Source organism: Elgaria multicarinata, chromosome 2 (genome assembly GCF_023053635.1).
Source record: "Elgaria multicarinata webbii isolate HBS135686 ecotype San Diego chromosome 2, rElgMul1.1.pri, whole genome shotgun sequence".
In the NCBI taxonomy this organism is placed as follows: Eukaryota; Metazoa; Chordata; class Lepidosauria; order Squamata; family Anguidae; genus Elgaria; species Elgaria multicarinata.
Window position 1 is genome coordinate 13575845 of NC_086172.1, and position 144179 is coordinate 13720023.

Below are 144179 nucleotides of genomic sequence, written 5' to 3' on the forward strand. Positions count from 1 at the left end.
ATTGAACCCACCTCACCTGTCCTCGCGCGCGGGAAAGGTGATGATTAAAGATGGATGCTGCTGTTCGCACTGGAAATGTTATCGGAAGTGGAAAGGCAACAAAATAAGTCTGGGCGGAGCGGGGCGGTGAGGAAACAGCGAAGAAATGTTACACACTTTGGAAGAAGGAATGCATTAAATTGACTTAAGATGGAGTAAATAACAGTGCTCAAAAGCCAGGAAACTGCGATTTGAAAGTAAGGCTGTGTGTCTCGAGGAGCTTTCGGGCGCACTCGAGGCACACGGAAGTGACTTCACAATGACGTGTAGATCGGGCCCAGGAATACTACTTTGTCTCATCCCATTTGTCATGACTTTTATTGTAGCAATGCTATAACTTCTTTGGAAGTAATAAAAGCTGAGACAGGTAATACATATTCTTTTATCCAATAGTGTCAGTCACTGAAATTACATTTCTTTTGCCCCCACCCCCACAGTCTATCCTCCTCATCTTGTTATTGTAATTGGCTTGGTCCCTCCACATTTCTTAGAGAAAATTCTCTGGAATACAGTAGCCATCTCTTCCTATTTCAACACTGTTCATACTACTCTTGGATAAGGAGAGTGGTGACATACCGACTGCTAATGGAAACCACTGTACAATATTATATAAAATTATTTGGGGGGGGAATCCCATATGAAATTCATAATAAAATATTGATGTGTCAAAATAAAAAAATAATCCCACTGGAGAGCCTGTGAGAGACAGATGGATTTAAGTGTCAGGAACATTTCTCACTTGCACTTGGGAAGTGATAAAAACCAAGTAATTCTGTTTGTAGGATGTAAGATGAGTTATATGACATTAAAGTTTGCTACGTTACTAGTTTTATTCAGTACATTAAGAAAAATCCCCACACCCATCCAGTACCTGAAACTGAAGATGCAGGTTAAATCAAATGTAAACTATAAACACACCCAACTTGCTTGATACCTACTTGCCATGGTCACCAAATGCCAAGTCAGATGAAATGCAGCGTTTCCAGAAGATGCTCAGACAAGCCTCCAGCCCAGAGGACAAAGATAGTTTGATCTGATAAAGCATAGATCCACCTTTCCACTGATGGATACTACATTTTCATGTCTTCGTCCCCTCTTTGTGCACCCCAGACTATTTTGCAATTCCCACAAATGCTTCAGAGGGTGGCCTACTTTCCTAAGTCGTTTCTAAGGGTAGAAAATAGCTGGTTGTGGGTAAATTATGCCTCAAGCAGCAACAACAAACACTCCCCAGGAACAGGAGGAAGCAAGTTACAATATGCAAAACTCTGAGAACATGATGCATATAGAGAGAGGTGGACAGAGCAATAGGAACAATGCTAGCAGAGAGTCACTAATACAGACGTGCCCTAAAGAAAAGCTTTCCTCGTATTTTTCTAGTGGCAGTTTGTGTGTATATCCTGCAATGGTTATTTACATGTGATTTTACTTATTTTCCATTTTCCCTTCATAATTTAAAGGACATAAGAAAACATTACCCAGTTGAATGTTAAGATGCCTTTTAATAATGTGCTGCTTTTAATAATGTATTAGTTTTATATGCTTTAATCAATTATATGTCTTGTATGGTGCTTGCATTTGTGTTGTACCCCGCCTTGATCCAGAGAGAGAGGCAGGTAACTATTATTATTATTATTATTATTATTATTATTATTATTATTATTATTATTATTGGGTTACATAGACAAACCATCTATCTCAATATCCTGCCTCTGGCAGCTGCTGGTTCTGGATGGCTTAAGAAAATGTGTAATGGCACAGAGAGCTAATCAAGCACTCCAGTCACTATCAATCTCTTCCAGCTGTCTAATGTTTTGAGACATCCATTGCAAGCATAACGTAGGCCCTGAACATCCTTCTTAAAAGACATTGATATTCTTATGAGCTAATGCTTTGGGGGATCCAAATATACTGCTAGCCATGGCCATGGGCCATTTCCTTTGGCAGATACATGCCAAACATCAACTATGCACTGTATGGGTGGGTGTGGGGGATCCCTTTATTTTATTTTTTGTATCCCACCCCCTGATTCTACAGACCTGCTTTATCAGAATGTAGGGTACGTGTAAATATGCTGTTGCTAATCAAGAAAAGCAGAGCTGAGTGAAAATATTTCATATCCTTACCAAAGCCTGCCTCTGCAAGAGTGTTCCAAGTCCCACATTAAGGTTGTGATTCTCAAACTCCGGGGCACATTCCAGGGAGAGAGAGTCCACGCAAGAGCTCTAGGGAGTAAGAGGATCCTGCTGTACGAGACTTAAAAGTAATTTCAAAGAAGTATTACAAACTTGCTGTACATACATGTTCTCCCGTCACTTCTGATCAAGAGGTGTTTTTTTCCATCCAGATTTTGGAACAATACAGAAAGCAGTAAAATTTGTTTACCACAGGAGAAAGTGGAATGAGAAGCACTTTTCTCATCACAAAGCCGCTGTTCTACACCACAAGCAGCACCCCCTTTTAAACCACATTAAACTCTGAAGGAATTCTCATTAGGCTTACTTGATTAGAATAGCCACTCAACGTGCACAACGAGAAAGATGGCCAAGGATAAAGCTGTGCTGAAGTATAATAAAATGTGATCTCTCAGATGCAGAAGGCTGACCATCCCACTACACCGCTCTCTACACCCAGGTTTTGCTCATCTGCTAGTAGTTTAATATGATTTCATTTCCTGTAGTGCATTGATAAGAATATTCCTGTCTGTGTAATTGCTAATATGTGTGCCATAAATCACAATGAGGTATTCCCAGAAATGTAATGATACAGACACACTTGATGAGAACTAATCCAATAGTTGGTCAGGTATTAAGTGCAGAGAATGTACTCCTTATTCGTGTGAAATTAGGACACACATTTCTCCATTGCCAATTACTTTGGACCATACTAAGGATTTGAAGCTATGTCATAGACACGTCCCTTTTTTCTCCCCCTCCCCAATGTTCTGCATCACTAGTTTCATACGCACACACCATGTCTTCTACAATGTCTTACAATTACTGATCCTGGCAGACTCTGATCGTCTTCTGCACTGGCCTCAGTATACTGAAGTCAATTGTTTCCCTGGGAGCAATATGTCTTCTATAATCAAAGCATTTAACTGTTCACAGCAGAATTTATAATGCCCATGCAGAATGCCTCAATGAAAATGCTTTGAAATCTTACCTTCGCAACATTTTCCTTTTTCAGTTCAGAAGTCTTTGTAATCATGACTGATATGGGGTTACAAGGCTCTGATATGTTTTCCCCTTTTGTCAGCCCCCCATTCTTTATCTCATCATAATAAGCCCCACATCTATCACCTCACTAAAGTTCACAACAAGAATATTTCATGAGGAGGTATGGAGAGTTAATTTTAAAAGTAGTTCTCGTTACAATCTGGCTTTTACCATTCCAGCTATACAAAAGTTTTAAATACGTACCTGCCCGGGCCTTCTGAACCCATCTCTGGGTATCCACAACAAATGAGGTATGATCATAGGGGCCCTTTTTAGTGGTCTAAAACCAGGTATGAAATGTCCTCCCCAGAGAGGTTGTCCTGATACCCATACCACAGTCCTTTCGGTGCCAGATAAAAAGCTTCTTATTTTCCTGGATTTAGAGGCAGGACAATGTCTCTGGGGTGGGTCTGAAGTAATGAGCATTATTCACAGCAGAAATCAGATGAAATAAATAACATGAAGTAATTGTGAGAATGACATTAAATTGCCTAACTGGGGTGGACGGTGAAATGATGCTATGTATGCTATGAACATTTGAAGTGAGATCAGAAACATTACTTGACCTGGAAAATAAATAAGATTTCTGAATTTGGATACCAATGTAACAGCATGTTTCTAGAGGGAATCATTAATTCTCTTCATCATTACTTATTGTTAAAATGAATGTTTTACTTATATTTTGGCTCTGGTCATGCCCTTTTCTCATGCTGGTAGGTCACCCAACCCCCGATGTGGCCTTCAACCTCAAAAAAGATTGTCCCACTGCAGTATGGCAGAGATGTGTATTAATTAGTGTAAAGCCAATGTTGCCATGGGCACTAGTGGGTCTGCTCCTTTCCTGCTTTTTTTGCCCTTCAATTACCTCACCACAAATGGGCCCATGTATAATGCAAATGTGGCTCACACATAGAGAACCCCCCTCCAAAATTTGCATGTGGCCCAGCCCTGCCCCTCCCTCATACACCCTGATTGGCCAACTCCATCCTCTTGCACCCACACCTGCTGGCAGTGACAGCCTAACCATGTAGCTGGGGCCAGGACTTGCCTTCACAACACACTGGTCAACTGTGCAAGGTTGTCTGTGGAGGGGCTGTCCTGCCTGTTTGACACAGAAGAAATTAATTGTTATTAAAGCTCAAGCTTTGAATGTTTTAGAACTTTCAAAATTTTCTGCATCTAAAGTTTCAGTTTAAAACAAATTGGTCTGGTGGATCTTGAGTAATAAGCCTTACACTACTATATTCTAGTATAAGATTATACAATAGTGCACTGATAAAAGCCCATTAGAATCAGTTTCCCATCTCTGGGATATAGTGTCATTTCTTCTATGCGTTCTGGAGATCATCATAGGCCTAATTTAGGACTAAACTAGACCTTCTCCTGAGACAGCTACATGCTAATTACAGGTGCATATGCTACAGAGCAAAAGAGCATCTAGTTTGGCCTGCATTTATTCACAAATGTTCTTCTTGGGCCTACAGCTCCCACTGCCTCTAGGATCTCCATGGCATAATGCACTGATTAGTGTTTAAAGTGCTTCAAGACTATTGATTTCCCTGATTACTATGGAGCTTGTCCCTCCTTTCATCTACAGGAGAAGTATAGTTCTGGTTTTCAGATGCTGAGAACAAAAATGGGATGCCCCACCTCCATCATGCCTTGCTTGTGTGATTCCCAGGAGAATCTGGTTGGCTATTGTTGGAGACAAGAGTGGGCTACACAGGCCTTTAGCCAATGTGAAATAAATGGATCTACATCTGACCAAGTGACATATCTGATCTGAAAGAGGGGAAACAAGCAGTAGAGGATTTAGTCCATGTAATAGTCATGATATTTAGGTCCGCATAGTCTCTAATATCCTGCTCCTATAACGCTTCTTGCAGCAAAAAAGAGGCCAATTAATAATAAATTGGCCTTATTTCCTTTAAATAATGGCTAGATTTTGCTCAGACACAGTGTATATACTCTGCCACACTCCTCCTCTCAGCAGCCAGTGATTCCACTTGCAGAGTGATTTAGCAACATATTGACTTAATGACCCACTGGCAAATGATCTCGCTGTACTATGAGTTTCAGAAGAGGATTTCAGACTTCTGCATTAATATTTTAACAGATTTACCATGCAGTCATTCTGGTGAGAGAAGATCAGGATAAGAGCTGGCACAGAAGAGAAGGCTTTAACATCCTGGCAGTGTGCTGCTGCAGACAGTCCCAAGCTCTGCAGCAGGAACAGCTTCACATAGCCTGTGGCGTGATTCTTATTGAAGCAGTTGTTTGCATCCATTCAAATGTTGTTCTCTTCTGAAGCAGAGGTGTAAATATTTGCCATTGATCTCAAACGCAGGCCTAATCTACACCAGGCAAGATATTGCACTACGAAAGCGGTATGAAAGCGGTATATAAACGGCAGGAGCCACACTAGTGCTTTATAGCGGCATTGAAGTGCACTGACAACTGTTGGGGTCCATGGACACATATCACATACCGCTTTCATAGTGCAGTATCCTGCTTGGTGTAGATTAAACTACCAAAACAAAGACTTATGCAGGGCCGTTTGGACCCTAGTGAAGCGAAGGGCATTTTCAGCCAACTTGGGGGTGGCAGTGAAACTTACTCTGTTTGGGTGATTTCCCATTAGGAGAGGAAGCAGCAGAGAGGAAGCAGAGGGCTAGACATCTTTTACCCCCCAAAAAACACCTCTGGGACAACCCTATGTCTCATTTCCATTGGGACATCCAGTAAGAGAAGGTTGCCTCACTGCCAGGCTTCTGGCTGAAGCAGCAGCAGAGCTTTTTTTTTTTTTTTAGTGAAAGGAAAGTAATTGGGCCCTCTGGCTCTTCCTCTCGTAACAGTAAACACTTTGCCACTGAAAATAATGCTATTATTTGGCTGCTACCCCCAAGTATAGGCTAGTATTCAGCCTAGCATTAGTAAAATTATCTGGCCTTGTTCAGACAAAATGGTTAACTATAATTTCCCACTATGTGAACAAGCAATGTTGAGGCTCAGATTTGCACACTCCCCTGGCCGGCGCCTCTCCTTTGCGTGCCAAAGAACATCAAAAGCGTCTACCTCTAATTTAAAAACAACAATTATCTACTGCAGCTGAGCTCAGGGAACTCCAACTAAAGTAGAGGTTTGTATTTAAAGTAGAACTTCCAGTAGAAGTTTGTATTTAAGCATGCAAGTTTGTTTTTTGCTTCCAGGACTCCTCCAGGACCGAATCTACACTACTGCTTTAAAGCGCTTTATAACAGCGCTTTAAAGCAGTAGTGTAGATCCTGCCCAAATGGCGGAGGAGCTCAAACGACAGGGCCTGCACTTTAAGATTTCTGTTAGGAAGAAGCACACTCAAGAGCTTTTAGGAAAGTAGCAATTTACGTTGAAGAGGTTTGCAGTTTTAATTACAACAGCTAGATTTGGTGTCTGAAATGTTTTATCTTCTCCTTTGGGTACTCTGAGAGCTTTGTTCCTCTGAGTCATGCTATCATTGACAAGCAATAAGCCGTAAAGTGACAGGAGTTTACTTGGGTTTTAGCCACAGAGTAAAAGCATAATTTTCTCATTTGCAGCCTTAGAAGCATTTTTCCCCTATGGAGCTGTTCTCTCAGATTTCTGCACTGTCTATTGTAATAGCCCAGGCTGTCACAAATAGACTTGCATCATGGGCCAAGGACCTTTTGAATTAAAGTAGGCAGCACCTCGAAATACCTCTAATTTGACTGATGAGCTATTGCCAAACTATGGGATTTCAATAGAACTCTTTTTATTAGCCTACATTCCACTGTATTTACAAGATGCCAGTCTGCAAGCGGAATTAACGAGTCTGCAATTATATGCTGTGATTTAACTGATGAGGGTGAATTTCCTTTTTCTGATTTGGCTCAACTTTCTACAACAGCATGTACAGAGAATGTAGTGGAAGGGAAACTGTAAAAAGAACATTTCCATTGCTTCTACATACCTCCTGAGGGTAAAAAGAATGAGCAGATGACAGCAAGTAAAAATGCTACTGTGGGAGAAAGCTGTAAAATTGAACTAATGTGAATCTTCCCTGCAAATCTCCCACAACTGTTACCAAGGCCACAGCTAGACCTAAGGTTTATCCTGGGATCATCCAGGGTTCACCCCTGCCTGAGCACTGGATCCCCTGTGTGGCACCTAGATGAACAGGTTTGACCCCTGGATGATCCAGGGATAAACCTTAGGTCTAGCTATGGCCCAAGATTCTGGCCATATGCACCTATGGCCATATTGAGATCAACATCCTGCTCTTTAAAAGTGCATAAAGGAATATTCTTGAGACCAACTGATATTGTTTAGACAAATATGGGAATGTGAAGTCTCTGTTACTGGAATGCTGTTTGTGTATTTAATCTAAAAGCCTGTTTTTGAACAAAACACAAGCCATTCTGATCTGATCTACACCTTGTATCAAATCATTACAAACCCATCATGGTAACACTATATCACTGTTGTGCATTTATACCTTGTAGGACACACAATGAGATTTTCTGTGGTATTTTGGATAATATGGAATTAAAAAGCAGGAAATAACACTATGAATGCATTATATGGAATGTGTAATGTGTCCAAACACTTCAATGTTGCTATAAAGCAGTAGTGTAGATCTGGCCTTTATCTCCAAAGCAGGTGGGTAAATGACAGTTGCCTCTAAGCAGGCAGCCCAGTTTAAACTGGTCACGTTTCACCTAAAGCATCCCCACTAAATGCCACTTTGCTTTTACAGTAGAGAAGGATTTTTCATGGCTGCTACCACAACATACCTCTTTGAACAAACAAACAAACAACGAAAAGGTCCCAGAGTTCAACTTTGGTGCATGAAGTACCATGCATGTTCTAATTTTTTCACACTTAGACACTCTATAATTGAACCAGAAATGAAGCAGGAGCACAAGATGTCTGGAAGTAACCATTTCAGTGCCTACCATCAACTTTGATTCCATAGTTCAATCAAGCCTTCAACAGAATGACTGGGTGACCTCCAGGTACTCCAGGGGTACATAATGCCGTTCTTATGGAAACATGAAAGAGTTGGCAGCTATGTTCTTAGGCAGTAATAATGACCCAACTATGAAAAAGATGTGACCACAACTTCCCAAACAATCCAAATATCTGTTTCCAGATCAGTGTCAGGCCATCCAATTTAAGGTGCATCCACCACATTCTGGGCTGTCAGTTGAGTAATGTGATCTTAGATTACTAAAAGTACCTCACAAGAAAAACATTTTATCAGAGAAACTATTGACAGAGAAATGCTCTCAAGTCAAAAGTAAACTTTTGTGTGGGTGGTCATTTGGTTGAAGTGGAACACTTGTTTAGAATTTGCAGGAGCAATAAAATTGACCTGAGCTATTTTATACCTTTTCTTATACTCTCTATTTGTTGGAGTGTTTAAGTAAATATCTAGCTCAGGGACGTTTAATGGAATGCTTATAGGATTCTGTTTCTGCTTCATCAGTTTCGATCAAATCCCAAGCAAACCTACAGGGCTTTTACACACACACACACACACACACATCTTCTAATGGATATAGAGAGCGGGGAATTTAGGGCTCACATCATATAGTCACACCATGCTATTGGATTATTTCCCACTACTGTTACCAAAAATGATTGTCCAGATATGCTTGATTCTCCAATATGTTCATATATTTTTTGTAAGCTACCTGGCTCTAGACAGCATAGATTGTTTTTTAGTGTGAGGCGTTATTCAGATATTAAAGCACTTGAATTAAAATAGGAGCTATGTAGTAGGTATATGAAGACAATGGCCTTGCCCTTAGTCTTACAATATAAAACACACATGTACAGAGTCATGGACAGTGTATGCCAGATAGCACTTAGAATCCTTCTTTGGGGATACCATCTGTGATGTACTCTGGGGTCCTTTAGATAATCCTTACCCTTCTCCTTTAAGCCCTGCACCCCAGGGAGGTCACTGTGTAAGCCAATTTAATTAGGTTTTTGGGTTGCCCCCACCTTTAACACAGAGGATAAATCTACCCTAAAATATCCTGACAAAGTAACAGCTACTGAATTAACAGGAAAGTATAACTTGAGTATTTGGGGACAGGGAAAGAGATCTAACTGGGGTATCGAATCACCGCTCTGCCAGTTTCCAGATTCTGCCCACCCAACTGTCTAAAGTGCTGACATAGCACTTGGTCAGTAGCTTAGTTGAGAGTCCAAAGGCAACAACATGGTGTGAGATATCTTGGTTAACGATCAGAACAGATTCGTTTCTTTTAATCTAAAAAGGAACATAACGTTGAGGACAAATTAAATAAGCAAACAAAACTTTGATTTTCATCCTAAGATACGTTATCTTAAGAAAGTTCATGGATGAATTTTTTCCCCTTTCTCATCCAGGCATCACCTGTGAACCCTGGAAAGCCACTGTCGGGGGTTGGCAGCCCTTCTGCACCATAGGTGATAGGGCATAGGGGGTTGCTGTGGGAGGAGAGAATCACCCCAAATCAGACTTGAATTGTAAGTTTAGATAACTAAAGGATGTTTCTGCAAAGAAAATCTCCCAATTTCTCTTCCTCCCAACAGTCCTCCATGCCATGTTCCACCTTGTTTAGAAGGCTCCTGAGAGGCCTTTCTGGGACCATAGGTGGCTGCAATGGGGGCGGGAGATGGGAAACTTTCCTTATGTTAATTTATTTATTACATTTATATACCGCCCCATAGCCGAAGCTAGTCCAGAATTCTTTTCACGCTTGGACAGCCAGCTGTTGACCGGGAACCCACAAGCAAGCTACTGTAGAAAAGAGGGCTTCCTTCAAAAAATGGAAGTCTTGCCCAAGTGAGGGAAATAAAAGGGAGCACAAGCTTGCACAAAAGTGATGCAAGCAAACAATAAGAGATGCAAAAAAGCATTTTGAAAAGCCCATCACTAATAATATCAAGTCCAACAATAAAGAATTCTTTAAATATATCAGAAGCAGGAAACCAGCTAGGGAAGCAGTTGGACCGTTGGATGACAACGGAGTTAAGGGGGTACTAAAGGACGACAAGGAAATTGCAGAGAAGCTGAATGAATTCTTTGCATCAGTGTTCACTGCAAAGGACACAGGACAGATGCCTGTGCCTGAACTGATGTTTTCAAGAAGGGAGTCTGAGGAACTGAGGCAAACAGTGGTGAGAAAAGATGAAGTTCTCAACCCTATTGACAAATTGAAAGCAAATAAATCACCAGGCTCAGATGGTATCTGTGACAAAATGATTATTTATGTTATTGTTTATATGTGTATGTTTAAGTGTTTAGTTCAGGTTTGGGTTTGTTTTATTTTCAGGAAATGGTATGTAAGTGGGAGGGGGAGTTAGAATGGTGAGTGGTGTGAATGGTGTCATCTGATTGGTTGGTTGATTTGAATGGAGAGTGAGGAGGGGGAGTGAGAGACAGTTAAGGAGTTTGGGGGCAGTTAGAAGAGTTAGTCAGAGTTAGAAGAGAGGGTTAAGGAGTTAGTGAGGGTAGGAGTGAGTGGGGTTTAGTAGAGGCTTATTTCAGGATAGTGAGGTTATAGGATTAGGAGGTGGCTATTATTCCCTGGGAGGCTGAGGGAGGTAGATGTTTGTGAATAAAGTAAATCTTAAAGTATCTTTTAAAATATTTTTCTATATAAATAAATTTACAGTTTTCAACCAAACTCCAAAAAGCAGGGAAATTGGGAGTTAAGGCTCACTGGCCTATAAAGCCACATCCTCCCTAAGGAAGCAGAAAGTGCCAGTGAAATTCTCCTTCTCCCAAAGCAGATATAAACCATGAGGACAGGATGGAGAATAGGATATGCAGAGGTGACTGTGGGGTTGTGGAAAACTGATGATGAACAACTTAGGGCCACCTACTTCTCTTTTTCCCTGCTTTTTGGAGTTTGGTTGAAAATTGTAGAGCCTTTAACGTTGTTTTGTAAACCGTAGGTTTTTTGTTTATTGAATAATAATAATATCCCATCTTTTTGCCAATACTGGGACTCAAGGCGGTTTACAAGATTAAAACATGTACAATTAAAACAAATAAATATTATAAATTACAAAAGTTAAAATAGAATTATACTAATCAATGCTGCTGTTCCTTCCATTTTCAAATCCAAACTTGTATGCTGACTGTTTTGGAAAATAGTAACTAACTATTTAAGTGACATCCTTTCATGAGCATGAGCCCTGCAAATAGGATGTTTACATTTTTCTCAGAAAGAGTTAGACCAACCAACATCAGGACATGTAGAAAAATGGTGGATTTTAAATGCTTTAGTCATGCAGATGCAGAACCTAAATATCAAGTTGTAATAAATTTTGGTTGAAATAACTAAAATATTAAAGTTCATTGGATAGCAATCCAAGCTCAGGACACTTATGGGCATTACAAACATAATCGTCTCTACCAACAAAACACCTAATTTTGACTTTCACTGCCACCTTAGTCATGATATAATAGGCAGGTATTTTCTTTCTTGCATGACACAGAAGATCCATTCCAATAAGCAATAGCTGAATTGAATCAAAAAGTTTGTGTCTCTCTTTCCTGGCTTTGGTCTGAGAACCAGTTACCTAGGGAAGTTGTGGGCTCTCCCAGACTAGAGGCCTTCAAGAGGCAGCTGGACAGCCATCTGTCAGGGATGCTTTAAGGTAGATTCCTGCATTGAGCAGGGAGTTGGACTTGATGGCCCTATAGCCCCCCACCCACCCCAACTCTACTATTCTATGATTCAGGCTATAATATTATGCCATCTCTACAGTGCACTATCCAGTGCATAATGGCTGGATTAGCACAGGTCAACATTTCATAGATCTTACTAATATATCTAATGCTATCTTGCATGCTGTTGAATTCGAGATGCATTTCAACCCAAAAGCATACCAATAGGCACCAATTTACGTTCCAGACTTCTTCAGCTAGACATTGTACAGATTGCACATTATACCTATTCTCAAGAGTTTTCCATGTGGCTTTCAGCTTTGATATCTAGCTGACATGTAGTACTGAGAGAGAAGGGGAGAGGGAGGGCCTTGCTAGACCTACCAGGTGTTCCGTGCTTGAAGAGGGGTGAAAGTGGGTTTTCCTGTATAGGTGTGACGCCTCATGGTCCACACCTTGTGTGGGTTATCCCGGTATTGGAGGGGGGTGGTAGCGGGACTTTGCTCCGGTTGTGGTGCTGTCGGGTCGAGCACGGGATGCGCAGCCATACCGGCCTGATTTTCGGGGGGGGGTGTTCGTCCACAGCACGATTTGCGCAAGTGCAAAAGAGCGCAATCCGTGGTGATTGGTGGCAGCGGTGGCGGCAGCGGCTGAAGTGCCACTGCTGCTTTTGTTGCATGCCCCCACCCCCAGGCTGGGCACAGGGGAGCCACTTGGGATTGGGGGATGACCCACAGGGGGTGTGGCCAGCGGTGGCAGGAGGATGGGAAAGAGTGGCATTGTTGAATGGCAACATTGACAAGGCAGAGATGCTGTCATTTCCTTTCAGGGGTGATGACAGATGTATTGTGATCCGAGGGCAGTCGTCTGCATGTGCACTCTGCACCTACATCTCCCATCTGGCCTCTGAGTTTTTCCTGCGCCCTTCCCCCCCATCTCACAGAGCCAACCCACATTATGGTTCCTCACACGCCGGTACTCTGTCCGCATGCCCTTGGTTTTAGTGCGACACTCTTCTGCGGTTCGTTTATGGCCTCTCTTGCCCATCTCCCATGCGACTTGTTGAAACACATTAAAGTTACGGTGGCTAGCCATCAGCTGCTCTTGTATCCTCTGTATTCCCCAAATGTCCAGCAGATCTAGAATCTCCTGGTGCCACCAAGTGACCCTCCTCCCCTTCGGAGCCATTCCTGATACCTGCACACGGGCCAAGCAGAAAGAAGGGGGGCTTGTCAGTTTCCGCACCAGCGGAGGTGCGAAACCGGCGTCAGCAGCCTGCTGCCGTCACACACACACCCAGAAAATGCAGTCAGAAGGATAGTGGAGTGTATTGACACAGTTTAAAGGCCCCCTGGGGCACGTGCCCACCCCCTGGGCTGATGCTTCCCTGACCTTCCGCCTGCCGCCATGTGGCTGATGGAAGATGGCCGCCCACCCTTGCTTGTTGCCCCCTTACACCCAGCTGTCATGTACCCACACCAATAAGCACACAGCCCTGCATGCCTCTACCGTGCCCGTCATTCCCCACTCGCCTTTACATCATCCGCGCAGCCTAACCCACCAGCATTAGGATGATACCTGTGGCTGCCCACCAAGACAGGTCACCAACTTCCCATTACAGTTGGATGCCCACCTTCCCAAAAAGAGACCCACACAGAGGTACCAAGCTGCACATAACCCACACATCCACCACAAGCCCCCAACAACTCACCAGACACTTTTTCGGTCATCCGTTCATGCGCAAAGCGGACCCGTTTAGTTAAAAAAACCCAGCCGCCGTGCCGCGCCACTGCCACAGCTGCACATGGGGTGCAAGTGGAGGATGAGGTTTGGCCAAAACCGCTGGCCACTCCCCTTAGCACGCCTTCTTCCTGACCAGTGCTGACCTCGCCGGAAACCGTGCTGACCTCATTTCGTCCCACACCTCCGCCGTTGGCGCGCGCCAAACCGAGCTTAAAGCCATTTCACAAAACACGGCACAACAGAGGTTTCACCACAGGATGAACACGGATCCTGGTGAACGTCATGTGGATCTGTAAGGACGTCGCCAGTATGTAACACGCGCTACAGCCCCATCTAGCAACGGCCGGAGAGAGGGAGGGGGAGAACTGGTAGTTTTTAAATTAGTTCACCAAACAACTGTGAAAGTGTTGTGCATCCAGTGCTGGCTTCCAACTTTTTGAGGGCCCTTCGGCCACACTTTCCACAGACCCCTTCTCCCCGTGGGTCTGCTTTCTCACCACTATTGTCACTAGTTACTATTGCTCCTCATCCTCTTTCTTGTCACTTCTACTTGCTTGCTGGGCAGGCAGAGAGCCCGTGAGAGCAAGTAGGCCATGGGATCTACTGCTCCTCTTTCTCACCACCAGCATTGTCTGGGCCAGAGCAAGAGGCAGGTGAACAAGCAGGCTGCAATGGGGAAGCTGAGTAACAGCTCCAGGGGCTCCTGTTTGTGGCCTCCTGCTCCGGGTTGTTGGACCTCAGCAGGTGCGCAGCCTTGAGGCCCTTTGTTCACCCAGCAGTTCAGCTGTGCTTCAACACCGTACACTAGAAGTTTCTCTGTGAGAGACAGAGAAGACTATTAGGATGCGTGTTAAATTATTAATGCTAGCTTCTATTCTCTTCCCCGGTTGTCTAACAAAATGGACATGAAAAATAAATGGCTTCCCGAGAAGTTGCAGGAATTCACTCCACTCCCATCTCAATATGTTCCAATTTAATGGATCATTTATTTCATGTTTGAGAGGATCTGTCTTCCTCAAAGATGTGATCCCCTTTTCTAATACTCAGATTGAAAGGGTCAGCTAAGGAAAGTGCTGTTGCCATTCAAGGCATGGGACGCTCTGGTCTTGGGGAGGAGGCAGTGCCTCCAGCCTTTCTCTTTCGGCATCATCCCACGTACCTGTTTCCCTCAAATTATCCCCTACAGCACTAAGCTGTTGTTGTTGTTGTTGCTAGCTAAATCACACCCCGGGCAGCAGCACTCCTAAGTTCCTTTACACACCAGGAAATGGGTTTAAGGGGGGAAATGTAAAAAAAATCATTAAAAATCAACAGATGACCCAATCCGATTCAAATTTGGTAAGCTCTCCTTAATATCTATTACTGTGCCAGTTTTGATGTCTTTATCTTTAAAGCTTATGCAGATGTAAGCATTTGTTTAATTTGTTCTTTAAACATATCAAATCCTGCTCCTGTGCCTCCAGTGGCCCCTCGGAAAACAACAAATGATTTGCTCCAAAACTAGTAGCAAAATAGGTCGGGTCTTTTGGCTTTATAGCACAGTTAAAGCAGGATGCCTGGGAGTACTTCGCAATAAAAGCAGATTCTAAGCTGGAAAACTTCAGACTCCTTTGCACGCAATTCGCAGTGATTGCACAGTATATCGCTGGTGTGATAAAGCTCTTTGTGTTCTTATACTGCTCAAAAACGCCACCAAGGTCCTCCCCCCCCCCCCAATAGGGGAAACGATACAGGTCCCTTTATCTTTCCTGTACAGGACAAAAAGCAGCTTGGAGTTAATTCTGAAAGCAAAGCAGCCCACCTTGCCATTCCTCTACTGAAATTTGCAATATCAAAGGTTGCTTTAAATTAGAAAAAGAACATCAGAGAAAAGATACAGCTGTGTTTAACAAGTAATTTAGCCCTTATAGTGGACACATTTGAAGTCAACTTTGGAGGCAAGGGGAGGGAGGGGACGAACTAGCCGTGCTGTTTTAGAACTGCAGTGGTTTATGTGAGCTTCACACTACTTGCCGGCTAGACACCCCACTGTAGATTGCCAAGCATTTTCTTCTAAGCCAAAGCTTTCCCTTTTTGAAACCACTCCTATAGTTTATAATGGCATAATTGCTTTTATCTTTTGCATTTTGTTATTGGTATTGTTGTTCACTACTAAGGCATTTTTTTTTAGATGTAGAGCGGTCTATAGATACTGTTCATTAAACAAAACAAAAAACCTACGGTTTACAAAACAGCATTAAAGGCTGTACAGTTTTCAACCAAACTCCAAAAAGCAGGGAAATTGGGAGTTAAGGCTCACAGGCCTATAACGCCACATCCTCCCTAAGGAGGCAGAAAGTGCCAGTGAAATTCTCCTTCTCCCAACGCAGATATAAACCATGAGGAAAGGATGGAGAATAGGATATGCAGAGGTGACTGTGGGGTTGTGGAAAACTGATGATGAACAACTTAGGGCCAACTACTTCTCTCTCTCTCTCTCTCTCTCTTTAGACAATCTCCTCATGTTGTGAGTTGTGACCCAACATTTCTGATGGGCACAAGGTTGCAGGCAGAATGTAGATCTCCAGAGGTTTTGAAGTTCCACTCGTAAAAGCCCCTACCAGCATGGGTAGTGATCAGGAATGCTGGGAGTTGATGTCCAAAACATCAGGATGGATCTATTTCCTGGCCACATCTGTTCTAAGGTATGATGTTTTCCAGCATTAAGATATGTGATGTTTGATCCTTGTAAACAGGCATCTGGAACTCAGCAGGAAGAAGAGTGTGTTTGTGGGGGGTGGGTGATGGGAGGGTGTGATTTGGAATAGAAGAACAACCTGTGAGGGAAGGGTTAGCGATCTCTCCCTCCTCATTCCCCACTTGGAATTCCCCTTCCACCATAGCTGCTTTTCTTTACAAAAAGTGGTAATTGGGGGGCTTCATTGCACATGTTTGCTCTCAGACTTTGCAGCCAGGCAATGGAAAGACTGTGTATGGACATGGGGATGGGAGGATGTCCTGGGGGCTAGCGCTCCTTCAATGATTAGTACTGCCTACCTGGAGGCCTGCCAACTCACCACCACAAACCTTTACATTTATAAATGTATGCAGACATTACAAAAGGTAACAAAAATTTCCACAAGTATCTCCCCCAAAGCACATTGATACTGTAACAACTGTAGTGGAACTTCATGCAACTTGTGTGACGAGTCTGAAATACTGATCTTCATCCCACCAGCTGAATATTGTGCTGCTGCAGCGAAATCCATGCAAAAGACTCAAATGACTCCGGGGCTATAGTCTTCTTTCGCTGCCAAGGACTCGGATTTCGGCGATTATGTCCTGCTGTGATTGTGGGTCTTTCCCCCTTTAGAGTGGATTATAAAGGTGCGGGGAATGTCTGGTTCTTCCTAGCACGCGAAAGCACATCGCTGAAATTTCTAGTGTATTTTTTATCCATTTTCAATGCGCTGTACTGTGGGCGTGTTCTCAAGGGGCGGAATTGCTGACATCAGAGGGGTGTGATGTTCTTCAAGGCTGAGCCTTTCTCAGCAGTATGGGGAATGCACTTTGCAGTCGCTCAGAAACATTACAATGGCGATGTGTGTGTGTGTGTGTGTGTGAGTGAGAGAGAGAGAGAGAGAGAGAGAGCTTAGGATCACATTTCCATGTCTTTGAACATCCAAAACTGCGCATCTTCAATGGGATTTACTTTACTCAAAAGTAAATCCCATTGATTTCAAATGCTGCCCCTTAGTCTGTGCTTGGAGGGGAGAGAAATGGTCAAGGCTGGTGGTGGAAAGATTTCCCCTCTTTCCACACCTGGGAGCTTTTCTTAAGTAGGAGGGAGGGAGGGAGCCTCCAGGCAGGGTTAGGGGATTTACTTTACTCAAAAGTAAATCCCATTGCTTTCAACTGCTGCCCCTTGGTCTGTGCTTGGAGGGGAGAGAAATGGAGGGAAGGGGGGCTGGAAAGATTTCCCCTCTTTCTGCACCCTTTTCCTAAGCACAGACCAAGGGGCAGCATGTAGCAGTTGAAATCAATGGGATTTGCAGTAGCAACCCTCACCCACATATATACAAATCAAGTAGAGGGGAGCAACAACTGAGAAAGAAGAGGGAGATGTCAGCATGGGCGGGGAGGGGGTGGGGACCCTAAATTTATGCAGAAGTGACATTTTATAATTAGGAGCCTGCAAATTCTTACTTGTATTCTTATGTTATGATGTGTTTGTTTTTAATTTTTTGAGTACATCTTAAAAATGGAAAGTGTGAAGCAGCCCACAGTTGTACAGCTTCAAGACACCCAAAGAAACAATTGGTGCACTGGCAACGTTCTGTCATTTAAGTTGCATCTTCTATATTGCAGAATTTAATTCCTTTGGTTGTAATGTGCAAAGTAGGGCTGTTTCAGTCACATAGTTTATTCTTAGTCCACTAGACCAGAGAATAATTTATTCTGGTCACCTGACAGTTGACTCCACAGCTCAAAATGCATTCCCCAGGACAAGTCCTTTCTGACCGACTTGCCTTAATTATGAATAAATGAAGCAGGTTTTCACCACGGAATAGACATCATCCTTACTTGCTTTGACAGCTGACCCCTCACCCAGCAGTCACTGGATAGATTGACATGTCAAAACAGAAAGTCAATGTAGATTTGTCAAAGGCTGATGTAGCCATCAAAAAGATTTAAGAAAAAATGAAAAACAGATGTCACCACATTTTTAACAAAATAATATATTGATTTGCAATCTTCCCTCACCAAGAATCCTGGTCCAGTTTGTGTAATTACTTATAATGCTGTATGATCTAGCCACCATTAACACCCAGAGTATTAATATAATTTCACATGCTCAAATAGATATTGAAAATATTCTGTTTGCTATGCATACTATTCAGCGTATTTCATTTGGAAATCAAGACCCTTTTAGATGGCACAGGGCATGCACCCAAAACTATTAGTTGTCTTTGAAAATTACGTTTTCAGCATAGTTCAGAAATTTTATCTATTATACTCCAGTGTCAGTGCAATCCTTGTGTTTACCTTTACAGTGAAAAATGCCCATTCTTGCAATATTCAAAGTTATCTGTAATGTCTTATGAACATAAAATAAAATTTGTGAAGCAAGAGCCACACATCTTCATGTGGAAGTCATAACTTTTGTCGTCTCTCACTTAATTGCTTCCCCCGTGGCTTTAAATCAAGGACAAACTGTTCGATATAATTACTTACTCATGCAGCTTATAGGGAAAAGCTGCATTGTAAAAAGCTTAGGCGAGGAAATGTTAGCAATCGCTAAATGAAGGTGACTTTTACTGCTAAATGTGGCAAAGGTGTGCTTACTTTACAGTTAATAGATAAACTTGCATGGTGCAATTTTCCAGAGCTCATAATATGTCTTAGAGGTTTCAGGTCAGTTGCATCTACTTTCCTTTTTATTAGAACCCCAAGATCCACCATCCAGAGCCAAGTGCAAAAGATACAGAATTAAAGAACAGGTTGGTACTGAGCACGTTCTGGCCCTAGGAATTTGTTTTCAGTACCGAACTGAGCTCACAGTCCTTTCACACAAAAGTCCACTTCCGGTTACCTCAAGCTTTCTTCATTTCAGAAGCCTAATTCATGCAGAAAAACAAAAACAAACAATTTTGTTGTTTCTATTCTTAAAGCGAGTCAGAAACCCTTGCCAATCTGCTGCAAATCACTCTAGAGATCTACCAGTAGATCCCAACCTACCGTCTTACAATATAGTGCATAATAAATAAGGTAGTAGACTTTTTTTTTTTAAAAGAAGCCTGTGCACCCAAAGAGCTGAGATTCCCAAGGAGTGCCTGAACATGTCCAAAATTTATTTGAATTTAAAAGTTATTTTAACCTCATGATGCATTCTTCCTCACAAACCACCCTTGGCTAAATCTTGACTACCTGCATTTTTAAATCACTTCTAAATTATATTTCTCTCTGTTTCATCTAGTAAACAAAGAGCATAACTGCAGACCTGAGTATACCTGCCTGAAAGACCATATCTAAAAGTAGTGTTAGGGATGTGCAGATTAAGGGTTTGCTCCGCTCTGTTACGGATCCCCAGCTATGAAGCGGATCGGTCCAATCCAGATCTCCGAAGCCTGGTTCCGGATTGGATCGGGGAAGGTCAGGATCAGCCCAAAGTGGTTTGGACCGGTCCAAAACAATTCGGACCGGTCCAAAACAATTCGGACCGATCCAAAGCTTCAGAGCCAGGTAAGTGGGGAGGGGAGCTTACCTGGCTCCCCCATCCACCACCACCGCCGCAGGTCCAGTGGCTTCAGCTGCGGCCCTGGACCAAGGCCGGAAACAGACCAAAGCCTGTTTCTGGCCTTAGGCCTGGGCCGCAGTTGAAGCCGCTGCATGGACCACGATGGAGCCAGGTAAGTGCAGGGGGGTTACCTGGGGGAGGGGAGCTTACCTGGCTCTGCCACCACTGCTGCAGTCCATATGGCGACGCGACCGAGGCAAGTAAGGGGGAGGGGGCTTACTGGGGGGAGGGGGCTCACCTGGGTCCATCGCGGTCTGGGCAGCGGCTTCAACTGACTCCAAGGCCTATGGCCAGAAACAGGCCGTGGCTTGTTTCCGGCCTTAGGCCTCGGCATCAGTTGAAGCCACCGCTGGACCACGACGGAGCCATGTAAGTGGGGGAGGGGGGCTTACCTGCCTCCATCACCACAGTCTGTGTGGTGAGGGTGGCAGAGCCAGGAAGGGGGGAGGGGGTTTACCTGGGGGGAGGAGGGCTTACCTGGCTCTGTCGTCCACCGCGGTCCATGCAGCGGCGGGCAGTGGAGCCATGTAGGGGGAGGGGACAAATTGGCCCCCATTTTGTCCCCCTTTCCCCACTTACCTGCCTCCGCCGTCCACCACGGAGGCAAGTAAGCAGGGAAGAGGGCAAAATGGGCACTGAATATTGATTGTGACCTCCAGATCTCGCTCCGGATCCAGTTCCGGAGTGGATCGGGGGAGGTCCGGATCGACCCGAACCAGTTCGGGCCCGATCTGCTCTGGATCGGAATCTGAAGCGATTCGGGGGCCCTGTGCACAGCCCTAGTCCAGATGCACTGGCTGAGATCCTGAGTTTGCTTCCACTGGCGGGAGCATCCTTTCAGTGAGGTCCCACTCATGGGACATGTATTCCCCCTTCCCCTTCAACCTCTTGACCTTCCCAAAAATCTGCAACAGAGGGTTGTGGGACTTTCTCAAACAGGGAAGGGGGGATTTGCACAGAAAAAAAAATGCTTTCCCCCACTTTCTGCTATTGGCATCCTCCACTGGATCTTGGCCCCATCCTTGAATGGAAGGAGCCCTTCCTTTTGTGAAAGCCTGAAAGGAATTAACTGGAATATAAGGCAAGATATAATGTTTCCCAAAAATCAGATACTCTGATTTTGCTCAGTCTCCAAAGCATGGCTCCCTTCTTTCTGTGGATATGAACTCATGGCCCTCTTCCTGAGGGCCTACACTCCCCCAGGTCTTCTGATGTGGATGGCTCAATAGATTCATCTGTCCCTGGGAGCTCTAGCAGCAGAACCCTCCAGCAGGGAACATGACAGGTACCTAGAATTGGTCTTTGCAGAGGATCTAAAATCCACTAACTTCCAAAGAGCCACCAGCGTCCCATATGGCAGAACAAACCAGTAGCTCCCCAAAGCACTAATGATGAATTGCAGAACTAAACCTAGAAAAACGGGGTCAGACTTCTAACCAGCAGGATTTTGTTAGACTGAATCATGGTACTGCTTCATTATATTAACTTTGTTAAAATATAAAAAGGAACTTGATTGTTAACCAGCTCTTTAGCATTTGTCAGTTTTTCCTCTGTATCTAGGTTCTGTTTAGTTTGGCACCCTATTGCAAAAAGCTTATAAACAGCATTTTTTAGGAGTCTTATCCCAACCTGCAAACCTCCAGGGCCATTTTTGTGTAAAGAAACAAGTTTGTATCTGCACAAGTAACCACAGCTTACTATGGAAATGTACCTGGTACCTGCAGGCAATATGTGACTCTTCCCCCAATTTATTAGGCACAGTCAAAGAAAGGGGATGACATACAAACTACTTCTTAATATGCATGTTTCTTCTCAATTTAAAAGGATAGCTGAGTTTCTGTGGTCTTGACCATCTTGGTTGCCCCAAGGGGATTATCTCCCAACCTCTTTCACTCTCAGAACTCATTATTTCACCAAGGTATCTGCTACTGACTCATATGATTTATAAGTAACTGGCCGTAGATAATTAAAACGTTATTAGCTTGACTGGAAATAAGTCATAATATGTACAATGTACAAAGTTGACTACTGTTGGCATGTGGGTTTGGTATGCAGTAGTACCATGGAAAAAGAGGGTAAGGAGGCTGGAATGATGTTAGAAGAGTGTACAAACTGTGGTAAGTTCCATTAAGGCTACAGTCCTCTGCACAGTGCCATGAGAATAAACCCCGTTGAACTCAGTAGGACATACTTGTGCAAAAAACTTAACTTATTTATATTAAAATTATATTGTGCCTAAAAATGTATCTAAGGCCGTTGCTAGACAAGGGTTTAGCCGGAAAGCGGAGCCAGGGTGGGGGAGATCGCGGCCGTGGGGGCGGACATGGCGAGTGGGGGGTGGAGGGGTGAGCGAGCAGGCAGACAGACGGGCGAGTGGACGGGTGGGTGGAGGGGCATCAGACATTGTGGGGGGGAATCGGGGGCAAGGGGAGCAGGGAACCTTTTTTTTTAAAAAAAAAAAGACTTACATTTTCGTTGGTGCGCTCCTGCGCACATGGCCCCTTTAAGGTAAAAAAAAATTGGCCATGCAATGGGGCTTTCCCTTACCCCATCGCGTGTTACATCTAGCTAGGGGCGACGGCCCGCTCTAGCTGCAGCGCGGCCTCGTCCCTACTCCCCACCGGATTACTAGGTAGGTCTAGGAAGGCCCTAAGATGGCTCACAAAATTTATTAAAGCATAGCTCGTCACAGTGAAAATAACTAAACAGAATATAAAATTATTTTAAAATTAGAAGAATTCAGTAAGGGAGAGGCCACTAATTAATGGCTGCAAATTCTATACCCAATTACATAGGGGCAAGCTCCAGGAATTTTCTCAATGGGACTTTCTTTGAATAGTCATATATGAGATTGAGCTGGTAAAGTGCTATGAAAGCATTGAGCTACATGGGTTTGGGGCTACTGGAAAACTATAGTTTGGAAACAGAGCTTAATGAAGCCTTACCAGGCCTCAGATGATGTTTTTAGCACCACAAGTCTGTCCTAAACACAACCATGAAAGATTGCCCTTAAGCAGGTGCAGTTTCTCCCCATTAGGAAGCTGCATCCATCCTCCACCGCTTGAATTAAGGTCAAAGAGCTTCCACTTCAGAGTATGACACAGGGGCTACATTCGGAAGACACAAAAACCACCAATGTTTTTAGGAGTTAACCATCAGTGGAATGGGCAACAGCTGCTATTTGTGTCATCTGTCGGGCAATTTCCACCCGATGGATGACTTTTTTGGCAAAAACAACTGGAGAAACACAATTGGCTGCAGGGTTGACTTCTTGCGCAACTGGTGGTTTTTGTGTCATCCAAACCAAGCCAGTAGAGTTTTCCACCCGCTGAGTTGACTTATTCACCTGGCAGCTTACAGCATTTTTTAGATTGTAAGCCTGTGGGCAGGGACTGTCAAGAAATACTTTTGTAAGCCGCCGTGAGAGCCTTTTTTGGCTAAATGGCGGCATAAAAATCCTTAAATAAATAAATAAATAAATAAATAAATTCTGTGACTAGAGTGGCCAAAACTGAATGGGCTGCTCTGCTGCAGCCAGCACAACTTGCAGAGACTGCTGGGATAACACCAGGAGGACTGAGGGAGGGCGGGGATAGGGATGGGCGCTGTGTCAATCAAATGCCGGTTTGAGTAGAAATCCAGTCTACACAGGCCTCAACCACCCACAGTTGTGGAAGAACATGTCGTGTGGAGAGTACCCCCCAAAAAACCAACCATGAGTTGACTGCTCCTGTCAGCATTGACTAAAGTCTTGTCCAAATGCAGCCATGTTGGGTTGAATGTTAGAAAATAAGCAAAGAGCTGACATCTATGAGTATCTTTGCCTCTGTTCGAATTAAGACAAAATGGTCATTGGGGCTGGGCCTTCACTTATGTAACTCTGTAAATTGCCATGTGCAACTGATACTGTAATACCAATAATAAATGAAATACTTTTAATAATTAGATGTTCAAAACTGAGGTGCAACTGGTTGACTGATGTTTAGAGGCCTGGCTCCCCATCGTCAAAAAGACCCTATGAGAAAGCAGGGCCTTCTGGAACTGGCTGGCTCCAAGCTATGGAAGCCCCTCTCTCTCTCTCTCTCTCTCTCTCTCTCTCTCTCTCTCACACACACACACACACACACACACACACACACACACACACACTTCCCTAGGCAAACTCATTTGGCCTCGTCACTCTGACATTTCAGGAGACAAGCCAAGACAGTCCTCTTTCTTAGAACTTTTGCAGAGATGGGAGGAGAACGAACTGATGGCTGGTCTACATGGTCTTTTCTCAATCCCGTTGGGCCTTGTAGTGCTTGTTAGTTCTTGTTCCTGCTACTTTGATGTTTTTAATATAATCTTGATTTTATGTCAGCTGTCTTATAGATCTTTTTAAACAGAAAGGCAGCATACACATATTTTAGATACAGCCTGTGCTCAGCCAACTGGGTTCCTTCATACATTATTTCTTGCGACGTCTCGGGGAGGATCTGCACTACTGCTTTATAACTGTATATAATGGTTTTGACAACTGTTTGGGCCCAGGACGCATTATGTATACCGTTTTCAAAGGGTTATATCCTGCTTGGTGTAAATCTGGCCCAGGTTGAAGGTGAAAACTTTTGTTGGATATTGTCTTTGCCAGCTGCTTGGCATCAAATGGAAGATCAAGGCCAGTAACAAGGATGGCCAGCCAAATTCAGCAGTTCCCTTCATAAGCCGAGGTTGGTTTTAGCTGCTGACCCAAAATCCCAATCTTTTTGGATCTTTAATTTAATATTATTGTATTTTTACGAACAGGGAGGGGTTGCACAAGTCCTAGTTGAGGGCTTTTCTGTTTCAGGGGCCAAAATAACACAGCTGGTTTTGGGTACTATGCAACTCTAGGGGAGGGGAGGCATTTACTGCTCTGCCTTTAGCAAAGGGGATGAAGATTCCACCCCCAACCTGCTCTGTTTATCTTGGGAATTGGCAATTACTACATGGTGCAGTGCAAAAAATTGAATAGCAATGCAGCAGTGCTGGAAAATAGGAGCTACAAGCCTAGCAGAGCCTGGCCCTCCCATAAAGTGGGTGAATCCCCTGCCTAAGGAAGCAGAGGGGAGAATTGTGCTGTCCCCCCATCACAAGGACCTGCCACTGCTGCCCACTCAACCTGTGCTCCTTCTTTCCCCCCATTTCCTCCTCTGCAACTCCCACCTACCTACCTACCCCATTGCCACCACCTGATCCGCAGATCCCTTCAGAGCAAGCTGTGGGTGGCCAAGTCCTCTGAAAACCCATGCAGAGAACTGACCAGGCCCAAATGCCTGGTCCTGATGGCTCCTTCCTTAGAGCCAGGCATTGTGGGAGGAGGGGTATCCCTACATATCACCCATAGTACAGAGTGGGCAATTAGGGTAGAGGAGGGAAGGAGGCAGATATGGTGTGTGGGCGGGAAGCAGTGTAGGTGGATCCGTGGGTGGAAGGCAAACAAATGCTGCAGGTGGGTTAGTGGGGGGGGGGAAGGGAGGCGTGGCAACAATGGCAGGTGGCAGGGCGTATCCTTGCCCACCTAAGCTCTCTTGATGAGAGTTTAGCAATCTGACGAATTATGGGACACCTGGGTCAGGAGCAATGCATTTATAGGATATAAAAATTAAAGCCTTTGTTATTTGACCAAGGAATGCCACACCTGAATGAAAATTGTTTTTTAACTTGCTAGCCCAAAGGAACTAGACTACAGTTGGCATTGAGAAAGGTAGGTAAGAAATCATAGCAGATACTTGCAAGCAAACCAAAGGCCGTGCTGAAGACATATACGTTGTGGAGTGGCGGCAGGGGCTGAGCAGGCACGCAGGGGGTTCTGGGTCTTCAGAGTTACCCTACCTGTGCTTTACTTTAGTTGCTTTTTGTCCCAGCAGGGCTTACTTCTGTCCTTTGAGACCCACCAGAACAAAAACAGCAGGGACAGAGTGGGTTAATGCTGTGTATTAAATGGCTCCGCTCTCATTTTATATAATAGCAGCAGCTCACTTAAGCAATAATGCCCATTTTGCCTTAAAACACCTGACCTTCGCAGTATGGTACATTCACGACTTCACCACTCAACTATTGACACCACTATTCTCCATTGGTGGCCATAACACAAATGTATCTTCTTGAGGAGGAAATTGGCCTATATTTATAAGGTAGCTGTGGTTGTGGTTGCTGCTGCTGCTGCTGTGTGAAGTCTGTTAGGCCATCCTGAGGTCCCTATAAAATCTTAGTGCCAATCCTGGATTCTGATACTCTCAAACAACACCATGAAGTTGGGGCTCCATCACACTAGTGTTTTATTGCACTTTCATCCTGCCTTGTTTACCGGTTTTCCCCAAAACTCACACACAACATTGTCCCTATCCTGCAGTCATCTCGCCTCTTCCCCTCCATTTTCCACATTTTTCTGGGGCAGGGAAAGTGTGGTATTTTTCCCCATGTGGGATAAAACCGCCCTTCCATCTCTGTCCTCACGCTAACGTTAGAAAAATGGTCTCTGGAATGCCTAATGTGCACCAACAATTATCAGTGGACTTCAATACTGGAAGCAAAAAAAGAAAGAAAAGAAAACCACGAGCATATATCCAACCCTGGTCTCAAAAATCTTGCTGCTAACAAATTAATGTTAGATAGATTAACCAGATGGAACTAGTGGGTTTAAAAACAACAACAACACACGCCCCCTCACAGTGGTGGTGGAATTTCATGAAAAAAATAAGTGGAGTGAAAGAAAAATGAGTGGGGTGCTCCACCTTTCTGGGGCACCACGTTCCCAATCCAAATTGGAGCTATGCACACTTACATAGAGGTAAAGAAAACTAGCTTGCATAGCTATCCCATGCATGGTAATCAGAACATTTAGTTTGGTCCATAATAGATGGTACTGAGAGAAGCATTGCCCACTGAATTGTGTATTTGGGGGTCAGTGATGACAAAGATGTCTCATTGGAACCTCCAGGTACAGACATCATGGACTTCTAAATTCCATCTCCCAAGGAACATCCCATTCATACCCTGCATGTGAGCCCCCCAGAGCTGGCTACTCTAGAAAACAAAATGGCTCATACAGCAAGGGACTATGTATGTTTAGTTTCTAAAACAATTCAAGGCCCTATTGTTGCTGTTGTTTTTAGCAGGGATGGGAATAAATTTTGCAAGAATTGCAGAATCCAGCCATTATGCTCTAAAAGAACCATCTTCTGTTTAAAAAGATAAACATAGGTTAAGTCGGGATGCTTTCCAATCACTCCCCATCTTTGGAACAAGCATTTCCAGTTAGATGGAGCTGATCACAATATAGCTGTAGTCAGGTGGTAACATTTTGAAAATATCTCCGGTAATTGTTTCTAGACTCTGTTTTTGGCAAACGTATGCATACTTCCAACTGCAAATCAGAAAGGAAATTAAGGGTGGCAGCTGCTACAAAGAACTAAATGACAGCTTTGCTGTTTTGAAATAAAACTGAGTAATTCACAGTTTGCAAATATTAGTCATTCTTGGCATCACTGATTATTAAACACACCTTGCAGATGACAAAACTGGTGAAAAATAGTGTGATAGAAGGGATAATGCATGTGTTGCCACTACCCTCTACTTCTGGTATATCTTAACTTGTCTGTTGTACCCCATAGATGTATCCAGGCAAGCTTGTGCTCTTTCTATGCAGTGCCTGAACGATCAGGGCCCGTCCCTCTTAGTTACAGAGCTACCGAAGAAGGCTCTATGGTGGTATGATTTGGCTAAAATGAGGTGGGGTGGGGTGGGGGTTAAGTGGTGGGGTTGTGGATTTCATTATTATCTCTCATGCATTTCTGCCATAATTTGAACAGCTCCCATGGGATACAAATCCATGCTGTGCCCAAGTGTTCTCCAACTTTTTAAGTTTTTCCAATTAATATCTTCACTTGCACAGACCCTTTCTATGCCTATGCCCTTGACCATCAGAATCACTCTTCTCAATATGTGACATTCAATAGTGGAATAAAAATGAATTTAATGCTGTTGCTCAGGCATGGACAAATATTAGACTTCTAGGACCTGCTTTGATTTTTTTTTTCTCCTACAACCTCAGAGCCCACCAACTGAAGTCAGGTGTAAAATAGTAGCTGGTGCAGAGCCAGAGCCAGTTGCAGGGGATGCAGCTAATTACCTAAGCCATACTTAGAGAATCCTGAATATGCAGGTATAACTCTGTAAGAATTACTACAATTCAAGGATTCTAACAGCCTATTTTGTGCAAGGGGGCGCTTCTTTATTTATTTATTTATTTATTTATTACATTTTTATACCGCCCAATCGCCGAAGCTCTTCTTGTTGTTGCTACGATTAAATAATAGATCAGAAACTCTGGCTGATCTACTGCAAATTGAATATATACCTTCTGCACACTGCTGTTATATATTAGAGGATGGTATACATAGGTACAGCTATTAGATAATCAAGATAAGGACAGGAAATGTATAAGTAAAAGGCTGAATGAGAAGTGAAATCATGAAAACAGATGCAGGTTTTCAGGACCGAACAGGGGGAAGAAGAAGAAAAATCAAAGTCCAGCACTGGGAATAAAGAATGTGGGACCCTCTCTTGACCATAAGTAGCTAATTAAGCTGGAGCATCTCGCTCCAGAGCAACTCATGGAAGGTGCCAGGCTTATTAAAGATTAATAGATAAAAAAACAATTCTCTTCAATTCAGGTAAGCAACCCTTTTGCACATTTGGCAATTTGAGAAACTGTCCTGGGCACCACCACAAAATGGTTGTCATGGCATGTGTGTAACCTCCCCAAAGTCTGAGTACAAGGCATGGGTGGATGGCTGAGCCCAAATACACTAAATAAACATTGCTCTCTGTGATGGGTTTGAAGGCTGTAGGGCCGGTCACAATCCTCCCCTACAACACGTCTGTAATGTGCCAAGTACACATGCATAGGGCACTAGATGACCAATCATGGAAAGCGTCATAAATATTTTAATTGTATTTGTCTATAAAACTGGCTTAACTCTCTTCCACAGTACTGCATACTAGAGAGCAACTAGAGTAAATGGCCCTGTTCAGAAGACACTTTAAACCACCGTGGTTAAGGCCTTTTTGTTAACAAAAAAATCTTAACCACCATGGTTTAAGGTGTCTTCTGAACAGGGCCAATGTCTCCTTTCAATGGCAGGATTTGCACGGGGTGAGGGGAGGGGAGCTCTTGATCCATTAGAACGAATAATCAGAAACTATCTTTCAAACTGCCTGGTTGGTTAGACTTGTTCAAACTGCAATGGCTGTTTTATCCCACGTTACTTGTAAATAACGACAGAAAGCAGTTGTTAAGGTTGTCTTAATAACAGTAAGTTTAATACCAATAGCTACAGCCAGGGATTAAATATAGTGGTATAGCATCTTTACAAACAGACTACATCAAAACATGCTTACATGCTGCACTAGACACATTTCTATGGATACAAACATAGGAAAACAAAAAGTATTTACTTCACCATGTATGTATCTATGTAACATAATTTGTATACCCCACCAATAAACAATATCCTCTGAGCAGTTAATAAGAAATGTTGAAAAAACCTACAAGAACAAACAAAGCCCTAAAAATTAAATGGAAAAAGAACAAACCACATCACACACAAAAACTTCAACACAGCAAAGCTAAAGACACTTACGCTCTTAAAATGTTCATAAAATGAAATTTAAAATGACTGGGAAAATAATGTCTTCGCCATGTGCTCAAAAGACCATAATATAGGTGCCAGATGAGCCTCTCTAAAGAGGGTATTCCATAATCAGGGAATGAAAGGCTCTTTCGCTGGTAGCCACACACCGTACCACATTAGGTCATCTAATTTCTCATGTACTCAATGCAATTTTTGAAATGTTCTTTCCAGTAGGAGATAGAGCACATCTTGTAATTTCAGTAACCGGAAGCCTTGACTATTTTACTTGCATGACACTTGAGACTACGAACATGGAAGATGGTCCTCTTAAAGAAGGTGCTAACAACGACAAGGGAGATAAGTCAAATTTCACTTCTCCACTCCAGTGGACATCTTCATCAGGATCTGTATAAATTCTGTATATACTCTTTACACAGGGAGAGAAAGAGAAAGCAGCAACGACCACGTGCCCTGTTCAGAGGCTATTTTGATCCCTGTTCAGAGGCTGTTTTTCCTGCACTACGACTTGATAGCTATAACAGAAACTTGGTGTGATGACTCCCATGACTGGAATATAGCAATTGAAGGATATAACATGTTCAAAAAGAACAGAAGAAATAGAAAGGGAGGCAGAGTTGCACTATATGATAAAAATACTTATCCTTGCACAGACACATAGGTGGATGAGACTGGGAGCTCCATCGACAGCATCTGAATTAAAATTAACGGGGTAAGGAATAAAAAGAACATGATACTCGGAGTCTACTACCAACTACCCAATCAAGGAGAAGATGAGGATGAAGTTTTTGAGAAACAAATTGCCAGTGTTTCGAAGAAGGCTGATGTAGTAGTGATGGGGGACTACAATTACCCCGATATCTGTTGGAAGACAAATACTGCCAAAAGCGGCCCTTCCAAGAAATTCCTGACATGTGTGGGTGATAACTTTCTCCTACAGAAAGTGGAGGAAGGAACTAGAGGATTGGCAATCCTTGACTTGATATTGACCAATAGGGATGACTTATTGGATAAAGTGGCAGTTACAGGAACTCTGGAGGAAAGTGACCAAGTCATACTTGAATTCTTGATTTTAAAGGAAGCAAAAGCTGAGTGTAGCTAAACACGTACTCTGGATTTTAGGAAAGCTGATTTTAATAAACTCAGAACTATGATAAGTAAGGTCCCATGGCAAGTGACTCTAATGAGAAAAGAAGTCCAAGATGGGTGGGAGTATTTAAAAAAGGAAATCTTAAAGGCACAATTACAAACAATTCCAACAAGGAAAAAAGTTAGAAGACAACAGAAGAAACCAATGTGGCTCCACAAAAAGCTTAGAGATGATGTGAAAACAAAAAAGGATACATATAGGAAGTGGAAGGAAGGCCAAACTACAAAAGAAGGGTACAGACAGGTGGCACAGAAGTGCCAAAATGGCGTCAGGAAGGCTAAAGCTGAGAATGAGCTGAGACTTGCAAGGGATGCTAAAAGCAATAAAAAGGCTTTCTTCAGATACATGAATAGTAAAAGACAGAGGAATGAAATGGTGGTTCAACTGCAAGTTTGCAGATGACACCAAATTGGGTGGGATTTTCTGGAAGACAGAAAAAAACTTCAAAGTGATCTTGATAGGCTGGAGTGCTGGGCTGAAAACAACAGAATGAAATTTAATAGGGATAAATGCCAAGTTCTACATCTAGGAAAAAGAAACCAAATGCACAGTTACAAGATGTATTTGTTTAATTTATTTATTGCATTTTTATACCGCCCAATAGCCGAAGTGTCCTGGGCAGTTAACAAAAATGGGGGATACTTGGCTCAGCAATACTACAAATGAGAAGGATCTTGGAATTGTTGTAGATCACAAGCTGAATATGAGCCAACAGTGTGATGTGGCTGCAAAAAAAGCAAATGCTGTTTTAGGATGCATTAATAGAAGTATAGCTTCCAAATTACCCAAGGTACTGGTTCCCCTCTATTCGTCCCTGGTTAGGCCTCATCTTGAGTATTGTGTCCAGTTCTGGACATTTCAAGACAAGCTGGAGCATGTTCAGAGGAGGGCAACCAGGATGATCAAGGGTCTGGAAACAAAGCCCTATGAAGAGAGACTGAAACAACTGGGCATGTTTAGCCTGGAGAAGAGAAGATTGAAGACATGATAGCACTCTTCAAATACTTAAAATGTTGTCACACAGAGGAGGCCAGGATCTCTTCTCGATCCTCCCAGAGTGCTGGACACGAAATAATGGGCTCAAGTTAAAGGAAGCCAGATTCCGGTTGGACATCAGGAAAAACTTCCTGACTGTTAGAGCAGTACAACAATGGAACCAATTATGTAGGGAGTTTGTGGGCTCTCCCACACTAGAGGCATTCGAGAGCAGCTGGACAACCACCTGTCTGGTATGCTTTGAGGTGGATTCCTGCACTGAGCAGGGGGTTGGACGCGATGGCCTTATAGGCCCCTTCCAACTCTACTATTCTATGATTCTATGAAATGGTGGCACATTCCATTAAAATAAAAGATGGATTCAAAGAGGTCTATTTTGCAATAGAAAAACAAGCAGAAGGAGCGGGAGGCACGTGGGAGGTAGATGTCATCTAAAGAACACACAAACATCCATAAGTGGGCAGTAGTGAGCGTGCAATAAAACGGTCATCTGGTGATGCTCTGTATTCCTTATATCAAACTTATAGTCAGGCTGCTTACAATGACACTTAGCTTTCATAACATTTAATGAATCAATGAGCTGGTAAAGCAATGGAAAGCAAGGTGATCCTTGTCTCTTTTAAATGGTTCAGAAGTTTCAGGACCTCCAAGCTACAAAGACACAGGGAGCTACAGTACAGATAACTGAGTAAAGGGGGCTGCCTACGTTCAGATGTTTACATGTTCCACAAGCCAGGTAAGAGAAATCTCACCAAAAACAAGATGTGCAAAATATTAAACGATTACTACATATTTTGTCAACTGAAATCCAAAAGGATGTGCTTGAACATAAACAGAGAGAAACCAAATTAGAAGTGAGGGGCATTTTAACAACCCGTTTTTCAAGAAAAAGCGACACTCCAGTATCCCGCTTGGAAATGCAACCACAGTGACCATGGGAGGTGAAAAGGGCCACAAATTAATGAGTGACAATGCTTAGCACTGTTTATGAGGTCCAAAGCTACCTGAATCCAGCAATGTGGATTCAGGAAGCAAGACTGGAAAAGATAAACAAGCCCCGCTAGGGGAGCTGTGAGTAAGACCCATCATCCTCCCATTTTATATGAATCAGGATCTACACTACTGCTTTAAAGCACTTTAAAGTACTTTATAACAGTTTTGACAACTGTTGGGGCCCAGGACACACTGCATATACAGCTTTCAAAACATTTTCAAAGTGCTTTAAAAGCAGTAGTGTAGATTCCGCCCCCCTGCTCTCTTATTTAAAGTCTGCCCACTAAAATTTTGGTGAATAAAACAATGGCTGTATAAACACATAGTATCAGCATGGTCATGTACTCCTTCATTCATGAGCTTCTGTACCTGGTTCTTTTTCCAGTTCTAGCTGGTGTACAGAAGCAACAAATAACCATGTGTAACAATTTCGGGCAGCACTCAACCATGAATGCGTAATTAGTGAACTGGGTACACCCAAAAAGTCATTCTCAAGCAGAGCCAGAATGAGACACATATGCCAGGGAGAATGAAACATGACTTTAGACACCATAAACCTATCACCATGGTGCTGTTTCTCCTCGCTCTTTCACACAGGAAAGGAATTACACAAAATCAAGCGAATAGTATATCACGCTATGGCATATAGTAGTGCAACCTGGGATTCTCAATACTGATATTTTTGAGTCTGAATACTTTGTATACTGTATTTAAATACAAGAAAGAACACAATAACTGGCAATGTTTCTGCACTGTTATAGGTGTATTGATGGAATGTAGTTTATACTATTACTGTGTTTCTTTTCAGATGGGTTATTTTTGTTGACTTTATTTAGGAAAGGTTATAACAGAGAGGTATTTTTGACAGTGCTTGTGAATCTTCCCCCTATATACTCATACAAACACCTGTCACTATTACTGGAAGAAAACATCTGGGTGAAGGGGTGGAAGTAGCTTGAAATGGTTCAAGCATCTCTAGAAGACTAGCCAAGACTCAAAGTGAATTTGGCTCAGATCACAACAAGCTCATTATTACCAAACTGGGGGTGGCTGTTTCTAAAAATACTCCCTGCCCCCAAGTTCCAAAATTCAACAATTTCACTACTAGAAGCCCTAGTTTTTGAGCACAAGGTTGCCTAGAAGCCTCATCCTCAGACCATGGAGCTTTGTACAAAATCTGAGATATGTGAACCGCCCAGAGAGCTTCGGCTATTGGGCGGTATAGAAATGTAATAAATAAAATAAAAATAATAAATAAATGAGCAGTCTCTGAGTTATAGTTACCCAGTAGTAAGTGAAGCTCTGTACTCTACAGAGAAGCACTTTTATTCCAAATGTTCCAGGGATGAACTCTGGAAATGAAATAGGTTCAAGGGGTTGAAATCCTGGCTATAGTTGATTATGGAGGTGTAAAACTTCAATGGGTGCTTGCTTACACATGCCAAACCACAACTAACTGTGTGGATAGTAATCGATAGGTCTTACTGCTCCTACTTCAATAACTGTTCAAAAACCAAGGAACTCAGGAAGTAGTGTGATGCTAATGATTGCATCAGCTTATATCTAGAAGCTACCAATTACCAGCTATCCATTTGGTTAAAACACCACATGGCAAATATTGGTCTAAATCAGAGATAGACAACCTAGTGCTCTCCAGATAATCTGGAGAACAACTCCCATCAGCCCCTGTCATCATAGCCAATGGTAAGGGATTGTGGGAGTTGTAGTTCAAAACATCTGGGGGGTACCACATTACATACACCTTGTCTAAAACAACACCTAGGCTCAGAAAGATTCAGTACTTTCAATCTTTAAATTATATGTTACACTGAAAGATTGCATTGAAACAAATAATCTTAAGAGTTACTGTAGGAACAACTCCATTGTTAAAAAGAGATGGTGGGGGGGGGAGAGTATCTTTCTTCCCATCCATTGTGCCAGATTTAGTACTTAAACTGTTACTTATTCAGCGATGCCCCTCTGTTATATGTGCTTCCACTGCTAGAAGATGTTTCCTCTTGGATCCAGGTTGCTTTCATCTGAGTTTGTTAGCAAGATCTTTCAGAAGACACTTCAGATCATTCAGCTTTAAGTTAAAAATAAAACAAAAGTATGTTACGATCATGAAAAAAGGTAATGGGATTAAAAAGCCACCATTACAGTTCAGACAAGGGATTGTTCTCCTGACCAATGGAAAAGGAATTACATGGAACCAATACAGACATCAGAGATGGAGGATAAGGATGAAAGCACAGAGGCCTTTTAAAGATCCAGCTAGTGCTTTGATATCTCTAAGTGATGGAAATGAGGATTACAAATTGTCCTTTACAATATGAATTCAACATCTAAACATGGTTGATACAACCCATAAACTAAACATGACACTGGAAATCATTATGCATCAGCTCCAAGTTTTTCTCCTTAATGGATTTTCTGTGGTAAGAAAAAAAGACAGAAGAAAAGTGGAAAACACTGGAGGGTCATGAGCAGAAGACGTGGCATGAACAAAGGAGGGCAATGGTGTGATAAAAGCCTTGTCTGAAAGCCCCCCCTCGCCCCCGCCCCCGCCCCGCCCCGCCCCCCAATGAAGATGGCAGTGCATTTGCAATTACACAAACAACAAAAGAAAAGGTTTTGCTGCCAAAGAATCAAAATGAAAATGTAAAAGTTAGGATAAAAATATGTCTGAAATGTTGTTTTTGTAAATATACAAAAATGTATTTGGATCGTTTAATGATAAAGAGTTTTTAAATAAAAAAGAAAATAAAGAACAAGTTGCTCAAAATTATTCCAATCAAAAACAAAAGTTACAATACATTTTTTTATTCTTTAAAAAATGGATCTCTGAGCACTCTAATAACAAACATGTAATGAAACCAGAGTTATACCTGAAGGTATAAAAAGTGAAGCTGAAAAACCCTATTTTTTTACATGGTTGTAGTGCATTTGTAAATACACAAAATCCTTATGGGTATATCAGAAGTCAATACACAACACAAGTAATGCCCCCTCCACCCAAAAGTACCTTCATATCCAATTGTCTAAATTGCTGGGCCATTCTGTGGAAAGAAACATAACTATCAGAAAGGAGGTGATCACTAATGGATGCTCTCATTTAACATGAGGCCATAACTCTGACAATACACATTATAAAATAAAGATTTCTCTACACATTCAACCAAATGTTTTAACAGAGAAGGACATATGGAAAACATAATTAACGTATCAGTTCAATGAAGATATATTCATCATACATGAAGATATGTAGACATATATGTAGATAGATATTTCAAATCCATAGTCATAATTAATTTATTTGTATACCATATTTTCCACAATACTGTGTGCTCTTCATGAAAACAAATACAATAACCATAACTATAATACAATATTAAGTCAATTAAAGTTTCTTTAAAATATAGCAAAAATTTAAGTGAATTCACAACATAACAATATCCAGTACCAATAATAATATCAACACTATACTCAAGAAAACAATTAAACAAATTGGTTCGTTTTAAGAGGCTAAACAATAAGATGCCTCATCCACATCAGACAAACAAGGGAAAGAAAAAGGCCACAGGGCACTTCAAACAGCCCAGCCCCAAGCAGTGGAAAGAGAGCCTTCTCTCACCAGGGTCCCATGTCCTGAGCCAAGAAAGGCTCCCATCACCCCCAGGGCAACTCCCCTCCTGGCTGTCCCAAGATGCAAAAAGCCTCTCCCTTGGGCAGATGCCCTCAAGCTGTCCCAAAGACACCACAAACGCCTTCAGAGATAGCAAAAGTAGCAGCAGCTCCATTATGAAGGCTCCTGGGTCTAGGGGTGTGGCAAGGCAGGTGGAAACAGCCAAACCCTGATGGCAAAAAGAGTGATTTAGATCTGCCTGGGTGTAGAGATGTGAAGGCCCAGAAAAAAAGCAGAAAAATTAAGGGAAAAATGGTTTCCCCCCATTTTTTCTGAAGCCCTTTTTGTATGTTTTTCGAAAAACTTGGAAAAAAAAGAAGAAGAAATGGATTACGGGATGTTTTATTTTACGGGATGTTTTATTTCAGCATGATGAATAAAATGTTTAAGACAAGGTGTTCAGATATTTACTTCTCCAAATGATTTCTAAAAACTATGTACAGTATCAGATTATTACAATGTCTGTGCACCAAGGACAAGCAAGTCCTAAGTTGCAAACTGAGACTACAACTCCCAAATGCAAGAGCAAGATGCATTTCTGACTCTAGGGGGCAGCACTGCCATTGAAGCAGAGACTGAAACTGATAGTGATAGCTATAGGTCAGAAAATGAGTCTGATTAAATTTCATGCGTATTCATTGAACCTTGGTCCCCCTCCCCATTTTTCTCAGTTCTTTTTATGGGAATGGGGGCTTTATGTCTTGACACTGGAGGACTAGCGGAGACATAAATAATTTTCTTTGTTACTAATGTTAGTGGTTTCTTCAGTTGTTGTTTTTTAAAATTGTTTTTTGCGTGCTCCTCATAAACTGCAGAACCAAAGAGGTTCCTTACAGTTCAGGTGTTCCTAACAGTTCAGGAGCTTGTAGCTCCATTTGTTACCAAAAAAAAGTAAAAGAAGTAAATTAAATTTGTAATAATTGTTTGAATACACTACTTTTAATATACCAAATGTAATAATTTTATGCCAAACCAACTTGGACATAATTACATTTTATGTTCCTAAAGTAACAAAGTGGCTTTCAAACTGTAAAAAGTGCTAATATTGCATTACTTCAATTTTTCCGAAAATTTTTCCGAAGATTGAGGGGAGACATGATAGCACTCTTCAAATACTTAAAAGGTTGTCACACAGAGAAGGGCCAGGATCTCTTCTCGATCCTCCCAGAGTGCAGGACACGGAATAACGGGCTCAAGTTACAGGAAGCCAGATTCCGGCTGGACATCAGGAAAAATTTCCTGACTGTTAGAGCAGTACGACAATGGAATCAGTTGCCTATGGCCTAACTTAAATTCCTTTATTCAGATTATAGTTCTACACTATATCTAATGAGAGTGATTCATGAATAAAGTCCAATTCCTGCCCAGCTGAGACGGCTTGGGCAGGGGTTGTATTTGCTGGCAAGAATGAGCTGGATAAATGCAGTACATGTGTCAAACATCTGTGTAGCTTCAGGCAAAGGCGGGGCCAAGCCTATAAAGGTTGGCCCGAAGTGGATCCCAGAGATTGTGTTTATTTTTTAGCACCACAAATCCACTAACTGCGCTTTCTTCTCTTTCTTAAAAGGAGATTCAGTATATATGAATCAGTTGAGGAAGTTTTTAAGAGTATTACTTTCTGTAGATGAAAACATTGCACATTCTGCAATTCTGATTTCAGAATAACGTATATGGCATGCAGTTTGAAAGACAAGGAAAGCAAGACAACATACTCTTCTGATGAGTCATTAGCCTTGGTATTGATTTTGACTAGGTAATTTTCTTTCATGACAGCTTCCCATGCCAGAGTTTCATTATCTTCATTTCTTGAACCTTCAAGATACAAAATCCACACCAGATTGCAGCACTGGCATATTTATTGACAAAGTAAACACAGATCAGTAGAATACAACTAAAAGGATAACCTCAGTTTGTTTCAGTTAAGAAATGTGATGCCATTACAGCCCACTTCAATGTATGCTCATTCAGAGGTACCACTGTTCTCAAAATAAATGTGAATAGGACTGCAGCCTTAATGAGCACCATCACACCAGCGTTTTATAGCACTTTCATCCTGCCTTGTTTACCATTTTGCACCACGACCCCCACATGACGTCGTCCCTATCCTGCAGTCATCTCGCCTCTTCCCCTCCATTTTCTGCAGTTTTCTAGGGTGGGGAAAGTGCAGTATTTTTTCTCCATGTGGGATAAAACTGCCCTTCCATCCCGGTGTATTGCCATCCTTGCGCTATGTTGCAGAACATCCCTTCTTAGGCACATGTGCGTTGAATGGCGGCCTTGGTGACAAAAGAGGAGGGCGAGGGCGGTTCTCCTCCAGTGTGCCGAGTTGGTTGAACGGACTTTCACTGCTCCAACCCCGCTCTCATTGCTCTATCATCTACCCATTTCAACTTCCCTCTTTTCTTTTCTGCCCGCTGTATGAGGTGTCCAGCCAACAAATCGCTAAATTGCTAAACTTTAGAAAACAAAACCAGAGCAAGGGGGAGGGAAGGCACCCACGTCCATCAAAATGTCCATCAACCACAAGAACGAATGAACTGGAAGGGGAAGGAGAAGGGGCGGGGTGTGGTGGCTATACCAGGAAGCGCAAGAAGGCGCAGGTGAAAACATAAACAAGGCGAAATAGCGGAACAACACATGCACGTGAAAGTGACCAGCGTTTGACACGTTAATGAAACAGAGGTGGAAATCGTGAATGCATACCGGGGGGAGGGGGAAGTAGGTGTGATGGAGCTCAATAGCTCAACTTTTAAACTTACACGTAGATCTTTCAGGTTGCTCTATGCAAGCATGCAGTGCACTCAAAGAAAGTCCACAAGGGTTCAAGGCATGTTGCAGCTGAGAGGGTCACAGAATATGAATGCAATCCGTATTGTCGATACGAATCCATTGTATCTCATAGGACTGCTATTCCCAATGATCTGTGTATGGTCACTGTAAGTGATCAGTAACAGATGTGATTACTTCTGTGCCTGCATTGTGAGATATCTGTAATGGAAGGTATTCTTAGAAATGAAAGAAAGCTGCCACAAGTGGATTAGTTAGATACGAGAGGCAGATAGCCGCTTAGCTTAGCAGGGAAGCCTTCATCTATGTGTTACTGGTGTAAGTGGCAAACCTGGCTACACTGGGGAAAATGGGAATGGTGGTATGACCAGGTCCAGTCTTAGGTAGAGGTCATCTACAAAAGAGTTATAAAAGCAAGAGTTTGATCCGGTTGCCCAGAGAGATCCTGGGAGAACAAGAAGCCTACCAAACATGGTTACCTAAGTTCTGCAAACCATGCTTACAAGGTAGGTAACTATAAGATCTTAATGAGGAATAGAACCTTAATTTTACAAAGAAATATGCTAGCCATGGTTTCTATTACGCTTCTAATCATAACCTCATAGAGATCAAAAAGGGAACGTTCTGTTGGGCAGGGATGGAAGGGGAAGAGGAAAGGCCAGGATCCATAGGAACCCTACGGCCTCTTCCTCAGTTGCCCCCACCCACTGTGGATAAGTGAGCTAGATGAGGTCTGTGGCCTGCCCAGCTGTTTTTTGTTTGAAGTGGGGACAGGCTGTTCCCTTTCCAAAGGAGCAAACAGCAGCCTGGCAGGGCAAAACATTTTCAGAAGCCTCCAGGTTCAGAGGCTTCTTTCTAGGAAGAGCAGAACCTATAGGATCCAACATTACGGGAGCAGACTTCCATTCGTGCAGTGGGACTTCTCTTGTTCTCCTCCCCCTTGAAGCCTCCTGCCTGCATGACCCCCAAATATGCTCTCGCAGGTGTGAGGACTCCAGGGGGGTGCAAGGGGTGCAGTGGGGGGGAGGAGATATCTATTCTGCCACAGACAGATTTAAACTATTGGGATTTTAAAATTATTTTTAGCCACCACATGATTCAGTTTTGATTAAGTGGTAAGCAATAAATATTATACATTCATAAATACGGTTGCAGCCCAGAAAACCAGATCTGACTTTGATGCAATGAAAGATTGTGCACTTGCCATGCCTCTAATCCAGTTTTCCTCACTCACCTGTTGTGGAGCAATATTAGAGTCCTACTCACTTAGCCCATGGGGGAGAAGAATGAGCAAGAGGACGGTGGAAGGAAGGCGGTTGGAAGTGCAGAAGCTGCAGAAACTCCCACTGAGTGATCAAGATTAAAGGAAAGTCCAGGGGCTTGTCTGGATGAAGGGTTTGCCCCGGGGTGGATTCAGAGTAGCGGCAGGCCATCTCCATGACACAGCCGCCATTGCGAAGCTGTCCAGAGGCAAACCCCAGAAACTGCACTTTTAAAAGGTCAGGCACTGACCCCAATGTTTTGGGCTGTGGAGGCGGGTCACAGCCGATGGCGCCCCCTGATTGGTTGCCATCGGCTGGACAGGGAAGGGGGCAGATCTCTGGGAGCTCAGGAGAGCCCCACGCATCCCTGTAAAGAAAGAAAGAAAGAAAAGGGGGAGGAGAGGAATGGAGCCTGTTCCTCCACCTCCATTTTTTTTTAATCTGTAAATGCGAAGCTTCACATTTACAGATAAAAACAGGGTGGGGGGAGAACCGGGCAGCCAGAGGGAGGAGAGGTGGTTCAAGTGCTGTGTGTCCTTCTCTTCATCCCCCCTCTGGCAACCTCGTCCTTCCCCATCCCCCATCAGTGTGGCGACAGTGGTGGGTTCCAGAGTACTTGCTCCCCGTGTGGGAAACAAAGTCTGGTTTTAAACATGACACCAGGCATGTAAAAAAAAAATTCAACATGTGTGACATTACGCATATGTGACATCTAAGTTAAATTCGGGCCCCTCGAAAACACATTCAGCATTAGGGTGCCAGGAATCCATGGTCCAGTTGTTTATTTATTACATTTCTATGCCCACCCAATAGCTGAAGCTCTCTGGGTGGTTCATAACAGTAAAAAGGAAAAAATACAGGAACATGATAAAACATAATATAACATTCTTAAAACTACAATATATAACTGAAGCAGCAGACTTTATACTGTTAGTTTTACCCTACCCTGTGCCTGCTTACCCTACCCTGTGCCTGTTTGCATTCTCTTCCCCTCCTTATTGTTTTATCATGGTTTTATTAGAATGTAAGCCTATGCGGCAGAGTCTTGCTATTTACTGTTTTACTCTGTACAGCACCATGTACATTGATGGTGCTATATAAATAAATAATAATAATAATAATAGCAGTGTACAGATATATATAAAGAAAAAGATTTAAAAGAATAAAAACTGAGGAACTAAAATACCTGGGGGAATAAAAAGGCGTTGAAAAGACCACAGCATAGGGGGGCTTGGCGAGCGTCTCTGAAGAGGGCGTTCCGCCATTGGGTGTCACATCTATAAAGGCCACCTGCTGCACTTCATTTGGTGGGAGCACCTGGAGGAGGGCCTTTGACACGTGGCCTGTGTGTCCCTCCCTCCCTCCCTCCCACAAATTAGCTAGAGTACAAGATACAGGGCAACTTACAGCAAATGGATGGTTGTTTGCATTCATTTTTACAACAGCATTTAAAAAGTTTCCTCATCACCATGTAGATATAGGCAAAGATGACAAAAGGAAATGGTATAGTTAAGCGATTGCAGTACTCTTGAACCAAGAAATAGCGCTGGAACTTCCAGACTTGGTCGTTATTCTCTTGAACTGATCCAACTGTATAACTAATGGATAGATAAGTATACAGGGTTAGTAGTTCTATATCTGCAGTTTCCCCTTATATTTGTATTGCACCAAAATTAGCAGTTCACTCTTAAGGAAGAAAAGGTGATCATGGATGAGCTATGGAAACGTCAAGATTCCAAACTGGGGCTCATATCTCTCAGGCGGAACAATATTTTATGTATGTTCTTCAATTGCATGGAATTACCACACCCATCTAATAACTATTTTATAATTTCTGGGTTTATACAATCATAGCACTAGTATTACTTCATAATATTCTATTATTAAAACTGGCATTATTACTGGAATATTCTAATAAACCTTTTCTCCTATATTTGTTTATTTTATGATATTTATATACCGCCTTTTCAAAAATGTCACCAAGTTACTGTCACCAAATAAAAACAATAAAACATAAAATCATAAAAAGCAATAAAACCATATTAACACCACTATTCACGATGTAAAAAAGCCAAATTAAAGAGATGTGTCTTAATTCCTTTCCCAAAAGCTTTTTAGAGTATAGACCAATCTTAGCTCTGATGGGAGAGCATGCCACAATTTGAGAGCAATGCAAGAGAAAGCCCTTTCACAAGTGCCTTACAAATGTGGCTGTCCTCCAAAGGGCAATCCTGCAGAAGTTAATAACTGGGCAGGTTCATAGTGAGACAGGTGGTTCATCAGATAACCAGCCCCGGAGCCCTTTAACGCTTCTAGGCAGGTATGGGCATCTTCTGGGGTTCAGGAGGCTACATAGCTCTCTACCCTGCACCCTTTCTCCCGCCGAAATTGTGTCACTGAAGCAGTGGCAAAAGTTTCAGCAATTTTAGAAGGAAACAAGTCATGCAGGGATTGCTCACTGTGAGCACAAATCTGCTCCCAAACAAGGCATTATGTTCCCTTCCCAATTTGTTTTTATTTTTTTGCTGCTGCCAAATGTAGTGTCTGTGGAAGGGATAACTACCCCCCCACACACACACACACACATACAGAAATGGACAGGGGAAACTATGTGTGTTGGTAACCCCTGCTTTAAAGGATAAGGTTACCTTGAATTGAACCTTGAAAACTATTGACAACTATTGCACATCTTTCAATATAGGGGTGATGTGATCATGATGGTACCATACACTGTTTAGCAGCCTAGTTGCTGTATTTTGTGCCCATTGTAGCTTCCGTATGCTCTTAAGGGGTAGACCTATGTAGTGTGTGTTGCAATAAACTATGATGTAACTAAGAGATGGATAACTGCTCTCAGATCAGACTGACTGTGGAACGGTAGCAGCTGGCATAGCAAACGTTGTTGTGCAAACTATAGTATACTTTTCGTGGGAAATTCGAAAGCCACACATAGCTTTCCCCCAGTATTTTTATTTCCTAACACTCTCTATACTGATGGCTTATCTACTCTCTTCTAATTATAAGCATCATCAGACGAGCGTTTTATCGCACGCTCGCTACTGCCCACTTATGGATGTTTGCGCGTCCTTTAGACAATGTCGTCCGCCTCCCACGTGCCTCCCGCTCATTTTTCCACTGCAAAACAGACCCCTTTTAATACTTCTTTAAAAACAGAATGTGCCACCATTTCCTGCTGTGTACAGGAAGAAGTGGCGTGATAGAAACAGCCCCTGAATGGGCCTCGTTGTTGCTGCTTCTGCTTCCTCTTTCTCTCCCCATGTAAAGAGACCATTGCTATTGTGGAATAGCAGCAGGGCCGGATCTACACTACTGCTTTAAAGCACTTTATAACAGTTTTATAGTGCTTTAAAGCAATTAAAGCGCTTTATAACTGTTATAAAGAGCTTTAAAGCAGTAGTGTAGATCCGGCCCAGGAGGCTACAGCGACGGAAAACGTGAAAATCCACCCATTTGATGACACTCTAGATTGGGTTTTGCCCATGTATAATGAATGCATTTCTCCATTTTGGCGTTTCTGTGCTTGAGCATATTGACATTAGAAAGTCCAAATTTGAGAGAACATAGTAAATAGTGGGTCATACTAAACACTCTGAAATATGGAAGAGTGTGAATTTGAACAAGCCTGTGTCCAATCACACCAAGATCAGAGAGACTTCACAGTGTACACCTAGCCACAATTACTCACAAGTAAATCCTGTGCTGTTTAGTGGAGCTTACTCCCAGGAAAATGTAAATAAGATTGCAGCCTAAGAGCCAAAACTCACATTTCTGTATAGTGTGTTGACAGTTGATAAGTAGTCTCCAAGAGGTATTTTGTTTATCTCTCTACCACTCCTATAGTGCTCACCAGCTACTATTACTATTACTATTACTACTACTACTACTACTACTACTTCACTGTAGAATAAACACAGAGGCCCTGAGTTGGATTAGGACCCTAGTGAGAGCAGGAGGATAAAATGGCTTTAACACATACACACACACCACACACCAGTCCCAATTTGGATCTTTAAAGTAATGTATAATTTGGATCTAAGGGTCTATTTTTATTTGAAATTCTATTGTGTTGCCAAATAATAACTCTGACTTTGCTGATAGCAGTGAAATAATTGGATGTTTTATGGTGATTTTATAATTTAACCAAAAGAAATTATAGGTCCTTGAAGTACCTTTGATACTACATCACTAAATTAAAATGCCTTGGTAATTACTATTCTCATTATTATTGGTGGATGTCTAAATTCATGTGTTTTTAAAGAACAATATTAGAGACAATTCTTTAATGGTAGAGAACAATAAAATGGTGAATTACTTTATTCTTATTCCTGCGTTGAGCAGGATGTTGGACTCAATGACCTTATAGGCCCCTTCCGACTCTACTATTCTATGATTCTATGACTAGGACTTCCACAGATAAACCTGTTCTAGTTTGGGTTGCACTCCCCCTGAAGGAGCAGGTTCATAGCTTGGGGGTTCTACTAGAATCATCTCTGTCACTTGAGGCTCAGGTGGCCTCGGTGGCACAGAGTGCCTTCTACCAGCTTCGGTTGGTGGCCCAGCTATGCCCCTATCTGGACATGGATAACCTGGCTTCAATTGTCTATGCTCTGGTAACCTCCAAATTAGATTACTGCAATGGGGCTGCCTTTGAAGATGGTTCGGAAGCTGCAGCTTGTGCAAAATGCACTGGCCAGATTGATAACTGGGGCCAAAAGGTTCGAGCCCGCTTGCATTGGCTGCCTGTATGTTTCCAAGCCTGATTCAAGGTGCCGGTTTTAACCAATAAAGCCCTACACTGCTTAGGACCACAATACCTGACGGAACACCTTTCCTGACATGAACCTACCCAAACACTATGTTCAACATCTAAGGTCTTCTTCTGGGTGCCTACTCCGAGGGAAGCTCGGAAGGTGGCAACAAGAGAGAGGTGGCCCCTCAACTGTGGAACAATCTCCCTGAAGAGACCCAACTGGCACTTACATTGTCATCTTTTCGGCGCCAGGTATAGACTTTTCTGTTCTTCCAGGCATTTAGCAATATGTAATGAGCTTGGGTCAATTTTTTGGCTCATCATTTGTAAAGTTGTTATAGTGGTTTTAAATGTATGTGCATAGAATAGTAGAGTTGGAAGAGGACTATAAGGCCATCAAGTCCAACCCCCTGCTCAATGCAGGAATCCACCCTAAAGCATACCTGACAGATGGTTGTCCAGCTGCTTCTTGAATGCCTCCAGTGTGGGAGAGCCCACAACCTCCCTAGGTAACTGGTTCCATTGTTGTACTGCTCTAACAGTCAGGAAGTTCTTCCTGATGTCCAGCCGGAATCTGGATTCCTTTAACTTGAGCCCGTTATTCCAAGTCCTGCATTCTGGAAGGATCGAGAACAGATCCTGGCACTCCTCTGTGTGACAACCTTTCAAGTATTTGAAGAGTGCTATCATGTCTCCCTTCTCCAGGCTAAACATGCCCAGTTCTTTCAGTCCCTCTTCATAGGGCTATGTTTCCAGACCCCTGATCATCCTGGTTGCCCTCCTCTGAACACGCTCCAGCTTGTCTGCATCCTTCTAGAAGTGTGGAGCCCAGAACTGGACGCAATACTCTAGATGAGGCCTAACCAGGGCCAAATAGAGAGGAACCAGTACCTCATGCGATTTGGAAGCTATTAATGCAGGCCAAAATAGCATTTGCCTTTCTTGAAGCCATATTGCACTGTTGGCTCATATTCTGCTTGTGATCTACAACAATTCCAAGATCCTTCTCGTTTGTAGTATTGCTGAGCCAAGTATCCCCCATCTTGTAACTGTGGTTTCTATTTCCTAGATGTAGAACTTGGCATTTATCCCTATGAAATTTCATTTTGTTGTTTTCAGCCCAGCACTCCAGCCTATCAAGATCACTTTGAAGTTTGTTTCTGTCTTCCATGGTATTAGATATCCCACCCAATTTTGTGTCATTTCCAATTCTGATCAGCGTTCCTGCAACTCCTCGTCCAAATCTATCTATCTATCTATCTTTAAAAAAGCCCAGACTGCTCCTCCAAGCCAGTTATAGGTTTTGTCCTCTGGCGCCATCTAGGGACGTTCCTCGGAACTGCGGCCTTCTATGGAAGTTCCAAATTCTGAGAAATAGTTTTTGCCCTCTGGCACCATCTAGCAACATTTCTCGGAACTGCGGCCTTCTATGGAAGTTCCAAGTTCCGAAGAAAGATCACTGCCAGGAGCTTCCGTCCTAGCAGAGGGGCCAAAACCCACTAACCTCCTCACCAGACTGCTCCTCTACACCTGTCGTATGACGGGCTTTTTTGCTAATCATTAATAAAAATGTTAAAGAGCACTGGGCCCAGGACTCAGCCCTGCGGTACCCCACTCATTACCTCCCCCCAGTTTGCATGTTTTTGTTGTTTTTAATTTTTGCATATTGTTTTAAAGTGTTTTTATGCTATGTGAACCGCCCAGAGAGCTTCAGCTATGAGGTGGTATACAAATGCAATAAAATAAATAAAGCAATTTGTATTTTTATTGTCTTTCACTCTGTAAGCTGACTGCATTGGCGACATGGTCTGATTTTCAAACTCCCTTTCACTCTCTTGTGTGATCTGATTTAAAACATACTTTAAAGATAAATTCTCCCTTGCTTCAATTGCATTAATTAAGGGGCCAAAAGGATCTGGAAGACTTGCTAGAATTATGGGAATGATATCTTCATCTGTTAAGTCTTTTCCTGCTCCTCACAATTCCTCAACAGTGTTTAAAATCCCATTTATAGGAGTCTGTATATCTGCTCCTTCTGTGAGTCTTGTTGTATATAATTTCCTCTGTAGATAAACTTTACTTCTCAGACCATCTTTTAACATGGAAATCCTTCCAGCTCCTCCACATAGCTGAGGTGGTCTCTTCCCTCCTAATATGAAGGAGCTGACTGTCTTCCACAGAGGGAGGGGGGCCATGGTTGCCATGGCAGCTTCATTGCAAAGACCCCACTCAGTTTATCTCCAAACCTTTTCTTTGACTAAATTCATTCGCATCTTAAAAGACCACATCTGGTCATTAGCTCCATTCAAATTTTCAATCACACTCTTGTAATCAGAGCTGTACACCATCCTTTATATTGTTCTTTTACCTTTAATTTTTGCCTTTTTAACTGACTGAGCCCATAACCTATTGCGGAAGTCTAAATTCGTGTGTTCTTAAAGAACAATATTAGAGACAATTCTTTAGTGGCAGAGAACGATAAAATAGAGAATTACTTTATTCTTATAACAAATATTGAAACATTAATATACTAGAAGTAGTGGTGGAGAGATAAACAAAACATGATCTCTTGGAGACTTCTTATCAACTGTCAACAGAAAAACATAACCGTCACCAGAGAGAGCAGTTAGAACCAGGAAGCAAACCTGAGAATTGCATCATGGGACACTCTCAGGCTGAGTTTCTTGCACAGTCGATGTTATATCTAACTATTATTCCACTTCAGGTGCTAATGTTAATAAGCAGCAGGAACATAAAGGTTAATATCAGAAATTGGTTTGAAATTATGCCTATCCGAAATAGTTAAGTCACATAAATTGGATTAAAAATGTATTATTGATGTGATCTGGTCTGTTGCATCCACTCCCCAATTTATGGCTGAAAGCCACATCCCTTGAAGGTCCACCAATCACCAGGGAAGCACTTCAGTCTAATACATACCCAAACATGGCTATTAATAAGTTAACCAGGAGAATATTGGTGGAGAGCATGTAGATACACACTAATGGAATGGTGATCCACTCTGGGAATCGAGGTGCGTGGTTAGAATCCACTTCTACACACAGAGGCTTGGATTCATTTCCAATGAAGGTGCAGTGATCAAAATCATATGTGGTGCCTATCATAAAAGGAAGAGATAGATATTTCAGAGGGACTGGTAGATTCTGACATCAACTTTGTATTGATACATTGTCAATGCTTTCTTTAGCACTACCAACAATGCAACAGTAATTCCATCTCCTACTTGCTTTCATGATATCTGCCGGCTGTTGCAGAAGCAGTAGTCAAGGGGGTGAGGGTAATATCCACTTTTGGAAAGCTTTGGGAAGCAGTTAGCATTTTGCTGCTTTAAAAGCTTCATGGATCCATGTGTGTCAGAGAACACGAAGAGAAGGGAGGGGATTATCCTTCCCATTTGAACTGAATCTCTATAGACGTTTGCAAAACACCAAGACATCTTACTGTTCCACAAACTTCTCTGGGTTTAGTGCAACAGGATCAACGACACATCCCAGGCCTAAATTGGAGCACTAAAGAACATGATGTTAAAAAGCAAGTCTCTTTGCTCAGCCTGACACTGAAAGATCTACAGCATATTTTTGTCAGTAAAATAGAGTACAGATGATGAAGGTGCTGAGTTCCTTTAGGGACTGTAGACCTGTTTCCCTATTAGTCTAACCTAAAGCTCATTGGGATTGCAGTTCAAGAGGGATATACCATCAATATCAGTAGGGTAGTGGCCAAACATTGCAAGGTAGGGCTCATAAATGACTGATCGAAATATCCATTCCCAACGCTGTTCATTCTTCCGTAGTATCCCTTGTCTGGCTACACCAAAAGCAACCATCCACACAGCAAAGAGGAACAGGAAGAAGAAGACATCTATCAGCTGTGAAAGGAAACATTTAAAATGTAAGTTGGTTCTGCTAAGACACACAAAGCATGTCCTCAGCCTTGTATGTCCAACAATGGACATTATGCTAACAGTGGACAATTGTGTTATTCCATACACATTCAATATTTGCAAACTGGCATTCAGGGAGCACACTGAAAGTGGGCTAAACTAATGCAAAATAAGTATATGATTTAAACAATGAGAACAATATTGAAGCTGCACCTCATTAGTTGGCTTTGAAGACTTTTGAGTCAGTACAAGTGATCAACAGAGCGAATGGGCCACCTTGTGCACATATAGATCACAGTACAATTTCACCCCAGATATTAAACACCTGTTTTCCAGATGCTTCAGAATGTATTAATTCTTGAATATCAGACCTGCCATGACACAATTGGCAATAATGATCTCAGCAAATTCTCACATTCCTTTTCTTATATTTTCCCAACTGGTGTGTGTGTGTGTGTGTGTGTGTGTGTGTGTGCAAGGACCTCCACTTCCCTTACTCGGCTTCGTCCTTTTTCTTCTGCTGCCCCTTACGCCTGGAACGCTCTTCCAGAACACTTGAGAACTACAAACTCAATCACTGCTTTTAAGACTCAGCTCAAAACTTTTCTTTTCCCTATAGCCTTCAAATATTGAGTTTGTTCTGACTTTACACTGTTGGTTTTGCCCTACCCTGTGCCTGTTTACACTTCCCTGTGCCTGTTTGCATTCTCCTTCCCTCTTTATTGTTTACTACAGCTTATTAGATTGTAAGCCTATGCGGCAGGGTCTTGTTATTTACTGTGTTATCTGTACAGCACCATGTACATTGATGGTGCTATATAAATAAATAATAATAATAATAATAATAATAATAACTCTAGAACATAAGAAGAGTCATGCTCGATCATAGCAAGGGTCCATCTAGTCTAGCACTCTGTTTACACAGTGGCCAACCAGCTGTTGACTAGGGAGCCACAAGCAACAGCACCCTCCCACCCATGTTCCCCAGCAACTGGTATATATTGGGCGGTATAGAAATGTAATAAATAAATAAATAGACTTCCTGCCTCTGATACGGGAGGTAGCACATAGCCATCGTAGCACAGTAGCTGTTGATAGCCTTCTCCTCCAGGATAGCCTTCTCCTCCAGAATTCTAGATAAAATTCTCTACTTTGAGAATTTCATCTAAGATACTCTAAATCTAATTCTGGTCCCTTGCAATGATGAGGAAACAATAATTTAATCTAGTTCTTATGGTAAGCAACCTATCACAAAGAGCAATGTGTACCAGGGGGTTCTCAGGTCAACTCTCAACTTAGCCATGAAATCACTAGATGACCTTCGACAAAGCATGGGCAGGAGGGTGCTGTTGCACTCATGTCCTACTTGTGGGCCACTGTGTGAACAAGAATGCTGAATTAGATGGACCCTTGGTCTGATCGAGCATAGCTCTTATGTTCTTAAGCTCCCCTCCCTTAGCTTCAGTCTGATCTGCAATATTGGTATAACAACAACAGTCTACCTTACAGAGCCATTGTAAAGAATACTGAATGACATAGTATGTCAAATGTTGTGGACTTTGGGCAGAATTCAATCAGACACTAGTGTTAACTTAAAATACATTGCAGTAGCTTAAGGGGCCTCTAGCACAATGGCAACTGCATTAGCTGGAATGATGGGATTCCCTGGAAAACCTGTTGTGCCAGTTAGTGAAACGTATTTGACATTAGCAGCAGTGTCCAATTAGATAATGCCCATTCTAAAGTAATATATACACTAAGTATTGTTAACATGCAACCACTCTTCAATTTGCCTAGTTTAAGAATAAAGTTCTTAATACAATCAAAATAACATTTATTCCAGCTACCACCTGGATGAAATTAGTGCAAGCCCACGCCTTTATTATTATTGAAATATCCCCTCCCCCACCCATTTGTTTTTCAGAAACTGATCCCTAGAAATCCCAGGTCGAAAGTGTGAAGGGAAGGAGGAGCAAGGAGGAAAATTGAGGGCCTGGTGACACAACCTCAAGCCCCATACAACTGAGAGTCTGGCTGTAGAGCAATGCAACCTTACTACTACTCCCATTGCTGAGCACTGCAAGGATTTTTTTTTCTGGGCTGTGCATAGCGCCCCCACCCCTGACTCACCTCAGAGGCTATTTTGGAGCCTCCAAAATAGCCCCAATTCGACTCTGGACGCCTCAGGGCTTGTCCACCTCACCTTGGTACTGAAGCAAGATTTGGGGGCCCTGAGGTGGTTCGGCCTTTGCAGGGTTCCTGGGTGCAGGCAACTCAGCCAAGGGTGAGCAGTTGTCCACTGGACTCCCAACTCCCTACCTGACTCCCTCCCCCCTTACCTCCCTTCATCCTCAAGCCTGGAACCGGCGCCACTGCTGCTGCCAGGACTTACCTTCACATGCATCCTCTTCCCTGAGAGTCGAGCCACAATTTAAAGGTAAGGTTGTGGATAGCCCTACGGCCGCAAACTAAGGAAATGGCCTGCGATCTTACCTTTAATTCACAGTTCAGCTCTCTGGGGTTGGACTCAATGGCCTTATAGGCTCCTTCCAGCTCAACTATTCCATGATTCTATGAAGAGGATGCACATGAAGGCAGGTTCTGGTGGTGGCGATAGGAGGTGACTGGGGAGGGAGAAGGAAGTGAGTCTGGTGAATCCAATGGGATCACCTGGGCTCATGACTGGCCTTGCGCCAGCTTTCCTAGGTGGACAGATGGGGGGGAGCAGCCTAGCACCACCCCAAATCAGCCCAAGGCACCCCAAGGCTTCAGTACCAACCTGCTTTAGCCTCGGGGAACCTCGGGCTGACTGACCCGGTGCCACCTCGGACTCAGGCCAAGGTGGTGTACAGCCCTAATTCTTTCTCTTTTTATTCAGGGTTGTAGTGTGTTTCTTTTTCTTAGTATAGCGAAGATTTGACACTGAGATATGAATGTCATGCAGTGCACAATTCCTGCATCATTGAGAAGGCAATCATGAATCAATAAACAAACAAGACAGAATGGGAACTACAAGCAGAGATGAGATGGTAGGTCTCACTTAGATGCCCACATGATTTGCCAATCCTTTCTCAACACAAAGAGATTTCTAGAGCACTCACTTTTCAGACACTCAACAATTGCACACATATTTCAGCTTGAAACAGTTATATCTTACCATCCTCTGAAGCATAATTATCTTGGGACCTAGATTTCTGCTTACAGTGAAAATATGGATCAGCCTTAGAGTAAAAATAATGTAATCCAGACAAAAAATTACTCTGCCAGAATACCAGGATGTTTCATTTGAAGAGTGGAGCCTGAGCAAAGAAACAGGTATAGATTAGCCAAAATTCCCATTTTCATTTTGGAGAATAGCTTCTTTTCTGTCAGATTCAGAATTTAGGGTGGCGCAACACCCCCCTCAACTGACATAAGTATCATTTGACCTTATGAAACATTATCCTTATATCACTACCCCAACAGATTGGGCTGCTGGCTCTAAGCTCAAGGGAATAAACGCAGGGCAGGGGCAGTGAGTCTGCCGGAACTCACCTGAACACAATTCCTGCTATGAAGTAAAAAATTCCCAGGGTATCCATAACATTCCACATGTCTGAAAAGTACTTACTACCATTCATATACCACTAATGAAAAAAAGAAGAAGAAAGTCATCAAACAAAAGTGGAGATTCAATATCACATATACCATAGTCAGTAGACTCTAGAGTGAACAATAACACAACCCAAATTTCATTTAGCTTGCTTATATCGGATAGTTTCACTATATTAGTTAAGTCTGCCAAGTCTGTGTATGTTTACGCAGAAGTAAATCTCACTGTGTTAAGTAAGGCTTACTCCCAAGAAAGCGAGCAGAGGACTGTAGCCTTATGCTGCAATCTTAAACATACTTACACAGTGGGACTACTTCTGAGTAGGCTCATATAGGATTGAATTTACAGTGCAATCCTATACGTGTCTACTCAGGAGTAAGTCCCACTGAGTTAAATGGGGCTTATTCTCTTGTAAGTGGCATAGCGTTGTAGCCTCTGTGCCTGTGCTCACCAAACCAGAATAATTTATCAGTTATTTCAGTTGAATTTTTGTAACTGCAAACATACTATGCTGTTCCTCGGTTTATTCTCTTAAACAAGCTCTTTTAGCTGCAGTGTTGTAGAATAAAAATAAATACAAATGAAGGGTAATATGCAAAATAATAAGGAAGATGCAAAATAATAAGGAAATGACCAATTAAGATGCTTCCCCAGACGACTCAGTCAATCATGTTTCTCATATATCTCACAGTGATTTCCCTACACTGTAAAATAAACTCTTGCAATGAGTATTACCAAACTTCCCTTTTTTAAAATAACTATGCATTAAGCTGTTATAGATTCAATTACATTAGATGTTCCTTATTTCAGAACACTCCAGATCTATTAGTGCAACATTTCTTATTTTAGTAATATTGCCTCTCCCAAAAGGCAGGTCAAAACTTGCACTCCAATTTTTGCAGTTCCATTCCACTCCTATGAAAATGAGGAATGGATTTCTGCAACTTTGGGGGTGGGTTTGTGAAGGCCACTGAAATTTCCTGAAAGTTCCGGAGTGGAGTGTTGACTTCAACAGTTAAGTTTGTGGATGTAGTCTGGGAAAGATATTGGGGGTGGGGGGAGCACTGGATGTGGGCAAAATTATAACAGAAGTATTTAAGTGTTTTCCACATTATTTTAATTCATTTTTATTGTGTGTTTCAACCAAAATTTCCAAAAATAAAAAACCATGCAAAATTATAAAAAAAAGAGGGAGAGGGGAAGAGAGAAATATTGTAATATTGATTTGCTAGTAGTTTCAGACCCTGCCCCAATTTGCTCGCTTTGGTGCTTTAACCTTTTTTTCCTTAATGATGGCATGTTTCAATCACAGATCTCTGCCATGTTACTGGAGTATTTTGAAATTAGTGAAGGCACACCTGGCTCTTGCACCACTGAGTGGGAAGCCTGGGAAGCTTTTTTTGTTGCCCATGCATCTTATAAGGGGGGGGGGAGGCAAAACAGTGCAACAAACGTATTTGAATAACAAATTGAAACATCTTTTATTCCAGTTAGCTGCCCCACCCAGCAAATTTGTCAGGATTTACAGAATGTTAAATACGAATGGAATAATTATATTTAATTATTAAATATAATTATTATCATCACTAAATATCCTTTCTCAACCAGCAGAATTTGCTTTAACCTGTTTGTGAGCATCATCTAGGGTGACCATATTTTGGAAACCAAAAAAGAAGACAATATGGCTACCCTCAAGGAGGCGTGGCCACCCCAATGTGCCCACCCCAAGGTGGGGCAAACTTGACATGTCATTACCACCATCACCATTATCATCATCATCATCTATTATCATTACCACCATTGCCATCATTATCATCAACCATCATCCATTATCACCATCATCATTATCATCATCATTATCACCATCATCATCCATTATCATTACCACCCTTCACTGTATCATCATTATCATCATTCATTATCATTACCACCATCATCACCACCACCATCATCCATTATCATTACCACCCTCACTGTATCATCATTATCATCATTCATTATCATTACCACCATCATCACCACCACCATCATCCATTATCATTACCACCCTTCACTGTATCATCATTATCATCATTCATTATCATCACCACCATCATCACCACCACCATCATCCATTATCATTACCACCCTCACTGTATCATCATTATCATCATTCATTATCATTACCACCATCATCATCCATTATCACCATCATTATCACCATGATCCATTATCATCATCACTATATAACCATCATCATCCATTATCATTATTATGATCATCACCATCATTATCATCATCATCACCATGATCCATGAGGCTGAGGGGGATGGGATGGGAACCATGGACTGTGCTGGTCCCGCTGCCTGTACCTTGCGGCTGAGGATGGGATGGAGGATGGCCAGCTGTTCTGCAGCTGGCCCAAGCCCAGCCACCTGGGCCTGGCAGCAAAAACTGAGCCACACCTGTGCCACACGGCTGAAGATGGGGCAGCGGATGGCTGCACTGCCAGCCACCTACCTACCCAGTGGTGGTGCTAGTACTGCTCATTGTCGTCCGCCAGGCCACCCACTGCTGCTGCTGCTCCCGCTCCTGTCGCGGTGGCTGATGCTTCTGTGCAGAATGCAGATCAGCCAGCCAGCCAGCCAGCCAGCCGGGTCTTTAGTGCACTCTAACTTGCGTGAGATCTCTGCTGGGCCTGGGAAGTCTCACCACCGGAAGTCTTGCAAGACTTCCAATTTCCTAGTGAAGAAGGCCAGGCCGACAGGGAAAAGAAGGCCTAACACGAACCGCAGGGCCAGGCACCCCATTTTACCCATGAGTTTGTCCAGTTGGCCTTCTTTTCCCGGAGGAGTCCGGACTTCTCCAGTGGGTATGGTCAGCCTAGCATCATCAGATGAGCATTTTATATCACTCTTGTTACTGGCCACCCACAGATGTTCATGGGTCCTTTTCACGACAACATCTGCCTCCCATACATCTCCTGCTCCTTCTGCTCTTTTCTCTGTCAAAAAATAAGACCCGAAAAATCCTTTTTTCTTTTACTGTAACAAAATGTGATGCCATTTCCTGCTGTGTGCAGGAGAAGCAGCATGATTAAAACGCCCACTGAATGGGGCATACGGTCATTGCTTGCTTCAACTTTTTTCCCCATGTGAAGAAAGAGGAAGCTGTTCATCCCTGTTGAGGGTTAAAAGCAGGAGGCAAAGTGACAGTAGGGAAACATGATTTTCTTTGATAAAAAATTATTGGCAATTCATTTTTGCTACTCTGATTAAATTTGCCTTTCCCTTAGAATTTTTGAGTTGGGCCAGAACTTTATATTCATTTCCAAAAGCTAGAGTTATGACTAATGGGCTTTTCCTAGCTTTTTTTTTCCTCTTGAGAGACAAACCAGAAAGAATAGTTGCATTCATGGTTTTGTGCATGATTGTTTAGAATTTAAAATAGTTCTTTATGCTGATTATCTTTCATTTTTTAAAAAATGCACTCCAGTCATCTCTGTTGCATTGTTACAGCTGATGAATATATTTAGTAATTTGTCTGGTTATTTAATGAATTGGTCAAAATCTGAGCTGGAGATCCTATATCTCAAAGCTTATTAGCAGATTGATAACTTTGATGGATATTATTTATCTTGGAATACTTATTCCCAGAGATATATTTCAAATAATTAAGATTAATTTGAATAAACTGATTAATCAGATTTTGGAGGGGATTTAGATAGATGGACATCTTTAAAGCTGAGCTTCTTGAATAAGATAAATATGCTGAAGATTAATACTATACCTCAGGTTCTTCATGTTATAGGTGAGATTCTATACCTGCAAATATTTTCAGAAAGTCAATGTTTTATTTTGAAAAATGTTTTGGGGTTCCTCTCCACCACATTTATCTTTGAAAAGGATGCATCTTTCAATTGAAGGTGGGTTTGGTTTTTCAGATCTTGCTCTTTATCACTGGGCTTATCTGTTGACTTGTACTGAATTTGGTCATTCTGATTTACAGCAATTCTTCCACTTTGTTCAGTTTTGGAATCTTTTTGTCTGGTTTCTCTCTAAATGGACGGCATTAGGTTCTAGGCATAAAAGAATGGAGATGGTCCCTATCACAGTTTCTACTGTGAGAGATGAGTGGCATATAATGTCATGGCAATTACATTTTGATCCATTTTCTCATGTTAAATTGTCTTTATTGGGAAATCCAGATCTGAAAATTGGTAAGAAAATGTTTTTGTGGCAAACATGGACAGATAAGTCTATTTTTACATTGGATGAACTGGTGGGTGCTGATGATGGATTCTTGCTGTTTTCTAGCTAATGTGTCAAATATGATTTGCAAGCTATGGCTGAATGACAATACTTGCAATTGTAGCATCAGATCCTCCATCATTATTGGAAGTACTTATTGAGGCTGGCCAAGCATATCCATGTCTATAAATACTTGTTATTGGTGAATAAGTATGATATTCAGGGTTCTAAGCAGGAATGGAATAGAGAACTGGATTATCCATTTCTGCCTAATCAATGGATCACTGCTTTGGCTCTATATCTATCACATCTATGGATCTTAGGCTGCATCATATTCAGCAGAAACATTTATTTCATGTCTACTGGATGCCACAATGTCTATTTATTAAGGGTTTGGCTAATTTGCCTAATTCCTGGTGGTTCATAGAATCATTGAATAGCAGAGTTGGAAGGGGCCTACAAGGCCATCGAGTCCAACCCCCTGCTCAATGCAGGAATCCACCCTAAAGCATCCCTGACAGATGGTTGTCCAGCTGCCTCTTGAAGGCCTCTAGTGTGGGAGAGCCCACAATACAGCAAATACTTCTTTTAAATTGCCAATGTCCAGTAGTTGCTTCTTTTTGAGACGAGGTTAGTAGACTGATAAATTTTGTACTGGAACTGTCTTTATTTATTTATTTATTTATTTTTGCATTTCTATACTGCCCAATAGCCGAAGCTCTCTGGGCAGTTTACAAAATTAAGACAATTCAAAACAACAGTATAAAACCATAATATAAAATACAATATAAAAGCACAACCAAGATAAAAACAGTAGCAATGCAAAAATACAAATTTAAAATACAAATTTAAAACAGCAACAGTGCATAAAATTAATTTATGCACTGTTAAAATACTGGGAGAATGAAAAGGTCTTCACCTGGTGTCTAAAATAATATAATGTAGGTGCCAAGCGAACCTCCTTAGGGAGCTCATTCCACAGCCGGGGTGCCACAGCAGAGAAGGCCCTCCTCCTGGTAGCCACCTGCCTCACTTCCTTTGGCAGGGGCTCACAGAGAAGGACCCCTGAGGATGACCTTAGGGTCTGGGCAGGTACATATGGGAGGCGGCGTTTAAGGCTTTAAATGTTAATACCAGTTTATTCACTGATGTACATGCTCTTTTAAATTATCTACCTGCTTCTTGGAAATTAATGAATGCTCAGTGTAAATAGTCAGGATATAAACTGAAAAATAAAATATTAGAATGTTATTGCTGACTGTTATATATTGTTTTATGCTGTTTTGTTTTATTGATTGTTTTATTCTGTTACATTGTTTTTAACTTTGTATGTCACCTAGGGTATTTTGTATATAGTTGGGATATAAATTGAATAAATAAAAATAAAATACAAGGATCTTTTCACCGGTAAAAGACTAATATTTAGACTCTGGAATGATAAACACTTACCTCCTATAATGCAATGGATTGAGGAATTTACAACATGTTCAATATTTGAATGGGTAGCATATAGATGCCACCTTTGAATGAATATTTTTTTGGATTCTATATCAGAAATTTCAAAAATAATACCTCATTAATATATCCAAAATCCGCCAAAATCAAATTATGGGAGCACACTCAAATTTGCATCACAAGACAGTGACCATGTGCAAATGAGTATAATTTCTTGTTAAACTTTTATTTTTCATTTTGTTACGTGCCAGTGACTATTAATTAATTGTAAAGTTTAAGAAATATTCAAGTCCAAGAACATGGTATAGATAAGAATAAAAAGAGGGTGTGTATTTGCCTGTCAGTGCCGTAGCGCTAAGACTGTGAAACCTAGACACCTGAAAATTAGTGTGCTTACTAGGGTATCCTAGGAGTGTACACTTCAAGTTTATTTGGTTTTAAAATGTATTAGTTAATTTTAATTCATTAAAACGTTCCCATGTGTCTAAAACCTGCAGTTACATATTGAGACACTAGGTGACAAATATCCCTAACCAGCACATAGTTTTGCAACTGATACAGTTTGAAGCCAGAGGAGATTAGTGGCAGAAAAGATGGAGTTATATTGCATCATCCTCCCTACCTACTGTGGGCCAGCCCCCGCCCCAGGGCAAGGGAAGGTACAGACCCCTCTCCTTCAGGGAGCTAAAAGGGTGCACCAAAGCAGGGGGCTGTGCCTAGGGGTGTCAGTGTGTGTGCCTTCACTTAGATTGAGCACGTACAATTGGTAGGATCCAACGGTGCCCTACCACTAGCAGCACACAGTGCTGGTTCCCAGTGTGTGTGGGCATGCCCCTAGGGGCATGCACATGGCTCTTACCACCAGTGGCAGTGATGTAGTTCTTCTGGAAGCAAGCCCCCAAATGACCCGAAATGCAAGTTTCTGGAAGGTGCAACCAGAAACCAGATCAGAAATATCCTTTGGGGGCTTGTCCCTGGAAGTGCTACATTGCCACCAAGATCAGCCAGCACATGCCAACAGCCGGTGCATGGTGCCTGGGCCAGCTGCATATGCACTGGGAAGCAGAGGTGCTCACTTCCAGCAGTAGGGCACCTTCGGCTCCTACCCAACGTGTCCAATTCTGACAGCTGCATAGGTTTGGTAGAGGGCTTCGCTGTACCAAACTAATGGCTATTCTGACCAGTGTGAAGCTGGGTCCATTCACTCATCACTAATAAAGAAATACAACTCAGTTAAATAATGAAATTTCTTCCAGGTAAAGATGTTCCAATGAATCTATTCATCATACTCCTTCATACTCCGTTGCCAAACCACTGTCACTTCCCTTGACTTTGCAATATCTAAAATGTGGCTGAACAAGGCATGGTATTTTGTTTGCATGCATGGTGCAATTTTGAACACCCTTGTATGGAGTAACAGCGAATCATTTTCACAAGTCATTCAGAAGCTGAAAAACTCACCTGCAGGTTAGCACATGGCTGCCATTTTGAAATACAAATTTGAGGGTTTTCCCATGGTCCAATTTTAGCAGATTTTGGATATGTTAATCAGCTATCATTTCAGAGTGGAAAACTCTTTCAAATACTTCTGATACAATTTTTGCCGGCATCAAATTATATTTTTCCTAGACTAATGAGTCTCCTAACCTGTTCTGCACCTCAAAAAGGACTCAGGCTTCTCCATAGCTTCCCAGGACCACTGCATTCCCTCCTCCCTTTTGCACATTAAAAGAGAGCCTTCCCAGCTCTGTCACATTTCCTTCAGTGTTCCAACATAGGTCCAAGAAGCTATGGGAAACTGTGACTGTTTTGAAAGTGCAGAATTGTGGTGAGGATGCAGACAGTACAGTGGAGTTCTATTACTGGTCAGAATTTTTTAATTATTGTTATGTTTTAGTTGCTGCCTTGATGGCTTTGGCATTGTAAGTTCACTGCTTTGATGACTTTGTGGGAAAAGGTATACAAATTTGGGTAATGATAAATAAATCCTTGCCCACTTCATCATCTTAATTAAGGTAAGGACAGCACCCCATCCCGAACATGAGGGATTTTTTCCTGACTTCCTCCTAGTCTTCAGGAGTGTGTCATTTCTGCCCTTCCCAATTATCAACAAAAGCTGGGGCCAAAAACCCAGTTACCATTAAACTTTCATCTACTTCATTTGCTTAATTCTGTTAAACAACATCAGTTTCATGTGAGAACCAATTCACACAACCAGTTTATGAACTTCTTTTCCCATCAAGTTAACTTCTCTGCCATTAATCTAGTATGGCTTCTATCTGGGAGTATGACAAGGTCTGCAATGCAAAGAGATGGCCAAAATGCCCATGATAGTTTGTGTGCAAATAGTTACACAGTCCATCAGAGATGTCACAGTGAACTGGGTGCATGCAAACCCACTCATATAGCCCTGTACCAGTGCAAAATTTCAGACCAGATTGATGTATTGTTGCTGTAAACACAGATCTAATCCAAGAATACCACCAAATAATAATAATAATAATAATAATAATAATAATAATAATAATAATTCTTATCCGCCTCTTCCTCTGGATCAAGGCAGGGTATAACATAAAATACAAAAATGATATAAAATGCATAAAACCGATTAAAACTTATAAAACTAATACATTGTTAAAATAACAGCCAGACTTCTTAAAATTCGACTGGGTAGGCTTGCTGGGAGAGATCAGTTTTTATAGCTTTTTTATATTCAGAAAGACTTTATAGAGTTGGCAAATATCTCCCGGCAGGCCATTCCAAAGTCTGGGAGTGGCAGAAGACAAGATCCTCTGGGTAACAGTTGTCAATATTAGGAACTGAAACGTCAATGTTTTCTGAAGCTGTACAAGAACACTTTCATTTTTTAGTAAACAACCAGTCAGGTTTTATAATGAAGCAGTGACATCTACTGGCAGATGGAAACAATTACAGCTAGTTTTCCTCTCAGTATCCCAGAGATACCATGATCATCAATGGGGCGGGGCGGTGGAGGCGGGGTGGAATCGCATTTTCTTACCATCGCTTCTCTGCCTGGGTGTTTGTCCCTCATTACTTCCTCTTTTGAAAGAGGAAGCAAACAACATGCTCATGGCCCATTCAGTGGGCCATTTTGATCCTGCTGTGTCCCCCTGCACTCAGGAGATAGCGGCAACTTCTGTCATTAAAAATAAGTCTTAGTGTGACAAAAAAAAGATGAAATTAGTTAAACAGAATATATTATGTATGGTTGACAAGTGATAGAGAAAATATTGAAACAGCATTTACTGGACATCGCAACTTTCTTCTTGAGGATTGCGACACAGTGGTCACAGCAAAAACTGTGAAATTTTTAGCAACTTCTATTAAAATGAGGGCTGCGATTGCATCCTGAGTTTTAAATTCTACCATTTTTAGCCCTAACTGTATTCAATGTTTTTATTTGCTTGGTGATACTGAGCATATTTGTGTTAAGGATTCCCTTGCTGAACATTTTACTGTATGTTTAATGGTTGTTTTACTGTAAGAAATTGCAATGGCATGGTGCAGATAAAATTTGATTTTGACAGGGGGGAAATTCATGAAATTATTTCAGGTAAACACCATGGAGGTTTTAGAGACTATTAAAATCTATACAGAGAGAACTGTTGTGTGAAGTAAATAAATACAATAAATAAAAGTTTCTCTCAAAGGTAATACGTAATAAACTGCAAGGAATGGTAAGGTTTACATTGTACTACAAATGGCATATCTCTGGGGGCTTAGATGCATTTTCTGTACTTTCTGTCATGTTTACTTTGTTTTCAAACACTACTTAGGGTGTCTGCTCATTTGGCTGAAAAGCAGACAGTCCAGAGGATATGGCATCAGCCCTGCGGGTTAAGTGTTTGCTGATTGCTCCATTTGCTGACCAGACACATTTTCAGCCCATGATAAGAAGGGTTGAAAATAGTTACTTCCTAATGCACTGAAAAGTCATCTGGCCACAGCAGCCGTTTCCCTAAAGTAAGCTATAACATGAGAGATGGTGTAGGGTGCTCTTAGTTGCTCTATAGGCTTTTAAGTCAAATTTGCTGTCATGCTTTTTTATTTATTTTTTAAAATCCAATTCACTGAATATGTTTATTCTCTACTTTCAGTCGATCAACTTTTTTTGAAATTATCTGTCAAGACAGTTATGTCAAGAATACAAACTTTTGAACCACTGAAAGGGTAGGATGTTAATGAACCAAGGGCACATCTATACGGCTTGTTTTCTCAACTTACATGCGCATAATTGCATTTAAGGTCACATGACGCAGCCGTCCATTCGCTGTAGCGCCTGGGGTTTAGCTCGATAATGCGCATATTCGCATCCGCGATTTACCGTGACTTTTTTGATCATATCCGAGTTTGCACTGTGTTACGGTTATGTGAGGTGGGGGGGGGTTTAACTTGCATTTTGACAGGTGGGTGGAACTTTGAGGGGAGGATAATGTGATTGGCCGATTTCCCGCCTTCCCACCTATCTCAGCCAGAGGGAGGAGACGTGCACAGTCCCTCGTCTCGCCGGTGCCATTGTAAGTGGAGGGGGGCATCAATGAGGCATCCAAGGCAAGCGCCTCTCCGAGGCAGCAGAGCAGCGAGCCCATCGGGGGAGGCACCACAGCCTGCCCTGGGGAGCGCCCCCTTATAAGCACCGCGCTCTCGCTCGCTCGGCAGACCTGCCCATGGCGCCTGCCTCTCTCCGCAGAGCAGATAAGTGCCAAGCGGACTTGGCTCACCCCGCCTGCCTGGAGCAGCCGCCCAGTTCAGCAGCTGCCTGTGGCAGGAGCGGCAGCAAAACACCCACTGGAAGGACAGAACCTCGCCTTGCCAAAGTTCACTGGGCGCCTCGCAGGGTCCCCCCCCCCGCCAGCCTCGCAGGGGAAACTTACTTCTGAGTAAACACATCTCCCTGCCCGCATCTATTCCTCCCCATGTCAGAGTAACATAAACAAATGCCTCAGAACAGGCAGGGGAGGCGGTGGGTGGAAGGGCTGAGACAAGGGTGAGCTGCTGCAGTGTGACGCTCTTTGAGCAGAAGCGAATCATGGAAAATGCAGGTTAAAAAATAACGGGACGCAATCCAGTGGTCGTATAGCTGAGGGCCAAGAATGCTTCAAGTCATTCTACTTAGCATTGCTATAGAAACAACTTATTACTAGAACATTTCTTAAGCAATACAGATGTTTAGCTGAATGATATGCAAGCAAGCCTTGTGCCTCAATTTTGCAGTTAGATACATGAGAACAAGTGGGTGCTCTGAAGTTGCTTCTGCCTTGCCTGCCTAGAAGAATTGCAAAGACCAGGTGTTTTACTTTCAGATTTTTATATAAATCTAGATTTCAAGAGGGCAAATCATATGGCATGATAAAAGGAAAAGCCTAATTTGAAGTAAACACCTTTCCCATTTAGATCTATGCCAGATTCAGAATATTGCAACACAAAGGCTATGTAGATGTAACAGACTTTCACCCTAAACCATAGTTAAGGGATTTGATTTTGTAACCAGCCCTTTCTAACATGATTTCTCCCTGCCCTCCCCAAGCTGCCTGTAACTAAGGTTAAGCATTCTGTTGACACTGACAACTGACCTTACCCTAGGATGGAGTCTTCACATGGATCTGCATTACTCTACAAGTCCTGCAGAACCTCATGGACTAGGACACCATGGAAGCATGGCAAATTCCAGCCTCACTAACTAACTAATCCAGTTAAGCCACACACTTAATTAATAATGATCTAGATATAATTCTAATTAATTTAGGAGACCAGCATGGAAATCAAAATGCAAGGGAAAATACACTTGATTCAACTCCACAGAGCCTGCAACTGGAATAAACTCCCTGGAAAATGAACATTTTTTTTTTATTTCCAAGCACTCCCTACTTGTCTCACTTCATCACAAAGCAGGATGAAGACCAGCACATAAAGGATCAGTTCCAGCATGGTGGGCTCCTTCTGGAAATCCATAAGCAGGACATAGGCAAACAGCAGGAGGAAGGCAATGTAGAAGATAACAGTCCAAGAGAAGACTACAAATGGTGAAGTGAAGAACCATGCATAGTAGAAGAACAGCTTTTTGCTCCTCTCAGAAGGCTTTTTCCTGTGCAAGAGAAACAAATAGCTTTGAATACATTAAAACTCATTCTTAAAACAACTATGCTGGAGGGCAGATTTTAGAAAGACCAAGGCAGGATCTACACTACTGCTTTTAAGCGCTATAAAACTGTTATAAAGCGCTTTAAAGCAGTAGTGTAGATCCGGCCCAACTTGTACTATTAAATCAATCTAATACTAGTAGGGTGACCATATTTGGGAAACCAAAAAAGAGGACACCTAGTGTGTGTGGGGGGAAGCAGCTTTCTGAGTCCTGCAGAAAGTATGTTATTCCCCCGCCACCTTAAAGAACCCGATTGGAGTGGAGGAGGGAAAGGATTTCATTCTGCACCACCACCATCCACTCCAATTGGGGCCTTTTCTATAATGTCCACGAATGACCCACTTTCCCCTTTAAGACCTCAATTGGAGCTCGGGGTGGGGGAATGATGTGCCTCAAGAAAGCATGTCATTCCCTCCTGCCATGCTAATGGCAGCCTTAAAGGGGAAGGTGTGTCATTCCAGGACATTATTGAAAATTATAGAAAATCCCCCTTGACACCATGGAAAGAACAAAAACCAGGACAAATCCGGGGAAATCCTGACAGTTGGTCACCCTAAATACTAGGCCATGTGGCAGTTGCACAACTATCTTCTACAACTAGGCTGGCAACTGTTACCCAGAGGACCTTTTCTTCTGCTGCCCCCAGACTGTGGAATGGCCGGCCGGAGGAGATTCGTCAGCTTAATGCTCTCTCTGAGTTTAAGACAGCCGTAAAGACTAGTCTCCTCTGGCAGACCAATCCAGATGAATTTTAAACCTAAGTATTTTAAGATGCTGTGATAGTTAATATTGTATTGGTTTTATATGCTCTTTTAACTAATTTTAAATATTATATTGTGTCTGCTGTCGTTCTCCGCCTTGATCCAGAGGGAGAGGAAGGTAATAAATAAATATATTATTGCTATTATTATTATTATTATTATTATTACATTAACATCAATTCTCCCTCCAGTAAGTTTTTTCCAAGCAATGACAACTTGCTCTTAGAGTACTTGGGGATTTCGCTGTAATGGAAGGAAAGATGGACAGAAGAAGTCTTCATGTGCAACAAAAGATGCACTGTTCTAAAAACAATAACACGATAATACTAATTTGGAAGCATTTACCTGAAGGAGATGAAGCCACAGCATAGTAAAGGGAAAAGGAAAAGGCACAGAATGATCTTCCAATTCTTGGTATCTCTGGAAATCTCTCCATACCACTGTTTTGAAAGAAAATTCTGAAAGACAGAAATAGGAAATCACTTCCGACTCAGCCAGATTCCCCATTCCAGCAGCGGTTGGGTCAGGCCCAGAGAATGGCCTGAAGGTATGTGATGCAGTTCTACTGCTGAAGCTAAGTGGATTCAAGCATAAACGGGACCTTACATAAGACATGCAATTAGCAATTGCTGTGAATAGATGTTTAAGTATTAATTGCAGGGATGGTGGGGAGGGAGGAACTCTGGGTGGTAGGATTAAAGGCCTCCTGGGAAACCTAAACTAGCAGCTTTAAGTTCCCACAAGGAACTTAACTGATTGATTAATTGATTAATCAATTAAAACTGCAAAGTCATGCATATGAATCAAACATGTTGCATGTAGCTTGGCTTTCTTCTGGAGCCATTTGACCTCTTTTCTGAATTGCTCCTTGAATCAGGAAGACACTGCTGGCAAGAGGCATTCTTAGGCCTGAACTATACATTACATACAACTGAATAGAACAGTTGCCTGACAAGCCCTTCAAATGTGCGGTGAACAGAAATGGAGAGGTGCAGGGGACATTCTGTCCTTTCCCTGCCTTTTGTTTTCCCACCCAGACAGGTTTTCCCAACAAAGGGTTTTAAAAACATGTTTCCCCACTATTAAACCCCGCAGGGCAAAAACCATGTGGAAAAGCTTTTCTGACTGGCAGGCAGAGAAAGGTGGACTAAGGACGCAATCCTATGAGTATCCTATACAATTCAAGTAGAAAAGTGATTTTGCCCATCTGGGGAAGGCTTTGTGGGGGGTGGGGAGGTGGGGCAGTGATAGGAAAAGGGATAAGCCAGCAGCCTCGGCCTCCCACCCTCTCCGCCCCCAGGAATGTACCATTCCCCACCCCCACCCCATTTCTGTGCTCACTTTACCAAGCGCTGAAAGGTAGCCAGTGCAGTTCTTCCCCTGCCAGCTATGATGGGGAAGGGGACCAGAGGGGAACATGGCGTCCTGGCTCTGAGCCCTGCCTTTTAGCTCAGAGTCAAGAAACCAAAAAAACCTATGTCTCCCAGACACTGTCTAGGGGACATAGGATGGGTCTCTAAATGACAAGTGCCTCTTCTCCACCACCAACTCAACCAATTGGAAGTGGCTTTTCCACACTTAAAGGGCTCATTCCACATTTTCGCATGTAATACATATTTGGGGCCTTATTGTGTGGGTCGTTAATTAAGATTAATATTATCAACTACTGTGATATAGTTTCATAGCTTGCAACCAAAACATAGCACTGGCTTCTTGACACAATGTTTTTCATGAATATAATGACCAGTAAAATGCAACAGACACTACCCTATACTTGTCTACTTATATAAATGGGTATACGGTTGCAGCCTTACCCAACTTCAGTGAATAAAACCTGACAGTAGGTCATCTGTCTACATCTGTGCTATTTACCTGGACTCCTGGCTGGGCAATGAACTGTTGGTCCTTAGCTTCCACAGCAAGTTCCAGACAATTGCTTCCACCCCAAGCTTCACAGGAATAGATAAGCAGCTGTTCAGCCAGATCTTCATCACTGCTATAACATTCTGTGAACAACTCTAAAAATGGTGAAATCCATAGAGAAGAGTGTCACTGGCCTTTTAACTCTGCCTGGAAAGATAATCTATTTTGGTTAGCTTTCGTGACTATTAAAACATTATTTATAAATATCCCCAGGTTTTGAGGGAAGAGCCGCAGCTCAGTGGCACAGAATCTGGTAGGCATGCAGAAGCAGGAGGTGAGTGCAGCCCTTGCACCAAAACCATAATTAATGTTATGTGTATGAATATGTAATAACACACATGATTTACAAAAATAAAATTTATTTGTATTAATGTGCTAGCTGAAATCATTGGTAATGGGTAGTACGAGATGCAGCTGCTGGTATGTTGGGAAACCCCTGAGAATCAAACTTGCACATGCTCCTGCTAAAATATATGCACCGCATCTCCTAGATAAATTAAAACAATGGGTCGAAGAACATCAGGTCTTGTCCCCGATGCAGGCAGGTTTTCATAAGCGGCCCAGCACAGTAGATCAGTGCTTTGTTCTGAACTATCTCATCCAAAAGTATGTAAACTGTCCATCAAAAAAGTTATATATCAAATTTGTAAATCTTTCATCTGCATTTGATTCAATGCATAAACCCACAACGTTTATGGAAGAAATTAGATGCCATCTCAGTTGATAAACACCTGCTGTTCCTGGTGCAGCAACTTTATTCTAACACTGCTATCAAAATTCGAGTTGGCATGGCAGGTTCCCTCTCTGATTCAATCCTAACAGTAAGGGGAGTCAAACAAGGCTGTATCCTGGCACCACTTCTATTTAACCTTTATATAAATGACATAACTCAGGAGCTTTCTTCTTGGGCTTATTTCCCTCCTGCAGCTGGGAAACAGAAGGTCCCAGTTCTGCTTTATGTAGATGATACGGCACTTATTTCATTAACCCAAACTGGCATGAGAAGATAACTCACTAAATTTGGAAATTACTGCAAGCAGGAAGGTCTATCCATTAACTACAGCAAAACAAAAGTGGTTGTGTTTGCCAAAAGGCATGAACAGCATAAATGGACCCTGGATGGACATAGTATTGAACAATGTCGTTCATTCAAATATTTAGGGCTTAATTTCCCTGAAAATACCCTATGGCATCCCCATTTCGAGGCAATTACATTTTCAGCTGCCCATCTATCAGGGCCTATAAAGAAACTGCACTATACCAAGTGCCACCGTTTAGTAGAACCAACCCTAAAGGTCTTTGCAGCCAAGATTGTCTCTCATTTTCTATATGGTGCACCAATCTGGGGTAGCCACTGCAGAGATGAACTTGATGTGATGAAAACAAGTTCCTGCGTATGCTCTTGGCAGTGTCACGCAGTACACCTGGGGGGGATCTACACTACTGCTTTAAAGCGCTTTAAAGTGCTTTATAACAGTTTTGAGAACTGTTGGGGCCCAGGACACACTGCATATACAGTTTTCAAAACATTTTCAAAGTGCTTTAAAGCGCTTTAAAAGCAGTAGTGTAGATCCCCCCCCTGGTGCATTATTAGGGACTGAACTGGGTCTCCCTTCTCTCAAAGCACATAGACACAAACCCACAATATTGTATTGGGGGAAAATTACTATCGTTGCCAGAACAACATTTATCAAAATTGTGCTTTTTGGATTTGCAGAATGGAGAAGGCTGGGTACAATCTTGTAGATGCCGGATGTTGAGCTACTCAATCCCCTTAACAACAACAATGCAGGATGTATCCAATCATAAGATCCGAGATACTGAGTTTGGTGAAGATGCCAAAAAAGATTCTGAATACATAAAAACTGTACATTTGCTACTTGGTATACCAAAATCAAAACAGATCATAAAAGGGCTACTTATTTGCGAGAATTAACCTTTTCCCCTGTTAGGCATGCTTTCACCCAGCTCAGATTTCAAACAATGCCCACTGCGTATCTGGCTGGAAGTTTTCCTAATAGACCTGTAAAAGAGCACTTTTGCATATGCAAAGCAGGACATATTGAAGATCTCGTACATTATATCCTATACTGTACATTATATAATTCGCCCAGGGCTAAATTTATTCTCCCTTTCCAGACCACCTCAGAAGACCAGTCAGATGATTTTAAAATAAGATGGCTGTTGGCTGATGCGGACAAAGCTTTAAGATAGCTTTATTTGCGCTATCTGCAAGAAAAATAAGAGCAGCCTTTCTAAACCATACCACTGTCAAATCCAAAGAGGGTTAAACAGAAGGAATGTTTTAAATCCTGATCATTTTATTGTATTCTTGTTTTATTGTATCAAATGTTTTTCTGTTCTATACTTGTGTGCTTTGTGTTTGTATTGTGATGGCAGTTGGTTATAATCAATAAAATCTTGAGTGAGGGGGGAAAACCTTGCACATGCCGCCTCACCCTTTAGCCTCAACTACCCTGGCCTTGAAGCAGCTTTGTGCAGCCCCCACCTCAAGAGGGCGAAGCGAAGAACTAAGGGGTGAGGAGGACAAACAGAGGAGGAGGAGGAGGAGGAGGAAAGAAATGGGGTAGGGAAGGGACCAACGGGGGAAGAGACAGCAGTAGCAAGTGTGGGCAGAGTGCGAATCTGTGGTCAGGAGAGCCGAGGGGGCAGGGCCTGTGCCTGTGCCAGTCTCCTCAGCTGCAGTGCTTGGAAACATTTCCTACATAGTCCTGCTCCTCCAACACAATGGGGCCCTGTGATCCATCCATCCATCCATCCAAAGAGCCCCCGGGCCCCTGCTCTCCTTCCTCCAGAGAGGGACAAGGCCTAATGACAACTGGGAATGTACAACAGGCAGACACCACTTTAATAAACATGTGTCAACTGTGTTATAATGGGGAAATTCCAAATTCTGACAGGTATATTTAGATTGATACCAAAAGTACGCATCATCAGTTTTTTTCAGGATAGTTTCCTTTAAGTATATTATTTAGATTTTGCTCCCGACCGAAATGCACATATTCACGTTCCAGGACACATGACGCAGCCGTCCATTCGCCGTAGTGCCAGTTTTTTTAATGCGGTAATGCACTTATTCACATTCGCGATTTACCGCGACTTTTAGATCATGTCCAAGTTTGCGCCACTTTATGGTTACGTGTCTTTGGGGGAGTTAAATCGCATTTTGATGTGTTGGTGGAGCTTTGAGGGCAAGACAACATGATTGGCCGATTTCCCTATTTCACACCAATCGGCTGCTTCGTTCCTTCTTGCCGTTTTTAGTTTGAAGACTCTGATTCTGCGGAGCTCCGCAGAGAAAGCTTCTTAAAACAAATTAATTTATGTATTTATATATTCATTGCATTTCTATGCCACCCAATATCCAAAGCTCTCTGGGCGGTTCACAAAAACAAAAAGGGGGGAACAGGCAGCCAGAGGAAGCAGACGTGTTCTGCTGCCTCATTCCTTTCCCTCTGCTACCTCGTTCCTTCCCCCTCACTCCCAGTTTGTCTGTCCCTGTCTATATATGAATCTGCGGAGCTTCGCATATACAATTTATAGCTTCACTCCTCTCTCCTCCATAGCTTTGCATGTGTGAATATGCTCATGTGCGCATTTATAACTACAGTACAAAAATAATTCAAGACATAAATCTCTGTTGCTGTGACACTCTTTACCTACATTTGAATCAACGAAAAATTTGGTTTATATTTAATGAGGAGCAATCCCATTGTGGTATAGACGGGGGCCATGTCTCAAACATAGCATTTGATGGAGGAAGGAGTCCTGTTGGCATTGTCTTCCACTAATATTCCTCCCATATTTTTCTACCATTTCTTCTATGTTTTTTCTTACCACAGAAAATCCATTAAAGAGCAAAAGACAATGTCTTTTTGATTTGAAGCGCTAGGAGACCTCCGTCTGGAAGCACCCCCTCTTCTTGCAAACAGCAACTGAAAGTCTTGGCTTTGTGACATACATTCATTTGGGGGTCTTTACATGCAATGAGAATGTATGTGCTCCTATGGAAGATCATATACTGGAATTTTAGTCTCTGATGCACTAAAACTGGGTGTTTCTCAATTATGCTAAATTCAAAGCTAAATGTGAAATGTAGCCATTGCTGCTTTGCTGCTTTCCCCTTTGTTTTGTTTTTTAATATTTGAATTAGTTCCACTCCTCTTATGTCAAAACTTACCCACAGCTCTTGTCTCATATTCATTTGCCAGCTCCTCCGATTCCCCAGCAGCATTGATATCATTCTTTACCTTAGCCAAGCTTTTCAGGAGCTTGCTTGCCCCTAATGCTGCCAAAGTGCAGCCTCTAGTCTGCAAAAAGGCAGAATTGCCAGGTTACAAACAGCATTATTTCCGAGTTACTGTAACTGTGACTTTCCAGTAATGTCAGTTCATATCCCAAAACAGCGGTGCAACTGCATAATTTAAAAGTGCTCCGTTCCCTGGAGCCATATCTGGGAAATCATGTGGGTACAACAAGTTCTACTTTATCTTGCCATGCTTAAAATAAAGGAGTGTGAAATGTCGAGCTGCTTGAGCTGGAAGCCAAAACTTGCAAAATAAAAACTGCGGCTGTCTTATGGTTGGTGACCAACCTTGCCTGTTTGATTTTTAAGTTAGAATAGCCATAAAACAAACAATAATGCAGAGAAAGAATCACAACTCTACACACGAACACACAAGCTCCATCAAAAGCATCTCTTACAAACCTCTAAGGAATGAGATTCCACAACTTCCCTAGACAGCTCGTTGCTGAGCTGGATTTAGAAAGTATTCTTGAGGTTTCACCTAAATCTACCTACATGTAGTTTAAATCCACCAATTTTTGCCTTATTGTTCCCCTCTTCTTCTCATCTCCCTTGCTTTTTGCATTTATTGAATTATTTTAGTACAGCAATACATGTGGGAAGTGGGGAGGGATATCAATGTCCCCAAATTGCCACTTTTTCTTTTTTTAAGTACATTGGAGCAGAGGCCCACTTCCTCCCCCTTCGCAGTACTCATGCATTTAAAACGGAAAATAACCATTTCCACACGTATGCACTTTTAAAAATTAATATACTAATAGTTCAATCCCATACATATACACATAGAAGAAAATCTTGCTGTGTTCAAAGGGACGTACTCCTGGATAAGTGTGTATCTTCAAATTTTGAAATAGCATCTCATTACTTGAAAGCTCATACGTTACATCAGGATTTCCGAGCTGATCGCACCTCTGCCTGTCTATCGAACCGTGCTCTTTGGTATGCTAAATTACCCATCCAGACTCCCTACCCTCAATACATAACAAATATTACAGATTTCAAATGGAGGAAAGCCTTTACAGCCCTACAATTTCAGTCCATGAGCACTGCCATAATCTCAGGACGCTTCTGTCAGATTCCTTACGAACAAGGAGTCTGCCCATGTGGGGTCCTTGTGCCTGAGGATCTCCTTCATTATCTTCTTTATTGTCCAATTTATGAAGATTTAAGATCAGATTTGTTCAGGGACTTAAATCTGCCATTAGGCAGTTCTGATGGGTATTTGATTAACTTCTTACTGGGGGACAGATTGCACCAGGTGTCTGAAAAGGTGGCCCAGTTTGCGTTCAGAGCAGCAATTTTAAGGAGAGAAATCTGAGATAAGCTGATCTGTATTGATGAGTAAGCCATTACAGTTGGGTTTTAACATTATTTAAAACTGATGTGCATTTTATTTTTGTTTCTGTGTGTCCTGTTTCTTTGAAATGGCTTTTGCTACACAAATAAATTTGTGTTGTTGTTGTGTATCGTAACAAAGGCATATATTTTCTACCTGAGCAAAGCTCACTGGGCCCTTATCTTGACGACATCGGGAAACGCTTCGCGCGGCAGCGCAAGGCGCCACATTGACACTCCTTCCAACCATCTACATTGGAAGGAGTGCAGTTGAGGACTTCCCAGGTGCCGCCACTGTTGTTGCCACTGCACCCATGCGACTCACGTGAGAGGTACGGGAGACCTGGGAGCATCCACGCCCCGTCTACTAAGGTGGGGGGGGGTGGTTAAAAATGGACTAACTTGTGGATTGCTGTTTTTTAAGCTGTAAATGCGAAATATCGCATTTACAGCTAAATGGGGGGGGACAAGGGGGAGGAACAGGGTGCTACCTCCCTGGTGGGATTTCCACCCTTTAAATTTTATTATTATTTTTAACAAGGCTCTGCAGAGGTGCAGAGCCTTGCTCCAAGCTAAAAAAGTTGGGGTAAATACCTGACTTTTTTAGTGCAGAGCTTTGGGGCTTTGCCCCTGGATCACTTCAGAGTGGCGGCTGCATCATGTAATCACCTGCCACCACTCAGAAGCTACTGCGTGGAAAAGTGCCCGTGTAGACAAGCCTTTGGAAGTTTAAAATGTTAGTCATGCTGGAAATGTGACATACCTGTTCCCATATGACTTTGGATAGTTCTTTTTTATTTTGAAGGACTGCCCAGATAAAGAGAGCCTGCAAGGGGTGCCTTGTAACAAGAGATATATCCTGAAAGTACACAAAGCAAGAAAGTATGTAAAGCCAACATTAGGGGAATTTAGTGTAAACCTCATTGAACCTCATTTTGTTTTACTTGGGACTAACAGTGCAATCTAATACATGTGACTAATTAAATGTAAGTCCCATTGTTCAACAGGGCTTACTCCCAGGTAAGTGGGCACAGGATTGCAACCTAAGTGTTACATCTGCTTAGAGGAGTTCGTGCTTTACATACCAGCAGCTGTATCTCTATGTCATCCTTGCCATTTTTGTCCTCTTTTTTGACACCTCTTCTGAAATCCTCCACCATTTTCCACACAAATGTAAGGAGGGCATCGTTGTATGAGTTCTTAGCAATCTGTAGATTCTTATACACCAGGCTGCTGAAGTTGTTGGTGTAGAGCTCAGTTAGTACATCATTAGTGAGAAACTTCCTCAGATTCAAGCCATTTTCTAGAAAGAGGCGAACAAATTTTGGCCTGTCCTTCACCAGGGCTGTAAACATGACATCCTGTAGGTCAGCAGACTGGCAAGGAACAAGAAATAGCAAAATGTTTACCTTGCTTGAAAATAAACTGCAGTAGGCAGTCTGTTCCGTTGCTTTGCTACTCCTTAGTTGAATAGAAAACGCCTTTTCAAAGATGGGGCAGAAGCCTCATATCACACAAACACACACCCATGCACTGAATTTCCTTGAAAAACACATACTCATCATCTCCACTTAAAGCTTGAAGAATTAATATCAGCATCATTAAGCAACATCAACATAGTTTAGAGCAATGCTTCATTTGCGAGGGTATCAATAAGTAACTGATGAGATCATGTGCCCAGTTACCTTGCTCCATCCTAATGTGACCACTCCCATTCTGCTATTCCTCCCCTTCTTGGTAGAAGAAGCAACATTGAACATACTGACTAACTACAACTGTACACCATTTATTGCCTTGCCCATCCAGTTTCCATCCATTTTTACAGCTAGGCACCTGATACACCAGCCTATTCATCCAATGGCTGTGGCCTAATCTACACCAAGCAGGATATTGCACTATGAAAGCGGTATGAAAGCAGTATATAAAAGGCAGGTGCCACACCAAGCAGGATATAGCAGTATGAAAGTGGTATATGGCATGTGTCAATGGGGCCCAACAGTTGTCAGTGCACTTCAATACTGCTATAAGGCAGTAGTGTGTCTCCTGCCTTTTATATACCACTTTCATAGTGTCATATCCTGCTTGGTGTAGATTAGGCCAGTGTCAGACTTGACTCTGCCTGGTAGCTTTGTTAAGATGAAAGCAGTGCAAACTGCTCTACCTACCTCCCAACGTCGATCGTTAGTAAAAATATCTTCACTAGCCAGATCCAGTTGGTTCCATTCCAAAAGTAATTTCAGTTGCCCATTCCAGTTATCTTTATCTTGTTCATTTGTGCTGAAAGCTACAAGTGGAGAGGGAACTCTATGGTTGACTAATATTAACATAACTCTCTGATTATTTTCCGATTCTCATTTTCCTGCCCATTAAGCAAAACCACATGTGTTGCCCGAGCTCCCGCCTTCTCTCCCCATGGACCTGTCTCCTTATATCAAAAAAGATAATGTATTCTCACAACTATCGGCATTCCTTTGATAGCTCAGGGCAAAAGCTTAAAATATCCCCTGTAGCAGCTACAAATTCTGTTACTACAGTTTTTATACCAAACATATTTAAATATTTAACATGAATTCCACATTTCACCCCAATTCTACTCCAAAGGACAGCAGAAAACTATGGAGGAGTTACAATCTTTCTAGAATCCATCCATTTCTTTTGAATATAGTGTTTCCTCATACTTTCTTGCATTTTCTACTATTTTCATGATTGGCTCAGTTCAAGGGAACATGTGCCTGCTGAATCCCAACAGCAAAGACCCAATGAACATACAAATCATCCAAATTTGAATGTGGATCTGAAAATCCTTAGCAGAGAAATGCTACAGGGAAAGGGGAAGTTTTGGGGTGGGTTTTCCCTTTCCCTCCCCATAGGATGAGGGAGGGAGGGCTGTTTTTTCTACACCAAGCAGGATATAACACTTCAAAAGCAGTTTGAAAACAGTATATAGAATATGTTATGGGCCCCAACAGTTGTCAGTGCACTTTAATAGTGGTGTAGATCCTGTCTTTGTTTTCTGACCTGGGAACATTTTTTTTTAAAAAAAAGATAGTTTCCCTTTCATTAATTCCAGTTAGAGGGAAATAAATAATGCCAGTATAGATTTTCCCATATTCTGGAGCGTGCTGGGTGAACCCTGTGGATTGAGAGTCCCTTCGTCCATTCTCCTGGAATGCCTCCTTTTTGCCCCCTCCGTCAGAGCTCCAATATCAGCGAAGCACCAGCTGCAGCCCTTCCCATAGGCTCAAAGGAAGACCCCCCTCTCCAAGGGTAGACCACCGCCTCTCTGCCCTTACACAGCGAGATCTGAAAAATCCTATGGCCCTAGGATACCTTCCCAGGGACTATAGGACTGCAGCCTTCAAAAGTGAATCCACTGTTTTTGAGGCAAGGAGAAAGCAGAGCCACTAATCAAGCAATAATGTTCCAAAGGCGTTCTTTTTTTATTTATTTCTTTTAACAAAGTGAGGTTTGCATTAATTAATTTTATCAATTTCTACCCAAATGCTCACGGTGGCTTACAGAATTCATTAACAGAATATAAGCAATTAAATAAAGTTAGGAGACAAAACAAAAACAATATACCTTTATAGAGTGCGTATGAAATGGCATTGGTCACAATTTCATCTCCAGCTTCTTCTATTTTGATCACAGTTAGCAGATGAGGATTTTCAAGTACTTCTTTGATCTGTACAACAAAAATCAAGGTCTGACCTATTCTGAGAGACTTCATTGTCAAGATACTGTTCCTTCACTTAAATAGAGGTACAATTTAAGTTCAACTCAAAACTGTTGACTTTGAGAACTTAAATTGGAAGTCATGTTGTTATTCAAATTGATTGATTTAGTATACATTTAGCATACATATATCTATGTACATATATTCACAAAGAACATGTATGACAGGTCTCTTCCCCACAGAATTGTAGTGTAAAACAGACACAGGGAGACCACAGAGGAAGGGGTGAGGAGAAGGAAGCATGGGCAATCAGGGGAGACCTTTGAATGGTGAAGCTGGATGAGCAAAGGTCATTGAAAGAGATGTGTTAGGATATAAGGACTAGAAGGTACATAAGGAAGCAAACTCCCAGAAAGTGATCAAAGAGAGTGAGTGAACAGGGCAACCAAACAGGGCTTGGTCATGGGGAGGTGTAGTGGAAGAGGAGACCAAGGCATAGAGGAGAGAGGCCTCCAATAAATCCAGGAGATGGCCTATTTAAAGCCACCCATATAGTACAGGACTCTGTTGTTAACCTTCAGGGAGGACAGGACAAAGCACAGGCTATTCCAGTATAGTCAGAAAGGCAAAAACAAAAAGGGACTATGGGTAGAAAGGATTCTCCAGTGGTGGTGAACTGCAAGATGCGTGCAAATGCTTGTGTTCCTGTCTGAGATCAACGTGGCGTACATGTACAAGTGCAAGCTGGTTGCACTATTAGAAGAAAAAGTGTGTGCACTTGAGTGATAACCATCCACCCTCCAAGGAATAAGAGAAGACAAAGAGTTCTTACACAGAAAGATGGAACTTCAACAGGAGAGAGAAGCACAGGAGGTAGAAGACCAACAGCAAATTGAAGCAGAAGTGGGGAATGCTGAGGTGAGGTAAGCCAATGAAGAGGAAACTCCCCGGGAAAAGGTGACAGATAGGAGCAGAAGACACTCTACACCAGTGGAACCACTAGAGCTGTGTAACCGCTTTCCGGTACTGGAAAATGAGACTGGAGGACAGTCTGCAGAGGAAGAATTGCAGGGCAGGGTCATGCAGCAGTGAGGAAGAGGTAGAAGGTCAGTCGAGCAGAGGCAACAATACCAAGGACTATAACAGCAAGAAGAGAAGAGTAGTCATTATGGGTGGCTCCCTGCTGCGTGGGATTGAAACTCAAGTATATCACAAAGACTCCTGGACTCGCCAGGTATGCTGTCTCCCTGGAGGACACATTAAAGATGTGACTGAAGGGTTGCCAAAGCTTCATAAAGCTCACTGACGCATATCCTTTTCTTCTCATCCATGTGGGATCAAATTATACTGCCAAGTGGCACTATGAAGAAATCACATCAGATTTTGAAGCTTTGGGAAGGAAATTCAAGAACTTTGGGGCCCCAGTTCTTGGAAGAAGAATACAAAGGGAAAGAAAAGTACTCCAGGTGAACAACTGGCTACAAAGGTGGTGCCGATGTGAGAGATTAGGATTCTGGGACCATGGGCTATGCTACTTGGAAGATGGACTGCTGGCAAGAGATGGATTGCACCTCACAAGGGTTGGGAAGAATGTGTTCGGCCACAGCATGAAGAACTTCATCAGGAGGGCTTTAAACTGAATCCTACTGGGGAAGGCGATGTAAACATGGAGGCAATAATGGATGCTTATGCAAGATAACAGAGAGAACAGCTCTAATAGCATCCCCAAATAGTCCTCACAATAATGTAGGAAAGAAGCCAGGCCATAAAGCACATGGTCTTCAATGTCTATATACAAATGCCCAGAGTATAGGAAACAAACAGAATGAAGGCAAATACATGAAGGCAAATACGACTTGGTACATTTAACTGAAACTTGGTGTGATGACTCCAATGAGTGGAATATAGCAATTGAGGGATATAACTTGTTCAAAAAGAACAGAAAAAATAGAAAGGGAGGCAGAGTCACACTATGTTAAAAATACTTATCCCTGCGCAGAAATACAGGCGGATGAGCCTGGGAGACCCATCAAGAGCATCTGGATTAAAATAAATAGGGCAAGGAATAAAAGGAGCATGATAGTCTGAGTCTACTACCAACCACCCAATCAAAGAGAAGACAAGGATGAAACTTTTGAAAAGCAAATTGCCAGTGTTTCAAGGAAGTGTGATGTAGTAATGATGGGGGACTTCAGTTACCCCGATATCTGCTGGGGGACAAATACTGCCAAAAGCGTCCCTTCCAAGAAATTCCTGACATGTATGGGTGATAACTTTCTCCTATAGAAAGTGGAGGAAGGAACTAGAGGATCGGCTGTCCTTGACTTGATACTGACCAATAGGGATGACTTAGTGGATAAAGTGACAGTTATGGGGAACTCTGGGGGAAAGTGACCACGTCACACTTGAATTCTTGATTTTGAAGGAAGCAAAAGCTGAGTGTAGCCATACACATACTCTGGATTTCAGGAAAGCTGATTTTAATAAACTCAGAACTATGATAAGTAAGGGTCCCATGGCAAGTGAGCCTAATGAGAAAAGGAGTCCAAGATAGGTGGAAGTTTTTTAAAAAGGAAATTTTAAAGGCACAATTCAAAACAATTCCAACAAGGAAAAAAGATAGAAGACAACAGAAGAAACCAATGTGGCTTCACAAAAAGCTTAGAGATGACCTGAAAACAACAACAAAAGGATACATATAGGAAGTGGAAGGAAGTCCAAACCACAAAAGAAGAGTACAGACATGTAGCACAAAAGTGCCAAAATGGTGCCAGGAAGCCATTTCATAGTGAAAAGTTGTTTCTTTTCCCATTCAGGGTTATGTGGCTCCCATTTCCTGATTTTAGCCTCAGCTAGTCCCAGTCCCACATCACTACAGTCCAAGAGGGTACTATCTCAAAATGAGTGTGATTTCCTACTTTCTGTCTAAAATAAACTGCACATTCAAATTTGAGCTGTAGTCTGTATGGATGACACATTTGTCTTACTGACCCTTCCAGGAATGATCGAGTTTCCAGGAAAACATAATTGGAAATGGGAAGTAATTAGTATTGCAAGATTAAGGTAAACATTTTTGGCGGGTGTGAGTCTAATGCTTAGATTATCCATGAAGTTATTATTATTATTATTTATTTATTTATAGTTGTAAGAAGGCTTTTAAAAATCCATAGTAGCAAATCAAAATTGTAAGCACAAAATGTAAGAGAATGTCATTAGCAGCACTGCAAAGCACTTCTGACAAACCACTGTAGCCCTCTAAGATTATTACAGTCAAAAGGTAATAGATCAAAAAAAGAAACAATCTGATGAAGCACGGGACCGTTAATTGAGAACAAATCCCCCAAATTAAATGACTTCTTCATTGGGGCTTAGTGGCATTTTAAAAACAGAATGTCAAGATTTTCCATGCATCCAGATTTTTCTACCACAATGACAATAACAGAAAAAAACTAGGATGGTCAAACACAGGCCTGTATAAATCCATTTCCCAGCTTCCCAGGGCTCTCTGTGAGATTCCTTGCACAGCACCAAATCAAAGCCCCCTCATCCCTTCTAGAAGGGAATAACAACCACCACCATTTGTATAGCATCTTCAAGTATGCAAAGTATTCCACATGCATTAATGAGTTATATTCACATTATCCCCTCATACTGCAGATAGGACATGAAAATAAGAGAGAATTGAACCAGGGACTTCCTGATTTATAGCTCAATCTCTCGGCCACTATGCTACACCAGTTCAGTTCCAGTTACAAATTATAGCTAGAAGCCCACTGCCTTGTGTTATCCTGAATTTAAATCGAATTAAATGCACATCTCAGCCTAGTGAGCCCACATAAATGTATCATGCTTCAAACAATCCAAAATAGGGTGACCAGATGCACCAGGAAACCCCGGAGACCTCCGGAATAACAGAGGTCTCTGGGCCAACTGGGACTGGCCCCCAATTCACCAGGGAAAAGGACTGGAAGGTGTGTTCCGGACTTCCAGGAACAGGTGCTCCAGCCCTCCCTCAGTGCCACAGCAGAAGGCTGAAATCGGCCCTGGGGGGAGGAGCTGGAGGACGCATCCCAGGACTTCCGGGATGGTGTCTCCCAGCCCCCGCCTCCTCCCAGGGCCGATCTAGCCCTTCTGCATCAGCACAGCATTTCACTCCCTGCCCCAGGTTTGAGATGTTATAAAAATCCTTCCTTATTGAACAACGAAACCTCTGATAAATGATCCCTAGAAGAATGTGGGGTATTTCTCTTATGCCAGCAGTCACAAAGATCAACAATACATTCCAGGAAGTGAACTGTGGGAACTTCTTTGCATTACTACACACACAAAATGTGCAGGGTTCTTATTATATGGACTAATAAATTACTCTCACTCACCCATCTGCAGGGCTCCTATTATATGGGTTTATACATTTTTCTCACTCACCCATTTAATCCAGCTTTCAGTCTCCTCTTCTGTGAGTCTAGAAAGAGTGCGAGGCAGGTATCTGAGCAATCTCTCTTTGACAGATGAAGAGGTAAGTGTACCTTCTGCCTCCACTAAGCTTGCAATTACATCTGCGATTTGACCAGAACCTTCTACCACCACACAAGGAATTTTGCTCTTGACTGCAGTGTTAATTGCCTATGGAAGAAAACATCAGGGTGAATAATTATTCACAAAGGAATAACCATTTTGATCTAACAGTCCTTCCCTCCAGCTCTGCATATGGGACATAAACAGAAATCTAATGGAGTTTCTAGACGGCTGTTTTTCCCAGCAACCATTGTGCCTTTGGCCAGGGACGGGCACCCTGAATCCTCATTCCTAATCTCTGCTCAGCAAATCATCCCTCCTGACACTCACATCACCCCAGCCAATCCTGATAGTGATCATTGCTAAGACAGACTAGCAGGATCAACCTTGGCAGCACAGCCTGGGTGCCCCACCATGTAACTAGTCACCTGTACTAGATACAAGAAAAAATCTAAACAGAGTTAATTACAGAACTTTTTGCTTCCTCCTGCTGAGAATATAGAAATTTCTTTGCTAGAGGAACCTAGGTTGTTTTTAGTACTTCTGCATTGCCCTAGAAGTTAGCATCAGCATCAGATGGGGGTGGGGAATCGTGTTTCGTTATCAAGGGCTTTCTTTCTATTTGTCTTCCACATTCAAACCAAGCACTTTTCAAAGGGAAGAGACCAGCGACCACGTGGCCTGTAGAGGGATAGCGCCCTCTATTGGGCTTTTTGTAGCACAACCGCAGAAGAGCAGGAATAAAAGAGGTATATTTTATGAATAGAATTTACAAAAAGAATGGGAGATGTGCAGAAGGTAGACGGCATCATTAAAAGGACCCGCAAACATCCTTGAGTGGCCAGTAATGAGCATGCTATAAAGCACTCTTCTAATGACACTCTTGATTCCTCATCTAAATCAGAAACCATTTCCAAGAACATTTGAATTTTATACAGTTGTTTCTATATAACTGAAACTGCAAATGGTAACATTGTTTCTATCCCTAAGGGAATGGAGGGAGAGATTTGGTGGGGGTGGCAGTAGGGTGGGCAAAGGGACTTACCTTTAGAGTTTCTTTTCCTCCTCCTTGGGCAAAACACACAATTGGAATCTTTCCACCATAATTAGAATCTGAAACAAAAATACCATTAACAAGCAAATGTGTTTTGAATCAGCACGAAAAATCTCTCTTCCGTTTTATCTTACATTGTTTATAATTCCAAGTCTTATCCTTTGCCCAGATTGTGTGTATTCCATTCCAGAAGCTACCAATCATTCACCAATTGGATTTTTTCCATGATTAAAAGTTTATCTTTTTAAGAAGGACTACATCTGACTTGATTCTATTTTAAAATTTGACATAATGTCCTTTATTAATTCTACCATTTAATATTACTAATAAATGAGTAATTAATGAGCACCATATAAACACAAAGTTGTAAAAGCAAATGTCCATCTACTCTTCATATTAATTCATTTACATTAATTTAAGGCAAAATCCTTAAATTATTAAGGATAATTTAATAATCCTTAAATTATTAAGGATAATTTAATAATCCTTAAATTATTAAGGATTTAATAATTTAAATCCTTAATAAAGATTTAAAGTATCCTTAATAATAAATAATTCTGCACATTTATACAGAAAAAAGTCTTACAACTCCAAGCATTCCCTAGCCAAAATTGGGTGGGATAGCTAATACCCTGGAATCATAGAATAGTAGAGCTGGAAGCGGCCTATAAGGCCATCGAGTCCAACCCCCTGCTCAACGCAGGAATCCACCTTAAAGCATCCCTGAAAGATGGCTGTCCAGCTGCCTCTTGAAGGCCTCTAATGTGGGAGAGCCCATGACCTCCCTAGGTAATAGGTTCCATTGTCATACTGCTCTAACAGTCAGGAAGTTTTTCCTGATGTCCAGCTGGAATCTGGCTTCCTGTAACTTGATCCCATTATTCCATGTCCTGCACTCTGGAATGATCGAGAAATCCTGGCCCTCTTCTGTGTGTCAACCTTTCAAGTGTTTGAAGATTACTATCATGTCTCTCCTCAATCTTCTCTTCTCAAGACTAAACATGCCCAGTTCTTTCAGTCTCTCCTCATAGGACTTTGTTTCCAGACCCCTGATTATCCTCGTTGCCCTCCTCTGAACCCCGATCCTTCTCACTTCTAGTATTGCTGAGCCAAGTATGCCCCATCTTGTAACTGTGTATTTAGTGTCTTTTTCCTAGGTGTAGGACTTTGCATTAATCTCTATTAAATTTCATTCTGTTGTTCTCAGCCCAGCACTCCAGCCTATCAAGATCACTTTGAAGTTTGTTTCTGTTTTCCAGGGTATTAGCTATCCCACCCAATTTTGTGTTATCTGCAAATTTGATCAGCGTTCCCTGCACCTCCTCGTCCAAATCATTAATAAAAATGTTGAAGAGCACTGGGCCCAGGACTGAGCCCAAGGTACCCCACTCATTACCTCCCCCTATTTGAGAAGGTACCATTCATAAGCACTCTTTGAGTCCGATTCTGTAGCCAGTAGTGGGTCCACCTATAAGTTGTTCCATCTTGCCCACTTTTAGCTAGTTTGTTAATCAGAATGTCATGTGGTACTTTTTCAAAAGCTTTGCTGAAGTCAAGATATATTATGTCCACAGCATTCCCACAGTCCACAAGGGAGGTTACCTGATCAAGAAAAGACAGAGACAAACTTCAAAATGATCTTGATAGGCTAGAGCACTGGGCGGAAAACAACAGAATAAAATTTAATAGGGATAAATGCCAAGTTCTACACCTAGGAAAAAGAAACCATGCATAGTTACAAGTTGGGGAATACTTGACTCAGCAACATTACAAGAGAGAAAGATCTTGGAATTGTTACAGATCACAATAGTTTGATGTGGTTGCAAAAGAAAAAGAAAAAGAAAAAGAAAATGGTATTTTGGGATACATTAATAGAAGTATAGCTTCCAAATCGCTTGAGGTACTGGTTCCCCTCTATTCAGCACTGAATAGGCCTCATCTAGAGTATTGCGTCCAGTTCTAGGCATCACACTTCAAGAAGGATGAAGACAAGCTGGAGCGTGTTCAGAGGAGGGCAACCAGGATGATCAGGGGTCTGGAAACAAAGCTCTATGAAGAGAGACTGAAAGAGCTGGGCATGGTTAGCCTGTAGAAGAGGAGATTGAAGGGAGACATGATAATACTGTTCAAATACTTGAAATATTTGGCATTGGTGAGTCCTCATCTTGAGTACTGCATCCAGTTCTAGGCATTACACTTCAAGAAGGATGCAGACAAGATGGAGGGGGTTCAGAGGAGGGCAACAAGGATGGAAACAAAGCCCTGTGAGGAGAGACATATTTAGCCTTGAGAAGAGAAGACTGAAGGGAGACATGATAGCACTCTTCAAATACTTGAAAGGTTGTCACACAGAAGAGGGCCCGGATCGCTTCTCAATCCTCTCAGAATGCAGGACACGGAATAACGGGATCGAGTTACAGGAAGCCAGATTCTGGCTGAAAAAACTGCCTGATTGTTAGAGAAGTATGACAATGGAACCAATGACCTAGGGAGGTTGTGGGCTCTCTCACACTAGAGGCATTCAAGAGGCAGCTGGACAGCCATCTGTCAGGTATGCTTAAGGTGGATTCCTGTGTTGAGCAGGGGGTTGAACTTGATGGCCTTATATGCCCCTTCCAACCCTACTACTTTATGATTCTATGATTCTATTAATTTTGTCTACATAAATAGGATTGTGCATAAAATGATTTTAAAATAGATAGTTCTTGTCAAATCCTGACATTTTTACAAATTTCCTTCGAGAACATTTCTACAAACTGAGAATAGTTGGTGGTTTTTTAACATATTAACTCTACGTATTAAGATAAGAGTATTAAATGCTATAACTTTTACTCTTGCTCTAAAATTAGGATAAATGTTTAAAGGGAGAAAACGAAATTCGCAACTTCTATTTCATTTTCTTTATTTTTATGAGGAAAAACATACTGTAGATTATTATAAGAGCAGCTTTTTGTCATTTGTTCATGTTTTGTATGATCAATCTAATAAAAAAAAGACACATTAGCAAATGGGAAGCAAATTTACAGACAAAGGCAACAGAATTAGGGTTCCTAGCTCGTGCATTTGCAATACTGCTGCTCAATTAGCTTTGTTGATGCATACATTTTTTTCTGCATAGCGTTTCTAAGGAAACAGAACATAAATGGAGTATGAAAATATTTTATTTATTATTTATTTTATTTATTTATTTTATTAATTACATTTCTATACCACCCAATAGCCGGAGCTCTCTGGGCGGTTCACAAAAATTAAAAACATTCAAAGTATAAAACAACAGTATAAAACCATAATATACAATACAATACAATACAATACAATACAATATTTTCAATTCAGAGCCCGTTTCCATATAAGAAAAGTGTACTTTGTTAATACAGGAATGTGGAGAATTATATGGCTGTTTCACCATATGGCTGTTTCACCAAGTATTATACAGATTCATACAACTGCTCTTTTTTGACATGGCAATTTCATCATGTGAGGTACCTTGAATTCGTAACATTTTCTTAAAACCATGATTTTGCTGCTATCTACCTAAAATCTCCTGCAGGCCAACTTCAGTTTGCTACAAAATATGGGGCTTTTTCATCATGCTTAACTTTATCGCTTTCACCGCATCTTTTCTGTTCGCTTTTACTTTTACTTTAGTTTTGTTTTGGGGTTTTGCTTAATAATACCCAGTCTGCTGGAGGGTTTTGTGACTGAAAATTTGTCCACTATTTCTTGGCAAAAGCAGAGTCTGGTGGCACCTTAAAGGCCACTAAATTTATCTGCTATTTGCTTCAACAGACCTAACAACTAAGAAAGTGCAAGGGGACAGGAGCAGGCAGAAGAAACATCATGGCCTGCTCCTGTTGGACTCTCTCTCTCTCTCGCTCTCTCTCGCTCTCTCTCCTTCCCCCTCTCCTTCCCCCTTGTGTGTCATGTCTTTATTAGACTGTGAGCCTGAGGGCAGGGACTGTCTTTTTTGCTAAGTGTAAGCCGCTCCGAGAGCCTTTTTTGGCTGAGGAGCAGGATATAAATATGATAAATAAATAAATAAATAAACTACCTCTCTGGAAATTGTACTTTGTGACAGCTTACAAAGGACCTCTTATTAAGGGTGCTACCCTACGACTGCTCTTGAATACTGGCCTTTCTTCCCTGCTTTATCTCTTTTTCTTCCTCCCTCTTCCCTTCTTTTCTCTCTTCCTTCCTTACTTCTTTGTTGGGTACTAAGATTGAGGACTCTTAGCTCTACCAACTGGAAGGCACTGGGCAGCAATTCCATTTTTTTCCTTAACATATTTTCTGCGGTAAGAAAAAAGATGGAAGAGGCAGTGGGAAAACATGGGAGGGTCATGAGTAAGATGATGATGATGATGTCTGGACCCCCTGTAAACTTCCTTGAAGAAGGAACAGTGATCATTCTATAAAAGTCTCATCTGGAAGCACCTGTTGTCTTCCCTCCGTCAAAATTCAGACTATAAACACCTCAGGAAAGAAACAGAGTGCAGGACATGGAATAACGGGCTCAAGATAAAGGAAGCCAGATTCCAGCTAGACATCAGGAAAAACTTCCTGACTATTAGAGCAGTACAACAATGGAACCAGTTACCTAGGGAGGTTGTGGGCTCTCCCACACTAGAGGCCTTCAAGAGGCAGCTGGACAACCATCTGTCAGGGATGCTTTAGGGTGGATTCCTGCATTAAGCAGGGGGTTGGACTTGATGGCCTTGTAGGCCCCTTCCAACTATGATATTCTATGATTCTATGTTTTGTAAATGACTGTGTATATTGATAGAATCATATATAGTTAGAATGTGTCCCACGACTTTCGTCCAAGAACAATGTAAACTTAATTGTTTGAGCTAACTGATCTAATTAACAAATAAGTATTATTTTTGAGTGTGTCCAGGTCCCTGTAAGAGGCATTCCTTTCATTATGTTATTAAATAATCTTTCTAGGTATGGATTTAATATTTCTTGAAAATGTTTATAAATGTCATGTAAGTTTCAGGTATTAAGAGGTCCAAATAACTAAAAATCTAAACAAATTACACAAAGTAAACTGTAAGAAAGTATGGAAGATCATTAGTTCTGAAACAAGGAGGTGGAAGAAGCAGCAATTAGGCATTTCCGATCACTAAATCATGATTAAAATGATATCAGTCCCAAAACTTTTATTTTTGTTTAAAACATTGCCATTCTGGATTCCAAAAAATCAACTACAACATTGGCAGAAGCAATTAAATTCATTCATATTTGGCACAAAAAACCCTAGGATACGTAAATCACTCCTATATAAACAGCAGGAAAATGGCAGATGGGGAATCCCAAACCTGACATGTTATTATGCAGCTAATCAACTTAAACATATAATCCCTTTGATGCAAGAAGACACTTCCAAACAGTGGGTGAAGATAGAAAGAATAACATGTGAGGAAGTTCCTATCAGCACTTGGCCTTATTGGAAACATACATTTAGTAGAGCAGGTACAGAATCCATTCACATTAACAACATTGAAAGTATGGAAAGTGAGGATGGAAATACTATCACCAGGGCTCTCGCTATTAATCCTGATAGCTCACCACCCAATGCTTGAAGGTAGATTAACAGCAATGGAAATGGCTAGGTGGAAATCCAAAGGATTTTACCGCCTTATGGATTTCATTTAAAACTAGCTGTACCCGGCGTAACGTATGTCATTGTAGCATATCTTAAAGTTTATTAATTAAATATCATCGCGGGGGCGGGGGCTGCTTGGAGGCCGCGATACAGCGCCGTCTGGCAGACCTGGGGGCAGGGAGGTCGGGGGGAGGGGGAGCAGGTGTCCCCCTCTACCCGGGGTTCCTGTCAGCCTTGGGCCGGCCACCCAGCTCACATAAGATTAGGCTGGGGCCTCGGATCGCAGCAGGTCAGCAGCCTCCCACCCGGCCACCAAGGGCCCCGGCAGTGCCTCGCTCATGCTCCGGACCGTGGTGCTGCCCCCTTCGTGGGTGGGGGAAGCAAAGAGGCAGAAAGGGGGTAGGATTACCTTGGAAAGCCCGGAGGAGTCGGGTGAGGGGCTTAGCAACCTGTATCAGCTGACGTTACACGTTGTTACTGTTGCTTAGCAACCTGTATCAGCTGATAGTAAACGTTACTGTTGCTTAGCAACCTGTATCAGCTGAAGCCTATATGGAAACATACCTAAGCGTTATGGTTTAGAAAAGGCAGAGGAACTAGAGACCAAATTGCCAATATCCCCTGGATAATGGAGAAAGCCAGGGAGTTCCAGAAAAACATCTATTTCTGTTTTATTGACTATTCTAAAGCCTTTGACTGTCAGTGAGTTAGAGCCAGACATCCTGAAGAGTGAGGTTGAATGGGCCTTAAGAAGCATTGCTAATAACAAGGCAGCAGGAGACGATGGTATCCCAGCTGAACTGTTTAAAATATTGCAAGATGATGCTGTCAAGGTGATGCATGCCATATGCCAGCAAATTTGGAAAACACAAGAATGGCCATCAGACTGGAAAAAATCAACTTATATCCCCATACCAAAAAAAGGAAACACTAAAGAATGTTCAAACTATCGGACAGTGGCACTTATTTCACATGCCAGCAAGGTAATGCTCAAGATCCTGCAAGGTAGACTCCAGCAATTCATGGAGCGAGAATTGCCAGATGTACAAGCTGGGTTTAGAAAAGGCACAGGAACTAGAGACCAAATTGCCAATATCCGCTGGATAATGGAGAAAGCCAGGGAGTTCCAGAAAAACATCTATTTCTGTTTTATTGACTATTCTAAAGCCTTTGACTGTGTGGATCATAACAAACTGTGGCAAGTTCTTGGTGGTATGGGGATACCAAGTCATCTTGTCTGCTTCCTGAGGAATCTGTATAACGAACAAGTAGCAACGGTAAGAACAGACCACGGAACAACGGACTGGTTTAAGATTGGGAAAGGAGTACGGCAGGGTTGTATACTCTCACCTTACCTATTCAACTTGTATGCAGAACACATCAAGCGACATGCTGGGCTTGACGAATCCAAGGCTGGAGTTAAAATCGCAGGAAGAAACATTAACAATCTCAGATATGCAGATGACACCACTTTGATGGCTGAAAGCGAGGAGGAACTGAGGAGCCTTATGACAAAGGTGAAAGAAGAAAGTGCAAAAGCCGGGTTGCAGTTAAACCTCAAAAAAACCAAGATTATGGCAACCAGCTTGATTGATAACTGGAAAATAGAGGGAGAAAACGTGGAGGCAATGACAGACTTTGTATTTCTGGGTGCAAAGATTACTGCAGACGCTGACTGCAGCCAGGAAATCAGAAGACGTTTACTTCTTGGGAGGAGAGCAATGACAAATCTTGATAAAATAGTTAAGAGCAGAGACACCACACTGACAACAAAGGTCCGCATAGTTAAAGCAATGGTATTCCCTGTAGTAACCTATGGCTGCGAGAGCTGGACCATAAGGAAAGCTGAGCGAAGGAAGAGAGATGCTTTTGAACTGTGGTGTTGGAGGAAAATTCTGAGAGTGCCTTGGACTGCAAGAAGATCAAACCAGTCCATACTCCAGGAAATAAAGCCAGACTGCTCACTTGAGGGAATGGTATTAAAGGCAAAGCTGAAGTACTTTGGCCACATAATGAGAAGACAGGATACCCTGGAGAAGAGGCTGATGCTAGGGAAAGTGGAAGGCAAAAGGAAGAGGGGCCGACCGAGGGCAAGATGGATGGATGATATTCTGGAGGTGACAGACTTGACCTTGGGGGAGCTAGGGGTGGCGACGGCCGACAGAAAGCTCTGGCGTGGGCTGGTCCATGAAGTCACGAAGAGTCGGAAGCGACTGAATTAATAAACAACAGCAAGATGGTTGATAGCCAAGCATTGGAAAGATGGCAAAGAGCTCCATATTGATAATTGGTGCCAGAGGGTATGGCAGATTGCTCTCTTAGAAAAATTGACTCATAAACTAAGGATAGAGCGAGGACAACTAAGCGAAGGCAAATTTTAAGGGGTACGGAAGAAATTTATTAATTTCGTGAATAAGAAGATGGGAGAATGCCTCCATCAGCACATATAGAGTTATGGAGAGTATAAAGGGGCAAGGAAACTAAGTATCCTAAATAAATTAGCATTAAATAATTTTAAATCCAGGTGGGAATCTGTATCGAAACTGAATGTATATGTATAATGTAATACTTGACCAATGTAACCAGAACTAAAGGGGAAAAAAGAATATTTTATTTATTGATTTGCTTACTTGAGTGCAATCCTATAGTATTTGCCCTTGATACACATAAGCTTCCAAATTCAGAGGCTTACAAGTATCCAAAGCAGAGAAGGAGGCTCAGACTCCTGGGTCTAAGGCCACAGTACTGCCTCTGGCGTCGGATCCAGGAATCCAAAAATCCTATGATCCTGCAGATGTTTTCTAGAATTGTCCTCTTAATATCTTTATAGATGTCCTTTCAAGCATAATATATCCTAGGGCATCATACAATAAAAACAAATTAAACAATTCATTATTAAAGCAAGTTTATTCACCCACAAGAATTTCTTTAACTTCTGACCCTAATCAGAGTCCTTCATTCCAAAGATTACTTAATTGCAGCTAGAAACTGACCTGGAATGATGCGTTCTGAAATATATTTTTCTAGCTGAGTTCGTAGCTTGGCCTCTATGGCTGGGTATCCATGAGTGCCGTTATCAACCAGAATTAGATGAGTATGATTATTATCCAAACAGTACAACGGGTCCCTCTTGAGGTCATCCATGATGTAGTGTGCTGAATAATAGGTCTAGAAATTACACCAACAATTCAGAAATAAAGCACTGTTTTGTTCACATTGCTAAACTATTTCCAGTCATGACCCAGCTTCATGTGAATGTACAGTTTTTTCTCTGTTCTTTCCTAGTCCGTTTTCTTATCAATACACACATTTCTCTAATAAGAATAGATTAGTTTCCTAAAATCCCACATAGTACAAAACTGTGCTGTACATTACATATTAGTTACAATACATTTTAATCATTTCATCAACAACAAATTACAGCAAGCCAATTTAGTATATTGGAACTACATTGAACTTTGTGCTAGAAGCCCCTGGCTCAAATTCTAGCACAGACATGATCTCATTGACCTGGTTCACATGACACAACAATCCACAATAAAACAACCCATGGTGGGTTATTGGAGTGGGTTATTTTGGCATGCAAACTCAGCACAATGGCTTAAGTGAGGATGGTTAACCAGGAACAACTCCCACTGAGAACCCATGGCTTGCTGTTGGATTGTTTAAGCCATGGGTCGGGACTGTGGGTTGTGCATGTCTTGTTCCCAGAGCCCACAGAGTTGTTTGGCAACAGCGGCAAAAAAGCCAAACACTCCACTTCCCTCATGATAACACTAGCTCTTTTCCAGCTGTTGGAAGTTTGCCTAGCATTGCTCCTGCTTCTCTCCACCCCACCTCCTCCCCTTTTCCAGTACTACACCAACCACACAAGCCACTTTAGTTCACTCCCCGCCCTCCTCCTCTTGCTGCAATGCATCCCCTTTCCCCAGATAATGCCCAGGCAAGGGTAGGTCAACAGCAAAGAGGCGGCTGCTGGCACTAAAGACTTGCCAGCAGTTGCCTGCCCTTCCATGCCGCAGAGGCTCCAGAGATGCATGCTGGGCGTGGGCAAAGAGAACAGAAGGAAACAACCCACAACCTGCAAAAACAAGCAGTATAGCACTTGATTGTCTGGTGGTGGTCCTGTGGCTTAGCTATGGGTAAAAACAACCCTCCATGGCATAATTAGACCATGGGAAGTCATGTTGTGAGAACTGGCTGAATGTGTAGCTTTAGTGAAGGAAATGTCCCCTTCATTTGTAATGTGAGGATTAACATAACTCCAGGATGTTAATGGTGAATCAAGTTCAGTACCTCAGCATCACAGCTTCTGGTCAGACTTTCACGGTTAGAAACCATCCCCCAAGCAGCTATGCCAATAGCAACCACATTCTCTTCAGAACTCCTACTGATGGTGTTATCTCTTACTACTTCCCCGATATACTTCATCAATCCATAATGAGTTCCCCCTGTGAATATCCAGGCCCCTGTAGATTGAGAGTACAAAACCAAATCATACATGTAAACTTTGATCGCATAGATGGTTTCATGCAATTTGAAACATACACAGGAGCTTCCCATACGCTGAATGCTATACATCACTAATGCATTCATTTCAGTGCAAATGTATACGTTAGGAACTGGGTCACATAACAGCATGTTTTTAAATCATAGGGTGATCCCAGTGACTGGATGTACATATGTGATGGGAATGGATCAGGCATGTAAACTACCGTCAGATTGTCCTTTTACAGATGTGTATGTAGTCACAGGAATTGTTGTGTGGGGAAACATATTATGTTAACTAATATTTACTTTGACGTTATATCAAGTTTCCAAAATATCAGATAGAACACCAATTTGGATAAAAATTAGAACTGAATTAATCATGTAAATCTGTTGGGAAGTTCTAGTCTGAACATAGAAAAAGGAGCAGCGGAAAGGGAAGGGTAAGGACAAAGAGGGGTAAAATGGCAAATAAGGGCCTTAGCTAGACCTAAGGTTTATCCCGGGATCGTCCCAGGGTCATCCCTGTTCATGAAAATGACACACAGGATATCTCAGGAGCAGGCAGGGACGACCCCGGGATAAACCTTAGGTCTAGTTAAGGCCAAGGTTAGCAAGCCATGTAGAAAAAGCAGAAAAAAGAATGAAGAAAGAACTATGAATAAAAGGCACACAGAAGAAAGAGAAAATTGGGACATTTTTCAGGCCTGTACAGGTCTTCCCTTTATTTCCCTCTCAATATGCAGATGATGATGACTGTGAAAACCGTTTTCCCCACACAAACACAATCAACTCTGTTCCTGAAAAGAAAGAAAGAAAGACAAACCCAGGAAATGGGTTCCCCCATGGCTTGAGCTACCAGGGGAAATCCTGAAGGCAGTCAATGCGCCATAATACCCCATAAGACAATGCTTTAATCCAACAGGGAGTTAACAACAGTGAAAATTACAATCCACATCCCACTGGGGTAAATAACAACGTTCCTATTGATGTGAATGACCCTGGAATGCATGTTTAGGCAGCAAAAGTCAGCATTCTAAATTAGAAATATGGTTCATACTGAAATCAGTTCAATATATTTCTAAAGGCTGGGGTCTTAAGCCTAACTGAGAGCATGTTACTTACATTCTGCTTCACTACCTGTGCCTCCATTTCTCCATAACTTCTTAGCCCACTGAAGCCCATTTTTTTGCCTAAGCCAAAGCAAGCAATGGCAGAAAGAAGGCCTACTTTTACCTTTAGACTGTGCAATGTAGATCAATCTGCTGACAATCTTACGCATACGTGGCTTTAAAGCAAAGTTTTTTGCTCCACCTGTGACAGAGATTATGAGGTTGGGTGTTTTCAGGTGCCAGTGCTGGGTCATTAGGTCATAGAGTGTTTCAGAGTCTGTGTCACATGACAGGCGGATGTACTTAAAAGAGAGAAAATCATTTTTACAACAGGGAAAATATTACACTTAGCCAAAAGGCAAATATCTCATTTTGTCAATGCCATTTCAGTCACACAGCCCTATGCTTCTATTACGTCTACTTTAACGTCTTCAGCCGAGGGCTGGGTTACACAAGGCGTTGGTTTTCTGTGCAGACTTTCATGTAGTACAGCATTCCATTTAAAGGGTTCTTAATCCATGCACCAATCCACATGTTCCCCTTGATGTCCTTCTTTATCCTTCCTGTTAGTGGTTTATAATAAATGCCTAAGAGCTCTATTGTGAATGTGCATGAAAATAAACATTTTAGCTCAGCTTTTACATTATGTTTAAACATCGACTGTGCCCCATTCTACTTTCCTTACTTTTGTTCTATCACTTATTGCAATATGTTTTTAGACTGCATTTTTAGCAACAGCACAAAAATCTCTCTAAAGTGCAATCCTATGCATGTTTAGACAAACAACTGGATAGGAAACACACATAGGATATCACACTAAGTATGAAAATAGAAAGAAAACATAATAAATCTCCTGGTTTTCTGGGATTTTTTTCAAACTTAGAAAACATTAGCAGAAAAAAGCTTAGTTCTACATATAAATGTGAAAAGGGCATTGAATTGACTTACCTTTCCTGTCTTGCCCAAATTTTCAAATTCAATGTCCCCAAAGGCATCTGTTGGGAGTTCTTTAGTGTGTTTCTTATAATTCCATTTCTCATGGTTGTTAATCTGAGTCCCTTCTACATGTTGCAATTTTGAGTACCCACATTTACACAGGTTGTCACTATCAAAACATGCATATAGAGAAGAGAAATAATAATTCATCATTAAGTGTTGTTCTTTTTTACAAGGGCATACCAAGGAGAACAGCTTTCAAAAACAATTCATTGATGAACACGTGAGTCATCAAGGGCCGCTGAACCATTACAGGATTGCCTCCCTCTAAAGAAGAAGTGTAAAACTTTTTTCTTTAGGTGCCACATTCCTGCAGAAGTAATCTGCCAGAGGCTGCACGCTGCCATCAGTGGGGATGAAGCCAGCTGAGGGCCAGACAGAGCCAACGGAGGGCTTTCTCCTCTCTCTCCCTCTCTCTGCCATCATCTTCTCTCTCTTTCTGCCACCCACTTTTCTCTTTCTCCCCCTGACACTTCCTTCTCTGTCTCTCTCCCTCTTTAGCCAGCGGGCAGCAGGGGATGGAAAGACTTCTCTTGCCAGAGGTCTGAACTGATCTTTGCAGAGGGCATTTGAAATTAGGACTAGGACTTCAAGTTGCCCATCCTTACTCTAAAGTCTTATTAAAATACAGTATTTAGCATCTTTTAGAGGCACTGTAAGAAATTTTTGCAGGATCTGACTTCTGGCACTAATTAAGTGATCAGATGAGGATTAGATTGTTATTTATGTATAAGGTAGTAGCATGTAGATTTATAGAGTAGAGCTATTTTAATGCTTGTTGAGAACTACCAGTAGGGTGGGTGGGATAAACATTATTCAAAAGTTATTTAGGTAGACTTATAGCTTTTCAAAAACAAAGCTTTGGGATCTGCTCATATATTTATGTCAAAAATGTGGAAGGTGTTTGATGCTCCATCCCACTCTTCTTGTTTTTGACAAACTAATAATAATGATAAGTGGGGAGAAAGCTGGTTATATTCCTCTTTGATCTAACAACATGTAGAGGAGAAAAGTAGAAGCTATCACTAACCCCCTTTCACTGAATTTGACGGGTATGGTGTTTGAAAAACACACATATACATACCAAGAGGAAACATATGGTTATACTTCTGAACCATTTTTTACTTTTTCAAGTAACTCTGGGGAAAACTGCCACTGATTGAAGTATGGACTCTATAGCACTAGAAGCACATCCAATCAGTAACCCAGTGTTAATACGCTCTGAGGTTTTCAATGTTTAAGATAGCAATGAAGCAGGACTTCCATCACTTCATATGATACTATAACAAGGAAGGTTACATAAGTCGACCTTGTGTAAGCATTGTGAGAACATCTTCAAATTGACAGGACCTGTCATTCCAGTGTATCATGGGGCGCATTTACACATGAAACTTAAAACAGTTCACATTTCAAATGAATCATTTTATCATGCAAATCTTCCACAAACAGCTCAGATATGCTTTTTAGTATCCAGTATGAAAATGATCTAAGGCTCATCACAAAGAATATAACTCAAAAATTCAGAACTAGATAGAAATATTTGCTTACATTGACTTGGCATCTTTAGTGAAAAAGACACACTCTCTCTTCTTAAAGTTCTCTTGGATGAAGTGCACCAAATCCTTTGGGAGAAGAGTTGAAATATTTAAGTGAAACCCAGTTGTATATTTCTCCCCCCCAAAAAAATTTTTTTAGCAACTTTGGAATCATTCCTTTTGAAATACACACATTATCCTCAGCAGCTAATTAGCAAAGGTTGTGTTATTTTTACTTCCAAAAGAACAAAAGAGCAGACAGCATAGGATTACAGGAACTCTGCAGACTTTGAAATTAGTTCCACTGTCTATTCTTACAGCTTTACAAACTTATGTGATAGCCTTTTTGAAAAACACGTGCATTGCCTGTAACATAGCCCCAGCCTCTACGCAGTGGAGTGTAGAAACTACCCTTGACTTTGGGGGCAGATCTACACCAAGCAGGATATAACACTTTGAAAACGGGTTGAAAACCGTACATGGAGTGTGTCCTGGGCCTAAACAGTTGTCACTACTGTTATAAACCATTATAACAGTATAATGGTTTATAACAGTATAACAGTGTAGATCCTGCCTTGACCTTCTTTTGCTCCTGCACATAGAATCTACCATGTAAACCAGGTCTCAGTATGAATGCTGGATGGTGTTTACACTAGAAAGCCTCAAAGATTTCACAGTGATGATTCTACATGCAGAGGAAGATGAGTACAAGAGTCGGAGGTTTAGCCCCACTTTCCACAGTGCGGAAAATCAAACTACCTCAGCCAACAGTGATTTTTATTTATTTATAATACTTCTGAACAGAGCAATTCATAGTCAATTACAAGTCAGGAAAAGCCCGTGTAAACAAGTAAATCAAAAAGCAGGCAAGCTTTATGAAGCCTAGAATCTGACCAACAAGGTTCAACACTGTATAGTCATCAGCTTTAAGTTTTCGCCCTGCATCTGGTAGTTACATTTCACATCAACTCATGAGCATATCAGTCATACAGAACTCACTTACACTCTCGCTGTACGATAGGTCCGTGCTACGAGAAATACTGGAGTAAAGGCTTTTTGAGCTCTCCAAGGTACCATTTCTTTGACTTCTCATGATAGCTCTGAAATCTGAAGTAGCACTACCTGCCCAAGGAAAGAAGCCAATTAATAACCCTTGCAGTTTAGAAGCAATCTTGAGATTCAAGCTACATTTGTTATTAACACATTTTTTTAAAAATAAATATACCATGATAGTGGACTTTAGAGAATGGTTTGGAGATTCTCCCTTTCGTGTGGATCCTCCACAGGCCATCAGCACAAATGGGCTCCAGCTGCAGTGTCTCCCCACTCAGACCCTTATCCTCCAAGTTCTAAGAATTCCACTGCCATTTTTGCTGGCCCACTTTTCTTTTGGTATCTCAGTACAGGCCATTTCCTTACTGAGTCGTTTCCTTTGTGTAGTAGCATTTGTTTGTTTTCCATAAAGTTTCCAGTGTTTCTAAGTATCCATGACTTCCTATGTGGAAAGAAGGACACCTCAAAAGATTTATCTCCTTTTCTTGTATTTATGTCTGCCATCTAGGCATTTTGCATTTTGCCCTGATAAATAATTCTCTCTATAGTGTTTAGTTATGAATGGTATTGAAATAAAGGTTCTTGGGGCTGTGCAGATGAACCCACTCCTGTCTGCCCTTCTTCCCCTCCCGGTCCTCCCTATAGGCGCTTCCTCCCACTGCCCTCTCATACTGGAATTCCAAACGAATAAGAGAAAAGGGAGGAAAATCCACCCGTGGAAGAAATGTTCTGCACTGTCCATGCACCCCTTTGGACCTCTAAAACATTTATTGTTTTAGAGGTCTAAAGCACCATTGTGACATTTATTTTAGTATTCCTCTCCTTCCTCCTCCCCTTCTCCTTCAACAGAATCCACACCCACTTCTTCATAATCCTTCTCTGGTTTACAATTTGAAATAAGCTGTATTTGTCTTGAGTGATAGGCTCTGTGCTTAAAGCTGCAGTGCTATGCATATGCATGTATAAGTAATTTTTGGTATGATTGAAGTTTAGGACCATCTGACGGAGATGGCACACCACACCACCAGCATGATGTTTAAGAAGTGCATACCTAATGTGCCAACATCTGTACTGATCACAGCCTCTTCCACAAGTATCTGGCATGCCAGCACTATATGGCTTTGTGCCTCTGATGAGCATGTTTTAAGCATGATATCCCTACACAGCATTCGTGAGCTGCCTCGTATTTGAATCAAGCCTGATTTCCATATAACGAAAATCCCAGTTTACATGACCATTTCAAAGTCTCTCTTCCATCCGTGGTGGTTTTCTCTCCATTGGTGCAGACCTGAGGTGGTAGCAGTGTCTGTCTTTCTCTTGATTTAGTGTGCCATCACAAACTATATTTATAAAACATTTGCAATTTCATAAAGAAGCCATTAAGTAATAAATTAAAAAACCTAACAATCATCATTAACTCATTGGGACATTCTTTTAACTGTTTTTACTGCTTTTAAATTATATATTGTTTTAACTTGGATCATGGTTTAATTTGTTTTTAACTGTGCATATTTATTATTTTTATACTGTATGTTTTTATCTGTATGCCGCTCTGAGATCTTAATAATATAGGGCTGGATATAAATGTTTTAAATAAATAAATAAATAAATAAATAAATAAATAAATAAATAAAATTGGCCCTTAAATTTGTCCCAATGTGTATTTATGTAAATCCAATACAGTATACATATTAATAGTCACAACAAATCTACTGTATCATCATAGTTGTAGACCTTTTTTTTGAGGTATTTGATATTCTTTCTGGCTCACCACAAAATAGAGTATTTTGCGCAAAACCACTGTAAACATTTTATGACACTTACAGAGCACCGCAAAAGGATTTTGCTTCCATTCACATTTCAGTTATTCTCAACTAGCTTAATTTACTATTTAATGAAATAAATCTAATCACAGTCTGAGAGAAGGCTCCTTCTTTTGATGCAGTTCTCACCTGCTCAGCAAAGCAGGTCTATCAAAGACACAAAGAACCACTCATAAGACAATTAACTTGGAGCAATCTCACAGCACTGATCACCTGTAAAGCATTACCATGTGAAATTACTCCTTGATTAATTTGGAAAATGATAGGCTGAGGTGATAGTTGAGGAAAGGAGAGTGACCACTCCCTTCCCCACAGCAAAACAGAAGCCCCTAATGGTATCTGTGGGGCTAGAGATTGGTGGAGGACAATCAGCCAGTCTACTTCCCAATGTGATTAGTGGCTTCAACTGGGCTCTTGAGGTGGTACCAAAATCTAATCCAGTCCCTAATAAATCCTTCTGGGCAGAAATCAGTAGCTAAACTCCAATCCCAAAGTGATCATTTTATTTATTTAAAGCATACTTTGGTTGCCTTTTTGTCCCAACCCATCACAATACAGCTTCCAACATATATAATTAAAACACAAAAAGCACCAAGATCAGAATAAAATAGCTGTAAAAACCAATAGAAGTAAAACAACATTCAGCTCTGCATGCTATCTTTAAAAACAGATAAAAATATCACAGCACCAAATCAGAAAGAGATTTGGATTCAGCTACGTGAGGCAGGCTGCTCCATACTCAACTGAAACCCACAATGATCCCCTTGTTCTTTGTATGTAACTGTGTGAATGTATGTTCAAAGTGAATGTTCAAGGTGTATTCAAAAGTAGGAATGCAATGTTTCCTTCCATCTTTTTCTGTAACCTCTCCTCAACATAGGTTGGTGTGTGTGTGTGTTGGCCATGTATGAACTTGTGAGTGTATCCTTGTTTGAGTGTGTGAAAGAATGCATATAAAGGTCACATTTGAAACCAGATCCTGCCAGCTGTGTTTATTATGAGGCCCAATTTGTGAAGTATATACATGCTATTATATACATGTAGATAATGTGGCCCTCCTATATTTGCATTTCCTTTTAAAGGAAAGGAACAGAAATCCTCCAGAGATTTCCAGGCAGTCATATCCCTTGATACTGTAAAAGCATGCCATAAGATCAATTGCCATTTTTTAAATATTAAATATAGATTGGGGAGTGACTTCATTCCCTTCAACTCATACTCTGATGTCAGCTGTCTTTACAAATACCTCCTTTCTCAGACTGCTTTGATTGTCTGATTCATAAAAAAAAAAAACCACTCTTTCTCTTCAGCTATCTGCAGACACCACAAAAACCTCTCTCTCTCTCTCTCTCTCTCATTCTCTGAAAGTATTTGTACACACCCAAAAACAACACATCTGAAATCTAATATCAATCCCTGGCATCTTCACAACATCGCTAGTGCTCATAAAATGATACCACGGAGTGCCATCACGATGAAATCACTAGTTATGCTTCTATGCAACACCATCAGAAGACATCAACTTAATGTAATTATGTGCCAGCTTGGCCTAGTAGGTTGGTCCCTCTGAGAGCTGGCTCATGCTGGCATCTGGCAATTGCCACTGATGCTACCCATCATTTCCAATCCTGCTACAGCATTAAAAATCCATCAAATCCGATAAAATAATTCTATATAATATCTTCTGTGCAGAAATATTTTTTGTCTACAATGGATTTCACTCAGAATAATTGCAGAACAGGGTCCTAATTAGCTTTCCCATAGCAACAGCAGTGCCATAATACTGAAGCTTTGCCACTTAACACTGTTTACACAGCTGAGGCAGAAAAGGAGCGATATTTGTATTCTAGCCACCTAAGGATTAATGCTAAGAACGACATATTATTCATATCACTTTTTATTAGATGTATATTAAAGCTGATAGAAACTTGGAAGTGAATTACACGAGTCTCAGACTAATGCAGGAAGTACACGCCTTCATGTCTAATTTCTGTAATTGGTATGCACAGACATACATCATTAGGGGAATCTCACCTCTTTGAAACTAGCCATATGCCCCCATTTTGATCTGCTGAACAATCTTCCCTGCAGGATTGATCTTAGGAAAAAAGATCTGCTAGTTTCTAGCAAAGTCCAGCTACATGCAATGCTGATTGGCCGCCCTCTGCCTTGTGACAGCAAGAAGCCACCTCCTTGAGCAGTTTTTAAAGTATTTTTTTAACTGACCATAACACTAGATAAACTTGCAAAGTGTTTAAAAAAACTAAAAAGACAAACTGTCTACTTAAACATGGGAGGTGAGAAGAAGAAATCAATATTAGACTCAAATATTGTTTCAAGAAGAAAATCAGGGATAACTTGAGCTCACCCCATAGCACAGCAACAAACATGTACACCATGTTTATGTATATATTCATATGTACACCTAAGAGAACTACTGAATTACAAAAGATGGGGAAATATTTGGTATTGTATTAGTACCCACATGACATAGTATACATATGCATGCTTTTGTATAACAGGAAGAAATCTTTCATCGTTATTTTTTCAAGCAACTGAAATAATTCCAATAAAAGGGTGGCAGATAATTCTATGCCAGTAGTTTTCAACATTTTCAGACCTGCAACCAGCTTTACTCCAAACATACACTTCTTAACTTTTTCCCATGTATTTGCAGATTGGTAGTGCTATAAATGTGACCTATCTTAGTTCAGTCTGTGAGCCCAATTCACAAGCTGAAGGCCAATGCTCCATGTCAATACATAATTTTTGAAGAACAAGTGGAAAGATAACCAGAATTTTCAGAATTATGGGCAGTCTGAGCATCATACACTTCATATCACTTAACACATTTGGATTTATAATATTGGTTCCATATTTTAAATGAAATCTCAATCTATATATCAAGCAGGAAAGCTCTTTAGATTCAATTTCAGCAAGTGAGCCAACATATCATTTTGGACATTTTGAAAATTAAAATATCCAGTTTATGTGTCTGAATATAAAACACAATAATTAATTCTAATATACTGGACATAAGAATTTACATTCAAGAAGGCAAATGCTTCCATTTTTAAACTCATGGTCTGTAGTAGTTGGTCCATAAAACTACTATTCTAGATGTCTCCTCTGCATAGGGAAGGCACATATCATATCCTGGCATATCTACATTGCATTACTGGCTACACGGTTTAGTTTATTTAATAGCCTTAACACCGCAAAAGAAACCACGGTCATTGCTTTAGTTAAGCTGAATGCGAACATTATTCATTATTCATTTAAAATGAGTTCACCATACACATGAATTATGTAAAGGGAAAATGTATCATACAAAGTTGGAAAAGTTTTATGAATGAAGAGAGTAGCAGTCCCAAGCCAATGACATAGCTATTTACAAGTATTTATAAGGCTGGATTATATCCGTATAACATGACAGATATGCTCTGAAAATAAGTATTATTTAGCGGTACTTCCTAAGTAAACTGCATGTTTTCCTATAATATCATATTTGAATATCCAATACTTAATGACTAAATTACATAACATTCAAATTTGAGTTTATGCACCATGTACATTGATGGTGCTATATAAATAAATAATAATAATAATAATAATAATAATAATAATAATAATGTATAGATTTTAAATATCTATATTTTGAACACAAATACATTATTATTTTGGCTCCTTGAAGAATATCCTAGTGTATTCCGTTTATGGAATACAGAACACAGAATCTTTGAACTCTGAATGGAAAAATACCATAAGTAGTAACAACAGAAGTAATATTATAAGCCAATAATGGCTAGATTTTAAAAGACAAAACAAAACAAAACACTTTTTAGCAACCAGAAGCCACAGAACATTATAGTGGAATTTTCATGTCTATCATTTTGTGAGAATTAGGTCTGAGAAAAATGTAAATACACAACAGGCTGCAAAAGCTTATGAGGCAGGGCTTAAAGACAATGCATTTAATAGCAACTAACAGAGTCACAACCACAAATCTTTACAAGTTGGAAACTAATGAAGAAAAGCCATAATTTTACATACCGGTGTGATTACAGCAGTATGCCCCAAGCTGTTCCACATTTGTCTTGGGAAAGTGATGTGTGCATCAGGGGGATTTTGAGAGACATCCAGTCTCCAAAGCTCCGCCTTTTCATTTGTGTCATTCCACCTTTTGGAAGTGGGAGGTCCAGGGGAGGGGGTGGAAGGAGTTCATAACAAACCATATCAGTAATAAGTGCTAATAGCAACAGAATATTCAAAAACAATGTTGATAAGAATGGAAAATAATTGCCCTGCTTACCTACAGTGGTCTGTAGAAATTGGACATTTGCTATAATTTAATATTTGGTGTTTCCAGTAAAACTGCACAAATATAGCATAAAATATTCATTAAGGAAAATAAATAAATTATCTGGGACTACTGAGTGGCACTATACCTGCTAAATATTGATCAGGCCATTCAAATATATCCAGTATTTAACTGCATCCTCCTCCTCCCTGAACCCTTGGTGTATTTGAGGGGACAGATCTTTAACAGGTGATCTGCAAGTACTCTACAAAGATCAATAAGAGATTTAGGGATCACTCATTCCAAAGTCTCAGGATATTTTGGCTAGTTTTCTAGATTAGTGTGTGTGTGTGTGTGTGTGTGTGTGTGTGTGTGTGTGTGATAGAGATGGGGATTACTACTTAGACATTTGGACTGGAACTTAGAACTTATTTAAAACACGCAGATTTTGTAGGAGCTTTATCTTCCCCAAAAGAGCTGCTCCCACTTTTTCTACAGACCAAATGGGGACTATTGTCCTTTTACTACCCACCCATGATTTTGATATACAACTCCGTTTTTGAGCATGGAGGCTGGCAAAAAGGAAAGAGAATCACCAGAACATACCTGTGAGAGTGACTCAGGTGTTCCTTTCCTTCTGAGTTTTTCAAAAGAGAAGGGAAGAAAGGAAAGAAGAGAGGGAACTAAGAAGTAGGACCCTGGATAAAAACCTGCAGGTGGCAGGAATTAGCCTGTAGGCTACGAACAGACCTTTTCCTAGAGATGACAGACACATTTAAGAGTGTACACAAGGAATGCGAAAAAATACCATTGCAAAAACAAAAGAAATCAAACACTAAACACCCACATCAGGCATATTTTAAGGCTACCATCCTGTGCATCCTCACAGGGGAGTTAACACAATTGAACACAGTGGGACTTCTTTTTACGTAAATATGCACATGGTAGTACTGCACATCCATTGAATGAGGTTGCTTTTATCCAAATACTTCTATGGAGTTGCGAGCTGTCCCATGACATTAAGTGATCATATTAAAATCCTCCTGTAAAGCCTAGGGCCCACTGCATTACTGCCTAGACAAATTAGGTCAAGTGTGTGTGTGTGTGTGTGTGTGTGTGTGTGTGTGTGTATATATATATATATATATATATATATATATATATATATATATAATATTTGTTTCCTGCTCTGGCTCCAAAGAACTTGGGGCAGCACACATGGGGTCCTTTCCTTTTTTCCCCTTCACAATCACTCCATGATGTAAATTATCATTCCTTTCAAAATCCACAAAGTGTACTTCCTAGTCAAGAAGAGATTTAAACCCATATGGTAAAGATGATTAACATCCCACAGATTATGTGGGGAGACAAAACACGCATGAAGCTCGTATGAGCATAGGTTGAATGCAGATGACCTGGCCAAGGTGTAGAGGTTGGGCACAGATCCAGTGTAATTGATTGTACAACCCTCTATACATATTTCATATCCCCCCCTAATTTTGATCATTTGCACAGGGCCATTCCAATACCAGCCTCCTGATCAACCTCACAACTGTGAGTGACTGATACTACTGTAGAGGTTGCTAGCAGGAAATTCTGTGCCAGATTCTGATCCCGGACTAAACAATTATCAACTCTGATGTGAGGGCAAAGTTCTTCTCCCCACCCAGCTGTGATCTAACTTCCTCAATCAGCAGAGATGGGACAATAAATATAGATATAAGTAAGATGAGAAGAAAACTGCACACTCTGGTTCCTTTCCTTCCCCCAACCCACTTCTCCCTACTCTAGAAGTCATTCTATTTTTCAAGGATACTTTCTGTTTATCTCTTTGGCTTCATGGAAAGAATTTCTAGGGCTCATTCACTGGCACCACAGTTTTCTCAGCCTACACCAGCCTTCCCCAATCTTGTACCCTCTGGATTATTTTGATTTCAGTACCCTTCAACCTCAGCCAGCATGGCCAAAGGTCAGGAATCCTAGGAGTTGCAGGCCAATACATCTGGAGGGCATTAGGATGGCCCTAATGCCTCACTTCTCTGGCCCCCTTTCTGACCATGACTGCCCACCTCCTTCTTCTGCCCTCTCTTCTCTGCCTTGCAGCCATGATGGTCCACTCCTACTCTTCCAACAGTTTTCGTATCTTCCCAGGTGATTATCGTTACCTTCCTCCTATTCCCAGTGCCGGTGGCAGCAGTGCCAGGTATCTCTCCTGCCAAGGTGCCTTACTTGAGGAGCCCTTCCTTGCATTGCGGGATTGGTGGAAAGGTGGATCTGGAGACTGCATATGCAGCACAGGCAATCAGGGCCGGTGCTACCATAGAGGCCACTCAGGCGGCCACCTAGAGCGCCAAGCTAAGAGGGGCGCTGGGCGCAGCACAGCACTCACATGCACTGGCTGTGAGCCGGCCTGGCCCGAGGATTCAGCTGGGCCTGGGCAGGTGAGATGGCGCCCCGCACCCGCCCAGCTAAAGCAAAGCCAGGGACGCTGTGGTGGGGGTGGGGTGGCTCCACATTCGGACTTCCGGAACGCGCCCGGAAGGGAGAGAGAGAGAATGTATGGGTGAATAGGGTGCTTGGGGTCTTTGAGTGAATGCATGTGTTCATGTGTGTGTTTGTTTGGAGTGAGTGATGCTGAGTGTGTGTGTGTGTGTGCGCGCGCGTGTGTGAGTTGGGGGGGATGATTTGGAGGTGATATTCATATTAAATAATGCATTTTAGACCCATAGATGTTCCTTTCCAATTTGTTTGCTATAATTGGCAAGACATATTTCTTGCACTTTAAAATAAATTTTGCAGTTTCAAGTTTTGTGCTTCTTATTTTTTCCAGGAAACATATGTTCTTAAAAATCAAAGTTGGCATTTTGTGTGTGTGTGTGTGTGTGTGTGTGTGTGTGTGTGTGTGTGTGTGAAAGTAGCTCACCTTGCCTAGGGCGCAAAATAGTCTGGCACCACACCGGCCCTGCAGGCGATCTCCAAAGCCACCTCCCCACCCTTCACCCTAAGGAAGGACCCCTCACAGTGAGAGATTTGAGCTAGCCTCTCTGGAAAGCTATGCTGTACACAATCTTCTAAACAGCTGGTGGGGTTTCCCACTGCATTTGGAGGGGTCCTCAGAACAAGACAGCAAGTGGGTGGAAACCAAAGAGCTGTGCCAACCGCTCTTACCTAAGCAGGGCTGCAGCTAGCACAGCTTTCTGGAGTGTCAGGCAGGTGTGCTGTTCTCCTGTGGGCGAATTCACCACCATTTGGGATCTGCCACCTGAAGTGGAGGATTCACCCTGCCTCATGGAAGAGCCGCCTTGGGTTACTCCAAGCCATAGTTCTGAAGCCCAAAGAAAATAAAATTCTGCAGCTAAACTATCATATGCTGTGAGTAAAATCATTCACATTGAATTATGATGAGATTAGTTATTTGATCTAATTGTAATCAAATGTTCTTTGGCAACATGGAAAACATTCTAGGAGTCACTATAGGCAATACTTTGTGATTTCATGCATTCCAGTGAACTTCCTTTGACTTCACTAGTGGGGTTCTTAGTCAATGAGATCAATTATCCATTATATGGCATCTTAAGTAATTATAACACATTTCAACCTTCTCAGGTCATAAATGCACAGACGCCTGATATTTTAGCCTAAGTGCTACATGCTATGTTCTCAATGCTATGTGGCTTAGCTCAGCTGTGAAATTTTTAATAAGTCAAACTAGCTATTTTTGTAATAGGTCAAGGAAATTGAAGCTCCAGCAGCATTTTTTTTTTTTTGGCAACTAATAATTGGCTGAGAGGTTTTTCTAGTACTGTTTTTACATTTTCTATTTGATACTCTAAAAAGGATGGTGTGTTCTAGAAGTTTAAATCTAAAGTGTGTGTATATATAAAATAAAAGATGACGGGTGTGTATCTGTCCATCTGTCAGCACCATGAAACCCAGACTCCTGAAACGTGCCATTATCTGAGGTTGATAAACATAATTTCCTGCTATTTGTCAGTTGTAGGTATTACATTGTGGGTCTTCATTAGTGGGAAATTAAAAAATTACTAGGGAAATAGTCTACACTCACTTCTGAAGAAGTCAAAATATACTAGGGTGAGCATATGGGTGAGCATCCTGTATCTTTAACTGTTGTGTAGAAAAGGAAATTTAAGCAGGTATCATTTTAGCTTCAACTCAATATAGTGAAGACTTCAAATTTAACTTTGTAATTCCCCATTACTACACCACAGATCCCACATCCTATGGAACAATTTGCCTGCTGTGGTTATAGAGGGGAAATTGATACATAAATCAATGGCATACACTAAGAAGAAATGGTTTAATCACAACCTATAAAGCGGAAAGTATGTGTGTGGGATATTTGTTGGGAAATGTTTACCCACTTCCACATGGGTTAGGGCGCGTCCACTGACAGCTGCTGACCTCCCCTCCTGGGCGATGCTACTCCTCAACGTCCTATCAAGGAACAGCATTAGCAATAAGAGGAGGGAAGTGCACCTCAGAGGACACGGGCCTGAAGGGAGAGTGCCTGGGGCCAGGAGGGAAGGAGGCTGTGGCTCTGGGCCCATTGCCAACGACAACGACTGAGCTCACTGGCTAGCTCCCTATGGGCAACCCTTGCACAGCGCATCATGGACTGGCTTAGCCAGACTGCACTTCCATGAGCCTCAGCAGCGGGACTACTATTGGGCAAGTTGGGCATCACTGTGAAAGGCATGTCAGGCAGTTGTAGTTTTCATTTTCTGCAGGGACAAGGAAAATCATGGCAGCAGTTTCTTCCTCAGGCCCGAGTAGGCCTGACGAAGGGGGCAAGTGCCCAGACCAGCCCTGATGCTTCAGTATTGTCTCCTGCTGGAGCACATGGTGGCCGAGAAGTGCAGGCCGAGGTAGGTGCAGGCCCAGCTGCCCTCCAAGGCTTCCCAGCTCCCGCCAAGAGCCCCGAGCAGAAGATGGTCAAGCATAGGCTGCCCATACCCTCCGGAAAATTCCGGAAACCTCCGTGGAGAGCTGGGGGTCCGGAGCAACCAGACTTAGGGCCCAAAATACCGGAGTTGTGGTTACTGGACCTGCAGCAACCACAACTCCAACTTACTGGGCCTAAATTTCTCCGGCGAGTGGCAGCGACCATCTTGAATCTCGCCCGAACTCACACGAGATCTCGGCAGCTGGCTGGGAATTCTGCGAGACCCAGCCAACAGCCGAGATCTCGCATGAGTTCAGGCGACATTCAAGATGGCCACCGCAAGGGGTGGGCGATGAGAGCGAGGTGAGTGGTTGGGGGCTAAGTGCAGGAATTTCCAGCAATGCAGCTTCCAGCACCCCACCCCACCCCAGCGCAGAAGCAGAAGAAGTAGAAGAAGCAGCAGCAGCAAGAAGAAGAAGAAGCAAGAAGAAGAAGCAAGCAGCAGGAGGAGAAGATAGAGGAGGAGGCAAGACTGAGGTTTGTGTGTGAGAGAGAATGTGTGGGTGCATGGGGTCTTTGAGTGAATGCACGTGTGCATGCATGTGTGCATGCGTGTTTTTGGAGTGAGTGATGCTGAGTTTGTGTGCGTGTGCACGCACACGTGTGCTGGCAGTGTGAGTGTATTGATGTCTGAATGGGATGCCTGGTTGTTTGACTGAATGAATGCATGTGCATGTTTGTAGTGGGGGTGGCTGTAGTTTTTTGTGAGTTGGGGGGATGATTTGGAGGTGATGTTCCTATTCCATTTTAGAGCCATAGACCTTCCTTTCCAATTTGTTTACTATAATTGGCATGACGTATATTTTGTAACAGTGGCTGACAATTGTTCATCCTTCTTAAAGAAACTTTTTTTTAAATTAACAGGGTTGCTATCATCATCATCATCATCATCATCATCTATCTCTCTTTTCTTGCTTGTGGTGGTTTTTCTAGATGAACATGATGGGCTTTGCCAAGTCATGTTGTCTTTTACTGATTCAGAAATGTCCTGACTATTAAACATGTTTTAAGTATGACTGCTTTCTGGATGTTTTTGAAGATTTTCTGTAAAAACAACCACAATGTCATGACTGATGTGACTAACAAATAATTGTAAGTTTTTCCTGGTGCCATAGTTCTTTAACTTCCATATCCAGTGGTGTATATTTTTCTTTTCTGCAACATTTTTGTCATTAGGTATTGCAATTTCAATGTGGGTGTGTTTTTCTTGGTTGTTTTTGACTGTTATGTCTGGTTGAAGTTGAAACAAGCTAAGACAAGCTTTAATCCATTTTGTTCCATCGCTAACGTTTGCAGGCTAATAGTAGTTTATACTCTTTCTGAATGCTTGGTTGTTTGGTTGTTGTATACTTGTCAACTGCTTCGTTTGTTCAGTGGTAAACAGTGTTAAATGTTAGGAAAGGTTAGACTATGGTCATCCAGTGAAGGATTTGCAGTCAGATAAGATATTTGAAGGAAGGGAAGACTGTATCACACACAGGGATCATCTACACCAAGCAGGATATTCCACTTTGAAAGCGGTATAGGAAAGCTAGGAGCTACACTACTGCTTTATAGCAGTATTGAAGTGTACTGACAACTGTTGGGGCCCATGACACATACCATATACTGCTTTCATACCACTTTCATAGTGTTATATCCTGCTTGGTGTATATGTGTCATGGGCCCCAACAGTTGTCAGTGCACTTCAGTACCACTATAAAGCAGTAGTGTAGATCCTGCAGTGCAGTTGAATACCTCTATAAAGTAATAGTGTGGCTCCTGCCTATTATATACCGCTTTCATAGTGTAATACCCTGCTTGGTGTAGCTGAGCACACAGTATAGCAAAAGCTTCAACGTACAGCAAAAGCTACAGAAGTAGGAATGAGTGAAGTTAATTTCAGATACATTGGATGTCTCACTTATATTTTATTCCAGTGATTTTAACATTAAGATGTTATGTAGAACAGGTTTGTCTTAATTGTGTGCTGTGAAATCAGACCTGTGACCAAGGCGATGTTTGGGTGGGCATGCCCCCTTGGGGGCTGGACATGTTGGTGAGCACGCCTCCTTTGGGGCTGGACATGTTGGTGGGCACACCCCCATGGGGAGGCCATGTTGTCCTCCTTTTTGGTTTCCAAAATATGGTCACCCTAGTCAAGCAGGCCATGGAGAGCTGCAGCTTCAAGGTGGTCGTGGCCTGCATCAGGGTTGAGACAGGGAGAGAGAGAGAGAGAAAAGCAGAAGAAACTAATTTAATTGATTTAAAAGTTACCTCATAGGCCTAGCACTAGACTACTATATTAAGATGATTACCTCACCGACATATCTTAGGGGCCTGAGCAATGCTGGTTATATCACCTAGTGAATCTATAGATGGCAATACCATAGCAAGCCGTACTGCTAAACAGAGATATAGCATTCTTCATCAAGTGACAGAATGATACAGAAATAAAATTGTGTTAAACAGTAGAAGCAACCCTAAGTTGACAGAAAGCATTTCTACATTAAGGGAAATCTCAGTGCTTCCTGGTTCTTTGGCATAATTGTTATGGGCAAGGAAGAGAAGGGGTGACCACATGCTTTGAATTTAATACTCACCCTCCATTCACTTCTATTTTCCTGGCGATTGCCACATTAAAAGTGGTTCTTTTCATACCAGGATTTCCAGGGGACACTGCAGAAGATGTCCTGGTTGTTGATGACATCATGTAATGAACCCAAACTCGTCCATGAGTGGCCAATTACGAGCACTGCAATGAATCGTTCATTTATTGGAGCCCAAGTATTCATCAGAAGAAGACTATTTTCCAAACATCAGCCCTTGCACTTGACTAAATACAATGGTCCAGATGAGATGTAGATGTGTGGCTACAGGGCCCAAGCATCATTTTGATTATTTTGTAACTTTTTGGTTAGTCCTAATAAAGGTCAAATGTTTTATTTTAAAAAAAACACAATTCACTTTGAAACATTATTTTCCTGGACTTCTTCCATGCAAAATCATGAATTACATCCCGAAATTCAATTTCTGTTGTAAGTTCACTCTTGATAGACAAAATAGCTGGTGGCTTAACTGTTATTGTCCCATCGTAGAATGTCTGATGAATGCTAGCTTGCTGAAACTTCTTTCCGTTTCTGCTGCTGCCGCTGGCAGTGTGCAAAAAATGGTAGGGTACCCTTCAATGAAAATTAGTGTGTGAACTTGCATATATTTGGGGCCTATAAATCCTATAATCCCTGGGATCAATGTACCTAATTATTTTGGTGCTTGTTTCTCCCACCAGCTGTCCCTCTCTCCTGCCTTTGCACAAATGAGTCTGGGAGTGGTAGTTCTTGAGCGTGTCACAATTAGAAGCACAATTCACCCTTTCTCTCAAGCTACAAATTCTACTTTACTGCACGCTCTTTAGGTTCTAGAGAAGGGTCTGGGCCAACAATTTATGGATCAGCATGTTGCTTGCTCTAACATTGTTTCTTCATTGGCTCCAGCAAATCCACAAAATCGGGACAATAGGTACATAAATACTGGGGGGAAAGTTTCCATAAATACCCTGAACCTAAAGTATGACCTCCCGTTTAACCTCATTGGCCTGTCATGCTAATGGGCTTGAAATCTGGGACAAGCCCACCTGGAACTTTGGGCCCCATGAAAGTGTGTCTTTCCCCCACTCACCTGGGCATTATTTCATCCAAATTATGTTAAAATAAGTTGAAAAGGTACTGTTCTGTAGCCTAATTCAAAGGAAGTATATCAACATTGCCTGATCTTAAGGCTTAGTGGTCTGCTCACATTCTTGAGCAATCTGAAACTAACAGAGAATCATGTGGAATACTGCAGGCAGCAGTGCTCCAGGTATTGCAGCATGGCAGCACACATACGGCCATCTGGCCTTGTCTTTGGTGACAGAGACTCTTGGTCAAAATGGAGAGGCGGGTAAGAATTATTATTATTATTATTATTATTATTATTATTATTATTATATGTGTCCCAGCAGTTGCTTGCAGATATGCACTGCCCCCTGTTCTCCACTATGCCTCTTGTTCTCCTGTCCATGCCCTCAGTAACTCTGTCAGGGTCCTCGTGGATTTAGCTGGCTGAAATGGCTGCTACCTGGATTGTGCATGCTCAGTACTGCAGTCAGTGCTCTCATAGGTCTAGTCAGAGCAGTGGGTGCATGTGCATGCTCTAGTGCCAAGGCAGGGCATCCAGGAGGACCACTCTGCCTCATGGATCTTTGGGCCCCAGGAAAGTGTATCCTTCCCCCACATACCTGGGCATTATTTCATCCAAATTATGTTATAATTTGGATGAAATCAGGACCCAGCTATTAGCATGTAAAGTGGCCACAGAGGCACCTGTTGCCAATTGCTATCTTGGTTCTCCCCCCGCCCCCTCCCCCGACACGGCACCTCCAACCCCATTTATTTCCACAGCTAAACAGAGTGAATTAGACTTCTCCTTTTTCATTCTCTTCATGAAGGCCAGGCATGGGAAGCTGTAGGGGTATGTGTAGGGTGACCAACTGTCAGGATTTTCCCGGATTTGTCCTGGTTTTTGTTCTTTCCATGGTGTCAGGGGGGATTTTCTATAATTTTCAATAATGTCCTGGAATGACACACCTTCCCCTTTAAGGCTGCCATTAGCATGGCAGGAGGGAATGACATGCTTTCTTGAGGCACATCATTCCCCCACCCCGAGCTCCAATTGAGGTCTTAAAGGGGAAAGTGGGTCATTCGTGGACATTATAGAAAAGGCCCCAATTGGAGTGGATGGTGGTGGTGCAGAATGAAATCCTTTCCCCTCCTCCACTCCAATCGGGTTCTTTAAGGTGGCGGGGGAATAACGTACTTTCTGCAGGACTCAGAAAGCTGCTTCCCCCCACACACACTAGGTGTCCTCTTTTTTGGTTTCCCAAATATGGTCACCCTAGGTATGTGTTATGGAAAAATAACTGATTTCCCACTACTCCCTTCTCCCATCTCTGCTCTCCCATTCCTTCTTACACGATCCCTCATTTCCCTTTCCCAAAATGCCACCCTTGGGTGATTTCTAAGTGATTTAGATGAGTAGAATAGAGGCCTACTCCCAGGTAGGAGAGAAAAGTCCCATTAACCTATTTGGGCAAGGTCGCTTACTCAGGGGTAAGGACGAGCCCTAGCCGCTGGTTAAATCACCAGGCGCTTGACACACACGCACACCTCTTATTTCCTTTCCCCTCAGCTCAGTGGGAAACCAGGGAGAGAAATAAGAGGTGGGAAGATCGCCCATCGAAAGGAATGTCAGGCGCCAAGGGAGGGTGAAGCAAGAAGGTTTCTGCCACGTAGGCAAGGTGGGACAGGAATGTCCCAGGGGACATTGCGAGGGGGGGAACCAGGGAGGGAGTGGTGGACAGGGATTAGTTAAAGACAATGGAATACGTGACAGGAAGGTCCCAGATTCATTACTATGGGAATCATGTGATAATGGAGTTTGCAAAGTCAATAGGGTCTCTCACCCATCTGGGCAGGTCAAGAAAACAGGGAAGAGGATCAGCTGTGACGATCTGAGCAAGCAACTAATTATTTGCATACAATGTTTCCCCCCTGTATAAAATGAAAAGTAAACTTCTGTTCCGGGCCCTTTCCCTTACATTGACGAAAGGGAGAGGGACCTTTGTACAAAGAGATTTTTGGTACCTGAGGTGGAAATAAACTTTCCTTTTGAAAACTTGCATCCGGATGTTTTTTTATTTGGCTCAATTGGTTCGTATTCCACAATATTTATAACATATGGACACTGAGGCCTGGGTCTTCTGACTTCACTAAGCGCAACAGCAGATGACACATACGTGATCTTAAAGTCACACCATTCTTCAGTTTATTTAAAGGCTATGTAATTGTAAAGGATATGTAATTGTAAAGGCTATGTAATTGTAATGCGTTGCTTAAATGTCCTTAGGGTCTCCGCAAGGGAGGAAGATGGGGAGAACACTTCAGCTCATGTGACCTACCAGGGCAGCTACCAAGGCAACTCTGCCTACCATTAGCTGCCTTGCCCACCACCCACCACTGACTGAGGGCATTATATTTAAAGCAAGATTTTGCTTCCAAGATCTATTAGGAAAGTTGGAGGGTTAGGGTAGATCTGGAATGTCTCAGTTTGCACTTTAATGAAGAAATTGTGTAGGGAATGCCAGGTTAGGAGAAGGGAGCCAGCTCATCGTATTCTATGTGGCCTGTCACCCACCCTACAGCTGTTGCTGTTTAATTCCAGGTTAGTTTCCAACACAACAAGCTATGATCCACAATTTGATATGAAAGAGGGTACCAAGCTTGTGTCACCAAGACCTGGTTAGAAAAAGTGGTGCCCTGCTTTTGGCTGGGTACATGATACAGCATCAGCATTGCATGCAGGGACGCAAGGGCAACACACTTCATACAGATTCCATTCTTTTCACCATGAGTTCCACATGCCCTTTGGTCCATGTCGAGTGACTGTACTTGGTGTTATATAGTAGTGACAGTAGAGAGATTCTTTTGATGTAGTGCCTATCTCAATATCCCTAATACACTCCCTGACTCAACTAACAGACATGCTCTAAGGTTCGGTGTTAAGAGCATACGAAGAAGAAATTAAGCTAATCTATTATTTACTAATGGCGGCAATGGTCCTTATAGCCCAGTATTGGTAAAGAAGAGAGGCGCCAATGGTTATTAAGTGGCCTTTGATCAGATGTATGGAATTGACTTACTGCTGCATGAGGGTAAATGGATGAAATTAATTAAAAGATGCAACACACTAATCTTTTCTTTCTAGTACTTTAATAAGAACTCTAAATTATAATCAATTGGGTTGATTTGAAGAATTATTAATGAATATCTAAAAATATTATGTAAAACCAGACATAGTAAAACTTGTGATATCTTAGTTTTTAATGTTTTTATTTGAATATGTGTTAGTATTGTGTATTAGAAATATTTTTTGCTTATTTTTTCTCTATCGTATGATGTTAAGAATTCAAATGTACTGCCATAACATTTGTTTTAAAGAATGAAAGAAAAGTCTTGCTCTTAGCCCATCAATTCCATTGGCCCATCTATCCACATTCTGTTTCCCACAGTGGCCAACCAGATCCCTCTGGGAAACCGACAAGCAGGACATGAAACCACTACAAGCAGGACATGAACCCAGCAATTGGTTCAATGGCATATACAGTGGCATAGCTTCTGATCCTGATAGATTCATAAAACCGTCATAACTAATAACCATTGATGATGTTGGAGGCATCTAGACTGTGGGTTCCAGAGGACTTCAACAGCCATGCAGAAGCTAACATCTGGTGCAACTCAGGAGTTCATGACTGTCATAACTACCATGGGTCTATCGCAGTGTTCATCTGTCCAACACATACTGCTGGTCATACATTAGACCGGGTGTTTGGTCTGGGACATAAAGGGCCTGTTCAGACAACACACTAAGCCATGTTTAGGTCACTAACCCTTTTACATCAAATAGTGTGTGTTTAAACCATGAATATGTCAGGAATGGTTCACACGACACACTAACTCATGGTTCACACAACATGCTAAGCCTTAATATTTAGCTCAAAACGATTAACCAACGGCTTGGCAATTTGTCTGAACAGGGTTAAAGAGGGAAATCTGTGGGTGAGTAATCTGTTAGTATTCCTTTATCAAGGGCAGATAATTTCCTGGTGAAATTTGGATTATTGGGGACTGATAATTTCTATAGGCTTTCATGGTTAACAAGTAGAATGGGATTCAACAACTGTGGTACTATGTGATACTGTGATAGGAAAATACAGCACATTTTTAGGTTGCAGAAACAGAAGCATTGTTTCCAAGAGCAGCAGAGTTGCAGCTCCTTATTTGACCAACTTTATCTGGAGTACTAAGTTCAGTGGTGGTCATGAAAGTTCAAGAAGGCTATTTGCAAGGTGGAAAGATTCAGTAGAAGACAATGAAGACACAAATTTTGAAAGCAAATTCAGTGAGAAGAGCTTGAAGGAACTGTGCTAATTTGATCCTGTTAAATTCAGAACCTACACCAATTGGATTCTAGACACTGCTGTCAGTAACCAAGGTAAGCCCAAACTGGCAAACATCACCACAGACTAAAAACGTAAAATGAAATCTATTAAATGCTTTAAGAAAATGTAAAAAATTAAGAATGATAGCATGTGGTTATATGAGTGTTACAAGTTATTCTGTGAGTACATTATCAGTAATGAAAAGGAATGTAACATAAATATAAGATTAACCAAAAAGAATACCAGTTTACAAAACTGACATTACAAATGTAGTGAGTAAGGTAACAAACTGAGCTTCTAAAATGATTGTTCTGCCTCCTCTTCACCAGTCTCTTGCATTCTACTTGTGTTGTAAAGCTAAACTAAAACTTGCTAAAAATTATTAACTCTCTCTTCTACTTCCTCCTACACTTCATTTGAATATAAAAAGCTAAGTTATAGTTTTGGCCACCATACCTAAAAAAATATATTGGCTCTGTTCAGACAACATTTCAGGACTGTAGTTAGCGAAACTGTGGTTCTCTCTGGCTTGCACTAACCACACACCCTGTTGTCACACACAACACCATAAGCCCAACCTATTTCCCAGTTTCCTAAACCACACACTAACCACAAATTGTTCAGCTGTGCTCCTGGGACATCCGAAGGCTCCACCCCATATCCCAGCATCCTTTGTGGTACGAGCACCTGAGCAGCCATTATTGGGCCACTCATCCAATTCAATACTGTTTCCAGAGAGTGTGTCAACACGGGGGATCCAGGTGCCACCCTCTCTCCAACCGGCCAGGACGCTCGTTGCCGGTTTCCTTCACCAGCAGTTATGAGTGCGACGCCCACTTTCCCTTTCCCCTGTGGCCATTTGGATCGGCAACTGCTGAAGTCAGCAAGTATCAAATTTTCCAAATGGAGACAGAGGAAGGATCTACACTACTACTTTATAACAGTTTATAACAGTTTTGACAACTGTTTTGGCCCAGGACACATTACATATACTGTTTTCAAACTGTTTCAAAAGCACTATATCCTATTTGGTGTAGATCTGGGATAAGAATTAGTTGTTGGCTTTATATACTGGGGATTGGGAAAGAAACCAACATTTAAAGAGTTAGATTTACATCAAAAATTAGAAGAACTTTCTAACTGTATCAGGTGCAATTCAACATCTAAACAAGGGCAGGATCTACACTACTGCTTATAATGGTTTATAATGGTTATGACAACTGTTCAGGCCCAAGACACATTACCTATACAGTTTTCATACTGTTTCGCTAATTAAAGCTCTTGAATCTCTTTCCTTGAAGATTTTCAGGAGAAGCTTGGCCAGGTGCCTCTCAAGGATTTCTAAGTTACAAGGTATCTGAGATATCCTTGAGCCAGTGTGGAGTAGTGGCTAAAGTGTCGGACTGGGAGCCAGGAGATCCAGGTTCTAGTTCCCCACTTGACCATAGAAACCCACTGGGTTACTTTGGGCCAGTCACAGACTCTTAGCCCAGCCTACCTCACCAGGGTGTTGTTGTGAGGATAACATGGAGAGGAGGAGGATTATGTACGCCTCCTTGGGTTCCTTGGAGGAAAAAAGGCGGGATATAAATGCAATAATTAATAAATAAATAAATCTTGTCTCTGAGCCGGAAGGGGTGTGTGAGAGAGTACATAATCTGTTCACATCTCTGATGAGGCACAATTTGAGAGGAATGTTTCTCAGCATATAATCCGGATGAAATGGTAAACAATTCATGCCAGATTCCCTATTAGCCCTCTTTTTTTAGCATGCCATTTTGTATTGATTTTCTAAATTGGATCTCCATTATCACACATTAAAAAGGAGTCCAAGCACCTTTAAAAAAAGAACTTGCACTACAACAGAATAATGTGATTAGAAGCCTAAGAATGCTAAACCAGCAATTTTCCATCACTTGAAAGGTAATTAGAAGTCTACAAATACATTTTAGACTCCTGAGGTCAAATACAAGCCTCTCTAAAGTATTCAGGAAATGCTCTTCTTTTCTTTCCCTGACTCTACTGCTTTAATTTCATACAGCACTATTCTCCCCAGCTATCAACAACATCCCCAGTCGTTTGAAAGCCCCTTCTGTGTATTTGCAGCCTCATGTCCTGCTAACTTGTGCAGGTCTGGACATCTGCTTGAAATGGATTCACACACGAAGTAAAGCATTGCTCTCAACATCCTTTGGACTCTAGTCAGGCGTATTGTCCTTTCAAACTAGCCTGACCAAATGTTTAAATGCCGAACAAACATTGAAACACATTTTGGATCTGCTTCTACATACATATTTTTTTTATTTCATGTTTTGTAAATATGTTATTGAAGCAGAGCTATGTTCACAGCAGAACTGTGAACTGGGCATTATATGATATTGTTGGTTTTTACTGCTTATTCATTTTTTAAAATCCCTAATATTTCATAATCTCATTTGTAAGCCACCTGGAAATATTTATATTGAATAGCATGGAAGGCTTTAAATAAATAGGTGAAGCCAGGTAGATCATAGCGAATTGGGGTATTTTGCAGCTTTATCCATCTATCCTCTGCAGAGCTGGAACGGTCCCCAACTCCTTTAAGGAGCAACCATAGTGAGGCAAGGCAAAGAAGTGAGGTAGGGGGGAGTTTATGGGCTCTCTCCAAGAAGAGCATCATCACACAGGGGGAAATCACATTTCCTTACCGTGGCTTCTATGCTAGGGTGACCATATTTTGGAAACCAAAAAGGAGGACAATATGGCCACCCTCAAGGAGGCGTGGCCACCCCAACATGCCCAACCCAAGGCAAGGCCAATATGACATATCCAGCCCCCAAGAGGGCATGGCCTTGGTCATATGTCTTGGTCATCATCCGTTATCATTACCACCATCACCATCATTATCATCACCATCAACATCTATTATCACCATCATTATTATCACCATGATCATCATTATCACCATGATCCATCATCATCATCCCTTATCATTATCATCATCAACATCATCATCAACATCAACATCCATTATTACCATCATCGTCCATTATCATTATCACCATCATCATTATCATCATGATCTACATGGCTGAGGGGGATGTGCTGGGAACCCCAGCCGCCCACCCGGGCAGCGAAATCCAAGACTCCCACGCCTCCCGGCTGAGGATGGGGTGGTGGAGGATGTCCGCGCTGTAGCTGGCCCAGGCCCAGCCACCTGGGCTGGGCAGCGAAATCTGAGGATGGGGCAGAGGGATGGCTGTGCTGCTGTCCCAGCCCCAGCTGCCTGGGCTGGGCAGCGAAATCCGAGCCGCCAGACCTCGCGGCTGAGGATGGGGTGGCGGTGTATGGCCGCGCTGCAGCTGGCCCAGGCCAAAGCCCCCACTCAGCCCTAGGCACACGTACTTCCCCCTGGGCACATCACAAGTTTCCCTCCTCACCACCAGCAAACACAGGCCCGGCCGCCTCTTCCCACGGAGGGCCTTCGATGGTCTCAGGCCCAGGCCCCAGGCCCCGTCCGCCCAGGCCGGACAGCAGAGCCGACCCAGGCCTGAAGAGATGGGGCCGTGCTCCTGGCCACCTACCTTTCGGCACTGCTGCTGCTGCTGGTTGTCATTGTCCGCTGCTGCTGCTGCCACCGCTACTGCTGCTGCTGTGTCTCACTGCTCCTCTGCTGGCTGCTGCTTCTGCACAGAACGCAGATCAGCCGCCAGCCAGCCGGCTCTAAAATCGCACAAGATCTCGGCTGGGCCTGGAAGTCTCGCCAGAAACCGGAATTCTCGCTGGAATTCTCACGAGACTTCCAATTTCCTTGTGGAGAAGGCCGGGCCAATGGGGGAAAGAAGGCCAACACGAACTGCAGGGCCGGGCACCCCCGTTTTACTGGTGAGTTTGCCCTCAACTCCGGTTGGTCCGGTTGGCCTTCCTTTCCCAGAGAAGTCCAGACTTCTCCAGTGGGTACGGTCACACTAGGTTAGTTGGTAACTTGTTTTGTTTGTATTAGGGATACCTAAACATGCCCCTTTATTTAAACTTTTTTATTGTACATCGCCCCAAGCACCTGCTAGGTAGATGGTGCAATTCCATAAATCCAATAAATCAGTCTCTCTAGCTTTCCATTTTTCTAGCCATGGTTGGGTACCTGTGAATTGTGTATACGCAGTATCTTGTTCAACATTTTGAGCCAGAGAAGAACTTAGGAGGGACGTGATACTCAGTTCATAATGCAAGCTGGGCAACTTCATATTCCAAACCAGGTGAGTCTCATATTTTGGCAACATCACTAAATTTGCCAGTTACATACAACTTTATTATCTGTAAGAATTCTTCCCAAAGAATTCTTAATACCATCATCATTCATATACCTTGAGAAATTGATTGCTAAGGTCCTTTTTGAGGTTCAAGTGCTGGAAACAGGAAGTCATGGAATGGAATAGAGGTGAAAGTTTGGTTCATAAGCAGGCCTTAGCTAGGGTGACCATATTTGGGAAACCAAAAAAGAGGACACCTAGTGTGTGTGTGGGGGCGAAGCAGCTTTCTGAGTCCTGCAGAAAGTACTTTATTCCCCCGCCACCTTAAAGAACCCGATTGGAGTGGAGGAGGGGAAAGGATTTCATTCTGCACCACCACCATCCACTCCAATTGGGGCCTTTTCTATAATGTCCACGAATGACCCACTTTCCCCTTTAAGACCTCAATTGGAGCTCGGGGTGGGGGAATGATGTGCCTCAAGAAAGCATGTCATTCACTCCTGCCATGCTAATGGCAGCCTTAAAGGGGAAGGTGTGTCATTCCAGGACATTATTGAAAATTATAGAAAATCCCCCCTGACACCATGGAAAGAACAAAAAACAGGACAAATCCGGGGAAATCCTGACAGTTGGTCACCCTACCTTAGCTAGCGCTGGGCCGAAAATTTCAACCATTCAAGTTTCAGCATTTCGTGGGGGTGGGGGATGAAAACTTGGATGAAAGAGGCTGGGAGAGGTGAGGATTTCAGAAATTTTTCTCCTTGGGGAGGGGACAGGGTTTCCACATAACTTTTCAAATGTAGCCAGTAGTTGAGGGGTCCTCTCTTTCTTTCTTTTTTCTTTTTTAAACACCCATGACATTTTCAGGAGCTCAGGAGTTCTTCCTGGATGCTTATTGGTCTCCAATAGGCATTCACTAAGAACTGCTGGGCTCCTCCAAGTGCCAAGGGAAGGGGGCTGGGTGTTTGTTTTTTGAAAAACTAAGAAAATAGGAAGAAGGCCCCTCAGCAACTGGCTACACTTATAAAAGGCATGTGGAAAACTTGTCCGCTTCCCAAGGAGAAAATTCTCTGAATTTCCGTCCCTCCCTCCCTGTAAAAGAGGCAGATGCCTCTTTTGCAGGGACAGAGAAAGTTCCCAAAAATAGCGGGCAGTTCCCAGCACTAATGTTAGCCAGCTAAGGCTACGAGAAAAGCCTGTTTTTGCAGGTTTCTGCCCACCTAATATGTCCAGAATCATATTTCTAGCTGACAACTGGAAAGAAAGAAAAAAGCCACTCAGAAGGCAAAAATGTTTAGAGGAGTCAATGGATTTTGAAAGGTGGCTGAACCCTAAGAGAGGGACTTCATTCAACTGTTTCTTTCATGTTTTCCTTTTTGCATTGCTCTGTTTTTTGCTAACAGGTTTTTACTAGTTTGGAGGGCCCTTCCCTATTGCACAAATAGGGACATTCTTACTTTGATAATGTCCCTTCTTCAGTTTTTAAGGCTGAAACTAGCCATTGTTTCTGAACTAGATTTTTGAGGCTAGATGGCTAGTTCCTGAACAGATTGATTGATTCAGTCCCGTCCGTCCACCCCCAACCCTATTTTACTCACTGGTGAAGCTCAGACTTAACCATTCCATTTCATTTTAAGACATTCTCTACACTGGAATTAATTTACTTACCTGAACTTTGCTGAGTTCTATACATTGAACTCTCGGGGAAGTCTCTTCCAATCTTCCTCTAGATTCTTCACAAAAGCCTGTTCTTCAGATCTCTGCTTGTCGTAGGTAGCTTATATACATTCCTTTTCATTCTGTCCCTGCCTTTTTCTCCAAAGGATTGGACTATACTGCAGTATAATTGAAAGCTTCAAACATTGCATTTAACGAGTTTGGACTGGTGGAAGTTTAAGTGGAGCTAAGTAACAATTCAAATTGCTGCTAGTTGGGTCTGTCGCTATTCCATTTGATTCTTTAATACAGTTTTCCTAATATTAATTTCTATTAGGCCTCAGCAAGAGTAAAACTGTAGTTTACTTTGTATGATGTAATCTTAGCATGTAACCCATGTGTTTCATAGGTTCAAATGTATGTATTTTCTTGTAATCATTGCATGTTTTATTTATTTATTTCTTATATTTTTATACCGACCAATAGCCGAAGCTCTCTGGGCGGTTCACAAAAATTAAAACCATAATAAAACAACCAACAGGTTAAAAACACAAATACAAAATACAGTATAAAAAGCACCACCAGGATAAAAACACGCAGCAAAAATTGATATACAATTAAAATACAGAGTTAGAACAGTAAAATTTAAAATTAAGTAAAAATTAAGTGTTAAAATACTGAGAGAATAAAAAGGTCTTCAGCTGGCGACGAAAGGAGTACAGTGTAGGCACCAGGTGGACCTCTCTGGGGAGCTCATTCTACAGCCAGGGTGCCACAGCGGAGAAAGCCCTCCTCCTAGTAGCCACCTGCCTCACTTCCTTTGGCAGAGGCTCACAGAGAAGGGCCCCTGTAGATGATTTTAAAGTCCAGGCAGGTACATATGGGAGGAGGCGTTCCTTCAAATAACCTGGCCCCAAACCGTTTAGGGCTTTAAATGTCAATACCAGCACTTTGAATCGGGCCCGGACCTGGACTGGCAGCCAATGAAGTTGTAAAAGGACTGGTGTGATGTGGTCTCGCCAGCCAGTCCCTATTAGTAACTGTGCTGCCCTGTTTTGTACCAGTTGAAGTTTCCGGACCGTTTTCAAAGGCAGCCCCACGTATAACGCATTGCAGTAATCCAAACGAGAGGTTATCAGAGCATGGATAACTGTAGCTAGGCTATCTCTGTCCAGATAAGGGCGTAGTTGGTATATCAACCTAAGCTGATAAAAGGTGCTCTTTGCCACTGAGTTCACCTGTGCCTCATGTGACAGTTCTGGATCCAAGAGCACCTCCAAACTATGGACCCGATCCTTTAGGGAGAGTGCAACCCCGTTATTCTATATTGCTAGCTAATCCCTCCTTGAAAATGGCTAAATTCTTTGCCACAGCTATTTCCTTGTAGCAGGAAGTTCCATAATTCAGCTTTCCTCAAATTAAGTGCAGACATTGGTTGTGGAGGTACTATTACTCAGCCGCCTCATTTCAGGATGAATTTGCTCATCTAGTTGCTCTAAGTCTGGGTGTACTCAAGGACACTTCCCTTGGCACCCACCAGGCTTTCCATTCACAGAAGGAACACTGTAGAGTCTTTAAGAAATGGCCTGACAGGCAGTGATGAGACAGGAGCGTAGAAGGAAAGGGAGCAACGGTATATTCTCCTGCATGCTCCCGCAGGACCTTGCTAGATGACAGAGTAGCCCGGTATGAGCCCTGGGCCGGCCCCTGTGCGTCCAGATGACGCACAGGGGATCCCGGGCTCAGGCAGGAGTAACCCTCCCTTGGCCCGGGATAACCAGCACTGCTTCTGGCCTGGTATAAAAGACCGCGGGCGTGTAGCCTGTTCCACCGCTTTTCCCAGCTACTGCATTTACTCACAAGTAGCTGGGAAAAGCGGTGGACAGCACGCAGCGCTCCACAGGAATGCTGTGGCCATCAAGGCAGGGGGGGGGAGATGGGGGGGAATCGAAGCCAGGGGGATGGGGGGAAACAGAGCACAGGGGGATGGGGATCGAAGATCGTGGGGGGGAATTGGGGGCAGGGGAGCGTGGAACCCTTTTTTTTTTAAAGCCTACCTTTCTCGTTGGTGCACTCCTGCACACATGGCCCCTTTAAACTAAAAAAAAATTATAATGGCGGACGCGACGGATGCTTCCTGCAGCCCATCGCATCTTACGTGTAGACAGGGGTGACGGCCCACACTACTTTTAGCACAGGCTGGCCCCTCCTCCCACACGGGTTTGCAGGTAGGTCTAGCAAGGCCCACAGTCTCACTGTAGATGCTTTGCTTTGGGGTGTGTATTGAAACCCTTAAAACTGTGAATTCTGTGGGAGACACACGAAGTTTAACAATTTAACAGATGTTATTCCCATGAGGGAATGGGGAACAAATATCAAGCTATGTGTGTTGGTGAATGCAGTGTTGCATATGGCATCCACATTTATTTTGGTTTGGGTGTTTTATTTTTAATTTTTATGCCGGACCTTTCCAAACAGGAGATCTTCTTCCTGACCTACGAGCCCCATCCATCCACCCTCCCGTTGTGGCCCTGGACCCCCTGTGGATGGCTTTAACAGCTCCTTCCCCAACGGTCTTCCCCCAGCAAGCTGCCCCTCCCTCTTACCTTAGGCTTCTGCCCTCTAAGCAGTTCCTCCTCCCATCCAGTCACACTCCAGAACACAGCAGGTCACTGCAACACACTCCAAAGTCTTTTCAAAAGACATCCCTAGAATCTCTCCAAAGGCAGAATCAAGGAAGTGTTTTACCGGGGACAGATGGCAGAAAGTAAAGTCTGTCCCTAATGAACAGGGCGTGCTACATCTGCCCACACATATAACAAAGGGCAATCGCTACCCCACAACCCCAGATCTTAGTGAATTTAACCCCGGCAAACTGGACAATTGAAGAGATACCTGAGAGATCACTTCTTGTCACTTTCATTTAATTCATCCAGGTGCTTTCTTTCAACTGACTGTTCTTTCCTCCTCTTTCTGGCTCTTTATGGCCTCCCTTTCCATCTGCTTTTTATTATCACCTCCAGTTCTAATCCCCTCCTTAGCTGTTCACATAATCACCCCTTTATTTGAGAACCTGTGTTTGCACCCTTTGATCCAAAGGTTGTCTTTGTACTTTCTAGTCCCCTCTTATCCAGCAACGCTTTGCCTGGATCTTCCGTGCCTGTTTCCCATTGTTTCCTAGGGTCTGTTGCACACTCCATGACGTGGCAAGACATCCAAGCGTGTTATAGGACCTATGATTGTACAAGGAGAATGAATGCACCCTGCCTTTTTTCTCACAGAAGATAACTGAGGCTGCTTTGTCATTCCAATTTCCCTTCCAATTACCTCTCAATACGACACGATTATACATAACTAAAATTTGACCTGTTGTGAATCATATACGGTCATTCTTATTTCCTCTGTTGTACAGATCCAGTTCACATATAACTTTTTTACAGTTTGCTTCCCCCTCCCCCAAGAAGGAACCAACCATTAACATTTGACTTTTATTAGCGTTTTAATGTTTACAAATAGTGGACATTGGCCAGCCCTTGTTTAAAATGTGGTTTTATCTTGTATTTGCTTTTTGTGTATTTGCAAAGTGGGGTTCATAGCACCCTCCCCACTTGTTTCATTTTCTTTTCCAATGGACAGTCAACATTCTGTAGGTCCTGGAGGTTAATGAGCAAGTTCAATCCCCATTGAGCTGTTATTTTTGTAAGGTTCTCTCTTTTGTGTTTGTATGTGTTTTAACATTTTGTACGTCTACATACCTCAAGACTCCCCCGAGCATGCTGATATCTCCCTCTTGCTTCTTAGTAGAGGTGTACATCAATTTTTCAAGAAGTGAAGAAAAGTTCAGACACAGCTCCCAAAATTTAAACATATGGTACCAAGTTGGCAAACACGGGAGACTTCATTTTTTGTAGGAGGTTAGTTTCTTAAAGTTCTGCAAGCTCTCTTGAGAGAAGATGAAGTGCACGAGCTACCAAATGAATGAGATACAAGGCGGGGGGAAATGGGTCTTGTCATTTGCAATTCCCTCCTCCTAAGGACTGTGATTGGAGGGGGGGCAGGGAGGAGACTGGGGCTATCCCCCCCCTTTCACCCCTCAATGTCTTCAGTTAGTGTGTTCAGTTAGCCATCCATCAAGATGAAATGACGAGCCCTCAGGTCACCTAAAACACCTTTGGGTACCCTATGGATCCATTCGGGGCTCCAAACAATCTAACCGCACCGTGGTTTTCTGGTAGTTTTAAAACCACCCCCTAAATGCATTACAATTTCAGAAGTCCAACAAAGATCTGTTGAACCCCCATATTTTTGGTGTGGAGCACACACCCCTGCTTCTTAGTGTGCAGGTGTGTGTGTATCTCTTCACACAGAAAAGGTAGTATGGATGCATCCCCAAATTCCAAGGGAAAGGTGTCCAGTGTGGTGTAGTGGCTAAAGTGCTGGACTGGCAGTTGGGAGATCCGGGTTCTAGTCCCCACTCGGCCATGGAAACCCACTGGGTGACTTTGGGCCAGTCACACACTTACAGCCCAACCCACCACACAGGGTTGTTGTTGTGAGGATAAAATGGAAAGGAAGAAGATTATGTACGCTGCCTTGGGTTCCTTGGAGGAAAAAAGGTGAGATATAAATGCAACAACAACAACAACTTCAGAGAGGTTAAGGCCATTGCTAGACGAGGCGTTAGCCCGGTGTGAGTGCATCCAGATGATGCACAGGGGATCCCGTGGTCAGGCCGGGCTAACGCCTCCCTTAACCCGGGATAACTGGATGCGGTTATGGCCTGAGGCTGGGGCTGCAGAAAGTCTAGCAGGGTCCGTGGCTTTTCCCAACTGCTCGCTTACTCGCGAGTAGCCGGGAGAAGCCACGGACTGGGCACAGCGCTCCATAGGAGTGCTGTGCCCATTGGGCTGGGAATCACGGGGGGGGGGAGATGGGGGCTGGGGGGAAGACCGGACCCGGCAGGAGAGAGTGGGGAAGAAGAACGGGGACGGGCATCGGGGACGGGGACGGGCCTGGCAGATGGGGGGGGAAGAAGGATGGGGACAGGGCCTGGCGAGTGGGGATGGGCATCGGGGATGGGGACGGGCCTGGCGAGTGGGGACAGGCATCGGGGACGGGGATGGGCCTGGTGAGCAGGGACGGGCATCAGGGATGGGGATGGGCCTGGCGGACGGGGGGGAGAAGAAGGATGGGGACAGGGCCTGGCGAGTGGGGACGGGCATTGGGGATGGGGACGGGCCTGGCGGATGGGGGGGGAAAAGGACGGGGACAGGGCCTGGTGAGCGGGGACAGGCATCGGGGACGGGGACAGGCCTGGCGGATGGGGGGAAGAAGGACGGGGACGGGCATGGCAAGCGGGGGGAGGACAGGTGAGTGAGTGGGCAGGGGGACATCAGGCATTGTGGGGGGGAAATCAGGGGCAGGGGGAGCAGGGAACCCTTTATTTTTTTAAAAAAAACCTACCTGGTGAGGCGGTGCGCTTCTGTGCACATGGCCCTTTAAGGGTAAAAAAAAATGCCGGACGCGACGGGGCTTTCCCTTACCCCGTCGCGTGTTACGTCTGGAAAAGGGCGACGGCGCACGCTAGCTGTAGCGCGCCATCACCCCTACTCCCCACCGGATTATGTGGTAGGTCTAGCAAGGCCCTAAAACTTCTGAATCTCAGCTTTTCTGAAGCTGATCCCAAAACTTCAGTTTTGCTTCAAGCAGTAGTTCTGAGTTTAGTCTGTAAGCCCAATGTTTTTGAAACTCCCAAAGGCAATCTCTCTATGAAAGGAAAACATAAGGAAGCGAAAGGAAGTGACTGGCAGTACTAGCTTCCAAGCAGGGAATGAGTCTAACAGGGCTCTGTTTTTTATTTCCAGGCACAGTGCTTTGGGGAGGGGTATAGGTGGAAATTATCGGAGGCTGCTCCTGTGTTTTCACTGCATTTTATGACTATGGGCTTGTGGCAGCAGAGACTGTAGCAGTAGCATTCATGGCTCCTACTACCAACTGGTAGGTACCGGCCTGGTGTCACAGTGCTTCCTATTCAGGCTGACACCAACTCCCCAATCAGGTACATGTTTTCCCATCCCACAGCCCTGGTACAAGCTCTGGCCCTGTTGCACCCTGTGGTGTCGTGCCCCTGCCCTGTTCTCCTTCCTGCCCTATCATAACCACTTCACCTTCCTTTTACCACTGAGGCGTCCGCTCTCTGTAGAGCCAGGGAGACTGAGGAAGTGGCTGGAGCAGCAGTTTAGGCCACCAGCCAAGCGGAAACGCCTGGCTCTCAGAGGGTCCTTCTTCAGAGCCAGGCATGGAAAGCCTGTCCCAGGAGATCACCCACACGTGGCAAATGTCATGAGGGGAGAGCAGTTCGCAGGGCACTCCAGAACACCTGCTGGAGGAGGCACGGAGCCTTCCTGGTGGGGAGCAACTCAGTTTGCCAAACCTCCTGCTCTGTTGCCTGAGGCAGGGGCTTCAGCTAGGGTGACCAACTGTCAGGATTTCCCCGGATTTGTCCTGGTTTTTGTTCTTTCCATGGTGTCAGGGGGGATTTTCTATAATTTTCAATAATGTCCTGGGATGACACACCTTCCCCTTTAAGGCTGCCATTAGCATGGCAGGAGGGAATGACATGCTTTCTTGAGGCACATCATTCCCCCACCCCGAGCTCCAATTGAGGTCTTAAAGGGGAAAGTGGGTCATTCATGGACATTATAGAAAAGGCCCCAATTGGAGTGGATGGTGGTGGTGCAGAATGAAATCCTTTCCCCTCCTCCACTCCAATCGGGTTCTTTAAGGTGGCGGGGGAATAACGTACTTTCTGCAGGACTCAGAAAGCTGCTTCCCCCCACACACACTAGGTGTCCTCTTTTTTGGTTTCCCAAATATGGTCACCCTACTTCAGCATGCCTCATGTGTGGGTTGGGCCTGCCAACACACACACACACACACACACACACACACACACACACACACACACACACTCAACCTGAGATAAGCTCCTGCACCATTTTCTCCCTGACTGCCAGTGCAGAGAGAGCAGGATGCCATCTTACTGCTAAAGTTATTGTCGGTCTGCAAATAATGTCAGGCTTCATTTTTTCCACATGTAAATAAATTACAGGCATTTCTTGATCTTGCCTTTTTTTAGAAAACCACAAATATTAAGAGCCCAGCACAAAATTTCCTGCACCTATTTGTCCAGCATTTGGCAAGATTTATCCCCTCAAAATGGGACATTGAGCCCTGAAAATTGCATCTAATTCTGACAAAACATTTTTAGAAATATAACCATTTGTTGATTATCCCATTATAGTCAGTGGGAATAGAGCCAAAGGTTCAGAAAATGAACTAAGCGAGGCTGTGCTTGGGACATGAACTGAAGCAGGATGCCGATCTGAAGATGCGAGCTGCTGAATCCAAAATGGGTTCCAAACAGAGGGGTGTTTTTCTCTGCACACACTGACACTGTGCCTCCGAAGGGATTTCAGTGACACCACCCACAAATTGTTCTGCACAGTTAAGCAGGCAGAAGCCTGAGAGGGGGAAAGTGTGAAGAGAAGATCCCACAGAACCTAAAAACTATCGACCACTTCTCATGCAGTACCCATCCTAGACACTGCTGTGTGGCACAGAATCACACAATGTCACAGGGGATACGGTGTAATATTGCCACGTGGAGACAGAGTGATATTTTGCTTTTATCAAATAGCAGCACAGCAACGCCTTGGGAAAAGCAGGGGCCTAAGAGAGAGAGAGAGTACATGGAAAAGAAGAACTGCAGAAGTAGATAAACATCCATATATTCCAATTTCAATCCTTTTTAAGGGGTGTGTTAGAAATTCAGAAATGGCATCTGGAAGTGTTTGGCAACAGGGCAAGCTTTTGCTTAGTTTTTCAGCTTTGTAGGACCATCATTTCCCCCAATTGTTGTGGTATCTGTAGATTATTTTTAGAAAATTGGAACGATCTATGCTGCCTCTGAAGAATGAAACTATATTCCTCTGATCTAGAAGAAAGCTATTGAAGGAGACCAACAAAGCAGGAAGAAATTATCATTCTGTTTCTTTTCAGGCAACAATTTATGTTAAACGGTGTCATGAGCCCTTCAAAGTGGCAGCCTCCTATTCGCTACCTGGTAATGTGAATAGATATGATTAAAGAAAGGTTTTAAAATGCTAAAACCCAGCATTTGATTCAGTGGAGGCAGAATAAGAACATTAAAAGGTGTTTGCATTCTCCAAGTCTTAAGATGCAATCTTGTGTCTGTTTAGACAGAAAACATTTAGGATTTGTAGGATTTTTTCTCTATGTCAACATGCATAGAATTGCACCCTTAACATCAAAAGCCACTTGTGCTTTTGTTCCCCTCTTCATCCAGATTTTATATACATTTTATACATCAGTGAATCATGAGAGTTGGACACATTTGAAGGAGCTCAGCCGAGATGAAGAAATGTCCTGTGTTGCTGAACATCAAGAGTCAGCATCTTGAATTCTGGATCCTGAAATTTGACTGACTTGGCCACTTACAAGCATTTCATTATTTATTTTATTAATTGCATTTCCAATTATGCCTTTCTGGAGCCAACTAAGACAGTTTACAATATATATACAAAAAAACCATAAATAAACACATAGGCCCCGTTCAGATGACACCGTTAAGCATGCTGGTTAAGGATTTTTGGTTAAGCAGCAGGGTTAACGGTATCATCTGACATGCATTTTTCTTAACCGGGTGCCTCTGATAACCACATTGTGGTCAGCTTCACTAACCATGTTATGCAGCATAGTTAGTGGCACTAACTTTGGTTTAAGGTGTCGTCTAGCATGCATCTGTGGTTAACGGGCCGAACAGCTGACCTAGATCAGACCGACACAGGAATGGCTGCAGCTGGCACACTAGATATAGTTGTGCAAACACGCTCCTTGTCACTGCGTGAAGATGCAGGGGCAGCATAGGCTTCAGGAGCACTCTCAAGTTATGAATCTGGACTCTTTCATGGAGAACACAGCCTCATCTAGAACAGGTTGACCCCCAGTTTCTGAATTAGCGTTTCTACTGACCAACAGCACCTCTATCTTTTCTGGATTTAATGCAAGCTTATTTACCCTCATCCAGCCCATTATCAAACTTAGGCAACGTTCAAGGGTGTGGACTGCTTCCTTGGAGTCAGGTAACAAGGAGCAATCTCTGTTATCAGCATATTGATGGCATCTCACACCAAAGCTTTGGAAGACATCTCCCAGCAGTTTCATGTAGATAAGGCACCTAGGCTTGGACTCGATGGCCTTATAGGTCCCTTCCAACTCTGCTATTCTATGATTCTATGATTCTAGGGACATTTGAGAATTTCATTTTTGCTTGCAAAACATGTGAGTGTGCCCCGTTTGAAGTTCCAAACATGAGGAGAGAGCAGTTCGCAGGGCACTCCAGAGCAATATGGGGCATGTCTACATGGGGCAAAATCCTGGGGATCGCCCCAGGATCGTCCCTGTGCATCCACATGACACACAGGGGATCCCAGGAGCAGGGAGAGATGATCCCTCCCTTTCCCTGGGATATCGCCCTACCCATTAATTCTGAATTTTCCAGCAGTCTCAGGATGATCCTGAGACCACAGGATGTGTGGCCTGCCATTGCGGATTTGTCCTGGCTCCTCGCGAGTAACCCCGAGGAGCTGGGAACTGGGTACCAGGCACGGAGCTGTTCAGGAGCTCCCTGCCCATCAGGGCTGGGGTGGGGGGGAGCGGGAGTAATTTTTTTTAAAAAAAATACTTAACTTTTCAAAGGCACACTCATGCACTCATCTTGAGTAAAAATAATAATAATCCAAATTGGCAGGCGCTACATCCTCGGTCCTCCCAGGACGTCACATGCCGCGTGTAGACCGAGGGGGAGGATCTCGCAATCATCATATCATGAGATCATCCCCCTCCACCCCCCTCATCTAGCCATGCTCGTGGAGATAATATGACCTACATTAAAAGGTTGTTGTCAAGCTTAGAGTACCAATATATGTGAAGCACTTTGAAAACTCAAACATTCTAAGTAGTGTTTATGTTTTTATGTTAAAGTGTTCTGCCCATTTGTCCAACGGTTTTCCTTGAGAAACTCTTAAAATTGCTAAACTTTGACAGTACTAATCTACTTCTCCAGAGCTTAGTGATTAAAACATCCCTACAGCGTAAGCTTGTGAACATGCCATCTCCAATTAAAACTGATGTGACCCAGAACATTGCCGTGTAAATACAAACAAGTTTGGGCTGAGCAGCTGTGGACATTAAATCTACTTTCTTGTAAGAATTTCAAGCTTGCAAACGTAATAGTAACGAGCTGGTTTTCCTTAAAGTTCAGCTGCTATGTCAGCTGCTATGTTTCCTAAACTCCATTCCACCCCTCACAAACTAGCACAAGGGTTCTTGGTAAGTTCCGAGATGAGTTTGGTTTGGATCCCACGGCAGGGATTTGGAAAACAGCCTCATTTGGTTCAGGTCGTTTTTGGAAAGGAAGGAAAGGAACCTCTCGTGCAAGCACTCCAGAAGTCCAAAGCCCCATTGACGAACACTGGGAATCAACAAGTGACTGCAACATGTTTGCATTTTGATAGACCTGGATGACATTTTCAGGCATAGCAGCCCTTCTGAAGGAATGAGGCATGCCAGGTTTCAGCTAAATGGGTTCAGGGGCGGTTGTTATAGGTGCCTTTAAATTTTGATCTTTTTTAAAAAATGCAAATGCAAATGACGTTCTTATTTCTTGACAGAACTGGATGAAAATTGTAGACACAGTTGCCCTTTCTGAAGGGATAAAGCCTTCATTTGCTTCCCTCCCCATTTATTTATTTATTACATTTATATACCGCCCCATAACCGAAGCTCTTCCCTCCATTTTAACAACAGTTAAAAATGGTAAACATTAAAAAGTATACAAAATTTTAAAAACCATCAGAAACTTAAAAACAACAGTATAAAAACAACAGTATCCATTTAAAAACAACAATCCTGGGGTCCATTAAAAACAAATTTAACGTTTTTAAATGCTGTTATAATGCCTGGGAGAAGAGAAAAGTCTTGACCTGGTGCCGAAAAGATAACAACATTGGCGCCAGGCGAGCCTCATTGGGGAGATCATTCCTTAGTCGGGGGGGGGGGGGTAATTTGTGGCAATTTGAATGCCTACCTCACAGAGGTGACCCTAAGAAATGCAAAACCAAAACCAAAATAAAAATCACAAGGACGGATGCAGAGGTTACGGCATTATGATGAATGAAAACAGTGTTTGTGTTTTGTTTGTGTTAACACCAACGTCGTAGAAACTTCCTTTGCTACATCCTTGATGGAGTGGATAGATGACACTTTATTGAGAAAAACATATGAATGTGTACATTATAGAAATTCTGCATACACTGAATAGTGCAAAGGAAACCTCTAAAGGTTGGGCTGCTTTGGTGTGTTTTTTAGGGATTCCCCTTTCCCCCTTTTGTGGGCAGTTTCCTGTGTTCTTCGTTACGTGTCTGTGTACTTAGACACCCACCCACACCTAATTTTCTACACCTCGGCCATGCCCCCTTACTTGCCTTTTTGCTTAACAAAATAGCCCTAAACGTTGACAGATTTCCTTGTAGGGGAGTTGCTGTAGTTTCCCAAGGTTGTCCTTTTCTGTACCTGGTCCACGAGTTCATGAGTTTGACGTCGTTCTCACTGAGGTGTTAGCCCTGTGCCTTGGCTATGATACTTCAGACTCTAGCTGGGGTTTCCCATGAGGGAAGGGACAGGAGTCAGCTCATGAGCAGAGAGCATGCTTGTTCTCTAGGATCCATCCCAACATCTCCCGTTCAAAGGATGAGATAACAGGTGATGGCAACATCTTTCTCTGCCTGAGACCATGACAGTACAGAGTAGTACTGTCCAGATGACAGTACTGAGTAGATGGACCAATGGTCTAAATCACTGGGCAACGTTCTGGGGAATGTTTTCCCATAAAAAACAATTCCTTACATGTAGGAAACTACTATGCCAGGGGGAAAGATAGGCCACAGCACCTTTTTGTATATCATTTGAGCTTTCCGTGTACAGGAATTCGCTTTTCTTATGAAAAGCATTCTATCATTTGAGCCCCCGTCTACATTTATATCCCGCTTTTATCCTCCAAGGAACCCAAGGCGGCATACATAATCCTCCTCCTCTCCAATTTTATCCTCACAACAATAACCCTGTGAGGTAGGCTGGGCTGAGAGGCTGTAACTGGCCAAAACTTACCCAGTGAACTTCCATGGCTGAGGAAGTACTAGAACCCGGATCTCCCGACTCTCAGTCCAACACTCTAACCACTATGCCACACTGGTAACATTACCAGCCACATGACCATGAAAAACATTACAGGCTTTTATTTTTGCTTCAGTGCAGTTCATAAAGCTCTTTGATGTTCTGGCTTCTTTCCTTATAATCTTATTTGCCTGCTCGTAGCATTGATGGCTAAGCTGCATTTCTTCTTCGCCGTCGTCCTTCTTCTCCATCATCATCATCATCATCATCATCATCATCATCATCATCATCATCATTTCCTTTGCGGTACCTTGAATATTGCTTTCTTGGCTTCTTAGGGAAGATCCTGCTAACAGTTCAAACTAAATCAAGTTTAAAGTGTTTAATGAACGCTTTTATTTTATGTCCAGGTTCACATCTAACGGCATGTGCAGTACATCCAAAATAAAGCATGGGCCCAGGTTGTTTTTAATGAGAATCAAATCTGCAAGGTGGCTTTAGATATATTGGTCTTAACAGCGAAATCAGCTGGAGCAGCTACCTAGACATTTTCAATCATTGAAACCTGATGCAATTGGAATAAGTCCTTTGAATCCACATGAGTGAAGGGGGAGCCGCACATGACATTCAGCACAGTGTTGCCGCCAAAAATGGCCGTCCTGCCTCGATTTCTCCCCACAGCTCATCATGTAGAGCAGGGCGGGGCTACATGTCTCTTCCCATCTTTACATACACATGTGAATGCTATTTCTTTTTCTTATGGCATCCTAGGACAATGCTGATCAGGGTCTAAAAACCGTTTTGGGTAGGGCACAAAGAATGAGCATCACCTTGAGAGGGTCACATTGGCTTGACGTTCCTCTCTCTCCAGGGGCTTTTAGGAATAAATTGATTGCCCTAAAGACATAGGCAGGTACAGTGCTAGTGCTGACGAATGCACAATGACTTGCTCTTCTGTGGCCAGAAATGTTATGGCACTGAGCATTCACTTGGTTTATTTCAATGTGTATGTTGGAAGGGCTTCCAATAGCCACCATATCTTATTTAGGAATCGAAACATTTGTGGGGGGAGAGATATAGTCTTGTAATCCTTATGCCTTGAATATTTAATTAATCATTTTCAAGCGTACTTGTATTGTCCTGTTCTTTTATTAATAAAGCGTTACCAGTTGTTTTACTACACTGTTATAAACATAATTGTGTGACAGTAATGCTGTAAATGTAGTACATGAGGCTTCAGCTGACCCAAACTCCTTGGTTTCAAGATAAAGAGGAAGTTGGGAGAAAAAGAACACCTCTGTGAAGCAGATTTTTAAAGATCCTGGAAAAAATTTAGATTTCTCCATTCTCCAGATGCGCCTCAGCTTTATTATGACACTTCTCACCTAGCTTCAGACATGACTTTGAACTGGTTTATAATCCCCCCTTGCTATTGTTGGGGGCGGGGAAGGCAAAGAAAGAAGCATCTGGAAAACAGAACTGCGACTGTGCGCTTTCCCACTGTTTTTCAGCTTTCCAATTCTTTCTTTTCTGTGTTTGATAGATGTATAAAGAGCTGCAGGGCAAAGATTGCAATCAATACAAAGGGTGATCCACTACTTTACTACCCTTGAATATGCACCAGTTAAACCAAGCTAATGTTAAGTGCCTTACCCACAGAATCACTCTGTTCTTTGGTCCAATACTGAGGTAATTGTGAGCATTGGCACTCACTTTCCTGGGAAGTGGATGGGGTCCGAAGTTTGTTAACTGCGTTGCTCATGTCACGGATATCAGCCAAGCCTTGTAATTCTCATTTTTAATAAAGTGTACTGGTTGGAAAATAACTTTATACCTTCACCTTCACTCAACCGTTCTTTTCTGTGGCATCTAAAACAACCAAAAACATTTTTTTTCTTTTGACCAGTAGAAAACAGCATGCCTTGGGTTGCACTGCTGTTCCACTGTTCCTGGCCTGGGACCCCATAGGTCCCAAAGTACAGTTACCAATTCTATATCACAAAACACACACAAATGTAGCCCTTGTGTTGGCCCAAGAAAAGTTCCAACACCCATATTCATGTTACACTTTTATTAGCATTATGATAAATTAATGATAGGGGTGTTCGGGTCAAATAAGAACTTTGATTTCTGAAGTGGACCATTCCAAGTGAGCACGTGTGCAAATCTAGCTTGAATGAAAAGCAAACGCATGTGTAAGAGTGAAAGGCTCAACATGGATGAAAGGCCAAGCCAAGAGTAGTGCCACTGAACAGCAATGGTGCCCATGGTTACTAGGTTGCTAAGGTTATTGTGACAAGTCCTCCACTGCTTCATGAGCCAGGAGGGCAGAGTTGCTCAATGTGAGACGAGGCTTGACGCTTTCGGATCACAGTTTGTTAGCTGATCGGTTTTTGCTATATTAGCAGAAAGAAAGAGAGTGAGACATGTAAGTGGAATTTCTTAGCAGCTTCTGCATTCTTGTCTGATCATTGTTCATCATGCTCCCTAGTGGGCTCTTTCCTCTGGTGGGGTTGTCTTTAAAAGGCCCAGATATTCAGAGAAAAACACACACACTAACACCCACCCACCCATCTCATTGAGCAGGGATGTGGAAGATCAGCAATTTATTCTTTGAATGTTTCTGACTGCCCTCCTCCTTATGTAAAACACCTCTGGGTAGGGTACAGTCAATCAAAATAATTTGACATCAAGTCACTGGGCTCTTGCAAATGAGCAATTTATAGCACCCTCATGACTGGCCACTCACGGATGCTCGTGGGTCATGTTGACGCCACCATGAGCCACCTGTAAGTCTCTCGCTCCATTTCCCAGTTTTAGCATTATAAAATAAGCCTCACAATTTCCTGCCATGTGCAGGTGAAGTTGCGCTACAAAACGCCCACCAGAGGGTGCTGTCCCATTGAACTGTATGGGCCACACGATCACAGCTCTCTTCCCCATGTAATTTCACATTGTTTCAAATATGGAAGAGAAGCAGGAAGCAGAGTGATGGCAAGGAAATATGATTCCCCCCCGGTGTCTGAAAGTCCTCACTAAGCCACAGCAAAATCCCACAATCCAATATAGTATCAGCCACAGTAAGCTCCAAACTCAGTTTAGTCATGCAGATCAGGAGACTTCAGCAAGCCCCATTCCTTATGTTCTCCTCACTCTCTTCCAGGCTGTCAAAGCTGCAGCGCTTATTTCACCCCGACAATTCCAAGGTGAACCCCAAACAAGAAGGAAGGGGTGAAGAACAGGGAGCCGCTGCAACTGCAGCCTGTGAAAAACGCAGGGGCTGGCAGTTTACATCGTTCCTGAAAAGGAATAAGATCAGGCCCCTGCCAAAAGATGGTGGGCTGAGGCCAAAGGGAAAATGGCTGTCCCTTTGCCCATGGATAAAATCCATCTCAGTTGACAATGGTGGACAACGCTCTGGAGCCCCCAAAACCACGACCCAGGGAGATGCATCTCCACAAAACAACAAAAACTCACAGAGATGCCTGATTGCAGGTGAGGAGAAGCCCAGGACTTGGGAGGGGAGGGGGAAGCTCATCAGGTAAGTGCAGCACTGTTGTTTATCTAGCCAAGATATCCAAGCCTGGAAACAGATGGGCAACCCCTGCAGCTGATATAGGACTAGTGTAATGTAGATGACAACGGACCTACTAGAAAGCAATCGTATAATGATCTCTAGTATAGCTAGAGTGACCAGATACAAAAGAGGGCAGGGCTGCTGCAGCTTTAATGAAGAGGGAATTTCACCAGGTACTGTATGCATACAAATAACAGCTGCTGAAATGCCCTTTTCTATACAACTGTTAAAGATACAGGAGCCCTGTCCTCGTTTCCATACGGTCACCCTAATTTCACGCTAGTTGCAGTTTCTGAATAATCTTTGATCAATTGCACCTATAACTGAGAAAGGTTGAGGCATGGAAAGTTCGGGTAACATGGGATTTTGGAGAGACAGGTTGGGCGGAAGGAAACGGAGAGGATTCCTCCAGGGATCTATGAGTACCAGAGGAAAGGAAATAGAACTGCCCCTCCCCAACACCACTAGGAATAAAAATAATAGGAAGGGGAAGGCAGGAATGAAAGTGCCCACTTATATCCCATCCCCACTCCTGAAAACCTCCCCCAAAGGCTTCAAACAAAGGCACTATAGGTTAGTAAGGTAAGGTGGGCTTCCTTGAGAAGAATCTGGCTCTGCCTTTGGTGAAGGAAAGGGATATGACTATAAACTCCATCCGACGAGCGTTTTATTGCACGCTCATTACTGGGCGCTCACGGAGTTTGCTCCGGTCCCACACATGACGTCATCTGCCCCTTCTGGCCTTCCTTGCATGACAAAAAAACCCCTCATTAAGTCTGATTTTTTTTTTTTAACTTGGAATTGCTGCTCTCTCCTGCTGTGTGCAGGAGAAGCAGCGCCATTAGAACAGCAGACTCAATGGGCCTCGTGCTGGTTGGGTACTTCCTCTTTTGAAAAGAGGAAGTAACTGAGGAATGAAAGGTGACCATATGACCGGATTTGCCTGGATTTGTCCGGTTTTTTGGTGACAAATCCAGGAGGGGAGGGGAAATCCGGATTTTTGCAGTCTTCCCCAGTCAAAGAGCAGCTCTAATAGGAATTAACAAAAATGCTTATAACTCTGTCATTTTTAAAAGATAAAGACATGAAACTTGGTATGATAGTAGCTCTTAGGTAGGGCTTTAGTCATACCAAATTTAAAACAGATCCATTTATCCATTGATTTTTTTAGGATTTTTTTAAAAACTGAGGTTTTAAAATTATTATTTTTAAAATCGTCATTTTTAAAGATAAAGAGATGAAACTTCACACCATGAAAGGTTTTATGTAGAGCTTTAGCCATACCAAATTTGTGACATTGATTTTTAGGAATTTTTTAAAATTTGATGATTTAAAATTATTATTTTTAAAAAATGTTATTTTTAAAGATAAAGAGATGAAACTTGGCACCATGATTGCTCTTAACAAGGACTTTAGCTATGCCAAGATTGAAACAGATCTGTTCATCCATTGAGTTTTAGGGTTGTTTTTTTAAAGTTTGAGGTTTTAAAATTATTATTTTTAAAAAATGACATTTTTAAAGATAAAGGGCTGAAAGTTGGCACCATCAAACTCAGGTTGTCAAACCTCCTCTTTGGGGTGAGCAGTTTCAGCCCTTGGCATTAAGGGGATCTCCAGTCTTTAGGTAAGAAGTCCTGGGCAAGCAGGGCACCTTTCCCGTTGCAGATTTGGTGTGCAGTCAAAACAGCCCACATGACAAAACAGAATGGGCCAGAGGCCTTTTCTTCAAATTTCCACATCATGGGCGATGAAGGGTCATCTTTAGAGAAAAACTCTCACGATCAACAGTAAGGTGCCAGCCGAGAGAGAGGCCCTCTTCTTTGTGGATGCCCTGTTGCTGCGAATGTTGGAACCTGGCATATCATTGCTTTGCTTCGCTACTACTTCCTTTCCACTTCACTTTGTACACTTGTGAGTTAGGCTCTGACTGCACTGCTGGGATGCAATGCAGAACATTTGAAGTGCATACCAGAGAAAAGTAGATAGATAGATTTGTGGCTTTGGCTGGCTGGCATATCTCTCAGAGACAGAGTTAGACTGAAGACACAACTTAGAGATGGCTGTAGCTGAGCCCTGAGAGGCTGCTGTACCACACAGAGCCTTTTTAAGAGTGTCTCAGAGTCCAGTTTTGCTGCAGGCAGAGGCGGCTGGCAGTGAGGGTTTTTTTAAAAAAAACAAGAGTCACCAGATGCAACCAAGCTATAAGCTATTGCCCTACCCCCAGCCACAGGGTACAAGTGCACAGCCTGGCTGGACCATTGGAAACTTTGGCAGAGAGAGCGGGGGGTGGGGGATCATTTGAGGCTGGAAATGTTGGCAGGCTGGCATAAGGCAGAGAGAGGCTGAAGGCAACCCAGATGCACCTGTAGCTTGGCCCTGAGGCTGGCTTGCCACCCAGAGTGTTTTAAGAGTGCATCAGAGTTGAGCAAGAGGAGAGGAGGTGGAGGTGGCTGGTGGCAGAGGTTTTTAAAGTATTGGGCAAAAGGTGGGAAATAATAATAATAATAATAATAATAATAATAATAATAATGTAAGAGTCACCAGACATGACCAAGCAATAACCTGCAATAAGCAATATCCCAAGCCACAAGTCTGGATGTGCGCAGTGGTGCCAACACACAAGCCTTGGGAAGCTAATGTATATAAGTGAGAAGTGTGAATGGGCAAAGTAGTGTCCACCACCCACAACACCCACCCTAATGTTAGAGTAGAGAAACTTTTGACAATTATACACAAGCTTTTTTAAAAAAATGAAATTAGAAAAAGCCAGCCATCCGGCCGGCCGGCCAGTAGCAAACCCTGTTAACAACAACAGCAGCTTGCAATGAGTGAAGATACAGTCAGAAAAGATATTTGAGGGAAGGGGAGAATGTAACACACAGAGTATAGCAAAAGCTTCCAAGTACAGCAAAACCTACAAAAGTAGGAGTGAGTGAAGTTAATTTCAAATACATTGAACGTCTCACTTGTTCTTTATTTCAGTGATTTTAACATTAAGATGTTATGTAGAACAGATTTGTCTTAAATGTGTGCTGTAAAATCAGACATGTGACCAAGGCTATGTTCAGGTGGGCACGCCCCCTTGGTGCTGGACACGCCCCCTTGGGGGCTGACCATGTTGTCCTTCTTTTTGGCTTCCAAAATATGGTCACCCTAGCTAAACTCTCTAATCCATTTCTACCCCTTCAACACAACTCTGGAATATCACTCTTTTTGGCCCCTATGAGTTCCCATAGGAGATGCAAAAAAGGGCTGAGAGATGTGAGACAAGAAAGAGATTGGGGATATCACAGGGACAGGGGGAACGGGTTGAAAGAACCTGCCAAATCCCCGGAGGCAGCATTCATCCTAGAGCAGCGTGAGGCCAGAGAAGGGCAGGCTACCCGCAGATGCAGGCCAGCCCAGGGATGCAGAGCAGCAGATCCCTACGCTGCTGTGGAGATACAAATAATAAAATTCTTTAAAAGGGGCGGTGGAACGACCCCATTCCTCTCCTCCCACCGGTTTTTATTTATTTTTACTTTTACACGCACGAGGCCGCCCACGGCAACTAATCAGAGGGCACCATGGGCTCTGCTGACAAAAAAGTCGGGGTGAATGCCCATCTTTTTTGGGAGCGGAGTTTCCAGGGTTTGCCCCCGAATGGCTTCACAATGGTGGCTGCTGCATCATGTAGATGACGTGCTGCTACTGCGAACCCACCCGGGGCAAACCCTTTGTGTAGACATGCCCCTGGAATGCAAATGTGGGGTTGGGAGGGACCCCAAGGATGGGGGGGGGGGCTTGAGGTCGATGACAGTGTGCAAAGAAACTGAGTAACCAATCAAGAGCACACAGTTAAAGCCTCGCCTAGAAATGCTCTCAATCCCACAAAGAAACCTGATCACCCACACAAAAGGCTTTGGAGGAAGAGCACTGGAGTTCTCTCTTTCCATTCTTACTGGTCCACAAGGAAGTTTACACCGCAACCCATGCCGTCCTACCATTAACAGCCTTTGGCAGCAAAACGCGGAAGACGGAAGGGGCACTAACCTTGCCTGCTGCAGTGTTTGCCCATCTTTGGCCTCATAGGGATTCTGTGAAGCAAAAACACACAAACAATGGCAGGGTCTGATGAAAAGGGAGAAGAGTACCTGGCAAAGAAATCCACAATGAATTTAACCCGCACATTGCTTCAGAAATGATGACAAAACCGCAGACATTTATTTACCGATATCCCACATTTTCTTGAAGAGGATCAGTAGGGCTTCCATGGTTCTGTTCCCCACCGCGATTTGTCATTAAAAGTGTGAATATCTTACAACTGTGTGATGTAGGTTACGCTGAGAGAGCCTAACCATGTCAGCTAGCTTAGCCTGGCCTGTGGTCTCCCAGTTCGGTTCTCCCCTGAGTGAGGAGATTAACTTGGCCCTCCCTTGATATTCATTGATTCACCCATTCTCTCATTACATTTCTGAGCTGCCCCAATAGCCAAGGCTCTCTGGGTGGTTTACAAAGATCAAAAACCTTTAAAATACTATGTTATACATAGTAATAAAAAGAAAAACCCATTTACATGCAAACATATAAACAGATAGCACGCAGAGAGAGGGGGTGTAGATAGATAAATAGTGCTTTTTATATTGTATTTTGTATGTGTGCTTTAAATTTGTTGGTTGTTTTTATGCTCTTTATGGTTTTAATTTTTGTGAACCACCCAGAGAGCTTCGGCTATTGGGCGGTATAAAAATGTAATAAATAAATAAATAAATAAATAAATAAATAATTGGGGGCCACCAATGAGAAGGCCCCCTCCTTTGTTGCCACTTTCTGAGCCTCCCTTGCAGGAAGTACGCAGAGGAGGGCCAGAGATGAAGAGCATAGTGAAACAGAAGGTCCATGTCAGGAGAGGCGCTCTGTCAGATCCATGTCCATCTTCCTGGATTCTGACACACCGCTGATGCCCAACAGCGGAAGGGAACAAAATTCCTCTTACACAGAACTTGTTTCCCCATCCCTTAAAGACAACATGTTTTTAAAGTATTGACAGTTCAGAGTGTTTACCAGGGGAAACTCATATTTTTTGGTTCCAGTTATGATTGCTGACCTCACAGCATGGTGTACATGTGTGTGTGTGTGTGTGAGAGAGAGAGAGAGAGAGAGGCAGAGACAGAGACACCCAGACAAAGTTATCCTGGTCCTTTAAGGCTGGTTGCCGCCCTCATCCCCAGACAACATCAAAACAGACTTGGATCCTTTGCTCAGTTCCAGCTGGGTCCAGCAGTTAACGGGCTGGAGCTGCTCCCCTGGCTCCTCCAGGCATCGAAGGTCCCATTCCTGGGGGGTTTCTTCCTCCCTGCTCCCTGCTTCCATCCTCCTCCAAGCTGGGACTTCTTTTCAAGGCCTGCCTCAGGTGACCTTCGTCCTTTGGCGATACTGCCCTGTCTTGCCTCCGACCGCGTGCCTGCGCCCATTGAGGAGCCCAGCTCCCCAAACCCACCTCAAGAAAGCCACACACACCATTTCTTTCCCTTACAAACAGTCTCTGCATTCCCAGCTCGTGTTGTTAGTCAGAAAAGATATTTGAGGGGAGGGGAGACTGTATCACACAGAGCAGAGCAAAAGCTTCAAAGTACAGCAAAAGCTATGAAAGTAGGAATGAGTAAAGTTAATTTCAGATACATTGAATGTCTCACTTGTTCTTTATTCCAGTGATTTTAACATTAAGATGTTATGTAGAACAGGGGCGGATCTACACAGCGCACTGAAGGCGCTTGCATGCGCCTGCAGTGCGCCCCGAAAGTGACTATGTAGATCCTGCCCTAAGAGGCAGAGGAAGAGGCGGAGGAGGCTGGGGAATCCGGCTGCGTCCTTGCCGCTGCCCCCGCCGCCGCTGCCCACCTCCCCGCTGGCCTCCTGCTGCCGGCGAAAGAGCCACCCGGGTCGGAGAGTTTCTTCCGCGCCCCGCCTTCTTCCGCCGAGTGGCTCTTTCGCCGGCAGCAGGAGGCCGGCGGGTAGGTGGGCGGTGCCAGCAGCAGCAAAGCCGCGGCCGGATTCCCCAGCCGCCTCCGCCTCCGCCTCTTCCTCCGCCTCTTAGGGCAGGATCTACACAGTCGCTTTCGAGGCGCACTGCAGGCACATGCAAGCACCTTCAGTGCGCTGTGTAGATTCGCTCCAGGTTTGTCTTAATTGTGTGCTGTGAAATCAGACCTGTGACCAAGGCCATGTTTGGGTGGGCACGCCCTCTTGGGGGCTGGGCATGTTGGTGGGCACACCCCCTTGGGGGCTGGGCATGTTGGTGGGCACGCCCCCTTGGGGGCTGAGCATGTTGTGGGCACACCCCCTTGGGGGCTGGGCATGTTGGTGGGCATGCCCCCTTGGGGGCTGGGCA

General features: G+C 42.6%; 1 protein-coding gene across 3 annotated transcripts; it reads right to left on the reverse strand.

The window, feature by feature from the left end:
* Positions 1-34796: 34796 nt before the first annotated feature.
* On the reverse strand, positions 34797-97032 carry TRPM8 (transient receptor potential cation channel subfamily M member 8). Of its 3 annotated transcripts, none has more exons than XM_063116050.1 (24): positions 96943-97032; positions 95953-96026; positions 94357-94513; positions 93533-93710; positions 92105-92277; positions 90802-90976; positions 82192-82259; positions 81057-81254; positions 76538-76640; positions 75121-75239; positions 74041-74331; positions 73719-73814; positions 71495-71624; positions 67243-67388; positions 65716-65828; positions 64336-64552; positions 52705-52796; positions 52328-52469; positions 48984-49155; positions 48207-48384; positions 41903-42093; positions 38159-38258; positions 35787-35820; positions 34797-34847 (listed from the first exon to the last, which is right to left on the reverse strand). In XM_063116050.1, the coding sequence occupies exons 1-24, from the start codon at positions 97030-97032 to the stop codon at positions 34797-34799; spliced, it is 3288 nt and encodes a 1095-aa protein (XP_062972120.1). The 3 variants fall into 3 exon arrangements, with proteins under 3 accessions (XP_062972120.1, XP_062972122.1, XP_062972121.1); XM_063116052.1 differs by having other exon boundaries at positions 35787-35810; positions 38152-38258; XM_063116051.1 differs by having other exon boundaries at positions 75121-75257.
* Between the last annotated feature and the right edge of the window lie 47147 nt (positions 97033-144179).

Excerpts from the sequence above, each read along its gene's own strand:
- TRPM8 (XM_063116051.1), bottom strand. The coding sequence starts at position 97,032 with ATGAGAAGTCAAAGAAATGGTACCTTGGAGAGCTCAAAAAGCCTTTAC. Across the intron at positions 73,815-74,040 it reads ACATAGAGATACAGCTGCTG|GATATATCTCTTGTTACAAG; the intron begins GTATGTAAAGCA and ends GTGTACTTTCAG. Across the intron at positions 71,625-73,718 it reads CCAAAGTCATATGGGAACAG|ACTAGAGGCTGCACTTTGGC; the intron begins GTATGTCACATT and ends GCCTTTTTGCAG.